This window comes from Microcaecilia unicolor, chromosome 11, assembly GCF_901765095.1.
Source record: "Microcaecilia unicolor chromosome 11, aMicUni1.1, whole genome shotgun sequence".
Lineage (NCBI taxonomy): Eukaryota > Metazoa > Chordata > Amphibia > Gymnophiona > Siphonopidae > Microcaecilia > Microcaecilia unicolor.
In genome coordinates this window covers 99,021,680-99,165,858 of record NC_044041.1, presented here as the reverse complement: position 1 = coordinate 99,165,858, position 144,179 = coordinate 99,021,680, and the positions used below count along the sequence as shown (strand labels likewise).

Here is a 144,179-nt window from a genome sequence, read left to right as displayed (position 1 = left end):
CTAATAAATAAATAAATGGTCAGTAGATATCATTATTTATTTACTGGGATTTATTAACTGTCTTTATGAAGAGATTCACCCAAGGAGGTGAACAATAGGTACATCTTAACAGCATAGTGATACTAAAATGACCAAATATAAGCATAAAAGCAATAAGGGGCCCTTTTACAAAGGCGCGGGAGGTCCTACGTGTGTATAGCATGTGCCAAATTGTCACTACTGCCCGGCCAGCATGTGAGCTGGGCGGTAATTCCAAATTTGGCACATGCTGAATCCTGTGGTAGACAATAAGTTTCTATTTTTTACTGCGGGCCGCTTACCAGGCGGTAAACAGCTGTTGGCATGCACTGCACGCTTACCGTGCGGGTAGCGTGTGAGATCTTACCACTAGGTCAATGGGTGGTGGTAAGGTCTCAGGCCCAAAATGGACACACGCTGGCTTCAATTTTAGCGCACGTTCATTTTCCGGCCCCTTAAAAAAAGGTCTTTTTTCCTAGATGGGGTAAAAAATGACCCAATAGGTGTCCAAAAGACGCGCTTGCACTACCGCAGGCCACTTTTTACCGTGGCTTATTAAAAGGACCCCTCAATGAGGTGAATCTGGAGATGGCAAATTGAAACCTAGTAATAGGACTAATATGATAAAGTACCAGAAATATAAACATTAAACAGCACAATAAAACAATCATATAACTGAAATATGATAAATGTTAACAGAGTACGTATCCTATATAATAATTCTCACCGCCAACATTCTATGTGTCTGCCTGCCTGTGTCCCGTAACTTTCTTCACAGATGGGCTCCGAAGCCCCGAGGGTTGGCGGCGGGAAGGGGGATTCGAGAGGGTCGCGGCAGGGGGGTCCAGGGGTCAGGAACTCAGAGGGGGGGGGGGTTGGGAAATTGGAGGAAGGGGGTCTGCAAATCGGAGGGAGGGAGGCAGGGAGGTGGGGTCTGGAACTCGGAGAGAGGGAGGGGGGTCTGCAAATTGGAGGGAGGGAGGCAGGGAGGTGGGGTCTGGAATTTGGAGGGAGGGAGGGAGGGGGTCTGGCACTGGGGGGGGGTCTGGAACTCGGGGAGAGGGGGGTCTGGAACTTGGAGGAGGGGACGAGAGGGGAGGAGGGGGGGAATGCACCACCTGTACAAAAACTAAAAAAACAAAACAAAACAGGGGAACGACCTGGAACTCGGAGGGAGGGGGAACGACGACCCTGGAACACGAAGGAAGGGGGGGACACTGGAACTGGGTGGGAGGGAGGGGCCCCAGGCATGCACACTCTCTCTCACAGACACACTCGCACCCAGTCTCACTCTCTCTGTCACACACACACACTCGCAGATTCACTCTCTCTTTCTCTCACACAGTCACTCTCACACACACTCTCTCAAACATACACACTCCGAGAAAAACCTTGCTAGCGCCCGTTTCAATTGTGTCAGAAATGGGCCTTTTTTACTAGTGATACCATAATAGACAGCATGGAAGAACAATCATATAACATAGACATGATGCTCATGATGTCAGCACAATGCAAATGAAACACCTTAACAAGCACACATTAAAACATTCAAATAACAGAGATATGATGCTAATGCTTTTTGGACAATACCATGAAACATCTTAATAGGTAGCCATGAGGGCAAGTGCAGTTGAGATATATAGGGGGCCTTTTACTAAGGTGCGTTGAAAAATGCCCTGCGCTAGTGTAGACAAGTGTATTGGACGCACGCAGGTCCATTTTTCAGCGTGCCTGCAAAAAAGGCCTTTTTTGGGGGCCAAAAATGGACGTGCGGCAAAAGAAAAATTGGTGCATGTCCATTTTGGGCCTGAGACCTTACCGCCACCCATTGGCCTAGCGGTAAAGTCTCACATGTTAACCAGGTGGTAATGGTCTACACGTGTATAATGCCGATTACTGCCTGGATAGCACCGCGTGCTGGAAATTTTCCAGCGTGCCTAGTGGACATGTGTAAAAAATGAAATTGCCGCCCAGGCCTCGCGGTAGCTGGGTGGTAGTTCAAAATTTGCACGTGTAGGACGTGTGTACGTGCCTACGTGGCTTAGGAAAAGGGTCCCATAAACAGGACAAGATGGGTAGTACAAAGTCATTGGGATAAATAGTTGGATGATTAAATTATATGTACAGTTGAATAAACATGAAGAACTGATCTAAGTTATAGGGTCTGTAGCAAGCTAGTCCAGGTGAGCAGTGAATGGATAGTTAGTTGCTACATGTATGTATTAAAGGCATAGGAGAAGAGGCAGACTTTGATCTGGTTTCTGAAGTAGAGGTAGTCTTGAGTTCAGCATAGCCCCTCTGAGAGATAGTTCCAGAGTATGTTGGTTACTCCGGAGAAGGCTCACTGGAGGGTATTGTGTCATTTCTTTTGTTGAGGGTACAGATACTGTTACTCCTTGAGAGAACCTTAGAGGCCTCAAAGGTGTGTAGAGGGCTAACCTATTCTTTAGATGCTCTGGACCATTTTGTCTGAGGACCTTGAAAATCTAAGATAGAATTTTAAATCTGACACTGTAAGGTACTTGTAGCTATTGTAGTTTTTGCAGGAAGGGTGTGATATTTGTCATACTTCTTTCAGTCCTCTATCAGTCATGCTGCAGCATCCTGAATTCATTTGAAACTAGTGTAAACTCTTTTTGGTTTGACCAGTCATGATGTTATCATGGCATGGACCATTGTGGTCAGACTTATTTTTTCAGTAAATGGAGAGAGATTTTGTGGTTGCTGGAAGAGATAGAAATAGTTTTTAAAAGTTGTTTGCATTTGTGGGATCAAATTAAGGGCCCTGTTTACTAAGATGCGTGCGCGTTTTTAGCACAAGCTAAAAATTAGCATGCACTAACACTAGAGACACCCATAGGAATATATGGGCGTCTCTAGCGTTAGCACGTGCTAATTTTTTGTACACACTAAAAACGGGAGCACGCCTACAGCGCAGCTTAGTAAACAGGGGCCTAAATGATGAGTCTAGCGGTATCACAAGATTATTGACCTGTGATTTTACAGGGAGTTCATACTTCCCAAAAGGTATTTCAAAATCAGATATTTGTCCACTTGTGTTGGGAACCCACAGAATCTCTGTTTTGCTTGGGTTCAGGCAGAGGACTTTGTGAGGAGCTGGCTAAACTAAAGGTGAACAAAGCGATGGGTCCAGATGGCATACATCCAAGGGTATTGAAGGAACTTAGGGAAGTTCTAGTGGCTCCGCTGACTGACCTTTTCAATGCTTCTCTAGAGTCCAGAGTGGTCCCAGAGGACTGGAGAAGAGCAGATGTGGTCCTTCTCCTCAAAGCGGAAGTAAGGAAGAGGTTGAGAACTACAGGCCGTTAAGTCTGACTTCTGTGGTAAGTAAATTAATGGAAACACTTTTAAAAGAGGGAATAGTAAAGTTTTTGGAATCCAATGGCTTACAGGCAACATGGTTTCACTAGAGGCAGGTCTTGTCAGACAAATCTGATTAATTTCTTTGACTGGGTGACCAGAGAGTTGGATTGAGGGAGAGCGCTAGATGTGGTGTATTTATTTTTTTAGCAAATCCTTTGACATGGTTTCACATAGACGACTAATAAATAAACTGAGTGCCCTCGGTATGGGCCCTAAAGTGACTGACTGGGTTAGGAACTGGTTAAGTGAAAGGCTACAGAGAATAGTGGTATATGGAGGTCATTCTGAGGAAAAGGATATTACTAGTGTGTCACAAGGTTTAGTTCTTGGGCTGGTTCTTTTTAACATTTTTGTAAGTGATATTGCTGAAGGGCTGTCTGATAAGGTTTGCCTCTTTGTGGATGATACCAAAATGTGCAATAGGATAGACACCCCTAATGGTGTAGATAATATGAGGAAGGACTCAGCGAAGCTAGGGGAATAGTCTGGAATTTGGCAGCTAAATTTAATGCTAAAAAGTGAAGGGTCACACTTTGGGATGCAAAAACCTGAGGTACCGGTACAGTTTAGGGGGTGAAGAACTTTTATGCACGAAAGAGGAGTGGGACTTGGGTGTGATCATATGTGATGATCTTAAAGTGGCCAAACAGGTAGAAAAGGTGACGGCAAAAGCTAGAAGGATGCTTGATTGCATAGGGAGAGGAATGGCCAGTAGGAAAAAGGAGGTGATGATGCCCATCTATGAGACTCTGGTGAGACCTCATTTAGAATATTGTGTATAATTTTGGAGACCACAACTTCAAAAAGATATAAACAGGATGGAGTCAATCCAGAGGGCAGTTACAAAAATGGTCAGTGGTCTTCATCATAAAGCGTGTGGGGACAGATTTAAAGATCTCAATATGTATACTTTGGGAAAAAAGGTGGGAGAGGGGAGATATGATAGAGACATTTTAATTCCTATGCAGCAAAAATGCACAGGAGTTGAGTTTCTTTCAATTGAAACAAAGCTCTGGAACGAGGGGGCATAGGATGAAGGTGAAAGGGGATAGATTCAGAAGTAACCTGAGGAAATACTTGTTCACAGAAAGGGTGGTGAAATCGTGGAACAGCTTCCAGTGGAAGTGGTGGAGATGAAAACAGTGTCTGAATTCAAGAGAGTTTGGAATAAGTACATAGGATCTCTAAGAGAGTGATAGGGAGAGTAGATGGCATGGATGGGCAGACTGGATAGGCCATATGGTCTTTATCTGCTTACATTTTTGTATGTTTTTTTGTTTTTTGCCCATTTCTGAGTTGCATCATGACTGGGACTCCATTCTCTTGGGCACTGTGAATACTTCTCCACAGCATCGGGCAGTGGAAGACCTAGCTTAGAATCCAGGTCCCGTCCAAATGGCAATGTATAGCCCTGAGCCAAGACCATCTGTGTGGATTTTTCTGCCATATATATAAAATCACGATGGTTTCATGACATAATTTTGTGATATGTTGGAGGTAATTTTATAGCACAGTGCTTAGATGAAACATTTGTACATATGTGCCTTGACAGTCTATTTTATAAAGGCAAAACAGGCATCTATGTTCTTTTATCAAATAGCTTATACAAAAGTTCCCACATGGAGCAACTTGTAAATGTGCCAAAATAAATTGGTGCATATACATGTATTTTAGAAAATGTAAGCATAGCTGATGGCCCCAACCCTGCTCCAACTATTCTCTGCCCCTGGGAATAATTACACCTATATCACATTAAAGTAGGCTCTATGGGGCCCTTTTACTAAGCTACGTAGGTGTCCACGTGCACCCAATGTGCGCCAAATTGGAGATACTGCCCGGTTACCGCGTGGCCCTTGTGGTAATTTCAGTTTTGGCGCGTGTCCGCTACGTGCATCTGAAAAATATATTTTATTTTCTGCTGCATGGCAACTATGTATGTAGACCATTACCACCCAGTTACCGCGTGAGACCTTACCACTAGGTCAATGGGTTGTGCTAAGCTTTTAGACCCAAAATGGACGTGTGGCAATTTTTATTTTGCTGCACATCCGTTTTCGGCAAACAATTTTTAAAAAGGCATTTTTTGTAAGTGCGCTAGAAAATAATGCTGCGCGCCCCCAAAACAGGCGCCTACACTACCGCAAGCCATTTTTCAGCGCACCTTAGTAAAAGGACCCCTTTGTTTTCTGAGTGCCTACTATTATGTTTATATATGCTGGAACAGTTTTATAAGTGCCTAACTGAGGGGTCCTTTTTACAAAGCTGCGGTAGAAACTGGCCTTAGTATGTGCTTCCACGGGTTTTTTTCCATGCACTAAGGGGCCCTTTTACTAAGCCGTGTAGGTGCCTATGCACGCCCAACGTGCACCAGTTCTGAACTACTGCCCGGCTACCGCATGGCCCGGGTGGTAATTTCATTTTTTACACACACTGGAAAATTTCCGGTGCGTGGCACTAACCGGGCAGTAATCGGCATTGTACACACACTGATGATTACCGCCTGGTTAACGAATGAGACCTTACCGCTAAGTCAATGGGTGGCGGCAAGGTCTCAGGCCCAAAATGGACACACACCAATTTTCAGTTTGCTGCACATCCATTTTTGGTCCCAAAAAGGTCTTTCTCGCAAGTGCGCTGAAAAATGAACCTGCGCACGTCCAATACTCTCGGCTACACCAGCGCAGGCCACTTTTTGGTGCACTTTAGTAAAAGGACCTCTAAGATCTTTTCTACTGCAGCTGGAAAATAGTCAATATTTCCATTTTCCGAATTAATGGCCATGTACTAATGCACTGTCTCTCTCAGGAGTCCTTTTACAAAGGCGCACTGAAAAATGGCTTGCGGTAGTATAGGTGTGGGTTTTGGGTGCGTGCAGATCCATTTTTCAGCGTGCCTGTAAAAAAGGACTTTTTTTGCCGAAAATGGACATGCGGCAAAATCAAAATTGCTGCACGTCCATTTTAGGTCTGAGACCTTACCGCCAGCCATTGACCTAGCAGTAAAGTCTCACACAGTAAATGGGTGGTAATGACCTATGTGTGTCAAATGCCACTTGGTGCGCAACTGATATGCGTGGCCGAAAATAAAAAATATTTTTCAGACATGCGTATTGGACACGCACCAAAAATGAAATTACTGCAAGATTCACATGGTAGCCGGGTGGCACCAAAAATGAAATTACCGCAAGATCCACGTGACTCTTGCGGTAATTTCATTTTTGGCACATGATCAATACGCGTACCTGAAAAATATTTTTTATTTTCGGGTGCGTGTAATGGATGCGCGCCAAGTGGCATTTGACCCGCGAGGGTCATTACTGCCCGGAATCTTTACTGCTAGGTCAATGGCTGCCGGTAAGATCTCAGACCCAAAACAGACGTGCAGCAATTTTGATTTTGCCGTATGTCCATTTTTGTGAAAAAAGGGCCTTTTTTACAGGCGCGCTGAAAAATGGATTGGCGAGTGCCCAAAACCTGTGCCTACACTACCGCAAGCCATTTTTCAGTGCACCTTTGTAAAAGGACCCCTTAGGTAGACATGAAGCAGAGTATCAGAAAGTTGCTTTAAGTTAGGTGCTCTTAGGACATACCCAGCCAGTCAGGTTTTCAGGATATCCACAATGAATATACATGAGATAAATTTGCATGCACCACCTCCATTGTACACAAATGTATCTCTTGCATAGTTATAGCGCATATCCTGAAAACCTGACTGGCTGGGTGTGCCTTGAAGGCTGGGCTGAGAATTGCTGCTCTAAGGGGTCCTTTTACTAAGGTGCGCTAAAAAATGAGCTGCACTAGTGTATGCACGTTTTGGGCACACGCAGATCCATTTTTCAGTGCGCCTGTAAAAAAGACCTTTATAAATTTTTTGCCGAAAATGGACGTGTCGCAAAATCAAAATTGGCGCGTGTCCATTTTGGTTCTGAGACTTTACTGCCACCCATTGACTTAGTGGTAAGGTCTCATGCATTAACCGAGCGGTAATGGTCTATGCAAGTAGAATGACGATTACCGCCCGGTTTCCGCTGCACGCCGGATGCGTGTAAACAATGAAATTACTGCCCAGGCCATGTGGTAGTTGGGTGGTAACTCCATATTGACATGCATTGGGTGCATGTAGGTGTCTACGCAGCTTAGTAAAAGGGCCTCTTTGGTAGAAAATGATATTCTCTATATTAAAATATGTGCTATGGTATAAAGAATTCTCTACATAATATAGGAAATTCTTTAGATAGATTAGTTACTGTAGAGCAAAGGTTCTTAACCCAGTCGTCAGAATACACTCAACCAGTCAGGTTATCCGGATACCCACAATGAATATGCAAGAGATAGATTTGCATACTATGGAAGTAGGGCATGCAAATTTAACGCGTGGATATTCCGTTGTGCATATCCTGAAAACCTGACTGGCTGGGTGTGTCCTGAGAGCTGGATTGAGATCATCTGGTGCAGAGTAGGCTGACATTCTTTATGAATTAAAAAAAATGCACTCTAGTAGAAGAGATGTTGGGTAGCTATATATATACCTTAATCATGATGAAGAAGATATTATCTGTGCATTAGACACAACGGAACAGATATCATCAATACATTTCCCACTGCTAGGGGTTGAAACTTCTTGCTTGGACACAAAAGACAAGGGAGTTTCTACCAAGGGTGGCAAATGCCAGTCTTTAAAGTCCACAAACACTTTTGGCTTTCAGGATTTCCACAGTGAATATACTTGAGATGGGTTTGTGTCTAATTGATCCTACTAATTTGCCTCGGTTGGCTATCTAGACATTTTTATGGTACTAGAGGATCAGTATCCAGCAGACCCAGCCACGTGGCTCACAGATGAACCTGGGAAAAACCCTTTAGGTACATTTGTCACAAAGTGATTTTGCCTGGCACAGATGTAATATACATTTTTATGATGAAAAACCACAGAATCACAAGCAATTTCCCTCCCATGCCACCTTCTCATTGGCTGCTCTCACTCTTTCCACACTGAGTTAACAGGGTTTTTTTTTTTCAGCTTCTTTGTGTGAAAAGAAAAGTTTTCAGGACAGCATATACCCTTTCATAACTCTTCAAGGGTAGACAGAAGATAACCCTGGTGAGTCAGGTAAAAAATATTAATATAGTCATAATCTCCTTGTTCAGTTTCTTAAACTTTCAAGCAAGTGAGGGTAGATTCTACTCTGTGGATATGTTTGCTATTTGGAGAAGTCATACTTGACATGTCAGTATATTTTGGGGAGAATTCAATGATTGGCATGTGTTATTGGACTACGGACTGAGGGTAGCTTCTGTAGAAATGCAAGGCTTCAGGTTTTCAATGCAACAAATTGATAGCAGCAGGTGGCATTTTATAGACTAAAAAATGTATTGAGGCATGTATCTGATGAAGTGGATTCTGGTTCTCAAAATCTCATGTCCCAATAAATTGGTTAATCTACTCTATAAGGTACCACCTGCCTGTGTGGATATCTCTTTTAAAGATGCAACAAATGTAATTCATTCTTTCACATGTTCATCCACCTGGATGTTTATTTTACTTTGTTTGGAGTGGTATATAGTCTGCTAACATTTCAATAGATGCCTTTACAGATGCCTGCTTACAGTGTTTCTGTTGGATAGTTGAGGCTAACTGATTGCAAGATATTAAACAAAACCTTATTGTCTCTGAGGTACAGTTACTATAGTTTTGTGCCCCTGGTAATATTGGACTACTTTTCTCTTTATTGCTATTATTATTTTTTTTTTAAATATTTTAATAGTCACAAAGGAGCCCTTTTACTAAGCCACTTAGGCGCCTATGCACACCCAATGTGCATCAGCTTTGAGTTACTGCCCGGCTACCACGAGGCCCAGGCGGTAATTTTGTTTTATACGCGCATCCGCTATGCGCACTGGAAGATAATTTTTGTTTTTCTGCGCATGGCGGAAACTGGACTGTAATTGTCATTCTACGCGCGTAGACAATTACCGCACGATTAACACATGAGACTTTACTGCTAAGTCAATGGCTGGCAGGAAGGTCTCAGACCCAAAATGGACGCGTGCCAATTTTTATTTTGCCCCATGTCCATTTTCGGCAAAAAAGTTTAAAAAGGCCTTTTTTACAGGCGCACTGAAAAATGGATCTGCTTGCGCCCAAAACATGCACCTACACTAGCGCAACCCATTTTTCGGCACACCTTAGTAAAAGGACCCCAAAATGTGTCAGATTGGCAAGAACCCAAAGGCTTTCCATTTGTCTATGGGCTAAATGCTGCTGGGCAGTAGCAGTGTCAGCTTCACTCACACAAACATTTTTTTTCTCCAGTATTCATTGTTTTCACACATTCATGTTAATAATTTTTTACCTTATTTTTTCACACATTCATTTTAACATATATATTTTTACCTATATTAGAATTTTTTAATGGACAGAAATCAACTGTCTGCGCATTGTTGCACTGATTCAATTTTCCTCAAACTTTTAAGACCACTTCATAAATCAGTGCAGCCCAGGCCCCACCCCCGAACAAATACAGTGCAGTCACACAGCTACCTACCACATAACGCAAACTCTCCCCCTCCCTCCACACACATGTTCTCTTGACCAAAGTCTTCATATGAATGGTCCTCCTCTAGGGGTCAGAGGGTAAACAGCCATGCAAACGTGTTTACAAATACACACAGCTGCCTACCACATAAGGCAAACTCTTCCCTCCCTCCACACACATATTCTCTCGCCCAAAATCTTCCTATGAGTGGTCCTCCTCTATGGGTCAGAGGGTAATTCACTCACTATGCCTGTACCATCTTTGGCCATTCTGCAGAGACCACTATCAAGTGGGTACCACTCAGAGTTGGATGGTGATTTTGACGAGATTTTGATTGAGCACACCTGAAAAATAGATTCATAACTGGGTGCATGCAATTATGAGTATCTTGTGCGTGTAAGATATTTATTTATTTGTTACATTTGTATCCCATGTTTTCCCACCTATTTGCAGGCTCAATGTGGCTTACATTGTACCATAGAGGCGTTCACCATCTCCGGTAGAGAGACAAATACAAAGAGTTGTTGTGGTCGAATAAGGTTCAGGTGTTATAGACACATTGGGGAATCATAGAGAGGAAGAGTTATGCAGAGTCTATTACAAGCTTTGGTTTCATTGTGTTGCAGAGTTTAAGCACTTAAGTTGGGTCGATAGGCTATGCCTTTTTGAACAGGTTGGTTTTTAGTGATTTCCAGAAGTTTAGGTGGCCGTACGTTGTTTTCACGGCTTTTGGTAGCGCGTTCCACAGTTGTGTGCTTATGTAGGAGAAGCTGGATGAATAAGTTGATTTGTATTTGAGTCCTTTGCAGCTTGGGTAGTGGAGATTTAGGTATGTTCGTGTTGATCCGATTGTGTTTCTTGTTGGTAGGTCTATGAGCTCTGCCGTGTATCCCAGGGCTTCGCCGTACATAATTTTATGGACCAGGGTGCAGATTTTGAAAGCAATGCGTTCTTTGATTGGTAGCCAGTGTAAATGCAATAGTGTATAACTGCACGAGGGGCATACACATGGCTGGAGTATGGGAGACGAGAGTAGGGAAGGACTGTCACAAAAGGAACCAAACCCAGAGGTCAATAAAATAATGCAATTGTATTGTCTAAGGTCAATCAGATATAATCAGAATCTGTCAGACTCAACACAGAACCATGTTTCGATGCCTGCTTCAGGAGCCAACACACTGCGTACTACAACATCACGACAGAGTGGACTTATTTCCTTTGGAACTCCTTCCATGTATATCACGGAGCCCCAGCTTTTTTTTTTTGAATAGGCTCAATTCTACTATACATCAGATATTGACTCCTGAAGCAGACATCGAGTTGCCAAAACACGTTCTGTGTCAAGTCTGACAGAATCTGATTATATCTGATTGACCGTGGACAATAAAATTGCATTATATTTATTGATCTCTGTGTTTGGTTCCTTTTGTGGCAGACCACTGGTCCTTTCCTAGTCTGTGCTTTTGTCTATATAGGGAATAGGCCTTCCTGGTGTTCTTGGAGCATGGGAAGGGCATAGGCAGGTCTCCAACGTATGTGTGCAACTTATAGATTTTTTTACATTACATTACATAGGACTTATAAATCATCAACTATCCAGGTAGGATTTGAGGCGGGATACAATAAAATTAAAAAACTGATGCAATCATCAGGGGTTACAAATAATAAAGTAAAAAATTTACAGTAACATAAAAAAGTTTCATTAGTTACAATGAAGTAAATAAATAAGTCTTCAAAGCCTTATGAAAAATTGAGAAATACCTCAGAAGGCGGAGATCAACGGGAAGGTGATTCCAAAGCCGAACCACAAGGAACTGAAATGAATGAGAAAAAAAATAGTAAAATCTAATTTGTATAACAGAAGGAAAAGCTAGAATTAATGAGTTACAAACCCGAGACTGGGCACTAGATTATAAAATGTTAAACGATAGTGAGAGATCTTCTGTAATCTGCACAGACACCATACGAAGATTTAAAAATCAAGCACAGTGCCTTAATGCAATCCTTGCTTGAAATGGACACCAGTGTAACTCCAAGAGCAAAGAGGAAAAACGATCAAACTTTGATTTATAAAAAATTAACCTAGCTATAGAATTCTGGATCAATTGCATTTTAGATATATATTTGTATATACTCCTAAATATAGGGAATTACAAAAATCCAGCATAGAAAGAATAGACAATTGAACTATTATCCTAAAATGATCTTGTAAAAAATAACAGCGAACCAGTTTAAGCTGCTCTTAGATGCAACATTTATGCCAGCTATAGACGTGGCATAAATGGTCATGCCTAAATTTAGGCATACCAATGCAAATTTATGCTGGTATTCTATAACACAACTGGGGCACCCAGATGCCATTACAGAGTAGGCAATCCCATGCTGCACTGGGGTGCGTAAATGGAGGAGCCCAGTTATAGAATTGCTCCCATATTGTATTATTTTCATTCATAATATGGAGCAGATGTTTGCCCTGGAGAAAAACTGAAACAAATGTTTGACATAACTCTGCCTTTTTGTCTTTTTGTTTAAATGTTATTTGTAAGAATGTGAACAAATTAACATGGGACACACCTACGTGAGTCTTCTGTTGGAGTCTCATTGAAAACAGTCAATTCAATTAATGGTTGAAATTTAAAAATATAATTTTAATAGTGACTTAAAAAAATATATAGTGAATCACTTTATCACAAATATTGGTTATAACCAGGAACACTCAAAAATTAAACCTGCCAAAACAAGCAGACAAGTAATAAAACTGAAACAATTTGTGCAATGTTTTGCTTCTTCACAATTTTCTCATTTTCGTTTTAGTGTCTAACTTAGATTCTTTACATTTTCAAAATATGTTTGTTCAGAAAAAATATCACAAAACATATCACAGTGTCAGCTTCTATGAATATGAAGAGAATTAATGCACAGGGAGTTTTGGAGGGAGCTGGGAAAAGTGTTGAAAACTGGTGTTCATAACACACATTGCCAAATGGCCAGTCTGGGATGGAAAACATTTTGAAATATTTCTTGCTTTTGAGAAATTTTGATGCAGACACTTTCTTACTTGGAAAGTTTAACCATACAAATATAAGAAGTGCTACACTGGGTCAGACCAAAGGTCCATCGGGCTGCTGACTGTAAGGTAACATGGAGGGGCATAATCGAACAGAAACGCCTATCTCCATGGGCGTTTATCTCCGAGAACGGGTCCGTGAAGGGGCGGGGCGGATCGTATTTTTTAAAAGAAAAAGACGCCCATGTTTTATTCGTCAAGGTGTGAGCTGGGCGTTTTTGCTTTTCAGCGATAATGGAAAATGAAATCGCCCAGCTCAAAAACGAATAAATCCAAGACATTTATTCGTGGGAGGGGCCAGGATTCATAGTGCACTGGTCCCCCTCACATGCCAGGACACCAACCGGGCACCCTAGGGGGCACTTTTACAAAACCAAAAAAACAGGTAAAAGAGCTCCCAGGTGCATAGCACCCTTCCCTTGGGTGTTGAGCCCCCCAAATCCCCCTCAAAACCCACTGCCCACAAGTCTACACCATTACTATAGCCCTAAGAGGTGAAGGGGGGCACCTACATGTGGGTACAGTGGGTTTGGGGGGGTTGGACGACTAGTAGCATTAAGCAGCACAATTGTAACAGGTAGGGGGGGATGGGCCTGGGTCCACCTGCCTGACGTCCACTGCACCCCCTAACAACTGCTCCAGGGACCTGCATACTGCTGCTTGGGAGGAGGGTATGACATTTGAGGGTGAAAGTAAAAAGTTGTGAAACATCATTTGTTGTGGTGGGAGGGGGTTAGTGACCACTGGGGGAGTCAGGGGAGGTCATCCCCGACTCCCTCTGGGGGTCATCTGGTCATTTAGGGCACTTTTGGGGGCCTTATTCGTGAAAAAACAGGGTCCAGGAAAAGTGTCCTAAATTCTAGCTCAAAACTGTTCCATTATCGGCGAAGGGCGCCCATCTCTGTTCGCCCGATAACCACGCCCCAGTTCCGCCTTCACCACGCCTCCGACACGCCCCCATCAACTTTGTCCGCACCCGCGACGGAGTGCAGTTGAAAGCGTCCAAAGTTCGGCTTTCGATTATACCGCTTTATTTGTTTTTGTGAGAAGAACGCCCATCTCCCGATTTAGGTCGGAACTTGGGCGTTATTCTCGTTCGATTATAAGCTGGATAGTAACATAGTAGATGACGGCAGAAAAAGATCTGCACGGTCCACCCAGTCTGCCCAACAAGATAAACTCACATGTGCCATTTTTTGTTTATACCTTACCTTGATTTGTACCTGTCTTTTTCAGGGCACAGACCGTATAAGTCTGCCTAGCACTATCCTCGCCTCCCAACCACCAGCCCCGCTTCCCACCACCGGCTCTGGCACAGACCGTATAAGTCTGCCCAGCACTATCCCCACCTCCCAACCACCAGCCCTGCCTCCCACCACCGGCTAAGCTTCTGGGGATCCCTTCCTTCTGAGCAGGATTCCTTTATGTTTATCCGGTGAAATGTAACTTTCAAAGAAAAACAAGGGGCATGGGGAAGCACAAATAAAAATCTGTCTTCTGCAATTTTGAAATGGACTTCTTTAACCCATTGCATTTAACCCATGGTTAGTGCAGTGGTCTAAGAACCAGGGGAACTGGGTTCAGTTTCCTACTTCAGCTCTTTGTGACTCTGGGCAACCCCCCATTGCCCTAGGTACAAAAGAAGTACCTGTATGTAATATGTAAACCACTTTGATTGCAACCACAGAAAGATGTTATATCCCATCCAACCCCTCTAACATTTTCATGTTGTGCAGATTATGGAAGAGGAAAACAATTTCACATAAGAACTGTGAAAAACAACCCTTGCACGGAAAGCAGTGCAGGAACTTTTGCCGCAACAGGATAATTCAGTTTTAGAAAGGGGCAAAAAAAATCTCATGAGTACACTTTACAGAAGTTTTCACTGGCACAGATTTTTTTCTATGTGAAATATTTTTTCCCCATCCAGAAAATACCGTTTCAAAATTATGTCAGAAAACTGACCTGTAGGCTTCTTAACATTTTCCTGCCCTACTCTTACCAAAACACAAGACTCTCTAGGTCCCTTTTACCAAGCTGCAGCAAAACAGGGCCTGCGCTGGCATCGGCACATATTTTTCACATGCGCTGAGACTCCCTTTTACCACAGCGGTTAAAAGGGAAGTCTCTCTTTCCTGCAGGAAATAGCTGTGTGGCAAGCAAAGCACTTGCTGTGCGGCCATTTCGGGGGGGGGGGGGGGAGCCCTTACCGTCATCCATTGAGGTGGCGGTAAGGGCTCCCGCACTAACCTGGCAGTAACCGGGCAGCGTGTGGTACTGCGCAATTACCGCCGGGTACCCTCTGGCACTACAAAAATAAATATATTTTTGTAGCGCTGGATAGGATGGCGCACTAGGAGTGGGAAGTATCGCCAGGCTTCTGCGGTAGCCCAGTGGTGTTTTCTGTTTAGCGAACGGTAAGCCCACGTTGGGCTTACCATCACTTAGTAAAAGGGGCCCTCTATTACCTTGAAGCTGCACAATCAGCAGTAACATTAGACCATTAGCTAGGGCTAGGAATAGAAAAGCTACCTACAGGGAGATAGATTATATTATAGTGAATAAAATAAAAGTAGTGACCATAATAGTCCAAATCAAGTGTGGGAAAAACAGGATATAAAGGAGAAAACAGAAATATTCAGGACCTTATTGAAAAAGAACTTCTTACCACTCTGTGCCTCTGTGACAAAAATCTGTATTAATCTGAGATCTCGCATCAGGTTTTAAGCTCTTTTGTTACTGTGTTATCATGCTACTACTCCCTTATAAACAATTGCAAAGTAGAATTACAGCACACTTTTCTGATAAAAGCATGAACTCGGTTCAAGCTTCTTTGCTTTGTTTTTAAAATATTGAATGGTCTTGCTCTAGCCTATATGAGGGGCCCTTTTACAAAGGTGCATAAGGGCCTATGTGCGTCCAGCATGCACCAAATCGTCATTACCACCTGATTACCACATGCCCTGGGTGGTAATTCCAAAAACACAGTGGTAAATGGCACTCACTGCATGCTTACTGCCCGGGTAGCGTGTGAGACCTTACCGCTAAGTCAATGGGGTGGCGGTAAGGTCTCAGGCTGAAAATGGATGCACACTGGTTTTCATTTGCCGCATGTCTTATTTTTTTTATTTTTGTTACATTTGTACCCCGTGCTTTCCCACTCATGGCAGGCTCAATGTGGTGGGCAATGGAGGGTTAAGTGACTTGCCCAGAGTCACAAGGAGCTGCCTGTGCTGGGAATTGAACTCAGTTCCTCAGTTCCCCAGGACCAAAGTCCACCACCCTAACCACTAGGCCACTCCTCCACTTTCTGGCCCCTTAAAAAAGGCCATTTTTCCAGGACATGGTAAACAATGGCCCGGTGTGCACTCAAAAGATGTGCTCTCACTGCCACAGGCCACTTTTTGCTTAGTAAAAGGACCCCTGAGTGCTTTGCTGTATGTACCTAACGATAGGTCATTACTATCTTGGGAAAATCCCCCCCGGATTCAATATAGCATAAGAAGGCGCATAACTTAATTGGCTTAACAAGCTTAACAAGCTAATCAGCTCTTAACTACTACTACTTAACATTTCTAAAGCTCTACTAGGGTTACGCAGCGCTGTACAATTTATTCTCCAAAGACAAGCAGGCTGATATTCTCACAAGTGGGTGACGCCACGTCGGCCCCGGAGGATTTTAAAGCAAAATCTAAAAATCTCTTCTACGGCGTTCCGTCGCGCGAGCGAACGCACTGCGCATGTGCGCACACCTCTTCCCGCTCGCCATGCGGACACGCCCCTCAGTTTTTCTTTTTCCGCGTCTGAGGAGACACGGAGTTCGTTAGTGCTTCGTGTTTTCTTCAGGTCCTCGGAGTAAAATCTCTTTTTTTATTTTACCCTTTTTGGGTGTTCTTTATTTTTTCATTTGATCCTTTCATGGCAGGCTCATTGTGGCTTATATATACAGGTACTTTTTTGTACCTGGGGCAAGGAAAAGTTAAGTAGTTGCCAGAGTCACAAGGGGCTGTGCCTGAAAGGAAAACAAAGCATATAAGCTTCTCTTTTTCTTTTTTCTTATAAAAGTGCTGGCATATTGTTATCTGTGGGCTCTCTCTCGCCAGCAAACTAAACAAGCCCACATTTTTAGGATCCATTTATTAAAACTTTACAAATGGCTCTCCAGAGCTGTGAGAGCCTGCTCCAGCACACCACTGTCTTTAAGCCCCACAAGTGGTGAAGCTGTATGTCACAGGAAAAACCAGGAACCTAAGCAGGTGCATTCCTGGTCAGCCACTGAATGGGCAACCTGGTGACACAATATCAGTGGTGTAACCTTTGAAGTGAGTCTCCACCCGCCTCGGCGCCTCCTGCTATGCAGGTCATTCGGGCGCATCGGAGGATGTGTCTTGGGCCGGATCATCTCCCTGTGAAGCGCAAGTAGTGTCTCAAAGACGAGACGTATTCTACTCTGCCAGGGATGCCCAAAGGAGATCATTCTGGAGTCCGACAGAGACCGATGCACGCTGGGTATAGTTATGCATCGAATAGGTCTCCACCTGCCTCGGCGCCTCCTGCTTGGCAGGTCATTCGGGCGCACCGGCGGATGTGTCTTGGGCCGGATCATCTCCCTGTGAAGCGCAAGTAGTGTCTCAAAGACGAGACGTATTCTACTCTGCCAGGGATGCCCAAAGGAGATGCCCAGAGCTTTGCTCCCTCGGTTATGGAGGTATCCGGGCTTCAGACAGTCGGTGCCGAGAGCGTTGCTCCCTCTGTTATGGAGGTATCCTGGCATTGGACGTCGATGCACCGGTACATCGGTACCAGATATCATCGGTGCCGTGGATACCATCGGTGCCAGGTGTCATGGGTACCGTCGGTACCGAGGAGTATCGATACCAGGAACATTGGTACCATGGTCGGTGTCATGGGTCCCGTCGGTACCGGGTATCATCGGTACCATGGGTCCCGTCGGCACCGGGTATCATCGGTACCATGGGTGCCGTCGATGCCGAGTGTCATCGGTGCCATCGGTGCTGTCGGTACCGGGTATCATAGGTGCCGTCGGTACCGAGTATCATCGGTGCCATGGGTACTGTCGGTACCGAATATCATCGGTGCGTCGGTACCGAGGAGTATCGATACCAAGAACATTGGTACCATGGTCGGTGTCATGGGTCCCGTCGATACCGGGTATCATCGGTACCATGGGTCCCGTCGGCACCGGGTATCATCAGTACCATGGGTGCCGTCGATGCCGAGTGTCATCGGTGCCATGGGTGCTGTCGGTACCGGGTATCATGGGCACCATCGGCACCAGGTATCATGGGCACCATCGACTATCGGTACCAGGTATCATCGCCCATCGGTACCAAGTATCATGAGTGCCATCGGTACCATAGTATCAGGTATCGTCGGTACCGTGGATACATGGGTATCAGGTATCATGGATGCCGTCGGCACATGAGTACCATCGATACCAGATATCATGACCAGGTACCATCGGTGCCATGGGTGCCATTGGTACCAGGTGTCATGAGCACCGTCGGTGCCATGTGTACCATCGGTACCGTCGGTGCTGTTGGTGCCGGATATCATGGGTACCATCGGTACCACATGTCATGGCTACCATCGGTACCAGGTATCATGGGTACCATCGATACCAGATATCATGACTATCATCAGTACCAAGTACCATGGGTACCATTGGTACCGGGGTCCATCGGTACCATGTGTATCATCGGTACCGTCGGTGCCATGGTCTAGCAATCTGGTTTCGATTCTCTTGCATTTCCAGACTTTGTCCTTGGCTTCGGGACCATGGGTACCATTGGATGCCATGGGTGCTACCGCCTCCTGCGGCATCTAGCTTTTCACCTGGTCTCCTTCACCGATGCTGCCTCTGATATGGGTGTTCGCACCCTACTGGGGCAACTTCTCGACCCATAGTAGCCTCCAAATCGGACGTGTTTGGATCTGAGCTGCTCTGTTTGAGTAGTTAGTTCAGTTCAATGATGGTCATCTGACATTACAGTGGAGATTGTGAATCCCAATGCCCAGATGCTAGAGGTCCTGGACTACTATCTTCACCTGAGTCTTCTGCACTCAGAACAGATAGGAGTTCTAAGAACTTACTTCGGCGCCCCCGGGGCCAGAGCATACATCCTTAGCCTCTTTTGGAGAATGGCGTACCAGGCTGTCTTGTCAGATCTTTACGAGCATTCCCACCAGAGTAGGCTAGACCTTTTCACCAAGTGGTCAGGTAGCACACGGTGTGTCGCAGGTTCCTGTCCAAGGGCATTTTCGACACTTGTAATGTAACACCCAGATTTCTGCTCTAGGTACAGTGATGCGCAGACTCTCATGACTGTGTGCCTCTCTCCTGGAGGAGGAGACTCAGCAGAAAACTGTAGATATGCTGTGCATACACTTCCTCATCTTGGAAGTTCTTTAGCGAGAGGAGTAGTTTTCCTTGTGCCTTAAGGGGTCGTACCTATACTCCTACTTCTCGACAGCCGGTTCGGGCTATGCCTCAGCACGCTCGTTCTAGTCAGCGGCGTGCACCTAATCAGGCCCCTGCAGCTATTCCCCAGGAACCAGAGGGGTTTTTGACTGGCTCCAATTCAGTATAGCCACTAAAAAAAAAAAAAAAAAAATGTCCGTACCGGCCAATCTGCCTGTCGGGGGGGAAGTTTAAATTTTCTCCACCAAAGGTGACTTCTTTTATCCTCCAACCGGTGGGTTTTTTCAACTAGTCCGGTTAGGATACATTCTCAATCTGGAATCAAACCCTCCACATTGTTCATTGGAAGCTTAATCCTTTAGCTTCCATCAAAAGTGAGTACTTGCAGAGGAACTCTCTTCTTTTCTCAGCGCCAATGCAGTCGAGCCCGTTCCACCAGGGCAAGAAGGGTTGAGATTCTATTCCAGGTCTTTCCTTGTGGGTTGTGTCCCATCATAGACATAAGGGGCCTAAACAGATTTGGTTCAGGATGCTTTCCCTGGGCATCCTTCTTCCCATACTTCAGGAAAACGATTGGTTATGCTCTCTGGATTTACAGGATACTTATACTCTCTTTGCATCCAGAGTATGTTTTTTTCCTAGTGCCTGGCTGTTGTTGCAGCGTATCTTCATGGACTGGGAGTGCATGTGTTCCCTTAACACGATGATTGCCCGTCTCAACAGATTACAGCACAGTACATATTGAGACTTCTAGACACATGGCTTCCACAGTTCATGTAACTCCCATGGCACTTTTGCACATGACATCCGCTCAGTGCATCCTAGCTTCCCAGTGGTATCAAGTTTAGGGTATCTAGAGGATGTAACCCAACTGTTCGCCAGTCTTCGGTATTCCCCTCAGAGGTGGTTAATTCTCTCTATTTTGATTCTGAGGCATCTTACTCAGTCAAAAGCTGCTGACGAAGGTTGCATCCCTCCTGGCTATCCAACCAAATTATTTTAATTCAACAAACAATCGGGTTGTGATGTACTCGATAACAAAGGAGTACTGGATCTTGCCCTCTGAGTCAGGATGCCATGCAGATGTAGCGGTGGGCCCGCAATGCGGCATGTTTTCTCCAAGCCACTTATCTAATTGGCGTAAACAGCAGTCTGGCCGACAGGCTGAGCAAGATAATGCTACAGTTGAGCATGCCTATAGTTCGAAAGACCCCTCAGTGGATCTTTTTGCTACTTAGTCCAATCGCAAAGTCCCTCAGTTCTGTTCCAGGCTGCAGGTTCACGGCAGGCTACCATCGGATGCCTTTCTCCTTCTTTGGGAGACAGGTTTTCTGTATGCGTATCCTCCCATACATCTGGTGGAAAAGACTTTGCTGTTTCTCAAGCAAGATTGTGGAGCCATGATTCTGATTGCTCTTTTCTAGCTGCGTCAAATAGGATTCCCTCTTCTTCTGGAGTTGGAATGTTTTCCAGCTCTCATTACGCAGAACGAGGGGGCACTTCTACATCCCAGCCTCCAATCTCTGGCTCACACGGTCTAGATGTTGAGAGTGGGGTTTCGTTGAGTTTTCCAGAGTGTCTCCCGACTCTTGCTTGCTTTCAGAAAAGATTTCACAAAGAGGTGTTATTCTTTTTCATGGAAGAGGTTTGCCGTCTAGTGTGACAGCAAGGCCCTAGATCCTGCATCTTGTCTTATACAGACCTTGCTTGAGTTCTTTCTACACCTGTCTGAGTCTGGTCTCAAGACCAACTCTGTCAGTATTCATCTTTGTGCAATAGAGCTTATCATCAACGTGTGAAAGGTCAGCCTTTAGCTGTCCACTTCACGAGAGGTTTATTTCTCCCCCAATATTGAGAGAATTCCTTGTATGTGTCTAGGGGAGATTATTTCTCTTGGGCTTAGCACCCACAATAATTTTGACAGTTGGCTCTTATGCTTCGGTCAGAGTTCCTATCACTCCTTATCCAGTATCTTGGGGTCCCAATGTCGTTTTCATCCAGCTGCTGCAAGCTCAATTCGGGCCACTGGATTCCTGCCATCTGAAGTATTGGACCTGGAAGGTCGTTTTCCTTAGTGGCTGTTCCTTCAACTCGTAAGGTCGGTGAGCTTCGGTCTCTAGTAGCTCAAGCGCCTTACCTTACTTCTCATCTTAACAGAGTAGTTCTCTGCATGCAGACAAAGTTCTTACTGGCGCTGGTATCAGAGTACCAGCTGATCCAGTCAGTTGTCTTGCCAACATTCTTTCTCCCTCATCTTACAAGCCCTGGCGAAAGCAAGCTCCGCACTTTTTGCGTGGAGCAGACGAGCTCCCTCGGACGGTCCGCCCAGTTGTTTATTTCTTTTAATGCCAGTTGCTGTCGGAAACTGCATAATTTTTTCTTGGCTAGCAGAGTGCATCTCCTTCTTTTTTGTCCAAGCTGGACTGACTCTAGAAGGCCATGTCACGGCTCACAAAATTAGAGCCATGGCTGAGTCGGTGGCTCATCTAAGATCAGTCACTATTGAAGAGATCTGCAAAGCTGCGGCGTGGTCATCAGTCCACACATTTTCATCTTACTACTGCCTTCAGCAATAGCCGACTCGTCAGTCGGTTTGGGCAGTCGGGGCTGCAGAACTTCTTTGGGGTTTAGAATCCAACTCCAACCCTCCTAAGCCCATTTTTGTTCTGTTCCAGGCTACACTCATTTAGATATTTCTTCTTTTCAGGTCAATTTTATTCTGGCCTCGCCGTTGCGAGACTCAATTGACCACTGTTTGTTGTGTTGTGTAAGCCTGGAAGCTAGGGATACCCCACTTGTGAGAATATCAGCCTGCTTGTCTTTGGAGAAAGAGTAGTTACTTACCTGTAACAGGTGTTCTCCGAAGACAGCAGGCTGCATATTCTCACAAACCCTCCCACCTTCCCCTTTTGGAGTTGTCTCCTCCATCTTTTGGATTTAACTGAGGGGCGTGTCCACACGGCGAGCGGGAAGAGGTGTGCGCACATGCGCAGTGCGTTCGCTCGCGCGACGGAACGCCGTAGAAGAGATTTTTAGATTTTGCTTTAAAATCCTCCGGGGCCGACGTGGCGTCACCCACTTGTGAGAATATGCAGCCTGCTGTCTTCGGAGAACACCTGTTACAGGTAAGTAACAACTCTACATAGAGGGACAGTCACTGCTCAAAGAGCTTACAATCTAAAAGACAAGTGAACGGTCAGTCCGATAGGGGCAGTCAAATTGGGACTGTCTGGATTTACTGAACGGTAGGAGTTAGGTGCCGAACGCAGCATTGAAGAGGTGGGTTTTAAGCAAAGACTTGAAGATGGGCAGGGAGGGGGTGAGGCGAGGCAGAATGAGCAGAGCCTGGAGTTGGCGGTGGTGGAGAAGGGCACTAGTTGGCAATAATTAGAATTTATGCACACAACTCACTAAGCGCATTCTGTAATGCAGTGTGCCGAACTTCTAACTTGCACAGGCAAAAAGGGACATGGTTATGGGTGGGGAAATGGGCATTTTGTGGGTGTTCTGAAATGTATGCGTGTAGTTATACCTAAATCTTCACACTGGGATTTGCGCCACATTTTCATTGGTGTAAATGGAGGTGTGTAGTTTTAGGCGCTGAGATATCAACGAAGCCTATTTTATATACCGCGCCGAAATCTAGACTACGCTTAGCTGGCATTGATTTCCACGCCGATTTGCCATATATAGAATCTCCTCCAATATGTCTATCAACTTTTCCTAAATTAAGGCAATTAGATTTAAAAGAATTTTTGAAGTATCATTTGATTGCATAACCATTGTTGAATAGAATCACTTCATAATTACATTGACATCTCTGTCAAAATTTGGTTCGTTTTGAAGAAAACTGAAAACATCTTTTAAAAAAATATTTAGGAATAGATTAACTATGGGGTAAATATTCAGCTGGTAGTGGTCAGCAATGTTTTCACCGTCACCAGTGTTATGCCCAGATACTCAATGCTAGAATCTAAATATGGCGCCAAAATTATTTCTGCCTAGGCGTATTCTGTAAACTGTGGTTTATAGAATACGCCTAGCCGGTTTATAAAATATGCCTAGCGACCATGCCTGCGCCTAACTCTAGGTGCATCCATTTATACCAAGTACAATTTGGTGTAAATACCGCTGCCTAAGTTAGGTGCAGAGCAGGTGTATTCTATAACCATGTCTGTAGATTTTCGGAATGCCCACGGTCCGCCCATTCCATGCCCATGGCCACAGCCCTCCTTGGCAGCGTGCATTAGAATTTACAAGCATCACTTTACAGAATATGCCTAGCATGTTCTGCACGTAAATTCTATTAATGCCAATTAGTATCAATAATTGCTTGTTAAGTGGCAATTAATGGTGCTGATTGGCTTTTAAGCAATTAAATTGTACACGCAAATCCAGAATATGACCGGATTTGCACACGCAATTTTGCTCATGCTATATAGAATCTTGGGGAATGCCCAGAAAATTAGAACTCAACTTTAACACATCGCAAATCAAGGGGTCTTTTACTAAGCTGTGATAAAAGGGGGCCTGCGCTAGTGTCAGCGTGTGTTTTTGATGCACACCGAGGCCCACTGCAGCGGGTAAAGGACTGTCTTTTTCGGGAAAAGAAATCGCCGTGCAGTAAGTGAACCAATTGCCATGTTCAAAGTTGACAAGTGCAAAGTGATGCATGTGGGAAGGAGGAACCCGAATTACAGCTATGTTATGCAAGGTTCCGCTTTAGGAGTTACGGACCAAGGAAGGGATCTGGGAGTCATCATGGATAGGATGTTGAAATCTTCAGCACAATGTTGAGTATTATTAGAAAAGGGATGGAAAACAAGCATGAGGATGTTATAATGCCGTTTTATCGCTCCATGGTGCGACCGCACCTGGAGTATTGTATTCAGTTCTGGTCGCCTCATCTCAAAAAAGGTATAAAGGAATTGGAGAAGGTGTAGAGAAGGGCGACAAAAATGATACAAGGGATGGGACGACTACCCTATGAGGAGAGGTTAAGACGGCTAGGACTCTTTAGCCTGGAGAAAAGGCGGCTGAGGGGTGATATGATAGAAGTTTACAAAATAATGAGTGGGGTAGAGCGGACAGATGTGAAGCGTTTGCTTACACTTTCTAACAATAATAGAACCAGGGTAAACAAGGTGAAATTAGAATGTGGTAGGTTTAAAACAAATCGGAGAAAGTTTTTCTTTACTCAGTGCGTAGTTAGACTCTGGAACTCATTGCCGGAGAAGGCAGTGACGGCAGCTGGCCTTGCTGAGTTTAAAGGAGGTCTGGACAGATTCCTGAAGGAAAAGTCCATTGATCATTATTAAATTTTGGGTTTTTTGCCAGGTTCTTGGGGCCTGGATTGGCCACTGTCAGAGACAGAGTGCTGGGTTTGATGGACCTTTGGTATTTTCTCAGCGTGGTGGTGCTTATGTACTTATATTTATGTGCTTATGTGGAGTACTTACCGTCACCCATTGAGGTGGCGGTAAGGGCTCCCGTGCTAACCCAGCGATAGCCAGGCAGTATGTGGTGCTGCACGATTACCGCTAGGTAAGCACCGGTACTACAAAATTGAAAATATTTTTGTGGCGATGGAAATGTGCGTTCTGGTGATGGGAACTACCGCCGGGCTACCATATTGGCGCGTGGCAAGGCTGTTGCCGTTTGCCAACCCTTTAGTAATTGGGGCCCCAAACAAGGTAAATCTGAGTTATTTGTGGGTTGGCGCCACATAAATTGCAACCATTCATGGTATAATTCTGATTTCTAAATTTGTGTAATCAAGATGTAGACATGTGCATAATTTTAGCAAATGTGCAAACATTTGGGCTATTTTCAAATAGTTCATAATATCCTAAATCTGATACAATCCTAGTAAAGCTGGATTTTTAGTGCATGAGATCAAGGTTAGAACAGAAACAGGTAAAAGTTAACTCTTCTTACAAAGACCAGGGGACACTCAATGAAATTACATGGAAATACTTTTAAAACAAATAGCAGGAAATATTTTTTTATTCAGAAAGTAGTTAAGTTCTGGAATTCGCTGCTGGAGGATGTGGTATCAGTGGTTAGCATATCTGGGTTTAAAAAAAGGTTTGGACAAGTTCCTGGAGGAAAAGTCCACAGTCTGTTATTGAGACAGACATGGGGAAGCCATTGCTTGCCCCAGGATTGGTAGCATGGAATGTTGCTACTATTTGTGATTTTGTCAGGTGCTTATGACCTGGATTGGCCACTGTTGGTAGCAGGATACTGAGCTAGATGGACCATTCGTCTGACCTAGTATGCTATTCTTATGAAGTAAGCTTAGGCTAAGTACTCATATATTTGACCCTGGTAGAGTAAATCTGTGAGGAGGTTCCACAGTGAACAAGGCACGGTGCTTTGCAAAATACTGAACTAGCAATTTGTAAGGACTGTATTTTATAAAATGCATCACCTTCACTCTTGTAAATACAACTCAAAACACAACCATAGAAATTGTTGATCGTGCATAGAAGATCTAATGTGATGTCTTATTATTAGCGTATTAGCAAAGCAGAACTAACACAAACATGTTTTTTTCCGTATGTATTTTTGAGTTGTTCTGTAGATTCATTTCCACATCTCTCTATTTCCACCCACCCCCCTTCACACCTTCTCCCACACCAGCCCTTTTAAGAAGAAATGTATGTGGATTAACATTTGAACATTTTAAATGTTCAAGACTGTCAAGGAAATTCTTAATTTAAATAAAACACATTACCTACTCTTAATAATTCTGGGAATGACTTTGTCTCAGGTAATATGCTTTAGTCCTCATTGACGTTTTGCATCAGGGCTTTTGTTATAATTTTATCAAAAGCACAAATTACAAATGCTGAGCATATACTAAGGGGCTCATTTTCAAAGCACTTGGACTTACAATGTTCTATAGGTTACTATTATGTATCAAAACCGAAACCTCTATACTTGATTGCCTAATCTACTCTGTCACTAATGAACTTTTAACGCATAACCACTTTATTTCTCATTCCGGACATGAACTTTCTATACTTGATTGCTTAAAATACTCTGTCACTTGTGAACTTTAATGCAATACCACTCTGTATTTTTTGTTCCAGTAATGGCGATCGCCATTACGGCATAATGTACGCCACATTGAGCCTGCAAAGAGGTGGGAAAATGTGGGATACAAATGCAACAAATAAATAAATGAATAAGGGGCCCTTTTACAAAGCCGCGGTAGTGCTACTGCTGCTTTGTTGCACGCCAATCCCGAACTACATAAGCCTTTCTGCATGCCATTTCGGTGCACCGGAAAGTATTTTTCAGTTTTTCCACTGGGAGCTTACCCGGCGGTAATTGGGCAGCGCTGCACGTTGCCCAGTTACCGCTGGGTTAGCGTGGGAGCCCCTACCACCTCCTGAATAGGAGGCAGTAAGACTGACGTAAATTTTACAGGACCACAGGGGAGTGAGAAAGGTGAGGGAGTAGAGCTGGACCCATGGGGATGGGGAAGAGAGAAAAGGAGAAATCAGATGGGAGTGGGGGGAAGGGCAGAAGGAAAGGCTTAACCTGTAGACCAGGTGAGGGAGTAGAGCTGGACCCATGGGGATGGGGAAGAGAGAAGAGGAGAAATCAGACGGGAGTGGGGAGAAGGGCAGAAGGAAAGGCTTAACCTGTAGACCAGGTGAGGTCAGAGGCTGGGTATCTTGGCACCTTTAATCGCTGGCACCCTGGGCCAGAGCCTCACTTGGTCCAATGGTTAAGCCAGCCCTAGCTCTACGCCAGCAGATTTTCTTTGTAAAATACTATTAAAACTTAAGACATCATGACCTGGACATCTCAATTCTATTTGTATCTCCTTTCTAAAACATTGTTCCACATGAATAATGCCAGTGCTCTAACTGCTTCATTAACATCTGTGTGGAGGGTAATTTTATGAAAGCATTTTCACATGTATGACAGTATAAGAGCAGAAAACTCCACTTACAAAATTACTCCCCAAATGGATGACAAGAATGCAACTTTGTTGTAGGGGTGTTCAGGGGTGAGTTTTGGGCAGACTGAGTTGCACATTCCTAATAAATGTTTATCAATAGTGAACTGATGTGAGGCCCATGTTAGATAGAACGTAGAGATCGAAATTCAAGATGTTGACATTAGGGCATGAAAAGGATCTGTTACATGAGGATGTGGCGGAACATGAAGTGGGAACATCCATCTTACAATTATAAATGCTGAAAAAATCAATGGAGGAGACTTGGCAACTTACATTGTAACTTGGTATTTCACAACTTACACCTGGATGTCAACCATTTTGCAAACCTAAACTTGTGAATACTACTACTTAAATAAGGAGGCCACAATCGTTATATATTTTTCATTTGCAGGCAGAGATACACAATGAGGAATTCAGCTCTCCTATAAAGGGCTGGATCACTCAAGCGCAGTTTAAGAACTTGTACATTGGGAAGGAGAAACTGTAAATCTCAGTGTTGAAATATCGGAATTCACACATCCATTCCCTTTCAGAAATGAGGAATAGACGTGTAGATTTTGGTTCTGCCCAGACTCTTACCAGGTCACACCCCTTGCAATCTACACACAGAGTGGATTTCCGTATGTAATTTGTGACTTTCTAAAATTGGTACATACACCTGTATGCAATATACTTGTGTAAATACCATTATTTATATGTGGAAATCCTGAATAGGGCATTCAAAATAAGGTCTTTAGTCTTGTAAAAAAGTATCGCTTATACCTTGTTTGTTGACCATTTTTTCTACTGTCTTCAGAGGAAATGTTTTGTTGTTTTTTTTAAATGAAAGAGTGGGACGAGTAGAATATATAACATTTAGTTACCACAGGTAAGTGTGATTACAAGAAGTTAAAAGATGTGTGAGCATTTCAGAATATGTCATTTCCTTCTTTTGGTCAGAAATAACAAAGCTCACGGAATGGCCTAGAGTTTGTCAGCTAAGATTTAATGCTACAAATGTAGGGTTAGTATCCATTTGGCTTGCAATATGGGGGGGGGGGGGGGGGGGGGGGGAATTCTGTGTATGAAAGAAGGGTGGGATCTGGGTGGGTGGTGGGGATCATATCTGATGATCTTAGGTGGCCAAATAGATAAAGTGACATCAAAAGCCAGAAGGATGCTTGGGTGCATAATGATGGGCTAGTGCCTCTGTACAAAGCTCTGATGAGACTTCATTTGGAATACTGTGTGCAATTCTGAACCTCCAAAGGGATATAAACAGTTGAAGTTGGTCTAGAGGGTGGCTACTAAAATGGCCAGTGGTCTTTATAGCAAGGGTGATGAATATGTTGAACAGTTTTCCAATGGAGGTTAAGAAGATGAGGACAGTATCTGAATTCCAGAAAGCCTGGAACAAAAAGCATAGTAATATAGTAACATAGTAAATGTCAGCAGATGAACACCTGCATAATCCACCAGACTGCTCAACAAGATGGCCAGAGTGAAATCTGGCACTCCGCACAGGTTCTGCTTCATTATGATTAAACTGGAATACCACATCTATCTCTCCCCAGTGGCATAGCCATGGGGGAGGGGCACTTTGGATTCAGAGCCCCCTCCAAACCTGCAGGACCCAGTTAAATGGCTGGTGGGACTTAGAAATTTGGGTTTGAACCGCTCAGCTCCTTCTTGTGCTGCTGCTGTATTCGGAAGCTGGCAGCGTGCCTCCAGCTGCCGATGCCAGGATTTCTTCTTGCGCATACTCAGTTTGTGCAAGATCTGAGCAGAGTCAGTGGTGAGTGGCTCAGACCTGAATTTCTTTGGCTGGCAGGGCTTTGGCAACCATGCCAAATAAGATATTTTTAATACATGTGGGGTGGGGAGGGGTGGAAGGAGGGAATGTGTTGCTAACCGCCTTTACCACATTCTATGGCAAAAAATTCCAGCGTTTAATTACACGTTGAGTGAAGAAACATTTTCTCCAATTCGTATTAAATTTACTACTTTGTAGATTCATCGCATGCCCCCTAGTCCTAGTATTTTTGGAAAGAGTAAACAAATGATTCACGTCCACCCGTTCCACTCCATTCATTATTTTATAGACCTCTATCATATCTCTATCTTATCTCATTCATATCTTTTCTCCAAGCTGAAGAGCCAGTGGTGTGCTGGTAAATGTTTAACAACAGGCTCTCTCCCTGGTCCACCTCTCTGTCCCCCCTTCGTCCACCTCTGCCCCCCCTCCCCCAAATTGCAGAGCTGGCTATAACCGGGGAGTGAGCCGGGGGGGGGGGGGGGGGCAATGCATTACTCCAGGAAAAAAAAATTAAATGATCCCAGGTTCCAATCTAATTCATGTTTAAAGTGGGATAAAATGCCATAAATAAGTAAATAAATGTAAACTTTTAATGTTGAGCACCTGATTCTCAAAGTGGACATATTCCAAACACTATAATGAAAATACAATGAATTTTTTCTACCTTTGTTGTCTGGTGACTTTCTTTTTCTGATCATGTTGGCCCAGTATCTGATTCTGCTGCTATCTGTCCTCTTAACTCCGTTTCCAGGGCTCCCTTTCCATTTAGTTCTTTACTTTCCACCTTTCTTCTTCATTTCTTGCCCTACATCCGTAAGTAAAAGTTGGGTCCTCCGCAGACTTGACTGTCCAGTGGATCCAGCTTCTGCTTATTTTCTTCATCCAAGTGCAGTTTTTCTCCTCTCTTCCTTTTCCCTCATCTCATCTCCTTCCTCACTCTTCCATCCCCTCCATCCATGTCCAGCATTTCTTCTCTCTCCCTTCCCTCTCCTCCATCCATGTCCAGCAACCCTTCTCTCCCCTGCCCTTCACTCCATCCACCCACCCATGTCCAGCAACCCTCCTCTCCCCCTGCCCTCCCCTCCATCCACCCACCCATGTCCAGCAACCCTCCTCTCCCCCTGCCCTCCCCTCCATCCACCCACCCATGTCCAGCAACCCTCCTCTTCCCCTGCCCTCCCCTCCATCCACCCATGTCCAGCAACCCTCCTCTCCCCTCCATCCACCCATGTCCAGCAACCCTCCTCTCCCCCCTGCCCTCTCCTACCCTCAGGCGACCCTCAGGGGGAGGAATGCTGGCTTCGGCCTAACCCCTGGTGGTAGAGCTGGGCACCTCTCAGGGGTTAGGCCGAAGCCAGCATTCCTCCCCCTGAGGGTCGCCTGATCCTAGCCAAAAAGCACCTGGAAACTCTGTGCACTTGGAGCGAGGGCCCTGGGAAGATCGGGGTAGAACTGGAGTCACCCCGGATACAGCTGTGAGGAAATGCAGAAGGGCTGCAAGTCCTCCACAGCACCTGGTGGGAGCACTGGGCACCTAGAGTGGAGGCCCTGAGTGGATCGGAGTGGACCTGGGTGTCACCCCGGAGAAGGCTGTAAGGATATGCAGATGAGCTGCAAGTCCTCCACAGCACCTGAAAGGCAGCCGGTGGTAGAGCTTGGGCACCTCTCAGCTGAGGAAAGGCTTACCAGGGGTTAGGCCGAAGCCAGCATTCCTCCCCCTGAGGGTCGCCTTTGTATTGGTCCATGGTGCAACCGCACATCTCGAATATTGTATTCAATTCTGGTCACCGCATCTCAAAAAAGATATAGAGGGGCATAATCGAAAGGAGCACCCATGTTTTCCTGAGGACGTCCTGAGTGGATCGGAGTGGACCTGGGTGTCACCCCGGAGAAGGCTGTAAGGATATGCAGATGAGCTGCAAGTCCTCCACAGCACCTGAAAGGCAGCATTCCTCCCCCTGAGGATCGCCTGATCCTAGCCAATAAGCACCTCACCTTCTCTCCTACCCTCTTCCTCCCTCTTGGCTTTTAATCTCCGCCTCTTTCTTCCGTCCATTTTGCCTTCCCCATTCCACCTAAATACCTCTCGCCTTCGTGGCCACACCTCTCCTACTCTCCTCCGCTCTCTTTTACTCCTTCTCTTACTCTCAGCCGGTGACATCAATCCCAATCCTGGCCCCCCTCACCAACTATTATCCCAACTCTACAGATCTCACCACGACCTCTCTAACCTCATCTCTATTTCTCTACTCCCCTCCTTTTCTCTGCCCTTCTCTTGCACCCTATGGAATGCCCGCTCTATCTGTAACAAACTCGCCTATATCCAGGACCTCTTTATCTCGCGTCACCTCCATCTGCTCGCCATAACAGAAACCTGGCTCTGCCCTGATGACTCTGCTTCAGTCGCAGCCCTGTGCCATGGCGGTTATCTATTTTCACATACTCTTTGCCCTGCTGGCCGTGGGGGCGGTGTTGGACTACTTCTCTCTCCCTCCTCCAGATTTCAACCCCTTCTTCCACCTCAATATCACTGTTTTTCCTCCTTTGAAGTCCACTCTATCCGCCTTTTCTCTCCTCTGCCTCTTCGAATAGCGGTCATTTATCGTCCCCCTGATAAGTCCCTTTCATCCTTTCTCAGTGACTTTGACGCCTGGCTTGCCTTCTTCCATGATCCTTCCTCCCCCTCTCTCATCCTTGGTGACTTTAATATTCCTGCTAATGATCCTTCCAACTCTTATATTTCCAAGTTACTTGCTTTAACGTCCTCCTTTAATCTCCAACTATGCTCCACCTCCCCCACTCATCAAAATGGTCACTGTCTTGATCTCATCTTCTCCTCCAACTGTTCACCCTCTAGTTTCCTTGCCTCTGATCTTCCCTCCTCTGATCACCATCTTATAACTTTCACACTTAAATCTCCTCCCTCCCAGTCCCGTCCTATCTTATCTAATTTATCTAGAAATCTTCACGATATTGACCCTTCATCTCTATCCTCCCATGTTTCAAACCTCCTCTCTACTGTGGCACCATCCACGTCTGTCAACGAGGCTGTTTCTTCTTACAACAATACTCTATCCTCTGCCTTAGACACTCTTGCACCTTTGATGACCCGCCCTGTAAGGCGTACAAAACCCCAACCTTGGCTGACTTCTAATATCCGCTACCTACGTTCCTGTACCCGCTCCGCCGAACACCTCTGGCGGAAATCTCGGGCCCTTGCTGATTTCTCACACTTTAAGTTCATGCTGACCTCCTTCCAATCTGCTCTTTTACGTGCCAAACAGGATTATTATATCCAACTGACCAACTCTCTTGGCTCTAATCCTCGACTTCTCTTCACCACATTGAACTCTCTCCTCAAGGTGCCCCCTCCCCCAACTCCACCTTCATTATCTCCTCAGACCCTTGCTGAATTCTTTCACAACAAGGTTCAAAAGATAAACCTTGCTTTCTCTACCTCACCAGCTCTCCCTCCACTAGTCCGTTCCCCTCTTTCTCCTTCCCCTCATTCCCTTTCCTCCTTTCCTGAAGTTACTATTGAGGAAACTACACTTCTCCTTTCTTCCTCAAAATGTACCACCTGTTCCTCTGATCCCATTCCCACCCACCTTCTTAATGCCATCTCTCCTGCTCTTATTCCTTTTATCTGTCACATTCTCAACCTCTCACTTTCCACTGCGACTATCCCTGCTGCCTTTAAACATGCTGTGGTCACACCTCTCCTTAAGAAGCCTTCACTCGACCCTACTTGTCCCTCTAATTACCGACCCATCTCCCTCCTTCCTTTTCTCTCCAAATTACTTGAGCGTGCTGTTCACCGCCGCTGCCTTGATTTTCTCTCCTCACATGCTATTCTTGACCCACTACAATCTGGTTTTCGCCCTCTCCACTCAACCGAAACTGCGCTTACTAAAGTCTCCAATGACCTATTACTGGCTAAATCCAGAGGTCAATATTCCATCCTCATTCTTCTTGATCTTTCTGCTGCTTTTGACACTGTCGATCACAGCATACTTCTCGATACCCTGTCCTCACTTGGATTCCAGGGCTCTGTCCTTTCCTAGTTCTCTTCCTACCTCTCCCTCCGCACCTTTAGTGTTCACTCTGGTGGATCCTCTTCTACTTCTATCCCTCTGCCTGTCGGCGTACCTCAGGGTTCTGTTCTTGGTCCCCTCCTCTTTTCTATCTACACTTCTTCCCTTGGTTCATTAATCTCATCCCATGGCTTTTCCTACCATCTCTATGCTGATGACTCCCAAATCTACCTTTCTACCCCTGATATCTCACCTTGCATCCAAACCAAAGTTTCAGCGTGCTTGTCTGACATTGCTGTCTGGATGTCTCAATGCCACCTGAAATTAAATATGACCAAAACCTAGCTTCTCATTTTCCCCCCCAAACCCACCTCCCCGCTCCCCCCGTTTTCTATTTCTGTTGATGGCTCTCTCATTCTCCCTGTCTCCTCAGCTCGAAACCTTGGGGTCATCTTTGACTCTTCTCTCTCCTTCTCTGCTCATATCCAGCAGATTGCCAAGACCTGTTGTTTCTTTCTTTACAACATCCGTAAAATCCGCCCCTTTCTTTCCGAGCACTCTACCAAAACCCTCATCCACACCCTTGTCACCTCTCGTTTAGACTACTGCAATCTGCTTTTTGTTGGCCTCCCACTTAGTCACCTCTCCCCTCTCCAGTCGGTTCAAAACTCTGTTGCCCGTCTCGTCTTCCGCCAGGGTCGCTTTACTCATACTACCCCTCTCCTCAAGACCCTTCACTGGCTCCCTATCCATTTTCGCATCCTGTTCAAACTTCTTCTACTAACCTATAAATGTACTCACTCTGCTGCTCCCCAGTATCTCTCCACACTCGTCCTTCCCTACACCCCTTCCCGTGCACTCCGCTCCATGGATAAATCCTTCTTATCTGTTCCCTTCTCCACTACTGCCAACTCCAGACTTCGCGCCTTCTGTCTCGCTGCACCCTACGCCTGGAATAAACTTCCTGAGCCCCTACGTCTTGCTCCATCCTTGGCCACCTTTAAATCTAGACTGAAAGCCCACCTTTTTAACATTGCTTTTGACTCGTAACCACTTGTAACCACTCGCCTCCACCTACTCTCCTCTCTTCCTTCCCGTTCACATTAATTGATTTGATTTGCTTACTTTATTTTTTGTCTGTTAGATTGTAAGCTCTTTGAGCAGGGACTGACTTTCTTCTATGTTTGTGCAGTGCTGTGTACGCCTTGTAGCGCTATAGAAATGCTAAATAGTAGTAGTAGCAGCGTTATGTCCTCACTTTTGTTTTCCATTCCTTTCCTAATAATACCTAACATTCTATTTGCATTCGTAGCCGCCGCAGCACACTGTACAGAGGGTTTCAATGTATCATCAACAACGACGCCAATATCTCTTCCTTGGTCAGTGAATCCTAATGTGGAACCTTGCATTACATAGCTATAGTTTGGGTTCCTCTTTCCCACATGCATCACTTTGCACTTGCTCACATTAAACGTCATCTGTTGTTTAGACACCCAGTCTCATAAGGTCCTCTTGTAATTTTTCACAATGCTCTCGCGATTTAACAGCTTTGAATAACTTTGTGTCGTCAGCAAATTTAATTATCTCACTAGTTACTCCCATCTCTAGATCATTTATAAATATGTTAAAAATCAGCGGTCCCAGTACAGACCCATGGGGAACCCCACTATCTACCCTTCTCCATTGAGAATACTGACCATTTAACCCTACTTTCTGTTTTCTATCCTTTAGCCAGTTTTTAATCCACAATAGGACACTACCACTTATCCCATGACTCTCAAATTTCTTCTGGAGTCTTTCATGAGGTACTTTGTCAAACACCATTTGAAAATCCAGATACACAGTATCAACTGGCTCACCTTTATCCACGTTTGTTCACCCCTTCAAAGAAATGTAATAGATTGATGAGGCAAGATTTCCCTTCACTAAATCCATGTTGGCTTTGTCTCATCAATCTGTGCTTTTCAATATCCTCTGTAATTTTGTTCTTTATAATAGTCTCTACCATTTTGCCCAGCACTGATGTCAGGCTCACTGGTCTATAATTTCCCGAATCCCCTCTGGAACCTCTTTTAAATATCGGTGTTATATTGGTCACCCTCCAATCTTCCGGTACCATACTCGATTTTAAAGATAAACTACATATTACTAATAATAGTTCTGCCAGTTCATTTTTCAATTCTATTAGTACTCTGGGATTAATACCATCCGGTCCAGGAGATTTGCTACTCTTCAATTTGTCAAATTGCCCTATTACATCCTCTAGGTTCATAGAGATTTTATTCAGTTTCTCTGACTGGTCAGCCTTGAATACCATTTCTGGCACCGGTATCTCTCTCAAATCTTCCTCGGTGAAGGAACGACGCAAAGAATTCATTCCATTATGGCTTTGTCTTCCCTGATCGCTTGTTTTACCCCTTGGTCATCTAGCGGTCCAACCAATTCTTTTGCCGGCTTCTTGCTTTTAATATACCTAAAAAAAATTTTACTATGTGTTTTTGCGTCCAACGCAATCTTTTTTTCAAACTCCCTCTTTGCCTTCCTTATCAGTACTTTGCATTTGACTTGACATTCCTTATGCTGTTTCTTATTATTTTCAGTCGGTTCCTTCTTCCATTTTCTGAAGGATTTTCTTTTAGCTCTAATAGCTTCCTTCACCTCACTTTTTAACCATACCAGTTGTCATTTAGTCCTCCTCCCTCCTTTTTAAATACACGGAATATATTGGGACTGGGCTTCCAGGATGGTATTTTTGAACAGCATCCATGCCTGATGTAACTTTTTGACCCTCACAGCTGCTCCTCTAAGTTTTTTTTTCACTGTTCTTCTCATTTTAACATAGTCTCCTTTTTGAAAGTTAAATGCTAACGTATTGGATTTCCTGTTTATACTTACTCCAAAGCTAATATCAAATCTGATCATATTATGATCACTGTTATCAAGTGGCCCTATCACCATTACCTCCCGCACCAGATCATGTGCTCCACTAAGGACTGTCTAGAATTTTTCCTTCTCTTGTTGGCTCCTGTACCAGCTGCTCGTTAAAGCAGTCCTTGATTTCATCAAGAAATTTTACCTCCCTAGCATGCCCTGATGTTACATTTACTCAGTCAATATTGGGGTAATTGAAATCACCCATTATTATTGTGTTGCCCGGTTTGTTAGCCTCCCTAATTTCCAATAACATTTCTACATCTGTCTGTTAATCCTGGCCAGGCGGACGGTAGTGCACTCTTATCACTATTCTTTTCCCCTTTACACATGGAATATCAATCCATAGGGATTCCAAGATATGTTTTGTTTCCTGCAGAATTTTCAATCTATTTGATTCAAGGTCCTCCTTAACATACAATTTATTTATTTATTTGTTACATTTGTATCCCACATTTTTTCACCTTTTTGCAGGCTCAATGTGGCTTACATATAACCGTTAACGGTGTTAGCCGATTACGGTTTGAACAAATACATAGCATGAATGAATACAAAGTGATATTGTGGTATAATGAGGTAAAAGTATGGTAGGAAACAGTTGGGAGAACTTAGAGAGGGAAAGGGGGAAGAAGAGTCAGGTAATGTCCGTTCTTTAGTGCTTTTCGAAAATTTAGTTGGTCGAGCGTAGTTTTTACTGCTTTTGGCAATGCGTTCCATAGTTGTGCGCTGAGGTAGGAAAAGCTGGTTGCATAGGTGGATTTGTATTTGAGTCCTTTGCTGCTTGGGTAGTGGAGGTTTAGATATGATCATGCAGATTTTGTGGAGTTTCTGGTTGGCAGGTTGATGAGGTCTGTCATGTAGCCAGGTGCCTCGCTGTAAATAATTTTGTGAACAGTCGTGCAGATTTTGAAAGTGATGCGTTCTTTGATTGGTAGCCAGTGCAATTTTTCTCTGAGTGGTTTGGCGCTGTTGAAACGTGTTTTTCCAAATATAATACAATGCTACCCCTCCACAAATTCAATTCACCCTATCACTACGGTATAATTTTTACCCCAGTATAACAGTGTCCCACTGGTTATCCTCCTTCCACCAGGTCTCAGAGATGCCTATTATATCTAATTTTTCATTTAGTGCAATATATTCTAACTCTCCCATCTTTTTTCTTATGATTCTGGCATTCACATATAGACATTTCAAACTATGTTTGTTGGTCCTATTTACATCATGCTCTGTACTTGACTATTAATTTGCAATCTTTTGTCTGATTTTTATTTTTATTTAAGGACACCTGAGCTACTATGGTCTCTTTTGCAACCTCACTATCGGGATACTGTATCTTCCCTGTTTGGTGATATCTTTAAAAGATACCTTATTCCGAACCATGCATTTCTGAGTGACTGTCAGCCTTCCCCCAGTTTCTAGTTTAAAAGCTGATCTATCTCCTTTTTAAACACTGATGCCATGAGCCTGGTCCCACTCTGGATAAGGTAGAGCCCATCCTTTCAGAATAGGCTTCCCCTTCCCCAGAATGTTGCCCAGTTCCTAATAAATCTAAAACCCTCCTCCCTGCACCATCGTCTTATCCACGCATTGAGACTCTGGAGCTCTGCTTGTCTCTTGGGCCATGCACGTGGAACAGGTAGCACTTCATAAAATGCTACCGTAGAGGATCTGGATTTGAGCTTTCTACCTAAGAGCCTAAATTTGGCTTCCAGAACATCTCTCCCACATTTTCCTATCCCAATTGTACCAAGACAGCCAGCTCCTCTCCAGCACTATCTAAAATCCTATCTAGGTGACGCGTGAGGTCTGCTACCTTTGCACCAGGCAGGCAAGTGACCAGGCAATCCTTATGTCCACCAGCCACCCAACTATCTACATGCCTAATAATCAAATCATCAACTACAACAGCCGTCCTGACCATTCCCATCTGGGAACTAGCTCCTGGAGATACATCCTCGGTGTGAGAGGATATTGCATTCCCTGGTGGGCAGGTCCTGTCTATAGGATTACTTCCAGCTTCACCAGAGTGATGCTGTCCTTTTAGAAGGCCTCCCTACTCCAAGGCAGCATAGGTGCTACCAGATTGGAGGTGGTACTTCTCTACAACATCCCTGTAGGCCTCCTCTATATACCTCTCTATCTCCCTCTGCTCTTCCAAGCCTGCTACTCTATCCTCAAGAGGACTCATTCTCTGAGAGCTAGGAGCTCTTTGCATTGAGCACACACATGTGACATCTCACCAAAAGAGAGATAATCATACATGTGACACTCAATGCAAAAGACTAGATATCACCCCTCTCACTGCTGGACTACTGTCTGCATTTTAGTATTATAGAGTTGTTTAATTAAAACTTCTTAAGGTACTAGAGATATCAAATGAATATAATGATCCTTTTGACTATTGTAATTTGTAATTTATTTAGGGTTTGCTTCTTAGAAACTAATTAAATGTAATTCAGACTAATGAAAATTAAAAATTCCCCTCTTGGTGACTTAATTAGAATAATTGACTATAAATGAAGGGTTGAACTAGGGGTGGGTGGGAATGAGGACTGATCTGGGACCTTCTGTGCCTTCTAGAGACTATCTGTTAATGCTGTGGTAGAAACTTCAAGTTTTAAAACTATGAGGAAAAGGGTATGGAGACTAGCTAATAAAGTTTGCTTGCTTTTTTTTATTTTAAAATTCTGTGTTTATCAATATCCTACAATTCCTCTTTAAAACCCTAATCTTTAAGTTACCAAGCTCAGAATAAAATAATGTCACTTACCAAAGAGCTGTCCTCTTCTCTCAGAACTTCCCAGAAAGAAAGTTGAGTGGGACCTTTCCTCTCTACATAGTTTGGATTCTAGGGAGACTATTTCAAACAAACCCTTTTAAGCTAGCCCAGTAATCAAATTGCCCTTAGTAACCTTAGCAACTGTTCTACTTCCTCACATCTTAATTAACACCTAATGCAGGTCAACTGCAGAGCTACCTCTCCAGCAGGCAAGAACAGTGAATAGTTTTCTTTTAGAACAGTTCAAGCCTAGCTACTATCCTTTTTATACTCTTGGCTGTTAAGTTTCAACCTCTAGAGAAATTTTCAATTTAAAACTATAGGGAAAAGGGATTGTACACTATGGAAACTAGTTAATAATACTTGCTTCCCTCTCTTATATTTTTATTTTCTTTCTAAGACTAAACTGGGCCCTTCTGTGCCTTCTAGAGGCTATCTATTAATGCTGTGGCAGAAACTTCAAGTTTTAAAGCTATGGGGGAAAGGGTATGGAGACTAGCTAATAAAGTTTGCTTGCTTTTTTTTATTTTAAAATTCTAACTGTGCTTATCAATATCCTACAAGTCCTCTTTTAAACCCTAATATTTAAGTTACCAAGCTCAGAATAAAATAATGTCACTTACCCACAGAGATGTCCGCTTCTCTCAGAACTTCTCAGAAAGAAAGTTGAGTGGGACCTTTCCTCTCTATACAGTTTGGATTTTAGGGAGACTATTTCAAACAAACCCTTTGAAGCTAGCTCAGTAATCAAATCGCCCTTGGTAACCTTAGCAACTGTTCTACTTCCTTCCACCTTAATTAACACCTAATTCAAGTCAACTGCAGTGTTACCTCTCTAGCAGACCACTTTTTACCGCTGCTTAGTAAAAGGGCCCCTAGACCAGGTAAGTTGAGCAGTTAAGATAGACTGCTTAAATAGCAGGCCTATCTTTAACTGCTAACTGTACTGCCTGTCACCGGCTGAATATCGGGAGGCATGACTCTTTTTCAAGTGTTCTTATATTATTTAGTCATTGTTATGTATGTAAGTTAGTAATTTGTCAACATGATTTTTGTGAATGTGAGTTGTAATCCCTCTAGAATTTTTAGAAAGTGTGGAATATAAATGCAAATAAATAAATAAATAAATAAGTTAGAGTTGTATGAAATATTTGTATTTATTTGATTCGGCCCCAAATACATTATTCATATTCAGCCGAATATTGATTTCAATTTGAATACGAATAATCTGGGATTCCACTGTGTTAAATACTACTGAAATAAACACTACATTTCACGTTGCTTCTTTTATTATTTGTTTTGTTAAAGCTTAATCCTAGTGGTTAGTGCAGCGGACTTTGATCCTGGGGAACTGGGTTCAATTCCCACTGCAGCTCCTTGTGACTGTGGGCAAGTCACTTAACCCTCCATTGCCCCAGGTACAAAATAAATACCTGTATATATGTAAACCGCTTTGAATGTAGTTGCAAAAAACCATAGAAAGGCGGTATATCAAGTCCCATTTCCCCTTAATGCCCATTATTCATATTTGGTATTCAAATTCAGCGGAATAATATTTTTCATTATTTGTATTTGGCCAAATAGTAAAATATGCTATTCGGTACAGCTCTAAAATAAATATAAGGACTCTGCTGGTTTGGTCTAGATTAATTTATTATGCTGCTTATTTTAGAAGTGCATAAACCAGCAGTAAAATGTTTATATTTAAATGACTAACTCTTACTTTTACAAAACTGGTATATACATATCTAAAACTGAAAAACATGCATCTGACAAAGGGGTGTAGTCTGGGTATGTAGGTGGGAGTAGGAGGGCCTAACAAATAAACGTGTATTCCCTGTTTCAAAAGGAGAATACATGTCTATGTCTGAAAAGATTGATGTTGAGATTTACACATTCTACCTGGATTGGCTAGGTTTCAGGAGATATGTATTTTCCCTGATGTGGTCAAACAAACTCAGAGGTCCTTTTACTAAGGTGCGCTGAAAAATGGCCTGCGCTGGCGTAGATGCATATATTGAACATGCACAGGTCCATTTTTCAGCGCACCTGCAAAAAAGGCCTTTTTGGGGGCCGAAAACGGACGTACGGGAAAATAAAAATTGGTGTGTCAATTTTGGGCCTGAGACCTTACCACCACCCATTGACTTAGTGGTAAAGTCTCACGTGTTAACTGGGTGGTAATGCTCTACGTGCATAGAATGACGATTATCACCCAGTTTACGCCGCAAGCCGGAAAATAAAAAATGGTTTCTGGCACGTGTAGCGGATGTGCGTAAATTTGAAATGATTGCCAAGGCCACGCAGTAGCTGGGCAGTAATTCCGAATTGACGTGTGTTGGGTGCACATAGGCACCTAAGCAACTTAGTAAAAAGGACCCTCAGTTATGAAGGAAGGATTTCCTGCAGTTGAAGCATAAGGTGTTGATGTTGGAGACTCATTTATTCTCACATTTCCATGTAAATGTCTGGTCACGTATGGAAACAATAGATATGTATTTCTGGATCCCATTCACTTAGAAAATGTTCTTCTTAACAAATCTGTCCTGCAAGAAAGTGTTACCAAGATATGCTAGTGTAGGCTGGGGAGATACCAGAATAGACTCAGTATAAATTATATTCTGCCTGAATTCTGTCTTTTTAAAATTTCAATCTGTTAGAGCAGGAATGGGCAACCTTGGTACTCGAGGGCTGCAACCCATTCGGGTTTTTTTTATTTCCCCAATGAATATTCCTTCCTCTCATCAACCAGAATAACTACCCCTCCTGGACCCATCTGTTGGCCTCAGCACCCCTCCAGGGTGTTAAGATATTTGGATTGTTTTGGTTGTTTAATGATTCTGCAGAAACTTTTACAAGGCTTAAGCAGCACTTAACTTTGTAAATGGTTACATACATTCAAGCAGCCATTTTAGAAGAGATACTTATAGGTGTATAGCTGCGGCATGCACAGATTTGAAGCGGGTCTGTTTTAAATGTGTTTTGGAGGGACCTTTGAAGGATACTTTTCAATAGATACACATGTATAGAGGCCCTTTTACAAAGGAATGCTGAAAAACGGCCTGCAGTAGTGTAGACGTGTGTTTTGGGCGTGCAAAGAATCATTTTTCAGCGCACCTGTAAAAATGGCTTTTTAAAATTTTTGCCGAAAATGGGCGTATGGAAAAATGAAAATTGCCGCGCGCCCATTTTGGGTCTGAAACCTTACCACCAGCCATTGACCTAGCGGTAAGGTCTCATGCAGTAACCAGTTAGTAATGGTCTACGAGCGTAAAATACCAATTACCACCCGATTACCGCCCATGCACCAGAAAATAAAAATATTTTGTGGCGCGACTAGCAGATGCACGTCAAAAATGAAATTACCACAAGGTCCACGCGGTAGCTGGGCGGTAACTGTAAACTGAGGCACGTTGGGCACACATAGGTGCCTACGTGGCTTAGTAATAGGGCCCCATAGTTTAAAATAAATTCCCATCAGCTTTTCTCCCAATATATGTAAAGTAGATGATAGGAGTGGGATGAGTGGTTGTGGTGTGGTGTTGAGTTTGTTGTGCAGTATCAAAGGGGGTGGGGAACAGTATTGTGATGATATATTATTATTTTTGGAGATGTTTTGTTTGGATTGTGAGTGTTTTATTGTGCTCCACCTCGGATAGAGTTGGAATATCAATATACATAGTAACATGGTAACATAATAACATAGTAGATGACGGCAGAAAAAGACCTGCACGGTCCATCCAGTCTGCCCAACAAGATAAACTCATATGTGCTACTTTTTGTGTATACCCTACCTTGATTTGTACCTGTCCTCTTCAGGGCACAGACCGTATAAGTCTGCCCAGCACTATCCCCACCTCCAAACCACCAGTCCCGCCTCCCACCACCGGCTCTGGCACAGACCGTATAAGTCTGCCCAGCACTATCCCCGCCTCCCAACCACCAGCCAGGTATACTCTGGCGCTACAAAAATAAATATAAATATATTTTTGTAGCGCCGGATATGACAGCGTGCTAGGGGTGGCAAGTACTGTTGGGCTGCTGCAGTAGCCCAGCGGTACTTCCTGTTTAGCGAGTGGTAAGCCCGCATTGGGCTTACCGCTGCTTACTAAAAGGGGCCCTGAGGTACACATAAGTGTCAGCTAGCTACTCATTTGGATCTGGGGTACAGAGGGATGATCATGGGAAGGATTGTATTTAACTCCCTGGTGTTCAAAAACACTTCAAACAGCTGCAGTGGCCTCCTTGGTAGTTGGGGCTGAAGATCACCCCAGAGGCAGGTATACAATCATTTTATAATATCTGTGGCCTGCACTAATCTCCTTCCCCCTTATTTTTAAACTGGGGTACACAGATTGGAAAGAGTTCCTCTGCTAGTTAATAAGCTTATTTTAGTAATAGTAAAACCTCAAGCACAGAAAAATATCAGAATCTGAAAAAGTACTGGAGATCAGAGCAGGTTTAAGATACAAAGTCCCTTTAAAAGGAACTCCAGTATTCCACAAGTATATACAAGACAAGAGAAATAAAAAGCAAAAGGCAAATTGTCCAGAGTATTAAGGTAATTTGATGGCAAACATTATCAGGTTTCTTTGCAGGAACTTCACACACTTGCAACTTCAACATCTCTCATCCATTTAGTAGGTGGCAGATCAACTATTTGCTTTTTAATATTCATTCTAAATCTTGCCAAAGTATTCTGAATCTTTTCTCCTTTCAGTTTAGATGTTATAGTATATTAATTGAATTACTGAGCCTCTGATATTTCTTTTAATGGGTAGCAACAGAGTTACTATGCTCTTATCCCTGTGGTGGTGGTAGTGGTAGTAGTAATATCTTGGTCAGATGGTGTGGGTTCCCTCAGTGCTGAACGCTTGCCTTTGTGAATAGATGAAGAATAAACCCCTGGGTGAATGAAATATGTCCTGACACAGATAGGAAGTGGGCACTCACCAATGTCTCTGTTTGCGGCCTTCAACCCCTTCCTCGATTAGGGTCTACAGATGTCAGTAGCCGCATCCTGTGCTCTTCTCTAAGATTTAGGATCCAGTCTCCTCATGATCAGATCTTCTACCTTATGGGAACCTGTGCCTAGAGACAACTGTGGTTCAGACTGAGCTCTTTGAACAGGTTACAACAAAATGGGAACATATCAGTCTTTTTCATCAAGCTCCAGGGGAAGCTGATTAACAGACTGGCAGCCTCTTAGAATTACTATCTTCACTCTTCCCTTAGGGGGTCTTTTACAAAGGTGCGCTAGTATTTTTGGCGCGTGCTAAAATTTCATGCGCTCTAAAATGCCCATAAGAATATAATAGGTGTCTTAGCGTTTAGGACATGCTTATTTTTAGCGTGTACTAAAAACGCTAGCACGCCTTTATAAAAGGGGTCCTTAGTTCCTGCATTAGGGAGCTAAGAATTTGGTGGGCCCCTGAGCGGAGTTCCCAACTCACAGCTACTCTACGTTCTTCTTAGGCTAAAGGCCTACATGTTTGATGCTGCTTTTAATTCCTAACCTGTCACCTGCTCATAACCTTTAACTTGTCTTCCTCTCTTCAATAGTCCCTTTTCCCTATCCAGCTTATTTTCGAAAGTGAAAAACACCTATAGTTCGACCTAAATCGGGAGATAGACGTTTGTCTCGCAAAGGCGCCCAAATCGGTATAATCGAAAGCCGATTTTGGGCGTTTCCAACTGCACTCCGTCGCGGAAACGAATAAAGTTGACGGGGGCATGTCGGAGACGTGGTGGAGGTGGAACTGGGGTGTGGTTATCAGGCAAGGAGAGGTGGGCATCTTTAGCTGATAATCGAAAAAAAAGGGCGTTTTTACCTCGATTTTGGGTCACTTTTTTGGACCCTTTTTTTTTCACGAACAAGTCCCAAAAAAGTGCTCCAACTGCCCAGATGACCACTGGAGGGAATCGGGGATGACCTCCCCGGACTCCCCCAGTGGTCACTAACCCCCTCCCACCAAAAAACCCCCCACTTTACAAACTTTTTTTCCAGCCTCTATGCCAGCCTCAAATGCCGTACCCACCTCCATGACAGCAGAATAGGTTCGATCCTGTCACAGCCTTTCCCTGGGTCAGATGTGACTCTCGGGTGCACTACAGGGTCACATCAGCATTGCATTGTGGTGGGTGTAGGGTATTGGGCTCCGTGATTTCATTAGCTTCTGTTACAGTCTCACGATGTTGGTAGTTGGTAGGCTCTTCTCCCATGGTGCTTTTCCCCCTGCCTACTGGGTCAGAGTGTGCCCTGTTGTGTTTCCTGTTGTAGTCCATGCGGTAGTGGCCATTTTTGAAAGCCAGTTTTAGTTCCCTTTCCTGTGTTAGCTACGTTACAGAACTTAGTTCTTCCTTTGAATGTGGCTGAAAGAGGGCATTGTACTGCATTCTGCCAGCTCTGACCTACTGCTAATCTCAGTACCAGGGAGACTCGTTGCCAGTGGAGCACAACCTCTGATCTGCAGTTAACTGTGAGTAAAGGCGGTTATGCCAATAAAGGACGTTTTCGGAGAGATTAGTCTTCAGGTGTCAACTGGTGTGCCAAGGTTATATAGCAGCAACCAGTCCTAGAGGCCTGCGTGTATGCAGGTCCCTGGAGCACTTTTAGTGGGTACCGCAGTGCACTTCAGCCAGGTGGCCCCAGGCCCATTCCCCCCCCCCCCCCCCGTAACACTTGTGCTGGTAAATTGGAGGCCTCCAAAACCCACTGTACCCACATGTAAGTGCCCCCTTCACCCCTAAGAGCTATGGTAGTGTTGTACATTTGTGGGTTTGGGGGGAGGGGGGTTGGGTGTTCAGCATGTGGGAGCTTTTTCTGAAGTCCACCGTACTGGCCTAGGGTGCCCAGTTGGTGTCCTGGCATATCAGGGGGGCGAGTGTACTATGAATCGTGGCCCCTCCCATGACCAAATGGCTCAGATTAGGACGTTTTTGAGCTGGGCGTTTTTAGTTTCCATTATCGCTAAAAAAAACAAACGCCCAGCTCAAAAACGTCCATTTTTTCGAAAATTCGGTTCGGCTCGCCCCTTCATGGACTCGTTCTCGGAGATAAACACCCATGGAGATAGGCGTTTCCGTTTGATTATGCCCCTTGTGTCCTATCTGTCTGTCCTACCCTTATCCCTTATTTGTCCTGTCTGTCTGTCCTGATTTAGATTGTAAGCTCTTTTGAGCAGGGACTGTCTTTTCTTCATGTGCAACTGTGAAGCGCTGCGTATGACTTTTAGCACTATTGAAATGATTTGTAGTAGTAGTAGTTCTTAGATGGATTCCTCTCCGGATCCCTTCTTAGGGAGGAAGGTAGCACGTGGCTATTTACTGCCTGAGCCCTTTCTGCCACCCATTGACCTGACAGTAAGAGGTCATGTGCTACAGGGGCGGTACTCACGCAGTGAGTGCCAATGTGGCCGCACTGCCAGTTACTGCCGGGAATGCTCTCCCCGTTAGAAAATAGAAAAATAGAAAAAATGTTTGCTACTGCAGGAAACAGTGCATGCCAACATTGAAATTACTGCCAGGTGGGCATGCTAACTGGGTGGCAGTGTCGATTTGGCATGAGCTACACACACGGTAGCCCTATTGTCACTTTGGAAAAAGGTCCCTTATGTAGCACATATATTAATTCACTTTGTAATGTTCTGTCTTTAATTTGACCTCTTCTTTTCAGGTCACATTTTAATCACATAATAGCACTTTATTTCTGGTCTAGATATATTGCACTTTCAGAACAATAATGATTGTTATGGTTTTTAGGGCTTTTGTGTGTACTTGCCGTATCACTGCTTCTATACACAGAGCATCTCTTAGCATGTTTTAGCGTTTTAGATTTTTTTTTTTGTTTTCAAGCTTCTGGCTGTTCCCATTCATTTTCACACATTTGTGTTTGGCAATCTGAAATATTTGTTGGTGTGGGGTGTCTGTTGGGGACCATCCATTCATGCCGTCGACGTGGCTCTCTTTTGTTTTTCCATTAATAATTAGGGATTTAGGGGCCTTTTTACGAAGGTGCGCTGAAAAATGGGCTGCGCTAGTGTAGATGCGTGTTTTGGGCATGCGCAGATCCATTTTTAGCGCATCTGTACAAAAGGCCTTTTTAACATTTTTGCCGAAAATGGACTTGCGGCAAAATGAAAATTGCCACGCGTCCATTTTGGGTCTGAGACCTTACCACCAGCCATTGACCTAGTGGTAAAGATTCACGCAGTAACTGGGCAGTAATGACCTACGCATGCCAAATACCAGTTGGCGTGCGTCCGTTATATGCGCCCGAAAATTAAAAAATATTTTTCAGACACGCGTATTGGACGCACGCCAAAAATGAAATTACCGCAAGAGCCATGCGGTAGTCATGCGGTAACTCCATTTTGGCGTGCTTTGGTCGCATGTAGATGCTTACACGGCTTAGTAAAAGGACCCCTTAAACCTCCATTGCCCCAGGTAGAAAACTTAGGGACCCTTTTACCAAAGGGTTGCTTTGCGGCAATCCGGAACTACCACCGGCCCACCACCGGCAGTAGTTCCCACCCCCAGTGCATAGCATTTCCAGTGCTAGCAGAAATATTTGAAAAATATTTTCCCAGGGGGTTACTGCTGGGTTAGTGTGGGAGCCCTTACCTCCACCTCAATGGGTGGCGGTAAGTGCTCCTTTCAAAATGGCTGCACGGCAAATGAAAACATATCGCATGGCCATTTCATTTTTGGGGCTTTTTACCCGCTGTAGTAAAAGGGGTCCTGGTATGCAGGAAAAATGGTCGTCGCAGCTTAGTAAAAGGGCCCCTTAGATTATGAGCCTACTAGGGACAGAGAAAGTGCCTGCATATAATAAATGTAAACCACTGTGGTTGTAGCACAGAAGGGTGGAATATCAAATCCATGACCCTTTATCCTTTAAATGTAAGGTCCAGCACTTAAATATACAAAACCTCTTATTTATGGACAAATATATTAAAAATGATGACCCATTACAATATCTGTTTGCTAAAACTCTTTTACAAATTGTTCTAGTGAACAGTTTGCCTTTTTTTTTTTTAATCCTAATAGATGGGGAGCTTGTAGGCATCAGAGGCTCTAGAAAGGCAGTGAACAGTTTGCCTTTTTTTTTTTTAATCCTAATAGATGGGGAGCTTGTAGGCATCAGAGGCTCTAGAAAGGCAGTGACTGTTTGTTTCTTATACATATGACTTCTTGCCCTTTAGAAAAATGCTGAAAGCTCATCTCTTTAAGCAAGCCTACCCAAACGCCCCAACCTAATCTCGCCAACTTCCACCCCCAATTCTGTTCTGACTTAAATACCAACCTCCCATCCTTCTCTTTCCATCTCTCCTTAATTTTATCCCTCCTTACCCTTTCTCCCAAATTACACTATCCTATTCTGTCTACCCTCTTTTAACCTAGTCATATATTATGTACCTCAACTTATCATACACTACTAAGCCCAACTTTACATTGTTTTACTACTGTTTTATTAAAATTCTATTAACTTTGTATTTCAAATTACTATGTAAGCCGCATTGAGCCTGCATTGTGTGGGAAAGCACGGGGTACAAATGCAATAATAATAATAATAATAATGATGCTGCTCTTTTTTTTAATGTGTTTTCTTTTGTAAATAGATATTCTTACTCTGTATATCGTGAAATACACATTTTCCTGCAGTCTTATAAGGCTCCACAGTCCATGAGCCTTTTATAAAATTTTGAAAGTCCTGAGTAGGATGTCCCTTTTCTAATGTAGACAGCCTACACAAACTGGGCTTCACATCTGGTACCATTGCCTTGTTTTGGGGTTGTCCTGTCACTTATATTGACTATTTTATTGTTGTTTGTTGGTTATATATTGTAATTTTTTGCCATTTTTATTTTATTCTAGAATTTCTTAATATTTTCTGTTTATCTTGTAGTTTCTGTTGAACAGGAACACAATGAATATTGATGAGAATTTGAAGTGTGTCCCTTTATCTTCAGTGTATGATGGTACTGAAGAGGAGAAGAGTCAGTCCTGGAGAAGACTTCTCTGCATTCCTTATTCTTACGTCCTTCCTGGTAGTGACTTTGGTATGAAGGCCCAGAAAAAACTGTCCAGCAAAAACAGACGAAAAAGAGAGTTCATTCCTGAAGAGAGTAAAGATGCTAACTACTGGGACAAGAGAAAAAAGAACAATGAGGCTGCCAAGAAGTCCCGGGAAAAGAGGCGCATCTATGACTTTGTGATGGAACGAAGGCTCTTGGCCTTGATGGAAGAAAATTCTCGCTTAAGAAACGAGGTCATGGCTCTCAAGATCCAGTGTGGTATGATAAGGGACCCTCCACAGTATCTATTTCCTTCATTTATGTCCAATATTTGGAGTCTCAAAATGGCACCCAGTGGGCTCCCACCAGTTCTGAATCCTTTGTATTCACCATCGTTTTTGCTGAACGTTGGAACAGATCTCACTCCTTCCAAGAAAGAATTTTTTCACCCTTTGAATGAAGCATTCCCAAATGTATCTAAGAATATGTCTGATTCAGAGATGGATAATTCTGTAAGCTCAAACAAACATTCTTTCCAGGGTCAAAAAAAAGAAGGCAAAGACAATTGTGAGGATTTAGATCCTGATTCTACAGTGTCTCCTCGGTGCACCCCCACCATCACTATGATGACCTCAGAAGACACACCATGCACATCAGTGTTAAAATCAGTGATCTGTAGAGAGGTCCATGGAAAGCAATTCTCAGAAATGTCTTATAATAGAGGATTCCCAGAATATGTCTTTGTGGAAGGTCCAGCAAAGCAGTTTATTCCCAGCATGCCATCTGAAAGCAGTGCCTTCCGCAGCCTGCTCCCTGATGCAGGCCATAAACTGAAGAGGAATTCAGGGTTTTCTTGTGGCAATCCTGTCTCTACACTGATGTCCCCAGCTGCTCTGATATCCCAATTTATGTACCAATAAATGGCACAAACTGTTAGGAATTAGCTATGGGTTTAACTGGAACCAATCTTTGGAAGGCCAGTCTTTTAAGCTGAACTTATGAACTTGTCTACCAAGTAGAACTACCTGAAAAAGCTAAAACCAACTAGGTTTAGGACTTAAGATCCTGCTTATTTACACTTTTCAAAGTCATGTTTTGCAGAAAACTTCCTGTTTGACTCCTTCCTTCCTCTTTTTTTGTTTTTGTTTTAAAGAAAGCAATTGTTTACGATATATACCATCTTATATCTGAACTCTTCTTCAATAGCCAGATCTCTTAGCATAATCATTAGCATATAGTAAATGTTGCAAATGAATATGCTTTCATAAGAGGAAAAAGCCTCAGGACCCTGCTTCTACTACTTCAAGTGGTAAGACAATTATACATAAAAAGCCTCTTATTTTAAAGCATTAAAAACTCTGCGCAAGGCAACTGCCCACTGGTACCCGAATATGTGACTCATGAAAACAAACAAAAAGAAGCAACTTAGGGGGTCTTTTACAATATAGGCTTACCGCCAGCTAAAAGGGAAGTACCGCTGGACTACCATAGTAGCCCAGCGGTAGTTTTCACCCCCCAGCATGCACCATTTCCGGTGCTACAAAAATATGTTTATTTTTGTAGCACTGGTGTGTGCCTGGCAGTAATCGGACAGTGCCGTGTGCTGCCCGGTTACCACCAGGTTAGCGTGGGAAGCCTTACCACTACCTCAATGGGTGGTGGTAAGTGCTCCCCCCGAAATGGGTACGCAGCAAGTGCTTCACTTGCCGCACGGCCATTTCTTTAAAAAAAGAAAGACCTGCCCCTTACCCACTGCGGTAAAAGGGGGCCTTGGCGCACATTAAAAACACACGCTGATGCTAGCTTCGTAAAAGAACCCTTTAGCTTTCAAAGATTTTTGCTCTGTGGATTCTCACCGACTATAGCCAAAGTTTCGCCAAAACTGTTGTCTCAAGGTGTCAGATCACTCAGCGTTTTCACAGAACTCTCATTTAAATCATCACCGGGAGGAAGCAGCGTCCTGAGGCTTTTTCCTGTTATGAAAGCAAATTCTGTTGCAACATTTACTATATGCTAATGATTATGCTAAGAAAGCTGGCAATTGAAAAAGAGTTCAGATATAAGATTGCTTTAGTCTCTTCTTTTCTCTATTTTTTTAAAGTGTGATACATCATAAGATACGATACATGCCATGCCATGCCATGCTATGTCTCTCCAAATATTTTCAGCAAATTTTAGGGTCTTATTTTACTGCTATTATATTGAAATTATTGTTCATATGACTCAGGCTACATTTTTGGGCTTTTCTTTTATGGTATTGGGCTACTGGCTGCAATTCATATTTTTAAATAACTTGCAAATAAAAAACATTTTGTTGTTTGTTTGGCTGTTCGGTTTATTTGTTTTTCTGTGGTATTGAGTTGTCATTATACATTATGGGCCCTGTTTACTAAGCTGCGTTATAGGCAAGTTAGCGTCTTTAATGTGCGTTAACCATGTATGCGCATTAACCGTGTACATGCCTGCAATATCCCTATAGGCGCCTACATGGTTAGTGTGCACGCTAATTATAGGTGTGGTAAAAATGTTACCGCACCTTAGTAAAGAGGGCCCTATATTCTTTATTGATTTATTCCTACTGCAGCTTCTTGTGAGCCTGGGCAAGTCGCTTAACCCTCCATTTCCCCTCTTACAAAATAAGTACCTATATATAATGTATAAACTGCTTTGATTGTAACTATGGAAAAGCAGTATATCAAATCCCATCCCCTATCACAAACAGGGCATTTGACAATTTGCCACTATGCCAACAACAAATGGGCAGTTACGTATGACCCACTTTTGGAACAATATATGTTTAAACCAACAATATTGCTAACAACATTCAACTCACTAGATGGGAGGCAAGATGGCCGCCGGATGAGAGGAGCGTGCAGGAGCTCTGCAGTGTGCCAATTCTCAGCATTACATTTTTCTTTCTAGAAACATTATTCTTACCGCTAATAATGCTGATGAGAAATGAAAAACTAAAGGTGCTCCTCCCTGCCTTTCTGTGAGTACTCCTCGGCATACTACAATTGCGGAGTATTTTGCAGAACCTGTGGTTCCTTCCGGAAGTGAGCTTGCTGGCATTAGAGAGGGGAGGGAAATCATCTTCATCCTGAACTTTAAGTCACACTGTCTCTGGAAGAGAGGGCCAGAGTGCCCCACTTGAATGCAGAAAGCTCGTTTGCAATGTTAGCATGGAAGATTCACCCAAGGGGCAGAGGGAGAAGGCAAGCTACTGCAGCCCTGCAGTGTCTGCGTTAACCATCCAGCAGAAGGCTCCAGAAACGTCTGGGAGAATTATGATGACTCCCTCAGCTCCTGGGTTCTATCCTGGAGAAAAGTGGGACTCTGCTACACCATAAGTAGGGGTAGCACCAGCACATATTACATCAGCTGTAGAAGATGTAGCTCAGGTTTGTGAGCGCCCCACTGTTATTAAGCCGGCCCTAATAACACTGGATTCATTGTGGACTGTGTTAGTGTCGGCAGATGCTTCTGTTTCAGCTTTAGTAAGAATTTGTACTGCAAACTATATTGGACTGCAATCTCAGAAAATGGGTTTGGAGGAATATAAGACACAAAAGGGTCCTTTTGCTAAGGTGCATTATGAGCTGCTTGGCACTTATCACATACTAATTCATTAGTGTGTGCTAAATCCATTGGCATACCTTAGTAAAAGGACCCCAAATACTGGTATTGGAAAAAAAATGTTTGAGAAAGTGACAACTCTACAGACTGGCCTTGTGCAAGATAAGTTAGTACTCCATAGGAAGACTGACCCTGGAAAATCAATCAAGGGCTTTAAATTTGAAAGTACTTAACTTTCCTAAAAGATCTTTGGAAAAACCTACTGATTTATGAAGGAAATATCTTCAGGAATTTTGGGGATATAAGCCAGATTTATTCCCTCCCACAAGTAGAGTGTTCTTTCAGCCCATCAGTGGAAATACTGGTAGAAGAGAGAGATCTGTTTCCTCTGGTGAGATCTCTGCAGACAGACTATGATGTTTCTGAACTGTTGGAAGATCCGGAAGGAGAAGAATCAAATAGAGCAACACTTCTTGTGTTTTTTTTGTCTGCCCCTCAGATAGATATCATGTCCTGAGACGTTTTCCATCAAAGACATAGATCGGGCTCTGTTTTTAGCACATACTAAAATTAGTGTGCGCTAAAGGCTAGAGTCACCCATATGTTCCTATGGGCGACTTAGCATTTAGCGCATCCTAATCATGTGCTAAAAATGCTAATATGCCCTCAGCGCTGCTTAGTAAACAGGGTCCATTATGTATTGGACAAAAAATTTGGATTTTTTTCGGGTCTTTACAAGACCTCCCGGGATTGAAGGAAGATTTTTTTGTTACAATTTCCTTGCTTATGTTTAATTAGATTTCAAAATAAGCAGTATGTCTTTTTTCTTTTCGTAATTGTCAGCTTAAGTTGGGTAAAGACTTATGATATCAGAACCCTCTGTTTGATTAGATTAGGCATGTGTCCTCCTCTTTATTTATTCAATAGTTTTTAATTTCTTATACAAGTCCCTTTTATTTGCTTAGCTAATTCTTGCTCCCTCTTTTCACTTATGGACCTGAGTAATAGTTTATTATTCCTTTTTATTTTTGGAGTAAATAATTTAACTCCTTACTTAATTATGTTTATTTCTTGTTTTTATACAAAGTTGTATACTTGATGTATGTTTGGATGAAAAATTCTATAAATAAATAACTTGCTAATTTCAACATTAAGATGTCTTCTCCTACCCCCTTGAGATGCACAGACTTGATCTTCATCTGTCCTTTGCCATTTATGGGACATAGTAGGTCTGCCTTATTGTGGAGTGGAGGAGTAGTTTAGTGGTTAGTGCCATGGACTTTGATCCTGGGGAACTGGGCTCAATTCCCACTGTGACTCTGGGCAAGCCACTTAACCCTCCATTGCCCCAGGTACAAATAACCTCCTCCTCCCTGGGTTTGTGTGAGCCCTTTCTTGACCTCTCCTTGTCCATGAGGCATTCTCCATTTTGCTTCAGACAGCACTTGTCCTGCTAATCCCCCTTACTTGGGGGTACTGAGTACTGGCACCTTTTCCATTGTCTGCTAAAAGTGAGCCATGGTCCCTAAGTTTTAATGAAGGGGCCTCGCTATTGTGAGGTGGGTCCCTCAGTGATCACCGCACTCCTGAAGGGTGGCCTGGCATTTGAGTACTGCAGTGCCGTAGCAAGGGCTAATGGCACCCGGGGCGGGTCGCCGCTGCACCCCCCCACCCCGGGGGCAGCACGGCACGACTTCCCCCTCTGTGGCGCACCCCCCCCCGGACCGCATTCTTACCTGCGGGAGGGCCGATCCGCCCCGAGTGTACGTCACTCGGAGCTGCGTCAGCCCCGCTGGTTCCCTGCTCTCTCTGCCCTGGAAGTGCAGAGGGAGCATGGAGCCAATGGGGCCAGCACCCCCCGAGCGCGTGCACCCGGGGCGGACCGCCCCTCCCGCCCCCCCCCCCCCTTCCTATGCCACTGGAGTACTGGCACCTTTTTTGCTAGAAAAAACGCACTGTGTGTGTATGTAAGTGTGTGTGCATGTATAGCTTGCATGGCTGCTGCCTATACTGTACCTATTCTATGGAGGAGCAGCGTGTACGTACATGTGTCTTCTATAGCCACTGCCCTTGCTGTATGTGTTCTGTAATGAGGCAGCATGTGCATGTGAGTAGGAAAGTTTGTTTTCTGTTTTCTGTGTGTGTGTCAGTGTCTGTGTGTTCGTGCGCGCAGGGAAGCTTGTATCTGTTCTGTGGTGGGTCTGTGAAGTGCATGTGTGTGAAGACTGTACTTACGCCGTGCATGTTGTACCTGCTCTGTGATGAGGCAGTGTGTATGTAAGCAGAGAGGCTTGCTCGTGCTGTACTTGCTGGCTGTCCTTGCCAGTGTGTGGTAAACCTCCAGTGTAGAAAGTTTACTACAGAGGTAAAGGAATTCATTAGCTAAACATGTAGAGCAGTGTGAAAGTGTTTAAGATTGCCACCCACTCACCTTTTGCTGGCATTCAGCAGGAAGTCCCCGAATGACTCTATGGTTTCTTATATCACAAACAAAAGCAGGACAATTTTCAAAACCTTTAGCAGGATAAATTGGCTTTTCTGAACATTGCCCTCATTCAATCCAGCTAAAAGTATGTGTGAGGTTGCATATAGCACCCCTTAATCTTAATCAGGTTGAGGGGAGGCAGTTATGGAGACATATTTAGTATGAGGACTAGAAAACTGGATGCATATTTTTCCCCAGGTACAGAAGGAAGATCTCTGCTGAAGAGAGCTTTACAATCTAGGGGCCTCTTTTATCAAACCTCGCTAGCGGTTCCCACGCGGCAATGCCAACGGAGCTCATTAGAAACATAGAATCATGACGGCTGATAAAGGCCAAATGGCCTATCCAGTCTGCCCATCCTCTGTAACCCCTAACTCTTCCTTTTCCTAAGGGATCCCACATGCTTATCCCACGCTTTCTTAAACTCTGACATAGTCCTCAACTCCACGACCTCCACCGGGAGGCCATTCCACTCTTCCACCACCCTTTCAGTGAAATGATACTTTCTTAGATTCTTCCTAAGCTTATTCCCTCTTAAGTTCATCGTATACCCCCTCGTGCTAGAGTTTTCCTTCAATTGTAAAAGGCTCACTTCCTGTACATTAATGCCCTTTAGATGTTTAAGCTTCTCTATCCTCTCTCAAAGTGAATGGGCTTTGTCAGCATTACTGCACCGTGAGTCGCTAGCGTGGCTTGATATAAAAGGCCCCAAGCTGATGTAAAGTGAAGTTATGGAGAATTTGTTCAATTCACTGGCTCTGTAAATTATTTAATGAGGAATTTGTGGCATGCAGATTGTTTGAAGGGGGTAGTACGCATGAGATGTAAAGCTAGTAGTTTCTGATAACTTAGAGGGTAACATTTAGCTGGGGTCAGAGCACATAAGATAATTTTAGTCAGTCATGTCAAGCTCAGTTTTAGCCCGACTGAGCCTCTAGGGAAGGCTGGTGTAAGGGTATTAGGTGGTCTAGGGAAGCCTTCAGCCTTTCACCTGCACAATTGACTTCTAGGTTTCATGCCCCCCCCCCCCCCCCCAATAATCATGATCAGCTCAACACCACCCTTCCCTGAATAATATGAATACACGAGTTATTTGAAAACTGCTCACTCTCCCTGGTAAAACCACCTTTTGCTGTTTCTTTGAATTTGCTTGGATTTATTATTTTTGCTTTGACTCTAGCTGCTCTTTGGCACCCCTCCCTCCAGAAGCTACTGTCCTAGGCAATCATCTAGTCATGCTTAATAGTTGGGCCAGTCCCGCATCTAGGTTGCAGATGAAAATCAGCCTATAGCTGGCCTCTAAATCGTAGATAGAGCAGAATGGAGGAGTAATGGTTAGAGCAGTGGACTGAAAACCAGGGAACTGGATTCAGATCCCATTGTGGTTTCCTGTAATCTTTGGCAAGTCACAACCCTCCAGGGACAGAAAAATACCTAAAGCCAGATATTTAGCGTCGGGCCATTTCCAGTGACCGGCATTGAATATCTGGTTTAATTTTGGCTGGTTAGAAGATAACCAGCTATGTTGATATTCAGACTTAGCTACTTATCTTCTAACAGGCCAAAGATATCCCACATATTCACATGGTCAAATATAGCTGCTAAAGTGGGGCTGAAAAATCAGTGGCTAGACAGTTATGTCAGCTGATATAACCGTCTATCTACTAACCACTAACCAGTGGGAAATAGTCAGCTATCCCCGCTAAATATGGCCAGATAGCTAATTATGAGGCATTTAACTGGCTAAGTGCCAATCCTGGCCGATTAAATGCTTTTGAATATCGAGGGGGGGGGGGGGGGCTACTGTACCGGATTGTACACTGCTTTGATACCTTTCAGGCTTGTTGCAAGTGATATATAAGGAATTCCATATCTAAATAAAATAAGATTGCTAGATTTAAATCTGCAGTAATTCAGCTCAGGATTAGCCAACTAAGTTCTCCCCTGACCCTGGGAATATCTCTGGAACTTGCCATAAATAAATAGAATTTATTTATTTTTGTAGTGCCGGAGTGTACCTGGCAGTAATCGGGCAGTGATGCGCACTGCCCAGTTACTGCCGGGTTAACACGTGACGGGAACCCTTACTGCCACCTCAGTGGGTGGCGGTAAGGGCTCCCCCCGAAATGGCCGCGCTGCAAGTACTTTACTTGCTGCCTGGCCATTTCCTGCATGAAGGCGAGACTTGCCTTTTACCAGCTGCATTAAAAGGGGGCCTTGGCGCGCATGTAAAACACACATCGTCTCCAGCATCAGCCCCCTTTGGCCACAGCTTGGTAAAAGAGGCCTTAAGTGCCATAGAATATCAGCGGATAGCCACAAAGATGCGCTTTAACCAGCCAGGAGCCACCTAGGATTTTTAGGTGGTATGTAAGTTTTTAAACCGCCACCTGAAACTGAACATGGCCAAAACTGAGCTTATTGTCTTTCCCCCCAAGCCCACCTGGCCTCGCCCCCCATTCTCTATTTCAGTAGATGGCACCCTCATCCTCCCTGTCTCATCTGCTCGCAACCTAGGAGTCACCTTTGATTCCTCCCTCTCCTTTTCCGCTAACATCCAGCAGACGGCCAAAACCTGTCGCTTCTTTATCTACAACATTAGCAAAATTCGCCCCTTCCTCTCTGAATACGCTACCAGAACCCTTATCCAAACACTTGTCACCTCTTGCTTGGATTATTGCAATTTGCTTCTCACTGGTCTTCCGCTCAGCCATCTCTCTCCTCTCCAGTCTGTCCAAAATTCTGCGGCACAACTTATTTTCCGCCAAAATCATTTTACCCACACTAGCCCACTCCTCAAGTCACTTCACTGGCTCCCTGTCCGCTTCCGCATTCAGTTCAAACTTCTCTTACTGACCTTTAAATGCATCCATTCTGCAGCCCCCCATTACCTCTCCACTCTCATCTCTCCCTATATTCCTCCCCGAAATCTCCGCTCGCTGGACAAATCTCTCTTGTCGTCTCCCTTCTCCTCCACTGCTAATTCCAGGCTTCGTTTCTTTTCCCTTGCAGCACCTTATGCCTGGAATGGACTTCCTGAGCCTGTACGCCTAGCTCCATCTCTACCTGTTTTCAAATCTATGCTGACAACCCACCTTTTCACCACTGCTTTTGGCTCCTAACCACTACTCAATTCTCCTATCCTTGTTCCTTCTCACCCAGTACTTTCCTCGCCCTTAATTGTCTTGTCTGTCTGTATTTTTAGATTGTAAGCTCTATCGAGCAGGGACTGTCTCTCTGTGTCAGGTGTTCAGCGCTGCATACGTCTGGTAGCGCTATACAAATGTTAATAATAATAATAATAATAATAAAATAAATAAATGACTTTGAATATCAACCCCATGTTTTTAATCTGTCTATTCATGCAGTCTGGTCATATATAATTTCAGGATATAGCAGTTCTCATTATTTAACAGAGGCTCGTGAGTTGTCTCAGGCCTTCTTTGTTCTTATGCTGTCAATTTCTTCTTGTTTCTTTTTTGTAGTGTCACACCCCTCTAGTGTGACTTACAACATGGAGGGCAGTGCCATTTTAACTGAACAAAGATTCCTGAACTCTTGGAGGCTAATTTTATAAAGGATTTTTCACACATAAAGGACTTTCCATGCATGCGAAAGGGCTTTTATAAAATAATACCAGGGGTTATGCATCTGAAAAGTTTGCACAGTGACGAGCAGTCACCTAATTTAATGTGACCCTCATGTAGGAGCATTCTCGGGCGAAGCACGGTGGACTTGCAATTGACACACTTTCTTTATAGAATGCCAGTGTTGTTCAAAGTACTAGATCAAAGCACTTAAGTAAAAGTATAACTAAATGTATATTTTAATACTTAAGTAAAAGTACAGTGAAACACATTAAAAAATGTACTTAAGTAAAAGTAAAAAAAAGTTATTGCCAAATATAATACTTTTTGAGTAAAAGTAAAAGTACCACAGCTACAATGAATGCAGCTATTGTTGACGCTTTTATCCCGACAATTTTATTGGTCTACAATTCAATTCACCTTGATTTTAGTAATACTAAATGTTTGAAAATGATTGTCACTCATGCGAGTGCGCCTGTGAGTTATTAATCCAGCACAACTAAAAGGTTTTCGACAACTGCACTAGCAGAAATTGGATTATTTAGTCTGATAAAAAGTTCCTTCAAATCAGGCCAGGCTGCAACATTACTGATGATTTTTGACTGGGTCTGCAGATTTTGATCAAGGGAATCTCTGACACACTTGAGTTCCATATAGCAAAGAATATTTTATAATCATTGTTGTCTTCGTTAGAAGTAGTGCTGTCTAATTCATCACTTGCATCTTCATCTTTTTGTTACATTTGTACCCTGCACTTTTCCCACTCATGGCAGGCTATGGAGGGTTAAGTGACTTGCCCAGAGTCACAAGGAGCTGCCTGTGCCCGGAATCAAACTCAGTTCCTCAGTTCCCCAGAACCAAAGTCCACCACCCTAACCACTAGGCCACTCCTCCATGCTGTCCAATTTCGAAGAAGGCTTTCACAAAGTTGGAATCTTTGCCTGTTGTAGTTCTAACAATTTTTTGTCTGATGGCAAACTCTTTTAGGATATCTTTGAGAACCGATGCAAGAACGTCAAATGTGTTGAAAACCCTTCAGTCTTAAGGCCAGACAAGAAAACGTCCTCTCTAAAGACACCATCATTTGAATGGTCAGTCACCCCAATGTAAAATTTTCTATGGGATGACCAGCAGTCTGTTGTGATAGACATTTATCTGTTCACCAAGAATTGCAACCAGTTTCCTGCTTCAAATTGACACAGACAACTTGGCTGTTCATATAGAGGGGTATAATCGAACGGGGGCGCCCATCTATAAGGGCAGCCATCTCTAATGATGGCCCCGTAAAGCGGCGTACCCGACCGTATTATCGAAACAAGATGGGCGGCCATCTTTCGTTTCGATAATACGGTCGGGGCCAGCTAAATCTCAACATTTGGGCCGCCCTTAGAGATGGCCGACATTGGTTTTCGCCAATAATGGAAACTAATGGCGGCCATCTCAAACCAGGCCAAATACAAGCCATTTGGTCGTGGGAGGAGCCAGCATTTTTAGTGCCAGGACACCAACCGGGCACCCTAAGGGGTACTGCAGTGGACTTCAGAAATTGCTCCCAGGTGCATAACTCCCTTACCTTGTGTGCTGAGCCCCCCAACCCCCCCCCCCAAAACCCACTCCCCACAACTGTACACCACTACCATAGCCCTTAAAGGGTAATGGGGGGGGCACCTAGATGTGGGTACAGTGGGTTTCGGGTGGGTTTTGGAGGGTTCCCATTTACTACCACAAGTGTAACAGGTGAGGGGTGGGGCTGGATCCGCCTGCCTGAAGTGCACTGCAGTACCCATTAAAACTGCTCCAGGTACCTGCATAGTGCTGTGATGGAGCTGGGTATGACATTTGAGGCTAGCATAGAGGCTGGCAAAAAAAAAAAAAAATTTAATTTTTTTTTGGGTGGGAGGGGGTTGGTGACCACTGGGGGAGTAAGGGGAGGTGATTCCCGATTCCCTCCGGTGGTCATCTGGTCAGTTCGGGCACCTTTTCAAGGCTTGGTCGTGAACAAAAAGGGACCAAGTAAAGTCGGCCAAATGCTTGTCAGGGCCGGCCTTCTGTTTTCCATTATCGGCCAAGGACGGTCATCTCTTAACCACACCCACGTCCCACCTTCGGTACACTGCCGACAAGCCCCCTTGAAATTTGGCCAGCCCTGCGACGAAAAGCACTTGAAGCCGGCCAAAATCGGCTTTCAATTATACCGATTTGGACGGCTTTAGGAGAAGGCCGGCCATCTCCCGATTTGTGTCGGAAGATGGCCACCCTTCTCCTTCAAAAATAAGCAAGAAAGGCTATACTCACTGAACAGCAAAATTCAAGATGAGATGATCTACAGTTTGTGTGATGAGGTTTGCAATAGTAAAACCCTGTTCCCAGTTTTGCTGTTTCATTTGGTTTACTGAAGATTCGTCATTTACATCTCGCTTCCGCTTATACATTTTACTTTTAACTGCAAGCATCAGATGTAACTGAGTAAGGGGCTCTTTTACCAAGCTGCGTTAAAAAGGGCTCTATGCTAGCGGTGGCAGCTGTTTTTGCTGCACGCCAGGGCCCCTTTTACTGCAACGGGTAAAAGGGCCAAAAATTGAAATGGCCATGTAGTAAGTTTGCACTTGCTGGTTGGCCACTTCAGGGGGAGCACTTAGTGCCACCCATTGAGGTGACAGAAAGGTGTCCCATGCTAACCTGGTGCTAACCGGGCAGCGAACGGCACTGCCTGATTACCGCGGGGTAACTACTGCAGTAAAAAATATGGAACAATTTTCTATAGTGCTGGAAATGGCATGCAGTGGGGGGCAGAATTACCGCCGGCACCCATGTTGGGTTGGCGATAGTTCTGGGTTGCCATATGGCAGACCTTTAGTAAATGGGCACCTAAATGTCGTAAAACCTGGTGAAATTATTATTTCAGTAAAAGTAATAGTAACAAATGTTATCCTGTACTTCTTTGCAAGTAAAAGTGAGAAAACCTTTACTTAAGTACAGTAACTAGTTACATTTACGTAGTTACTATACACTGTACAATGGCAGTGGAGGAGTGGCCTAGTGGTTAGAACACTGGTCTTGCAATACTGAAGTGGCTGGTTCCAGGGGCGTAGCCACGGGTGGGCCCGGGTGGGCCTGGGCCCACCCAATTTGAGGTCAGGCCCGCCCAGCAGCAGAGCGATTCCGGTGGCTCCCTTCCCCGTGGCGTGCAGCAGCTTTCACGGTTCACCCCATCTTCCCTCACCCTCCTTGCAGGCCCGCCGAACAGCGATTCCGGTCGCAGGTTCAGCTTCGGCTCGCACACGCTGCCTGCCCGCTGCCGCTCAACAATCTCCTTGCAGCTCCTAAGTGGCAGCGCGAACCCGGAAGCCAGAGACTTCCGGGTTCGCGCTGCCACTTAGGAGCTGCAACGAGATTGAGCGGCAGCGGGCAGGCAGCATGTGCAAGCCAAAGCTGAGCCTGCTGCGACCGGAATCGCTGCTGGGCGGGCTGAGGGGGAAGTAAACGGCTCGTCGCCATCATCAGACTGAGACTCTTGGGGAAAGCAAATAGCTGCAGGCAACAGCAAAAGTGTGAGTCACACTACAAGCAGGGAGTCCATGCTTGCAGAATTAACAAGAAGAGAGCCCAGAATAGTCTAGAAGATGTGAGCAATATGGCCACAGGGGAGTATAGGCTGCCTGTTGATCAAGAGGAGAGACTGGGAGCGCTGTCTAGAGGAAGAAAGGGAAGAGGGGATAACAAATCTCACCAAACACTCAAACCCTCCCTCTAGCAATGTTGAATCACTACTCTCCCCATATTCACTCACACTGTCCAGTACATTCAGCTTTTCCTATACTCACCCAATCCCCTGTCATTCAATCATATCCATTAACTCACTCATCTCTCTGTCACTTAGAATTCCCATCCATTCACTCAGTCTTCTTGCCACTTTTAGCCCACCCATCCACTCATAATCCCCCATTCACTTACTCAGCCACCCTCTGCAAATCAAATCCCTAGTGTCTACTGACTCACTTGTCATCTCTCCATTAATTTACTCATTCACTCCCAGTATGCGCACTCACTCGGCCCTCTTAGTTTTTAAAAACATTTTTGCTTTGTTTAGCTCTTTTCCTTTTTGTAGCGGCTACTTGCAGCAGTGGCCAAGAAACGAAGATTGGAGGGAGGGGCGGGAGGCAGGAAGTAAGAGAGAGAGAGTGGGGACTCGGGAGAGAAGGAGGGGAGATGGAGAAGGGCTGGAGAAAGAGAGAAGCTACTGGTGATAAGGATGGGGAGAAAGGGGGGGATCCTGGCAGAGATCAGAAAGAGGGAAGAAGCTGGAAGGAAGGGTAGGGAGAGAAACAGAAGACACATTGAAGGATGGGGAGAAAAAGGGGGGAAATGATGAATGTAAAAGGGTAGAGAGAGAGAGACACTGAATAGAAGAATCGGGAGAGGGGGTAGACGGATGGAAGGATGGGGAGAGAAAGAGGGAAAACAGATGGAAGGATGGGGAGAGAAAGGGAAAACGGAAGGATGGGGAGAGAAAGAGGGAAAACAGATGGAAGGATAGGGAGAGAAAGACATTGGATGGAAGGATGGGGAGAGAAAGAGGGGAGATGGATGAAAGGATGCAGAGAGAAAGGGAAGAGACTGGAAGGATGTGGAGAGAGAAGGGACACTGAACAGAAAAGGATAGAGAGCTAGAGAGACACTGGATAGAAGGAGGGGGGAGAGAGACATTAGATAGAAGGATCAGGAGAGAGGAAGATGGGTGGAAGGATGGGAAGACGCAGGATGGAAGGGTAGGGAGGGAGAAAGAAAGAAAGAGGAGACACTGGATGGAAGGGGAGAGAAAGAGGGGAGCTGCTGGATGGACAAGGGGAGTAGTGAAAGACTGGAGAATAAGAGGAAAGGGCATGGGGAGAACAAGGGTGAGAAAAAAAATGAAAAGCCATAGGTAGATGAAGTAAAAAGAAGGAAATTAAAGAATGGATAGTAAGAATGAATTAAATCTGAACAGAGAGAGAGAGAGAGGCAGAAAAATATTGAAGAAAGCAAAGAAAAAGGAGAGAAAAATGACAAGTGGCCAGGAAACCCCAGCAGAAGAGTTAAGCAAAAATGAAGGAAAGCAGAATCTAGAGACTGGGAGCAACACAATGAGAAAAAGTAAATGGCCATACAACAAAGGTAAAATAATTTTATTTTTAATTTAGGATAAAGTAATATGGTACCTGTGTTAATAAAGTTTCAGAGACCAATACTTCCTTCCTCAGGTCAGGAGAGGATATCATAGCAGCATTATACTGACCTGAGGCAAGAGGTTTTGGCCTCTGAAAGCTCACTGAAAAGGATTAGGCTATTAAATAAATTGTCTGAAATCTGATGCACTGAAGAGCAGCACTTTACCCTTGTGTGACAAATGCATCTGATTAGTGTGACTAAAGGTTGCTGGGGGAGGCGGGTAGAGAGAAAAATTTGTGCCCACCCACTTTAGGTTCAGGCCCATCCAAAATTGGCAGTCTGGCTACGCCACTGGCTGGTTCAAATCCCACTGCTGCTCCTTGTAATCTTGGGCAAGTCACTTAACCATCCATTGCCTCAGGTACAAGCTTAGATTGTGAGCCCTCCTGGGACAGAGAAATATCCAGTGTACCTGCATGTAACTCATCTTGAGCTACTACTGAAAAAGGTGTGAGTAAAAATCTAAATAAAAAATGCCCACATTTGCATGCACTATATGTTCAAGTACCTGCATATAATAAAAAATATAAACCACTGTGGTTATACTATAAACATCAAATCCATGACCCTTTAACCTTTAAGTAAACATCCATAGGTTCAATCTAGTTGCAATGGCTGACGCTTTACTCCTAATACTTTATAAAGACACAGCGATGTCTTTGAAACTCGCTGTTATAATTTCCATATGTCATACACTTATGGCAACCCCCTTTAAAAACCAAGGTTGCTGCTGCACCTAACCCAGATCAGTCCTTATCAGGAAGAGGCAGTCCTGTTTTTGTTCCCCCACCCTTCCACTCCCTCCACCCCTACCCTCAGCCTTGTTTACTGCTACAGGCCAAAGAGACAGCGGGGCAAAGCTCAGAACGACACAGTCTTTCAGAGGTGAGCTGCGTCTGGTGAGCAAAAAATCTAAAAAAAGGATTTTTAAATACAGCAGTAAGTGTCCTCAGAATCTGTACTAAATCAACTTACATCTTTCAGCTAATAAGGTATTCTGACACTTCAGTGGATGGCTATATCATGCAGTCAAAATATTAGTCAGTGAGGTGCTGTGCAGGAGCAGAAATGTGCCTTGTCTCTTACGGAGAGGTACCTGCATTGTGGTTGTAGGTCCTTCCAATTTTCCAGAGCCACATCACAGACTGATGGAAGCAAATACAGTGGGATGCATACAGCAGGATGCAGATACCTGACACAGCATGGTGTGGTGGTGCCTGTGGTTAGGGAGGTGACACTGTGTCTCTAAACCTAGCAAAGTCTTCTGGTGGTGGCAGTGCAATTCCAACCCTCTGGTGTTGTTAGAATCGGGTTTCCTGTTGCTATTCCTTTATTACAAATCTCTTGGCCTTCATAGTACTACTTTGCCTTAACAAGTCACATGCATGTCTGAAAACTGGCCTTTCCCATCTTTCTCCAACACACCAGTTTTTCCCCAGTATTTAATCTTTTTCTATGTGGAAGTTGAGGCGTATCAGACAATTCCTCACTAAAGAGCTCTTTCGTACCTCATCCATTGGTTGGTGCAATCGCATTTTGACTATTGCAGTGGAATTTATGCAGGATGCCATGGTTACATTCTAAAAAAAACTCCAGACCGCTCAAAACACTGCTGCAAGGCTAATCTTGGGCAAATCGCGTTTTGACCATGCTCGCCCTCTGCGTTTTCTTCTGCACTGGCTTCCCATTAAAGACCGTATTTCCTTTAAAATCTGTTCATTGACTCATAAGATAATAAATGGGGAAGCCCCTGCTTATATGGAAGATTTGATAGATCTGCCCACCAGAAATGCTTCAGTGTCTGCACGATCCTACCTTAATTTACACTATCCAAGCTGCAAGCATGTTAAATATGAATTACACTTCACCTCAACCTTCTCCTACGTCAGCACGAAATCTTGGAATGTTCTACCCAGACATCTCTTCAAGAAAATTTTAAAGACATTTTTATTCGAGATAGCTTATCCCACTGTCAATACAAAGCCCTAACTTTCCTCCTATCGCCTGTACCCGCCTCACCCCGATTACGTCAACCTTGCCATGCTCCCTTGTCTTTTCCTCATGATCTTGCTCTCCCCTTGATCTGTACCCTCCCTGAACTGTACCCTTTTGTAAAATTTTGTAACATTGTAAGCCACATTGAGCCCGCTCTTGTGGGATAATACGGGGTATAAATGTACCGAAATAAATAAATAAAACAGCATGTATGAATGGTGTGTTATTTTGCTGACAGAGAACTAGAGGGAAACCTCCTGGAAGATTAACTTTCAGTACCTCTGTTGGAAGTAGCTGACTTCTGCCCCTTCCCGGAGGACAGTGCATCACTTCCACATTGAACGCAAGCTCCGTTGGCCTTACCTAGCGGGAAAAGAGGGCTGATCATCTGTAATGCAAAGCTGTGACTATTCCGATGGCCTATAAACAGCCTTTTTGAAAAACTAATCAAAGCTCTGAACAGCTGAATCTGGGAAACTGTATCTACCTCTCAAGGAGGAGGATACCTTGATTTTCAGTGGATCCTCCTTGTTATCTGATGGTGTACAATAAGGGGGTTACTTCCAAGCACATCTTGTTGCTCTGATGTTGTGAGCTTTGATCTAGATCAGAAGCACAGTTCTTTCAGCCTCAGAGATGGTGGTTTTCATATCTCTATTTTTTTTTCAGTTGTTATCACAGTGTTCTCCAGGTCAGTGCCTGACGAGAATATGCAAGACAAGTGCCACCTGCTCAGAAAAGTGGCTTGTGGCTCCTCCTGCTCACTTCCTGTGTGGCAATCAGATAAGGACAGAACATCTCATTTAGCCCTATTTAGAAGCTATTTGATCAGTTCCAGGTTCAACCTTTTGGAAAAAACAGACAATATTTGAGTTTGTCTCAGTTCTTTCCTTTTCATTAACCCATTGTTGGTGGAGAGCTCTCCCAACTATTCCTGGTCCAGAAGGCAACTACTAAAATGGAATGTGGTCTTTGTCATAAACCATATGGAGACAATGGGGATAAATTTAAAGATCTCAATATGTATATTTTGATAGAAAAGTGGGAAAGGGAAGACATGATAGAAATTTTTAAATAACTTTGTGGCATAAATGCATAGGAGGCGAGTCTCTTTCAATTGAAAGAGGCTCTGAAATGAGGGGGCATAGGATGAAGGTGAAAGGGGATAGACTCAGGAACAATCGAAGTAAATGTTTCTGTTTGGAAAGAGTGGTGGATATATGGAACCGACAAGGAGTGTATCTGAATTCAAGAAAGTATGGGACAAGTACAGAGGATCTCCAAGGGAGAGAAAGGGATTTAGAGCTTGGTAGTGGGTTTAGGTGGGCAGACTTCAAAGGCCATATGCTCTTTATTTGCTGTCATGTTTCTATGAGTTGTCTAAATGTTCAGTTTGCATTCAGGATAGAGAGCAGTGTGTCAATTACAAATCTTAAAGAGGATGGGGAGTCAGCTCCAAGGGTGTAAGGAGTTAGCCACAAACTGAAATTTCCTTAACTGCTTTCTGGAAACAAGTGGAAGCTAGCCCTGCTAATGCTTGAGCAGACTTCCATGGACATCATGAACAGAAACTGAGAATGGTTAAGGATGTGGTTACTAATCTTGTTGATAACATTTTTATAAGGAAAAAAGCTTCAGATCAATAGAAACTGTGTTGACATGAAGAGAAGTTTGAGGTCTGTGAAGTTTCCAGCTGTGGATGACTTTTCACCATCTGAGTGCTGTGAAAAATATGAACTGAAAATCTTTGCAGATTCCTAAAGAACATCTTCCTCCAATTGGGAAGGCTTATTTTCCTCCAGATATTGCTATTTACGTAGTCCTACTTGCCTAGTTAGGTATGCAGACACAGGCATCCCCAGGGCCTGCATAACTTCTGAGATCACCCCATTTCCACCCCAAGACTGTTTATTTTATTTATTTATTTGTTTGTTTGTTACATTTGTATCCCACATTTTCCCACCTATTTGCAGGCTCAATGTGGCTTACATAGTACTGGAGAGGCGTTCGCCGACTTCGGTATGAACAATTACAAAGGGTGTTCTGGCACTGTTGATATTCAGGGGCACTTCCAAGTAAATTACCAGTGAATACTGGTGACCAGCCAGTTCACCATGATTTAAGCAAGCAGGAGCTTTTCTTGACTGCTTAAACCTCCTTGAATTTGCTACGCCTGTCTTTCCAAAACTTCGGTGGTACAGTATATTCCTTGGGGTTAAAATTTTCCTACAGCCCAATGTTGCAAGGTCTGTTCAGATTAAAACCATAAAATTATACAGCTTTGTCACCCTCTTATCAGCCATCCATCTCTCCGTCTCTCACCCACCCAACTCACCCTGTTTCTCGCCTAACCCACCCCACCCTCATCCTGTGAGACTGTCATTGGAATGCTTTTGAGTTTTGCTTATATATTCTGATATTTGTTAAAATTTGCTCATTTCTGATCTGAAGAAAGAAGGATTATCTTCAAAAGCTAATCAAAAATGTATTAAGTTAGTCCAATAAAAAAGGTATCATCTTATTTTCTTTTCTATGTTTTTGTTTTATTTCTATTTATTACCTTTAAAAGTGGACCAACGTGGCTACCACACCACTTTACTCAAGAATAAAAGAAGACATTCTTTGAATTTAAGGGAGGAGATCATTAGTTTAGTGGTCTTTTTATTAAACTGTGTTACCTGTTAACACACGGTTTACTACGCTATAACAACTAACGCAAGGAAGTGTTAGCCTGTTTTGTGGTAAAAAAAAATCCCATTAGTACATGATAAGTAGTGTTTTAAAGGAGTTTTTGTTTAGGAAGCATTATTTAGTAGGGCATGGGTGGAGAATGGACATGGAGTACTCCTTGCAGTTAATGTGTTGACGTTACCACATGCTAATTGATTATGGCACTATAACACTAAGGCACTTACCATCTCCTAAAAAGGAAGCACTGACTCCCAGATTCTATATAGCGTGCCTAGAGATCCGCGCTGAAACCCAAGTGTGTTCTATAACAAAGCGCGTAACTTAATTGGCTTATCAAGCCAATCAGCATTTTTAACAGCTCTTAAGCAATAATGAGCACTATTTATTTATTTATTTTTATTTATTTTTAGATCATTTATACCCCGCCTTTTGCCACAGAATGCAGCCCCAAAGTGGCTTACAATGAACTAATTGGCAATAATTAGAATTTATACACACAACTCGCTAAGCGAATTCTTTAATAAACTGCACCTAAATTCTAATGCATACAGTTCAAAAGGAGCATGGCTAAGGGTGGGGAAATGGACATTCGGTGGGCATTCCCAAATTTACATGCGTTGTTATAGAATATGGCCCAGTGCTTTTAAATCTATGTGCAGGATTTACGCCACATTTTTGTTGGTATAAATGAATGTGTGTAGTTTTACCCACTAAATCTAGGTGCCGTTTATAGAACATGCTTAGGTAGAAATGTTTACCTCAAGGATTTTTTAGGAGCCTTATACAGAATGTGGCCCTAAGTGCCTCTGTGGTAACAACCCACTGGTGCAACACATTGGCAGTAATTTTAATACATGGGCAGAATGTGAAAATGCTGGGAAAGTCTCTTCTTCTGCTACTTAGTTTTGGGCTTGTCACACATTAAAATTCTGTGCAAGCCCAAAACTTTACATACATTAGTTAAAGAGCCCCTTAAGTCGTTCAGCAAAAATTCATGTATATATATTTGGGAAGTTCTCTGCTATCCTTTCTAATTTGCTTTTTTTAATTTACTTTTTAGTTTTTATTTTTTGCTTTCATCTGCTTATGCAGGGATTTTTTCTTTTTGGTGTATTGTCCTTCCCCCGCTTCCATTTTAAGGGGCATTTCCAATATGAAGTCTAAATCCGACTTTGGACATTTTGCTGAAAACATCCAAAAATCAAGTAGTGAAAATTACCATTTTCAAACCAGAAAAATGTCTATCTTTTTTTCTTTGAAAATGACCGTTTCCTAGATGTTATTGTGCTTAGTACGTCTATCTCTTTGGACCATTATAAAAAAAAAGTCCAAGTGAAAAACGCACAAAATCAAGCCATTGGGACATAGGAGGAGCCAGCTTTCCTAGCAGACTTCACATAAAAGGTTCTACGTACACATCTCACTATTACACTCTTATATTGTATGGTGAGCCATTCAAAACCCACCAAAATCCTACTGTACCCAACTATACACCACTACAATAGCTCTTATGGCTGCAGATGTCACCTACTGTATATGTGGGTACAGTAGGTTGGGGGGGGGGGGGGCTGACACTTTCCACCACAAGTATAATAGAGTGGATTATGGGCCTGGATCACCTTCTCTACAATACACTGTACTAACCACTAGGGTCTTCCAGGAACCTGCTTGCTGCTCTAATAGGTCTGGCCATAACATCTGAAGCTGTCATAGAGGCTGGATGTACTGTTTCATTTACATCTTTGCAGGTGGGAGGGGGTCAGTGACCATTGAAGGTGTAAGGGGGTGTCATTCCTTTATTCCTGCAGTGGTCATCTGGTCATTTAGGGCACTTTTTTGTGTCTTATTCGTTAACAAAACAGGTGTAGACCAAAATGTCAAACTTATAACCCTGTATGTTTTGTTGTGTTATATTATGGCAGAAAAACATTCAAGTGTTAGGAATGCCCAGATCCCACCCTTAATATGCCCCTGACACATTCCTTTGTGATTTGAATGCACTTCTAATGGACTTCATATAAAAACGTCTAAACATTGTTTTTGAAAATACCAATTTGGATGTTATTATGAGAAAAACATCCAAATGCAGCCCCATTGTGGTCTAATTCTATAGCAGACAAGGCTATGCTGTATTTTTCTTACCTGCTTTACTGTGGCATTTTACCTTATCCACTCTGTCTTTTTAAGATTTCCGCAATATCTTGATTCATTTAAAATCAAAGGAGCAGGCTGAACACAGAAATAATAAAGACAAAGACACTGAAAACTATTACACTGGCTGCTTCTTGCTGAAAAACTAAGGGGCCCTTTTACTAAGCCACGTAAGCGCCTACATGTGCCCAATATGCATTGATTTTAAGTTACCGCCTGGCTACCACATGGCCCTTGCAGTAATTTCATTTTTTGCGCACGTCCGATATGCGCACCGGAAAATATTTTTATTTTCTGGCGTGCAGGCGGTAAGCGGGCAGTAATCGGCATTTTACGCACGTAGACCATTACCACCCGATTACCGCATGAGACCTTACCGCTAGGTCAATGGCTGGCAGTAAGGTCTCAGACCCAAAATGGACGCGCACCAATTTTCATTTTGCTGCATGTCAATTTTCGGTACAAATTTTAAAAAGGCATTTTTTACAGGTGCGCTAAAAAATGATTCTGCGCGTGCCCAAAACACGTGTCTACACTACTGCAATCCACTTTTCAGTGCACCTTTCTTTGTAAAATGGCCCCTAAACATTTCTGTTCACTGCTTTAGTAAAAGTCCGAGCTGTCTGAGAGACACACCCAACTGCATATGTCTGAAGTTATTGAGAATACATTCAGAGACAGAATTTGCATGTATGACACAGAGAAATTTATCCAGCTCTATCGTGGGTTCACAGTACCTGTAGGTGGACCCTCATTACAAAACTGATAAGACCATTCCTCCCCCTCTGCCCCTCTGCCCCTCTTCCCCCATACCAACAGCAAAGTAATATGGTTGCTATGTCAGTGTGCTTGAATGCATAGAAATAATTTAGATAGGCTGGCTACCACAGGCAGATTTAGGACCTGGTATTCTACCGATGCAGAATACCTGGGTCTTCTGTGGGCCCTGGAAGTTTTTTGGGTACTGTTGATATTCAGTGCTGGTACTCAGCTATCTGGGAGAGTTAGGACTGCATTTTATTCTTACTCACTCGGCACTGGCAACTAAATATCAGTGGTGCCTGAATAATTTTCAGGCCTGCCCAGACTCTGTCACTGGACTGCCCTGGCACTAACAGGTTAGCCCTGAGGTGGTCTGTGCTAATATTCACTGGCACTCTCTCTGGTCAGCGCTGAATATTGACCCCCATAGGTTGATAAATACAAATAAAAAATAAAACAAAAAATACAGTAATACTTTTATTTTGGACTACCTTCATAGATTTCAAAGATGTTGAAGTCAGTACATTCAAAATTTCCTGGGTATTTTACAAAAGGCTTGCAGAATGAGGAACTTTTTGTAAAATACGGATAAGGATGTGCTGGAGCATATGTATTTGGTAGCATGTACAGCAAAAGCAGACATTTTATCATGCAAAAAAAAAAAAGTGGCTGCTTCACTCAGGATGTTACATGTCAAAAAAAATACCTTGAAAAGCTAAAACTTTGAGGTTTAGAATTAGACTCTTAATTGACTCCTTTTCCATGTTGAGTTTGTTGAAATCCAACACTTAGACACATAAGTTGTCAAATCAACACTTACACATATGAATGAGTCTAATTCTAAACCTCAAAGTTTTAGCTTTTCAAGGTATTTTTTTTAAGGCCAGAGAGACAATCACAACTACCCCTTAACTCACTCCTCAGAACCCCAGTTCCAGATGAGCAGTTACTTCGCATTTAAGGGTGATTCAGAGAAGGTGTAAATGTTTATGGGTAAAATTTTTAAACACACATGAATTCCCCTTGTAAAAGGAAAGTACACATGTATTTTTAAAGACCACCCATATCATTCTCAGAACACTTCCCACTGAAATCTGTGTGTGTTGCAGATTTACGTGACGTGTATGCAGAGGGTTGTCTAAAATCACTAGTTACATATATACAGGTGTAAATTAGGGGTCTGATATTTAGCCGGTGGAGGTAAGCTACTTCTAACTAGAGAATGACACGGGGACAAAGTTTGTCCCCATCTCCATCCCAACCCTGTAGGTTCTGTCTCTGTCCCCACCCCTTCCCCTCAGGTTCTGTCTCCATTCCCACAGGCCTTGTCTCCGTCCCCGCAGGTTCTGTCCCTGTCCATGCCCCATACCCGTGGGCTCTGTCCTCATCTGCAGAAGTCTCAAACACTTATGATTTTATATTTAAATCTTTTTTATTAAAATATAAAAAGGAACAATATGCTGTGCAATTGTTGTATATAAAATACAAACAGAAAACAATAATAAAAACGAGCAGCTATAACCCCCCCCCCCCCCCCCACCATCCTCTACCCTTCCAACCCCAACACTAGCTGACTTCTATTACCCTAAGGAATCCTAATCCACTCTGTTAAAATGTCCGGGGATACAAAATACAACCTGTTGTGTATGGACTGTGAAGCACTGTTACGATTTTTTAATCTGTGGATGAATAAGAAGTCATCAACAATCTCAGGATTCAGTCTAGCTCTCCTGCAATAGAAGATGTCTTCTTAGAACATATGCTGGTAGCAGGATGTACAAGATCCCTCATGCAAATTTTGCTAGTTGTGGCCAGCATGTTTGCTTGTTTTTCCAAAAAAATCAAAATATTGTCGTCTGCATCACTCAAACATAAATAACAGGCTTCAAAGTAGAAAAATGACACTGGGACAAAGTTTGTCCCTGTCCCCATGGGCTCTGCCCCCATCCCCGCCCTGTCGCCATGGGATCTGTCCCTATCCCTGCCCCGTCCCGGAGGGTCTGTCCCCACCCCATCCCCATGGGCAGTATCCTCACCCCATCTCCGTGGGCTCTGTCCCAGTCCCCATCCCGCGGTTACCGTGGGTCCCTGTCCCTATGTCATTTTCTACTTTCAGACACAAAAGAATGATGGTGTCCCACAAAAAGTCACAGGAACAAGAAAGGAGTGGGAACAGAATTTGTCTCTTCAAAAAACAGACCAAAGGTGTCCTACGAAGATATGAACTATTTATTAAGGGGTGACTCAACATGGTACCATGTTTCAGCACTAAAAAGTGCCTTCTTCAGGAGTCTTGGTAAACATGTCAAACAATCCCTATAAATGATATCTTCAGAATTAAAACTATAAAAAGTTGTGGTCTTAAAAAAGACGTGAAGAACTACAAGAAACATAGCAATTGGATGATTTACCAAGACTCCTGAAGAAGGCACTTTTTAGTGCCGAAACATGGTAATGTGTTGAGTCATCCCTTAATAAATAGTTCATATCTACGTTGGACGCCTTTGGTCTGTTTTTTGAAGAGCCAGATTCTCCCTCATTCTCTGCTTCCAGCCATGGGCTGAACTCACCCTGGATATTCAATGCAGGGCTCATGGCACTGAATATCTGAGTTGTCCGTCGACTGGAAAGTTAACCAAGCACTGGCTGATGGTGTCTGGTTAAGTCAGTTCATTAAGGACACCTTTTACAAAGCGACAGTATCCGTCCCGCTGCTTTTGCCATGCACCAATCTGGCACTACCGGGAACCCGCTTAACAAAAGACTATCTCTACTTCAAGAAGCAGGTGAAAGCTTGGCTCTTCAACCAGGCCTTTAATGGAAGAAGTAACTCACTTGTTAGTCTCACACACACAAGGAGTGACACAGGCTGCACATACTACAGCAGGACATGTTTATCCACTCCTACCCTAGCTGGGTGTTATGTGAATATTTTTACTGCTGTAATTGTCTATTGCTCATGTCTGATTTATTCTTACTGTACACCGCCTTGAGTGAAATCCTTCAAAACGGTGGTAAATAAATCCTAATAAATAAATAAATAAATAATAAATAAACATATGCCATTTTTGGCTTTGAAAAAAAAACTTTTATTATTTTAGTGCCGGGGGCTTACACAGCAGTAATTGAGCAGCCTCGAATGCTGCCCGGTTACCGCTGGGTTAGCGCGGGAGCCGTCACTGCTTCCTAAATAGGTGGTGGTAAGGGCTCCCCCAGGAAATGGCTGTGTGGCAAGTGGTTCACTTACTGCACGGCCATTTTCTTTTTCTTTAAAGCCTTTTACCCACTGCGGTAAAAGGGGGCCTTGGCACGGCAAATCCACACACTGATGCTACCACAGGGCCCTTTTTACCACGGTTTTGTAAAAGGGGCCCAAAGGTATTTGCCATCCTAATTTTATGCAGTTACTTAGCTGGTTAGTGAACTGAAAATCCACACTAACCGCCTAAGTTGACACCCTGCCCTAACGCATTACATTACATTTCCAAGAATTTATATTCTGCTCACACCAATGTTGGTTTGAAGCGGATCACAGCCAACTTAAACAAGCAAATGTAAGCTGGGAATAATATATAAATTTTAAAAACAAGTTATCATGTAAGAACAAATATCCTAAACAGGGCTTTTTTTGAGGGGATACTTGGGGGTACTGAGTACCGGCACCTTTTCCATTGTATGCTAAAATTGACCCATGGACCCCAATTTTTAATGAAGAGCGCTCAGGCTCTACACAACAATTCTGCCTTGTCATAGGTTCTGTGACTGGTTGCAGGGGGCCTGGCTATTGTGGGGAGGGTCCCTGAAGGGTGGCCTAGCATTTGAGTACTGGCACCTTTTTCACTAGAAAAATTGTACTGATCATAAATAAAGTGGCCGTACCCAATCGAAATGGGTAGTAAGCTAGACAAATAATTGATGTTGACAAAGCATTCCAATGTTTAGCTGCCTGATAAGAGAATAGACAGGAAAACATATGTTTTGACCATTAACTCTTAAATATTGGACATGATAGTCTTAAAGTATTGTGAGTATTAATTCCTGAATCCAGCACTTTAACCAGAGAAAACATATAAGCTATTGGAAATCCTTGTACTATTTTATAAACAAAACAGCACAATTTAAAAATTATTCTACCTTCTATTGGCAGCCAATGAAGTTGAACATAATAGGATGAAACTATCACATTTTTTAAAAAGAACATATTAACCATATAATGATGTTTTGTATGATCTGAAGCTTTTGCAATACATTTCTTGTACAACCCAAGTAGATTATATTACAGTAATCCTGACTATACGCCGTATTTGGTCTTGAGGAAGCCAACCAGATGATCAATGTGGAATAATGAAGTAGACGAGTAATATCTGGGGATAATCAGGTTAATACAATGTTTTCTTTTTTCTGTTTACTGTTTAATTGATCTGCTTGTCTTATTTCACTCTCCCTATTTTTCTTCACTTTGTGGTCTAAGAAAGAGAAAGATTGTATATAATCCATATATTACAGTAATCCAATTTAAAGCCCCTTTTACAAAGTGGCGGTAAGCCCCCAACACGGGCTTACCGCTCACTAGAAAGGAAGTACCACTGGGCTACTGCAGCAGCCCGGCGGTACTTCTCATCCCCAGCATGCTGTCATATCCGGCAGTACAAAAATATATTTAATTTTTGTAGCGCCGGTGTTTACCCGGCGGTAATCGGTTATCGCCGGGTTATTGTTGGAGCCCTTTCTGTCACCTCAATGGGTGGTGGGGTAAGGGCTCTCCCCCGAAGTGGCCACACAGCAGGTGTTTCACTTGCCGCAGGGCCATTCCTTAAAAAAAGACCTACCTTTTACCAGCGTGTTTTTGACACGCGAGGCCCCCTTTTACTGCAGCTAGTAAAAGGTAAGGTTTTTTTTTTTAAAGAAATGGCAGTGCAGCAAGCATAAACTTATCTTGTGACAAATATTTCCTGTTACATCTGAGATTATGTCTCCAATCCACCACTAATCCATCCGGTTAGAGGCTGGCCGGTTAGTGGCATATTCAGAAGCACTAACCGGTTAAGTTCCGCTGAATATTGGCTTCTGGCTTGCGCAGCAGGGTTTGACCAGGCAGGAGCCTCCCCTGCCTGGTTAAACCGTTTTGAACATTGTCCCCAAGATTTATACGTGTAAATGATGACCTCCCTCTTGAGTAGCATTTGGGAGCTAATACCTTCTCCCTCAGGTCAGAATATAATTATTTATGTATTTATTGGTATTTATTTACTGCCTTTTTGAAGATATTCACCCAAGACGGTGTACAGCAAGGATAAGCTTAATATAGGTAACAGACAACTACAACAATAAAAATATTCAAAAAACAGTACACACATTATGGCATAGTCTGCCACTTACAATGTCAATACAATACACATTAAAGCATCTTAACAGTCAGCATAGGGTGTAAGTGGAGGTGGATGATATAGAGACATCAAATAGAGTAACAGGATTTAGAAGTAAGGGTGACTAACAAGGAAAAATTGCACGTGGAGTCAGAAAAGATGCAGGAAAACGATTTCAGCAAACATGATGATATTGCAAACAAATAGAAATTAATTATAACAGGTATTCCAATGATAGGCTGAAGGCAAAAGGGCGGGAGGGAGGAGGTCTATGGGCAATCAGCAGGGTACAGACAGGCAGTCAAATTATATGACTCATAATGAGTTAGAAAATCCAGATCATTGTTAACATTGTAGGCAGCTTTAGCAAATTCTGGTTCATTCTGTTGTAATAAAGCAAACCATGTGTGCCACCTAGAGGTCGAATGCAATAGGCATAATATTACCAAGAAGACTTTAAATACACAAACAGTTTGTTAGTCAGGATCATGAAGAAAATAATTTTCTCCCATTGCTACATAGCAACCAACAACATTTAAATGAGAAAAACCAAAAGCATGTTGCTGGGAAGGAAGGCTATGCTCTCCTACCATAGGACACATGTGGCTTTGAATCGGTGGCCAATGGTCATTTAAGACATCTGCCCTCCTTTCTCTGTTCAGTTTTTTAACACTGTACTTAGAATTGATTTTAATAATTCTATGGCAGATGAGTCTGGGTTTTCAGGTCTTCCCACAAGAGCATGGCCCTACATATAGGGCCAGATTCTATATAAGGCACCTAAAAAATCTGCGCAGTAAACATTTCCGCCTAAGCGTATTCTGTAAGTGTTGCTTAGATTTAGGTGCGCTATATAGAATATCCATAGATGATATCCCAGCACCTAAAACTATGCATTTCCATTTACACCAACAATGGCATAAATCCACGTGTGTAGATTTACGCACACTGGGCCATATTCTATAACTGTGCGCATACATTTTGGAACGCCCACAAAACACCCATTTCTTCACCTATAACCATGCCCCTTTTGAACTGTGTGCTTTAGAATTTAGGTGCAGTTTATTATAGAATATGCTTAGCGAGTTGTGTGCATAAATTCTAATTATTGCCAATTAGTGCTCATTATTGCTTGTTAAGTGCTATTATGAATGCCAAGTAACATGCACGCTGTTATAGAATATGCCTGGATTTTGATGCAGATCTCTTGGCGCACTATATAGAATCCAGCAGGTAGGGAGAAATTCCATAAGGAGCCACATAGTTTTAGATGGTAGGAATATGTTGAAATAGCCTCGATGCGGCCGTGTTTCGGCCAACTGGCCTGCCTCAGGAGTCTATATGATCTTTAATATTGTCTGTTGAAGCATACCTACAGACACAGATTGCTTTAACGGACAATATTAAAGATCGTGTAGACTCCTGAGGCAGGCCAGTTGGCCGAAACACGGCCACGTCTCTTTTTTATATTATTGACTTGGACTCATCATGTGCATTGAGCCACATAATAAACTTGGACTTTTACCTACATCTTCTCAAGACTTTATTCCTGTGTCATCTTCGCTGTGTCCTTTGTGATTTTCGATTTGCGAAGACTGTGTTCTTCTGTCTTTACATCGATATAACTGTGGACATGTCAGTGTAAGGCTGCTGATAGCAAGTTATGCTAATATTCCAAAATGGAATCTAGGTGCCCAGATACAGAATTGCCCCATAATGCTGTGCAATGTCCCTACGGGAGCACAGCTCCAGATAGAGTGCCATGAGATACCCTTGCAAGAGTATAGCTTCAGCTGTGGCATTGTGTAAGGGCCCTTTAACTAAGCTGCCTTAGGTGCTAATATGCACCTAACACAGCTTAAAATTGTGTATTGCAGGATGTGTTCAGGCCTCCTGTGGTAACATTGGCATCATTGTTCTTTCTCTATAACATCAGCAAAATTCGCCCCTTCCTCTCCGAGCACACCACCCGAACTCTCATCCACTCTCTCATCACCTCTTGCCTTGACTACTGCAACCTACTCTTCACTGGCCTCCCACTTAACCATCTACCCCCCCCTTCAATCCATTCAGAACTCTGCTGCCCGTCTTATCTTCCGCCTAGACCGATATGCTCATATCACCCCTCTCCTCAGGTCACTTCACTGGCTTCTCCTACTAACCTACAAATGCACTCAATCTGCAGCCCTTCATTACCTCTCTACCCTCATCTCCCCTTACGCTCCTACCCGTAACCTCCGCTCACAGGACAAATCCCTCCTCTCAGTACCCTTCTCCACCACCGCCAACTCCAGGCTCCGCTCATTCTGCCTCGCCTCACCCTATGCTTGGAATAAACTCCCTGAGCCCATACACCGAGCCCCCGCCCTGCCCATCTTCAAATCCTTGCTCAAAGCCCACCTCTTCAATGTCGCTTTTGGCATCTAACCATTGTACCTCTATCCAGGAAATCTAGACTGCCCCCAATTTGATTGACTGCACTTTTTTGTCCTTTAGATTGTAAGCTCCTTTGAGCAGGGACTGTCCTTCTTTGTTAGATTGTACAGCGCTGCGTAACCCTGGTAGCACTTTAGAAATGTTAAATAGTAGTAGTAGTAGTGTTTATCTTGGATTACCAGGGTTTTGTCTTCAGGCACGTCAGGTGGCTATGAATTTTTCCGTGCAGCTTTTATTGGGCCTTTCACGAGCCAAACACATATCCTCACATATGAAGCACTTGAAATGGTTGCCAGTGTGTTGTAGGATCTTATACAAACTGATACAGATGGTTCATCAGGCTCTCTCTATCATGTCTCCATTTATTACTTAAGAAATGCTGTGAAATGGTATTTGCCGACCCATAAAAGTAAGCTTGTCATTCCTGCACTTCAATACATTATTATTATTATTACATTACATTTGTACCCCGCGCTTTCCCACACATAGCAGGTTCAATGCGGCTTACATAGTAAATAGAATTACAGAGTCTTATAAGGAGAATTTTACAACTATAGTAAACATATTAATAGAAGGCCTTAAGAATATGTGAATTGAGTATGGAAAGGTGTAACAAAGATAGGATAAGCTAAAGGAAAAGAGATAGGGAGGGGTATGGTATAGGGAAGATGGGGAAGAAAGATTAGGGGATAGGCATGAAGGAAATTAGGAGACATGGTTTACGATATAATCTTCGTATGAGCAGGAGACATGTGGGTGGGCTTATAAGGTTGAGTCGGGTCATTAGGGTAAGCTTGCTTGAAGAAATGGGCTTTCAACATTTTTCGGAAGGGTAGATAGTTGTTAATTGTTCGAATGGATCGTGGTAGAGCGTTCCAAAGCTGGCTGCCTAAGAAGGAGAAGCTGGATGCATAGAAGGATACATGCGTTTAGAGGTTATGTGGACTGGCACATTTTCCATCTATGGACCTATTGAGTGGAATAAATTGCTATCGTGTATTAAATGTGAAACCTGCTTGTCTACATTTAAGAAATGTTTGAGAGATTTTTTATTGTATACAGTTTATGATAACTCCGCTTGGAAGAATGGTGCAGATTGATTGGACTCCCTGCTGGAACTGCATTTTGTTGAATGCTTTTATAATTGTAATCTGTTATGTTTTTGTGTTTTGTTAATTTGATTTTAGGTATGTACACTTGTACTCCGCCCTGGATAAGGGCGGACTAGAAATAATAAATTCAAATATTTTTAATTTTGTTGAGGTGGTGAGTTAGGGGGTGGAGAGTGAGCATTCTTGGGCTAATTAGTTGATGCGGCTCCATTACCGTGTGCTAACTGGTTAGCGCAGGAATACTGCATGAGCTCTTATCGCCTACAAAATGGGTGGAGATAAGTTCTCTTGTGGTAAAATTTTTAATGGCTACAGACTGAAACATTAGCACCTTACTAGTTCAGAATAGTAATGAGGGTAGCAAAAACAACTTCACTGGCTCCCCATTTTACAGAGGATTTAATTTAAAGCATTGACTATTGTACAGCAAGTCCTTTTTTGTACTGCTCCATTTTATTTGAAACAAGAGCTACAGATTTATTGCCCATGGCATACACTGAGATCTGAGACTGCTATGCGTCTTTCCACTGATGTGATTAGGCAATTGCATTATGTGGACACTCCAGTGGCATAGCCACGGGTGGGCCAGCCCACCCAATTTGGACTCAGGCCCACCCAAAATTGTGGCACTCTTGCTGTGGCCAGTTGAAGATGTCCTCCTCCTCGGGCAGGCGGCGCTGTTCCAAATGGGAGCTGGCAGCACTTGCCTTGAGCTGACAACAACAATGGCCTCTCTGACTAGCTCAGTTTCCACACACGCGCAGGGACCTTAGCAGGCATGGCCTGCCAGCTGTGGTACTAGCTTGAAGAAAGGGTTGCAGTTTGGAAGAGCACTGGCTGCCTTAGGAGGAAATCTTCAGCTGGCGGGGTTTGGGGATTCCCACAAGTTCAGGTATTTAATATTTTGGGTTCACAGATGGAGGGAGGGACAGAGAACGAAGCAGAGTAGAGTGGTGGGGGTCAGGGACAGGGACACAAATTCCTTGTCCACCCACTTTGGGCTCAGGCCCACCCAAATTTGGCTGTCTGGCTATTCCCTGGGACAATCAGGTCTCAGCTTTTGTTCCAACTGGTATCAATTTGTGGAATACACTGCCTGGACAGCTTCAGCAATGTAGTAGTAAAACACAATTTAGAAAGTTGTTGAAAACACAACTATTTATGTCTGCCTTTAAAAAAAAATTATGAAGAATTGAACTAATTTGAAATTGATTCTGTGGTGTATTTTCTTTTCTTTTTTTTTTTTTGAATAATGTGAATGTTATCTTGTAAACCACCTAGTCATAAGTGGTATAGAAATTTTTTAAATAAATAATTTTTTAAAAAATGCAAAAAGGCCATTATTATGGCTGTGGTAAAATTGGCCTTACTTCACGGGAAAAACCTGATTAAGGGCAATAGAAACAAAAGGAAAGGAACTACAAAAATTCAAAAATATAAGGAAAGCACAGTGAAGAATAAACTAGACTCCTGGGATGTCTGGGGGACCAGTCTACTAAAAATGTTGGCTCCTCCTACATCCCAACGGCATGAATCTCTGTTTTGCACCTATTTTTTCTTTCTAAAATGGACCGAAAAACAAAGCGTCCAAATCACAAAACCTTGTTCAAAACAGTATTTTCGAGAAAAGGATAGATGTTTTTCTTTTTGTAAATGACCTTTTTTCCTATTTGGATTTTGGAAGTTTTGTGCAAAATGTCCAAAATCAGACTTACACGTCATATCGAAAATGCCCCTCCATGTCATGTGCACCCTTACCAAATAGTGCTTAGGCACTCTTGAGCTTTTGCAGTTAAGCGTACACTTACACATTTAAGCGCTAATATTCTAAACATTTACATGCAAGGGGAGCCTAGGTTACAGAATTTTTTAAAGGCATGTTAACAAACTGAATGTGTGCAAAGAATGCATATTCCTAGCACTGTGTGTTGTCCCACATGAGTGTGACTCCAGGTGACGAACTTCTTGAGCCTGATTCCATGTATGGAAACTCTGCACTGTAAAGTCTCGATGGACCGACTCGTTGTTGGATTAATAAAATGTCAGATAATACAGAAAACAATGGTAACCCCTCAAACAATGCACAAACAAAGGCAGTAAAAGCAGGGTCCCAGCTCACAACAGTGGTAAAAGGAGGGTGCCTGGTTCAGAAAATGGAAAGAGAAGCCATGTGACATCAGTGGATATGCTTCATGGTCGGATCAGTGAAGGTTGGATAATTGAGACTGTACTATATATGCAGATGTTTCTCACTGATATTCTCACAAGGATCCTGAAATCCTCTACAGTGCCACTCACTGGATATAGGGACAAAGATGTCTCCAGTCCCTGGTGACATCCAGTCCCTGAGGACACGAGCCTGATTCAAGACTCCTCAATTCTTATGCAAACACCGAATCACATAGCTTAGAGGCCTTACGCTTTAATAATTTCAAGTAAACCAGAATTTTAAAAAAGTATTCTTCTCTTCATATTATGCTACATAAGGCTTTCCTTCATATCTGTGCAATTCCTATAGGTTTCTCTGGTTAGTCTCAGTGCAAATCACCTTCTCTGCACAACATCTCCTCCTGGGCTTTCCCTTCAGGGGCGTAGCCAGACCTCATGGTGGGAGGGGTCCAGAGCCTGAGGTGTGGGGGGGGGGGCACATTCCGCGTTCCCTGCCCTGCTCTTTCTTCCTCTTCACGTAAGGCAGGGAACGCGGCGGCACTGTAGACCGGCACTGAAGAAGGCTTCAGCAAAACCAGGGGCTCAGATGAAATTTGGGAGGGCTCAGGCCCCCGTGGCCCCACCTAGCTACGCCACTAACCTGCTTAGTAAACCCTTTTATATGGTGGCTAGCCTGACCTGTCCTATCATCTGTTAAAGATTGGGTTTTGCTACTCGCAAATCACAATGTAAGAATAACCGCAGTTTTTCATATTAACATTACTAGTCTTATATCTACCTTTCCAGATCTTATAAAAGCTGTGGGGGCTGCTCTCATATAACTACCACAAAACTGACTGTTCCTTAAAAGAATTCCAGTACACCTGATTTATAACATTCAACTCCCCTGTCCCTTTACTAGAAGCAAGCAAGAGCCTACATATTTAGCCTTAATGGCTTTCCCTTTTCTGTTGGGTTCCAATTCTGTCTCATACAGCCTTCAGTGGTCTGGGTCTCCTCCTTCCAGCAACTCACTAGGGTTTCTACAGTAAAGAGGTCCTTGAAATACTTAATCTGACACTCAGAACTCTGATAGAGAACAATCAATTACGCCCTCCCTGCATAAGGGCAGCCCTTTCCTGACTCCAGAGCAAAATTCCTTTCCCCTATTAACATTGTTATTTCCCCCTCCTTTCACGGGCTTCTGGCCTTTAAGCATATAGAACCCTCCTCTTTCTGTTTTAAATTCCTAGCCCCTGAAGAACTCCTTTCCCCATTTGGGTGCTAGCTTTGCTAGCCCTTTCCCTACCTTTAGAACCCTCAGGGGCCCTTTTACAGAGTGGCAGTAAGCCCAACACGAGCTTACTGCTTGCTCTTCCGAGACTACTGCAGGCCCAACGTGACCGCCAGTGGTAGTCCCGCCCTGAGTGCACACCATTTCCAGGAGAAAAAGAATACCCCCTGGAAATGGCTTGCATTGCGATTGCATGGCGATAACCTGGCGGTAATTGGGCATCGCCATGTGCTGCCTGGTTACCGCTGGGTGGCGGTAAGGGCTCCACATCGCATGGTCATGCAGTAAGAGTTCTCTTACCACATGGCCATGTATATCTGGGGAGGGGGGGGGGGTTTACCCGCTGTGGTAAAAAGGGCCCTGGTGCATAGGAAAAACGGTCCCCCGCCTCTAGCGCAGGGCCCTTTTCCCACAGCTTGGTAAAGGGACCCCTATGGGAGTAAAGACCCAATTGCCTGGACTCTACATCTGGGCCCTGCAGCTTTTCTGCTCTGTCTTCCTGGGGCTTCTCCCCTGCTAATTTTTTCTAGGACTTGTTGGAATATCTGCTGGAGCTTCCTCCTCTTCTAATCTTTCTCCTGGGGTTGCCTTCTTCCCTCTATTATGTCAGCCATTTTAACCTCTTATTCTAGCAGCCTACACTGTCCTAATTACTCTCTCAGCTGTGGAAGATGCTGACTGCCAAATTCTTCCATAATGCTTTCTCAGCTCATCTGTCGTGAACTGAAAGACCCATTGCTTTCTAGGATATGTGGTTCTCCAGATTTAAAGAACCTTTGCTTCCAATTGCTAGATTTCATGACAAGCCAAATCTGCTTGCTAGTTGGAATATTCATTATGGTTATCCTGAAAATCTTACTGACCAGGGATCCCGAGGACATATGTGAAATCTCTGTCCTAATCACCTACAAGTGTCTTGACTCTGCAGCTCCTCACTACCTCTCCTCTCCTTTCTTCTGCTACACCAGATTGTTCCAAAGGAAAAATCCTGGAGTACTAGCTGCCAGTGGGTTAACTCAAACTGCTGTGTGGTATGACTATTTTGCTGCAACTTTGTAGGATTATTTTGTGTCACTAGTCTAAAAGCCTTGAAAGATTTCCTTTTTTCTCTGTCAGGAATCAACCATGGGGAACCTGGGTTTTTGGGTGGACCCTGGATCCTTCCAAGAGCCCCTGTGTTAAACTGGAAAGTGGAGCAGGAGCATTTTGTATGTAACATAACATGGAAACACAGAAAATGATGGCAGCTAAAGACCATAAGGCAGATCCAGTTTTTGTAAACACCTTCCCACCCTTTCCCAAACATACAAATCCTGACGCATCTTGTCACCCCCCCCAAAACACAAACTTTGGCACTCATTCTTAACCCCGGGCACACATGTCTTAATTCCAAATACATAAACCTTGACACCCTTTTTTTTCCACCTCCAAATGTAACTTTTCATCTCCCCCCTAAAAAACACAAATCTTAACACCCTTCCTAATCTCAAACACACAAACTTTGACACTCCTTACACCAAGCACCAAGTCCTGACGTCCCCTTCTCAGTCACAAGCACACAAACTTCAAGATATGGGACATGAGCTGAGGTTGCGGGGTAGTAGACTTAGGAGTAACATTAGGAAATGCTTTTTCACAGAGAGAGTAGTGGACGCCTGGAACATCCTCACGGGGGGGGGGGGGACACACAAAAACAGTGACAGAATTCGAAAACATGTAGGATAAACAAAGAGGAATCCTTCCTTATATAATAAGAACTGCATGGAGCATCAGGCACCACTCTGGCCACCTTATGAGCCAGACTGGATGGACCATACAGGTCTTTATCTGATATCATTTATTATGTTTTATTTATTTATTTATTTATTGCATTTGTATCCCACATTTTCCCACCTCTTTGCAGGCTCAATGTGGCTTAGAGTACATCTTGGATAGTGGAAATTAGAAGAGAGTAGACATATGGTGTTACATAAGGATTTTGGGTTACATGGTAATGGAATACAAGATAGTAATATAATAGAAGGCAATATTAACATTTCTGGATATATTTGAGAGTATCACATGTTTTGGTCTTTGTGGTATATCTTGTCGAAGAGATGGGTCTTTAGTAGTTTACGGAAGCTGGTCAGTTCATAGGTCGCTTTTAGGTTACGTGGCAGTGCGTTCCAGAATTGCGTACTCATATAGGAAAAGGTTTATATTTTAGACCTTTACAGTTGGGGAAATGAAGATTAAAGAATGTGTGAGATGATTTTTTAGCATTCCTGGATGGTAGGTCTATCAGGTCAGACATGTAAGTTGGGGCATCGCCATGGATGATTTTATGTACTAGGGTACATATTTTGAACGTGATGCGTTCTTTGAGTGGGAGCCAGTGTAGCTTCTCTCGTAGGGGTTTTGCACTTTCGTATTTTCCAAATATGAGTCTGGCTGCTGTGTTCTGGGCCGTTTGGAGTTTTTTGAGTATTTGCTCTTTGCAACCAGCGTAGAGTGAGTTGCAGTAATCTAGATGTTACATCAGAAACACAGAATCCCAAACGCAAAAACTATCCCACCCCTGTCTTTGTGTGTGCATTAACATTAGTTTGTGCATTAGTTTTAAATACAATATCTGCAGATCCACTTTATAAGTTAATAACTCAAAAAGCACTTGAGCTGTTCCAGTTCCTGAGCTGGTAACTTTGCCATGAACACCTGACGTAAAAGGACAGAAAAAGAAAATGGTTACAGAAAAAGAAGGAAATCACTTGTCTTTCAGATATGTTAATGGAAAAAAAAAAAGATTAAAAATAATACCACCACCTCCCCCCAAAAGTAATCTAACAAGATCTGTGGTATTAAGCCGGTATCTGCCTGACCTGCCACTGTGTGTCACTGCAGTAATTATATAATTAATGCTGTGACTGTCTTCTTTCTATGCGAGATCAAGTTATGCAAAAGTTCCTTTCTCTGATCCACTAACACATCTGGTCAGGGATGTAAGCAGTCTCTTCTGCTGTTCTAGTCTGCAGTCCAGCACATGGCAGGGGGAGATGCCAACCTCTCCTCTGGAGTTTTAAGGGGGATGACCCTGTATGGTCTGGCACATTTCTGAGATCTGCTCGTTTCGGTAAAGACCTGAGGTGGTGCCTGCAAGGTAAGCCTCAGCAACCCTTCTCCCAGCGCTAGAACTAAGTGAAGTGGTTTGGGGAAGGGGAGGGGGAGGTGATTTGTTTTAAGTCAGTGAGTTTAGAAATATGGATCTAAAGAGGTTGGCCACTACAGGAAGGGTAGGACGAGCCAGGGGAATCAGGTTATAAATAGTGTTTGACTTTGGTTTGCTGACAGCTTGCTCTGGAGATCCTCAGCATCCCCAGTAGAAAACTGCTCCCAAAATTGAGTTTAGACCTGATTTCTCTTTCTACTTTGATAGCTCAAAAGTGTCTCAAGGCCTTTTGACCTCCAACAGATTAACCAGTACAGAGACTATGTGAAAAGGATATTTTCTGGTGTGACTTTTAATTCCCAAGGCATCCATAAAATATGTAGTACCATAGGGCACCTCAGACCCAGTAGGAGATGCTTAGGTTAAGACATTTTTACTCTGCTCGGTGAGTGCCTCTCTACTTTAATTTCATGGTTTAAGCAGGGATGAAATAATGAGAAGCATCCTGCTACCCCTTCCCTATCCAGTAGAAATGATAAATAGTAGTAGTAGTAGTAGTAGATACAGATTACATTGTCATGGTTAATCTTAGTTCTCTGTCCCCCATCCCCTATCCCTGCTGGGGAAAACCACTGAGAACTGAAGTACCTCCCTTCTCAGATGTCCAGGTTTATATGTTGTTTCTGTTGAACTGAGGCACCATCTGTAGGTTCTGAGCACTAAATTCATTTGTTATATTTATGGCTGAGGGATGGGGGAGGGGAGGAGGGAATGGGTAGAAAGAAGGAGAATGTTGCATTTTGCAATAGCCTGACAAGATGGCAGCAGCACAGAGTGCTAGGTTGCCTCTTCTCCAGCATTTCCTCTTACCCTTGGTGCTACATACAGTTTGAATACTTTGGGGGTATCGTTTTAAGTTCCAATGCTTTTTTTTAATGGTTCTTTTTTCCATTATACAGTTTGGGTAACCTATATTGCTCCATGTTGGGGGAGGGGAGAGGAGGAGTGAAGGAACTGATCCAGTCCTGGTTTCACCCCCTTGAGCGTATGGCACTTTCGTTCCTACATTGCTATGCGTGCAACAGGATAAAACCCCAGCCGGTTCAGCCTGCCCTTTCTTGATATTGAACGACATGGCTATTCTGCGTAGATATCTGGAGGATAATTTTGCACAGGTCATCGAGATAGAGACAACAACATTTAGGTCCCTGCACTGGAAAAAAGCACTAGAGGTATCAGTAGAACTGCACATATAAGTAACACTAGATGAAAGTATAAAGGATTTTGCTACTTGCTTCCTCAGGGGTCCTTTTATAGAGCAGTGGCAAGCCCAATGTGGACTTACCACTCACTCTTTCGGGACTACTGCCGGCCCAACGTGGCCACCGTCGGTAGTCCCGCCCCAAACGCGCACCATTTCCAGGAGAAAAAGAAAACCCCAGAAATGGCTTGTGCAGCGATAACCCAGAGGTAATTGGGCATGGTCACACACTGCCCGGTTACTGCCGGGTTAGCATGGGAGCCCTTGTCTCCACCTCAATGGGTGACAGTAAGGACTCCCAGTCACATGGCCACACGGTAAGAGTTATCTCACCTTGTGACCATTTTTTTTGGGGGGGGGGGGGCTTTTACTGGCTGCGGGAAAACGTCCCCTGCTGCTAGCACAAGGCTCTTTTTCCTGCAGCTTAGTAAAAGGACTCCTCAGTTGATTGCTGCTCAATACAAGTACTTTTCTGAAATGGAAATCCTGATGTCAATCTTTTTGGACATACATATTTATTCATTAGGATTTATTTACCACCTTTTTGATGAAATTCACCCAAGACAGTATACAGCAAGAACAATCCAGATATAAGCAATAGACAGTATCAACAGAAAAAAAAATATTCAAACAGTAGACATTGTAGCACAGTGTGTTAAGAACATAACACCCTATATAATAAAACGCACCTCCAACGTTCTGAAACCGAGAAAGTGAAACCTTCAAGCCTTGAAGCATTCCTGCAACGTTCCGGAACTACAGCTTCAGAACGTTGGAGGTGCGTTTTATTATATAGGATGAGCTCGGTGCTTTTCTGTAGCACATGGGGGAATTTAATATATGCTGATTAAAGTGGAGGAGTGGCTGGAGGGGGGGCAGGGGAGAGAGGAGAATCGCTGGGTGGCTGGAGGGGGGCAGGGGACAGAGGAGACTCGGTGGGTGGCTGGAGGGGGGCAGGGGAGAGATGAGCATCTGTGGGTGGCTGGAGGGGAGCAAGGGAAAAAGTAGAATCGCTAGGTGGCTGGAGGGGGTGCAGGGGAGAGAGGAGAATCGCTGGGTGGCTGGAGGGGGGACAGAGGAGACACACTCGCACCCAGCAGTCTCTCTCTCTCTCTGTCACACACACACACACTTGCACATTCACTCTCTCTCTCTCACACACAGTCAATCTCACACATACTCTCTCAAACACACACACTCCGAGGAAAACCTTGCTAGCGCCCGTTTCATTTGTGCCAGAAACGGGCCTGTTTTACTAGTAAGAACATAATAAGAATAGCCATACTGGGTCAGACCAATGGTCCATCTAGCCCAGTATCCTGTTTTCCAAACAGTGGCCAAGCCAGGTCACAAGTACCTGGCAGAAACCCAAATTGCACCAACACTCCATACTACAAATCCCAGGGCAAGCAAGTTGCTTCCCATGTCTGTCTCAATAGCAGATTATTGACTTTTCCTCCAGGAATTTGTCCAAACCTTTTTTAAACCCAGATACACTAACCGCTGTTACCAGATCCTCCAGCAAAGAGTTCCAGAGCTTAGCTATTTGTTGAGTGAAAAAATGTTTCCTCCTATTTGTTTTAAAAGTATTTCTATGTGCTCTATGCACTGACTTCCAACAGGCTGGAGAGTGACATTTAAAATGTTAGCCCTGGTCATTAAGGGAATCTTTTACTAAGCTACAGTAAGCACTACTGCATGCTTACCATAGCAAAAAAAAGATTTACCTTAGGGTGTGCTCAGGCATCCCATGGTAATTTTTGCATGTGGCAATAAAGGTTTTCATCCTGGACAATCACTTGTGTGAGATCTTCTTAAATATACTCCCAGAGCTGAAACTTCTGTTGCCTTCTCCATTTTTTTTTGTTACGTAATTTTTGCATGTGCAGATGCTAAAAAATTAATGTATTTTTTTAGCGCTGCGGGGCATGTCTGGGAGTGGGGAGTGGAGAGTGGGTTGTTTTGCGCTAATCAGTCAGTACAGCTACAGTGCCATGCACTAACCAGTTAGCGCATGAGCCCTTACCGCCTACATAATGGGTGGCAGAAGGGGCTTATGCGCTAATGGAAAGATTAGGGGCACTTTTACTAAAGGGTTGGCGCACAGCAACAGGGTTGCCACACGCCAATCCGGAACTACTGCAGGGGCCTGACGGTAGTTCTCACCCCCAGCGTGCGCCATTTCCGGCGCTACAAAAACTCTTGTAGTGCTGGTGTACCTCTGCCCTCTTACCACCGGGTTAGTGCGGGAGCCCTCAATGGGTAGCGGTAAGTGCTCCCCCCCCCCCCCAAAAAAAAAGGCCGCACAGCAAGTGGTTCACTTACCGCACAGCCATTTGTTTTTCAGCAAAAAAAGACAGTCTTTTACCTGCTGCAGTAAAAGGGGGCATCAGTGCACGTGAAAAACATGCACTGACTCTAGCACAGGCCCCCTTTTACTGCAGCTTGGTGAAAGGACCCCTCAGTGTGTGGCCATTAATAGAGAAAATGACAAATTCGGCCATTTTACCCCTGGTAAAAATACCCTTAGCATGCAGGAATGACCTGCGTAAGCACACACTAAAGCCACTTTTTACCACAGTTTGATTCACTGATTAAGCATTACGGGACAGCTTTTCATTCTAACACTTGTGTAAAACAGCAAGTCTCGCTATTGCACATTTAGATATTTCTACTTCTACGAACCCCTGACACATGCACAGTGCGCCGAAACACAGCCCATGTCGGGTCATTTTTGAAAGACAGTTGCCCAAGTTATGTGATTAAAGGAACTCTGTCCCGTTTTTGAAGGCTCTTGGTGCTTTCTTTTGCTATTTTCACTTACCACATGGCCATTTTGTGTCAAGAAATAAATTCAGTCTTTTACCTGCTGCAGTAAAAGGGGACCTCAGCGCGCATCAAAAACACGTGCTGATGCTAGCGCAAGTCCCCAGGATCCCTAAGTGTCTAAGGGGCCCTTTCACAAAGCTGTGGTAAGTACTAATGCGTGTTTACCTTAGGCTAAAATGCACTACCGTGGGGCATGCTCAGGTGTCCAGTGGTACTTTTTACATGTGCACATGCTACCCATGTGCTAAAAAATAAATTTTATTTTTTAGCACTGGTACCATGTTTGGGGGTGGAGAGTGGATGCAGCTATGCTCATCTGTTAGTGCATGGTCATTTCCGCACGCTATCTGATTAGCGCAGGATTAGCGCATGAACCCCTAGGGGTATGTTTACTAAGGTGCGTTAGCGTTTTTAATGTGCCTGTAAATTTAAGGTATGCAAAACGTTAACGTGCCTATACATTTCTATGGGCACGTTAGCATACCCTACCAACCCAACATAAATGCCTAATCTCTGCAACACAGCAAAACTAAAGCTCGTATTGGACGCCACATAACCTCCTTCTCTACAATCCCCATATTACCTGAAACACAAGGACCTTATTCTACCACAACATCACTTTGTATCTGTCTCCCTACCGGACTGGGCGAACGCCTTCACGGTACTATGTAAGCCACATTGAGCCTGCAAATAGGTGGGAAAATGTGGGATACAAATGTAATAATAATAATAATTTAATGCACGGAAACCATTTACGTGCATTAAAAACGCTAATGTGTCTATAGTGCTGCTTAGTAAACCTAGCCCTCGCTGTCTAAAAAATAGGTTTTGGTAAGTGCTCATACACTAATAGGAAAATTAATGCGTGGCCATTATTGCAAAAACAGAAAAATCAGCCATTTAATTTGCAGCACTAAAAGTGGCTTTAGCAAGTGAGAAAGACGGTATCCAGCTAGTTGCCACCCGGACAGTTCCCACCCACCAATTCCCATCTAGACAATTCTCTCCTAGGACTTCTCCCCAAGGAGGACAATTTCTCCTAGGACTGTTCCCCCCCCCCCCCCCCCACCCCCCCACCCCCCACCCCCGGCTATTTCTTACCGGTATGCAGTTTTCATTGGGGGGTTTTTGCGTTGGTGTTCTATTGGGGTTTTTTTTCTTAAGCATAATATTTTTTTATGAGAAGTATTGTTGCATGACGTGGATGTGTTGGTAATATTTTGTGTAAGTTTTTATATGTATATTATATTTTATGCTCTTTATTAATTAGGATTTTGGTTTATATTTATGTTTTTTTGGTGTGATGTGGCATGCTAAAGGTAATGTTTTGGAGGGTGTGTGTATGTGTGTATGTGGGGGGGGGGGGGGTATTGCCCCCCCCCCCAAAAAAAAAACCAAGCTGCTTGTCTGGAAGGGGAAAGAGAAGGAGATAAATTTCAGACTGTGATGCTTCATGATTGTTAAGAGTGGGAATTGTCCTCCCTAGGGCGATGGGAATTGGTTAGATGGTAATTGTCCTAAGTGATAATTTTCCAGACAAGAACTGGTGAATGGGAACTGTTTGGTGGGAACTGTCCAGGTGGGAACTGACCTAGAACCGGGAAAAACCTATGTTGGGGCAAGCACAGGCCACTTTTTAGCGCAGCTTAGTAAAAGGGCTCTTAAATGTCTGTTTATGCACATCTAAAATGCAAATAGTGCTTCTAAAATAAGCATCTATATACATCAATGATGGATTTTGTAAATTATGTCCGTGAGGAGCTGATTAAGGAGCCGTACTCCAAAAGTCAACCTTTTAGGAAAGCAAGGTGACCTTGAACATTACATTACAAGTCTTATAATCTGCGATTACTTACAAAGTTCAATGGGATAACAAATAAGACAGCTAGGACATAATCTAGGAATTAGATTGTATAGCTGTCAGGCAAATAACATTTTCGCTGTCCATTAAGTAAAATATACTTTCTAAACAGAAATGCTTTTAACGCTTTCCTAAATAGGAAATAACTTCTTGAGAACCTAATTGAAGAAGGTAGAAAGTTCCAGAGTAATGTGGCATAGTAAGATAGAGACGATGTTAGCAATTTGCAAAATTTAATCAGAGAGGTGGACATGATTCCCCCCTAAAAATTCTCCTTCAAACTCCAGGTCTAAACAAGAAGTTTAAATATGACTGGAAGATGGTGTGAATGTTTATGGGGTAATTTTGAAAGAGTATATGCTTATTGCCATTCTAAAATACAAAGTACACGTATATTTTGAAGGACGACCCAAATTACACCCAGTACATGGCTCCTTCAATTTCTGCATGTTGTGGCATATACATACTGTATAAGTAGTGTCTTTTTTTTAAATCACAACTAATATAGGTAGGCCAATTTACATATGAATATGGCACATAAACCTTCTAAAATGACCTCCAAAACTCATTCAGGGGTCCTTTTGCTAAGCCGTGGTAAAAAGTGGCCTGTGGTACTGTGGGCGCATGTTTTTGGGATGCGCTGGGCTATTTTTTACCACTGCTGGGAAAAAAAGGCATTTTTTAATGGTAAAAGGCCGTGGGCCAAAATTAAAAATAGCACATGGCTATTTACTGCCTGAGCCCTTACTGCCACCCATTGACCCAGCAGTAAGGGCTCATGCGCTACTCATGCAGTAATCAGGCATCATACGCCAATGTGGCCATGCTGCTGATTACCACTGGGAATGCCCCCCACAGTAGAAAATAGAAAATTGTATTCTACCACGGTAAACAGCATGTACCAACTTTGAAACTACTGCAGGGTGCCTGCGCTACCCCTATGGTAGTGTTGATTTGGAGTGTGCTACCAACGCATTAGCCCTACTGTTGCTTAGTAAAAGGGTCCTCAGTGTATCGAACCTGTAAGTAGGGTTGATATGTAATGGAATGTATTGTAATGTAATACTGCATTTGTATTCCGCCAATTTCCGATTAGGTTCAAAGCGGTTCACAAATATAAACTGAAAATTACGTAGGAATAGAGTATTAAACCATGGAAGACTTTATAGAAGCACATATTTCTTGAATCAATAGGTCTTCAAAGATTTTTGGAAAGTCCTCAGATCAATAGGCAAAGAGTACCAAAACTGTGGTGCCTGAAAACAGACAGAGTTAACCAGTAATTGCATATAACGCACCCCCAAAAATGAGGGGAAAGAAAGAAGACATGAATCACTGGATCTGGATGCTCTAGAGCTATTAGGAAATAAACATTGTCTAGCTAAGTACTTCAGACTTGTTGCTTCAAAGATTTTGTATATCAAACAAGCACATTACATCATAGGGCAAGTAAACTCTCTCCATTTCTTTGTTAACCAAAATAAATAAGGAAGAAGACTTCAGAAACTCCGCGCCAGCTGGTCCTAATAATAACCGGACCACTGACGACACCTCTCAGCGTAGCTCAATGATATGCTTATGCTGACGAGAATCCTCATTAGTCTACTTCCACTACACACACTAGCAGTGATCATTTACTTATTTTCAATTTATTTATACATGCTGTGTGATATGAGTACTAAAAAAGTACTTAGCTGTGGCTGTGCTTGAATAAAAACGAATGTCTGTGCCCAACAGCAAGCTCCTGTTTCGCTTTACACTTCTTAAGGAGCCGGACCTTACATCTTTTCACAGCACCTTCCAAAGAGCCACCAGCTGGTCCCTTCGTTATTTTGGTTATCAAAGAAACGGAGAGAGTTTACTTGCCCTATGATGTAATGTGTATGTTCGAATAAGGACAAGTACCAGTAATATTGTTTAGTATATTAAACAAGCCAATTTAAAATTAATATGGGCTCGAAGCGGTGACCAGTTAAATATACCAAGGAGGGAGTAGCCCTAGCCAAATATTTTATTTGGAAAATCAATTTAGCTGCAGTGTTCTGAAGAATTTAGTTTGGATGAAGTTTGGAAAGAGATTTAACTGGAAGTATGGAGTAAAGACCATTACAGTAGTCTAAGTGGGACAAAAAAAAACTTGAACCATTACATTACAATAATTCCCCATCCACTTCCTCATAGACCTTTTTTTTAACCTACAAATGCATTCATTTTGGATCTCTTCATTGTCTGTCTTCCTTCATGAACTCAGTTCATTAGCCCTCACTCATCCATCCCTTGGTCCTTCATTGTCAACTCCCAACTTCTGACTCCCCACCTTCCACCATGCTGCACTGTACGCACGGAAGAGACTCCCTGGATTGCTCTGTCCTGCTCCCTCTCTAGCCATAGTGAAACCCAATCTAAAAATCCACCTTTTCTGAGACTGCTTTTAAATCTTAACCACTTCACTATTATAAATACTTTTCTTTTGGACTCAAAGAAAACAGCACCAGCACCAAAATAAAATAACATTTAATGTAAGAGTGGAGGAGTAGCCTATTGATTAGAGCACAGGACTGACAACCAGGGAAGCCTGGTACAAATCTTTCTGCTGCTCCTTGTGATCTTGGGCAAGTCACTTAACCCTTTGTTGCCTTGGGTATAAACTTAGGGCCCTGTTAGTAAAGGGTGCTGAAATCTGGGGTCCATGGGGCCCTTTATTAAGCGATGGTAAGCCCACGTGTGCCAATCTGGAGCTACCACTGGCCTAACATGGGTGCCAATGGTACTTCCACCCCTAGTGCGAGACATTTCTGGCCTTAGCATCTGCAGGGGGTTATTGGTGGTAATCAGGCAACGCTGCGTGCTACCCAATTACTCCTGGGTTAACGCGGGAGCCCTTACCGCCACCTCAGTGGGGGGTGGTAAGTGGTCCCCCCGCATGGCCACACAGTAAGAGCAATCTTACCACATGGCCATGTCTTTTTTTAGCCTTTTTACCTGCTGTGGTAAAAAGGGTCTCAGCGTGTGCAAAATTGGCCCCCACTGCTAGGGCAGGGCTCTTTTTTTACCGCAGTTTAGTAAAAGGGCTCCAATATGTTGTAATGCGGTACTTTCCTGAATGCTAAGCCCTGATTTTCTGTGGCACTATTTTAGGGCATTTTCTCATTTTTTGAATTTCAGGTCATGTGCTAATGTGGCCTGTGCTAGTGTGGGCGCGTGAAATTGATGCGCATTGGGCCATTGTTTTACCACAGCAGGTAATAAGGCCTTTTTTAAAATGGGGCAGTGAATGACCGTATGCTAATATTGTAAACAGAAAAGGGTGGGAAGTTGACCACGGACATCAGAGACTGGAAAAAATGGACTTAAAAACAAAAAATGTAGATTTAAAATCGTTTATTTAAAAAAGGACTCGACACAAATGTTGTGTTTTAGCCACTAGGCCTGCATCAGGAGTCTACAAGCAAATACATACAGTATATATAAGAATAATAATAAGGTAAAATGCATTTAGATATAAGAATGTACAGTAAAACAATATACATGTATAATAATGACAGAAATGATGTCACCAATCATAAGGACTCATATAATAAAACAATACGGTGAAAAATGTGTGGAAAGTTTGACCATAATCACATAAAAACGTAAAACTAATTGTGAAAAATGTGACAATATATTTGGTAAAAAGTTATAGGGACATACAGTAAAACAATAAAACAGTATATATAGAAACATAGAAACATGACGGCAGATAAAGGCCATATGACCCATCCAGTCTGCCCATCATCTGTAACCCCTAATTCCTCCTGTTCCTAAGCAATCCCACATGCTTATCCCATGCCTTTTTAAATTCTGGAACAGTCCTCGACTCCACCACCTCCACCGGGAGGCCATTCCATGCCTCCACCACCCTTTCTGTGAAATAATACTTCCTTAGGTTACTCCTAAGCCTATTCCCTCTTAACTTTGTCATATGCCTCCTCATTCCAGAGCTCTCCTTCATTTGAAAAAGGCTCTCTTCCTGTACATAAATGCCCTTGAGATATCAACATACTATCGGAAATCTCTATAATTTGTATGAATCTAATATTAAAAGTAGTGCGTGACTATTTACTGCCTGAACCCTTACCGTCACCTATTTACATGGCAGTAAGGGCTCACTTGCTACTCATGCGGTAATCAGGCAACGTGTGGCAATGTGGCTGCACTGCCGATGACCACCAGGAATGCCCCCTGTGGTAGAAAATAGAAAATTATTTTCTACTGCAGGAAACAGCGCATGCCAACTTCGAAAATACCACCGAGCGCCCTCGCTATCCCAGCGGTAGGGTCGATTTAGCGCTCGCTAGCCATGCAGTAGCCCTACCGTAGATTAGTAAAAGAGCTCTATAGATATATAGAACCCTTTCGTACATAAAATTGCTATATGAAACCCAACATAGCCATATTTCACCCAAAAGGATGCATCAGGAGTAGTACATTTATAGGCACGACTAAATAACAAAAAGATCCAATTTATATATATAATAAAGGTACTGAATATCATTGTTTAAAAACAAAAAGTTTTATTGAGAATTACAGATGTCTAGTTAAAGCAAATTAATCAGTATAAACTGAAGTTCTTAACACATAAAAGAAATTGTGCCACCTTAAAATCAATTAATCCAAACACAAGGTATAGATTGATGTCCGAATATAAGATGTCACTAATTTAAAGGAAAACTACAATGGTTTATTGTAACATAAGTTGTTCTGAAGTTAAAAGAAGATGAGTACCTATTTCTAAATAAGGCTTGTCTCGTAATGATGGAGTGCTAGAAAATAAAGCCATGTAGAGGCAACTGGATCTGTGACAAAGTTGTAGCAAACCAAAGAAGAAAAATCCTCCACAGATCCTATCAAGGTCAGCACAAAGTGGAAACGGCAAAAAATGGAGGCGAGACCGCAGATCCAAATAGCAGGATCTTTATTAACTGACCTAACACGGCTGTGTTTTGGCACAAAGCCTGCATCAGGGGTTGTTAGCTTAATGAGGGGTCCTTTTACGAAGCCGCAGTAAAAAGTGGTCTGCGGTAGTGCGGGAACTGGGCCATGTTTTACCGCGGCTGGGAAAAAGGTTATTTTTTAATGGTCCGGGAAATAGGCCTGTGCTAATATTAAGACTAGCGAGCGCCTATTTACGACCTACGCCCTTATCACCACGCACTGAACTGCATTCAAATCAGTAGCGCCTCACCTCCATGTGAAAGCGGCAAATCGCCTCCCTTCGGGCCTTCCCTCACTGTGTCCCGCCCTCGTTTGATGTAACTTCCTGTTTCCGCGAGGGCGGGACACAGGGAGGACCCGAAGGGAGGAGATCTGCCGTTTTCACACGGAGATGAGGCGCTGCCGATTTGAATGCAGGGGGCCTGGTGGTGGATGGAGGGGGGGGCTGTTGACGGAGCTGAGTGCAGGCCGGTGAGACCGGGGACTGCAGCACCAGCGGCCTGGGAGCAGGAGAAGGAGAGAGACCCCATTGCCGGGCCCCCCTTGGAGGCCCGGGGAATTTTGTCCCCCCTGCCCTCCCCCTCTCGGTGGCCCTGATGTGTGCCAATGTGGGCACGCTGCTGGTTACCACCGGGAACACCCCCGCAGTAGAAAATAGAAAATAGAAAATTTTTTCTACCATGGGATTCAGTGAGCACCAAAATCAGAATTACCGCCAGGCGCATGCACTACCCTGGTGGTAGTGCCAATTGGGCATGCACTACCCACGCGTTAGCCCTCCTGCGCCTTTGTAAAAGGGTCTTTGAGGTCATATTCCAACACAATGTTCACAGAACAGTAAATGCCTTATTTGTTAGCTTTCTGAGATCACCTAAAATTCCAGAAATCACTAAAAACCAACCTGTTTAAAAAGGCATACCCTACCTATCCAATTTAAATACCTAATCTCTGCAACACAACCAAACTAAAGCACGTAATGGACATAACACAACTCTTCCGTTCTCCGATTCTCAAATGTGGCTGTGCCACATGAACTTGATCTTACCACAACATCACCCTGTATTTGTTCACACTGGAGCCTGCAAAGGCCTCTCAGGTACTTTGAGCTACATTGAGCCTACAAATAGGTGGGAAAATGTGGGATACAAATGTAACAAATAAATAAATAAAATACATAAATTTCAATACAGCACTTATGAAGAAACTAATGCCTTTGCAGCAGATAGATCCCAACAGACGCTGCTTTTTCATGATTGATAAGAATAACAAAACAGTAAAAAAAAAAGGGCTCTAAAAATAAGAAAGGCTGTGAGAATTTGAATTAATTTTAATATATATGAGAAACTGAGTTACCAAGGTAATGGAGGGGCATTTTTGATATGACGTCTAAATCTGACTTTGGACCTTATGCTGAGCTCGTCCAAAAATGAAGTAGTAAAAACAACCATTTTCAAACCAGAAAAACATCTATCTTTTTTCTTTGAATATAACCATTTCCTAGACATTGTTGTGCTTACTGTGTCTATGTTTTTGGACCATCAAAAAAAATGTCCAAGTGAAAAACGCACAAAATCAAGCCATTGGGATGTAGGAGGAGACAGCTTTCCTAGTAGACCGGCCACAGAAACATCCCAGCAGAACAGTGGGGCACCCTAGGGGGTGCACTTTTATGTGTAGTAGACCACATAAAAGTCTCAGGTACACATCTCACTGTTACCCCCCTTATATTGTATGGTGAGCCCTTCAAAACCTACGAAAAACCTACTGTTCCCAACTATACACCACTACAATAGCTCTTATGGTTGCAGGTGTCACCAATATGTGGGTACAGTAGGTTTTTTGGGGGGGCTAATACTTTCCACTACAAGTTAGAGTAGATTACGGGCCTGGGTCTCCTTCTCTACAGTGCATTGCACCGACCACTAAACTATTCCAGGGACCTGCTTGCTGCTCTAATAGGACTGGCCATAACATCTGAAGCTGTCATAGAAGCTGATATGTACTATTTCATTTACATCTTTGGGGGGGGGGGGGGGGGGAAGAGGATCAGTGACCACTGGGGGAGTAAGGGGGGTTGTCATTTCTTTATTCCTGCAGTGGTCATCTGATCTTTTAGTGCACTTTTTGTGGCTTATTTGTTAACAAGAAGAGACAAGGAGTAGCAACAGAATCAGGCTCTTCAAACCAGACCAAAGATGCTAGTTATGAATAACAAAGTTTAATAAAGGATGACTCAGCACAGTACCTTGTTTCGGCACTAGGACTGCATTCTTCAGGAGTCTTGGTAAATGTGTTTGACAAACCTTATCTTCAGAAAATAATTTTTGAAAAGGAAAAAAAAAAAAAAAAAAAAAAAATATATATATATATATATATATATATATATATATACTTACATACTGTACATACAGTGCAATCCGCTTAAGTTCAAGGGTCTGGGACCAAAGAAATACATGCAGTTAACCGGAGCGTGCACTTAACCATTGTGACCCAAAGAAGCTTGACATCTGATAAACATATGTACAGTACTGTTTATTATACGTACAGTATACAGTCTCCGTTAACTGACGTTAGGCTTACTTGAAGTAATCAGTCATAGTCCTCTGTACACTCTTGTGTCTGTGAGTTTCATAGACTACGTCTGCCAGACGGTAAAAACTGTCATAGCACTGACATCCAGTGGCCTCCAGATAGGCCCGCAAGGTGTTGAGACTCTCCAGCTCTCTTGCAAAAGTGACAGGAGGTTGTTGAATTTCGTCAGCATGTGCCTCACTGCTCATTTCATCATCTGTTTCATCATCAGCCGTTGCCTGCATGTAGGCGCATATCTTGACATCAGTGCTGTCGTCAGCTGTTTGTAGATCGTAATCAACAACTACGTAGTGATGAAACTCCTCTTCAGTAACACTGGCTGGGATCTCGATAGCCTGTTCATCTGATGTGTTTGCAACAGCTGCATCTGTTTCGTCCCTCTCCACATCCTTAACAAAGCTTGCCCACTTGTAGCAGTTCACAATGGTTGCCTGTGTAACATGATTCCAGGCTTCTTTCTGCATATGTAGGGAATCCAACAGTGATAGATTATGAGCCCGTTCAACAGCATGTTTATCCTTGCCAGTCTGGTCATCCATAACGCTCATCAGACGACGTAGCACAAGAGCCCGATAATGTTGTTTCAAATTGGCTATTATACCCTGATCCATAGGTTGGATCAGAGACGTACTGTTTGGTGGCAGGAAGACCACCTTGACATTAGACAGCCTGACATCATCACTGTGTGCAGCACAATTATCACAAAGCAACAAAATCTGACGCTTTTGTGCTCGCATTCTAGTGTCTAACTTCTTTAGCCACTGCTTCCAAATTTCCCCCGTCATCCATGAATTTCCGTTAGCCTCATATGACACAGGAAGTTGCTTAACATTCTTGATGCAACGGGGCTGTTTGCTCTTTCCATTGACGAGTGGTTCCAACTTCTCACTCCCATCCATATTGCAGCAAAGGTGGATCGTCAGTCAGTCCTTCAACATTTTACTTCCTGTAGTTTCCCCTTGTTTTAATGTAAGTGTTCCATCAGGAATCGCTCGCTAGGAGAGACCGTTTTCATCAGCATTGAAAATGTCATGAGATGCAAACTCGTTCAAGATAGTAGGAAGAACTGAAACAACCCAATTTTCAGCACCAAAGTCATCAGCGTCTTGTTTTTCACCATGCTGTTTCTTGAATTTTATGTTGTTCCTCTCCTTCCATCTTTCCAACCATCCAACAGTGGTTTTGAATTCAGTTAGTCCAAGACTTTCAGCTAGCTGATTAACTTTCTCCATAAGCAGTGGACCACTGACAGGAAACTGTCTGCTCTTGACTTGAGAAAACCACTGAAGAAGAGCATCTTTTACCTCCTCAGCTTTTCCCACCCGTTTTCATTTCCTGTGTGGATTTGTATTGCTTTGCCAGTCTTACAGAAGCTGATCTTTCTGCTTCAAGATACGTGAAATTTGACTGGCATTGACACCATATTCTTTAGCAATAGATGCTTGACTTTGTTTTCTAAATTTTTAAGAACTTCTATTCGTTCAGCCAGTGCTAAAGTCTTACAGTTGCGCGATGACGACTCAAGTGTACACTCTAACAACATTCTTTTTGCTTATTCTGCCTGTGGCAGTTAACCAACAAGATTTCAAATTTACCGCCCCTTTGCCACATGCCAATCATCTTCCATATTTTGTGCGTGCGCTTATGCAGAGTCTTTCCTGCAGAGGAGCGGTCTTAAACCATGTATATAAGCGAATCTTGCACTTATCAGTGGTGCGCTAAACCGAAGTTTGTCCCCATAGAAATTGATGGCGCCAAAAACGGGACCGAAGTACGGCATGCAGTTAAACAGAGCATGCGCTTATCCAACGTGCACTTAAATGGAGTGCACTGTATGTGTGTGTGTATTTTTTGTCATTCAGAGTTTGATTGTGATCCCTGAGGCAGGCTGTTTGTTCCATCGAAACATGGACCACGTCAGGTCCCTAAACTGGTGCTCTGAATAAAGTGTGCTTAAGCAACACTTCCTATGGTGGATTGTCCTTTGGCAAGCCTCTACTTTCTCTTGTCTGTGCTGCTTTTGTAGAGGTTCTTTCTGTGTGTTGTGCCTTTATTGGTTCTCAAGGGAATCTGTGGGACCATTAGATCAGGAAGGAGCACTCAGGGAGGACAAGGCCATAGTGGAGATATTGAATGAATTCTTTGCTTCAGTCTTTACAAAAGAAGATGTAAGAGATCTACCTATACTGGAAATGGTTATTAGGGGTGACAATGTGGATAAACTGGAAGAAATCTCGGTGAATGTGGAAGATTTACTGAGTCAAATTGATATGTTAAAGAGTGATAAGTCACCTGGACCAGATGGTATACACCTCAGAGTATTGAAAAAACTCAAACATGAAATTGCTGATCTGCTGCTTGTGATCAGTGACTTGTCATTAAAATCTTCTGTAATACCTGAAGACTGGAGGGTGGCCAATGTGATGCCGATTTTAAAAAAAAAGATTCCAGGGGTGATCCGGGAAATTACAGACCGGTAAGCCTGACTTCAGTGCTGGGCAAAATAGTGGAAACTATGATAAAGAATAAAATTACAGAACATGTAGACGTGGCTTAATGGGATAGAGTCAGCATGGATTCAGCCAAGGTGGGTCTTACCTCACCAACTTGCTTCAGTGAATAGAATGGATCCATACTAATCTTGCCTGTTCAGTTTTCCTAATAGGTGTATTGATGTTCTATTGCAATGTGATTGGTGCTGCCTTTTAATAGGTAACCTCTTGCTGTTTGTGATTATGGTACAGTAGATTTGTTTTATAGGTCCTGGGTGACTTTTTAAAGGTTTTGTATTATTTCACAATATGCCTAATATTACTTCACAATATGCCTAATATTAGATTTTGGATGGGCTTAGTCAAAGTTTGTTCCTGAGGCAATGCAGGGTTAAGTGATTTGTCTAAGACCTTGAGAAGCTACAGTTGGATTTGAACCTTGGCTTCTTTGATTCTCAGCCTGCGGCTCTAACCATTAGGTGCAGCTATTATTTATTTATTTAACACATTTGTACCCCCACATTTCCCCACCAATTACAGATAACGCGTGATTCAAATATGTTTGGTAATTCAACAATAAACTAAAGGGCATCAGATCTGAATCCTGGTGGCCATTTGGCAATCTACTAAGACATTGATGGGCAAATGATTTTATCACTGTCAGTAACCTTTGGATTTGTGTCCAGCACTGTTTAATATCACTGTTCACATGGCCAAAAGGAAGATACTGGATTGGGGAGCTAGAGCTCACTGAAAGTGTTAGAGTACCAGCGTATATTTCCTGAATGCTGCAAATATTATTCTCTTTAATGTGTTCTATTTTGGTGCTTTATTTTGATTTTTGTGGCATATAATTCACTGGAGTGTGTTCAGTGTACATATTACTATCAGTAACAGAGGTAATGGGAGGTGAGAGGAGGCAGCTAGTGCAGCTGCTCCAGGGCAACACAGTGAAGGGGCCCTTCTCTGCTGTGTCCAAAAGTGTCCCCACAGGCACAGGTGTCGCAACCCAAAAGATTTATATTTGTCCTGCCATGCCCCATCCTACCCTGCATTAGCCCCACCATAACCCCATCCCACTTTAGCCTCCCCAAAAATCTGAGTCACCGACCGCCTATACTTTTATCCTTCCCTGTGTCCAGAATCTCTCCCATTCCTTCCCTCATGACCAACATGGAGAGGGTTCATTCAAAAGTGAAGGTTCTAGACTTCAAAAAAAACCTAACTTTATTCAAATGGGGAATTACCTCAAGAAATTGTTGTCTGGATGGGAACATCTGGAAGAAGTTGGAAAACAGTGGGCAATGAAATGAGCTATTGTAAGGAAAGTAAATAATAAATAGTAAGAGAAAAAGGAGGCCTCATTGGTTCTCAACATAGTAGCCGAAAAGGTAAGGAAAAAGAGGTTAACCCTTAAAAGCTACAAGTGATTGCAGAAAGAGGAAGACAGGGGAAAAAGCTAAGAGAAACTGGTAGAGCAGTCCGGAAAGCAAAGATGCAAATGGAAGAACTAATAGCCAGTATGGTAAAATGGGGGGGGACAAGACATTTTTTTGGTATGTTAATGATAGGAGGAAGTGCAAAAGTGGCATTATAAGACTCAGAGGTGAAGGGGAAGAATATGTAGAAGCTGATAAAGATAAGGCAGAATTGCTTAACAAACATTTCTGTTCTGTGTTCACAGCTAAAGGACTGGGAGCAGGAAGGCAGAATACAAACACAAATAGGAATGGAGGGGTGGTAGTCCCTGAACAATTTTGAGAAGACTGTGTTCGTGGGAGCTGACTAAACTAAAAGTAGACAAAATGTTGGGGCCCTAAACCAACCTCTCCTCCTCCCCCATTCTCTATTTCTGTGGATAACACTCTCATCCTTCCTGTCTCATCAGCTCGTAACCTTGGGGTCATCTTCCACTCCTCCCTCTCCTTCTCTGTACATATTCAGCAGACTGCTAAAACCTGTCGTTTCTTTCTGTATAATATCACCAAAATTCACCCTTTCCTTTCTGAGCACACTACCACAACCCTCATCCACATTCTTATCCAGTGCATCTTTTCTAGCGAAAAAGGTGCCGGTACTCAAATGCCGGGCCACCCTTCAGGGGTGGGGTGATCACTGAGGGACCCACCCCACAATAGTCAAGCCCCCTGCAAATGGTCACAGAATCTATGACAAGGCAGAATTGGTGTGTAGAGCCTGAGCTCTTTCATTAAAACTTGGGGTCCATGGGTCAATTTTAGCAGACAATGGAAAAGGTGCTGGTACTCAGTACCCCCAAATACCCCCTCAAAAAAAGCCCTGCTCTTATCACCTCTCGCTTAGACTATTGCAACTTGCTTCTCACAGGTATCCCACTTAGCCATCTCTCTCCTCTTCAATCTGTTCAAAATTCTGCTGCACGACTAATATTCCGCCAGTGTCGTTATGCTCATATTAGCCCTCTCCTCAAGTCACTTCACTGGCTTCCTATCCATTTCCGCATACAGTTCAAACTCCTCTTATTGACCTATAAGTGCATTCACTCTGCAGCTCCTCAGTACCTCTCCGCTCTCGTCTCTCCCTACATTCCTCTCCGGGAACTCCGTTCACTGGGTAAATATCTCTTATCTGCACCCTTCTCCTCCACTGCTAACTCCAGACTCCGTTCCTTTTATCTTGCTGCACCATATGCCTGGAATAGACTTCCTGAGCCGGTACGTCAAGCTCCATCTCTGGTCGCCTTCAAATCTAAGCTAAAAGCCCACCTTTTTGATGCTGCTTTTAACCCTTATTCACTTGTTCAGAACCCTTATTTTATCATCCTCACTTTAATATTCCCTTATCTCTTGTTTGTCCTGTTTGTCCTAATTAGATTGTAAGCTACATGGACTGTCCCTTCATGTTCAAGTGTACAGCGCTGCGTACATCTAGTAGCACTTTAAAAATGATAAGTAGTAGTAGTAGTAAGTAGTAACTTAGGGAAATTCTAGCGGCTCTACTGGTTAGACCTTTTTAATGATTCTCTAGAGTCGAGTGGTCCTGGAGGACTGGAGAAGAGCAGATGTGGTCCCTCTCCACAAAAGTGGAAGTAAGGTAAATAAATAAATGGAAAAGCTTTTAAAACAGAGAATATTAAAGTTTTTGGAATCCAATTGATTACAGGACTTGAGACAACATGGTTTCACTAGAGGCAGCTCTTGTCAGACAAATCTGATTAATTTCTTTGACTGGGTGACCAGAGAGTTGGAGAGTGCTAGATGTGGTGTATTTAGATTTTAGCAAAGCATTTGACATGGTTCCACATAGATGACTAATAAGCTGAGTGCCCTCAGTATGGGCCCTAAAGTGACTGGGTTAGGAACTGGTTGGGTGGAAGGTGACAGAGGGTAGTGGTAAATGGAGCTCATTCTGAGAAAAAGGATGTTACCAGTGGTGTGCTGCAAGGTTTGGTTCTTGGGCCAGTGCTTTTTAACATTTTTGTAAATGATATTGTGGAAGGGCTGTTTGGTAAGGTTTGCCTCTTTGCGGATGATACAAAAATCTGCACTAGGGTAGACACCCCTGATGGTGTGGATAATATGAGGAAGGATTTAGGGAAGCTAGAGTAGAGAGGTGTGGTAGCCGTGTTAGTCCACTCTTAAAGGTTATCAATAGAAATCAAACAAAATAAAACATGGAAAAGAAAATAAGATGATACCTTTTTTATTGGACATAACTTAATACATTTCTTGATTAGCTTTCAAAGGTTGCCCTTCTTCCTCAGATCGGAAATAAGCAAATGTGGTAGCAGATAGTATATATGAGAGAAGCATCAAAGCATTACTTTGACAGTCTGACAGAGTGGGAGGGTGGGGGTATGCATGGGGAAATGAAATGCTTTGATGTCCCCATGCATACCCCCACCCTCCCACTCTGTCAGACTGTCAAAGTAATGCTTTGATGTTTCTCTCATATATACTATCTGCTACCACATTTGCTTATTTCCGATCTGAGGAAGAAGGGCAACCTTCGAAAGCTAATCAAGAAATGTATTAAGTTATGTCCAATAAAAAAGGTATCATCTTATTTTCTTTTCCATGTTTTATTTTGTTTGATTTCTATTGGGAAGCTAGAGGAATGGAGGTGGTGGAGAGGAAAATGGAAACGGAATTCAAACATGCGTGGGATAAACATAAAGGAATCCTGTTCTGAGGGAATGGATCCTCAGAAGCTTAGCTGAGATTAGGTGGCAGAGCCGGTGGTGGGAGGCGGGGCTGGTGGTTGGGAGGCGAGGATATTGCTGGGCAGACTTATACGGTCTGTCCCAGAGCCAGTGGTTGGGAGGCAGGGATAGTGCTGGGCAGACTTATACGGTCTGTGCCCTGAAAATGACAGATACAAATCAAGGTAAAGTATACACAAAAAGTAGCACATATGAGTTTATCTTGTTGGGCAGACTGGATGGACCATGCAGGTCTTTTTCTGCCATCATCTACTATTTTACTATGTTATGTCTGGAATTTAGCAGCTAAGGTTTAATGCTAAGAAATTCAGGGTCATGCATGTGGGCTGCACAAACCCAAGGGCATGGTACAGTTTAGGGGGTGAAGAACATCTGTGCATGAAAAAGGAGCGGGACTTGAATGTGATCATATGTGATGATTTGAAGGTGGCCAACGCGGTAAAAAAGGTGATGGTGAAAGCTAGAAGGATGTTTTGGTGCATAGGGAGAGGAATGACCAGTAGGAAAAAGGAGGTGATGATGTCTATCTTTAAGACTCTGGTGAGACCTCATTTAGAATATTTTGTACAATTCTGGAGACTGCAACTTCAAAAAGATATAAACAGGATAGAGTCGGTCCAGAGGTCAGCTACTAAAATGGTCAGTGGTCTTTGTCATAAAGCATATGGGGACAGACTTAAAAATCTCAATATGTATACTTTGGAAGAAAGGTGGGAGAGGGGACATATTATAGAGACATTTAAATACCTATGCAGCATAAATGCACAGGGGGTGAGTCTCTTTCAACTGAAAGGAAGCTCTGGAACAAGGGGGCATGGGATGAAAGTGAATGGGGATAGACTCAGAAGTAACCTGAAGAAATATTTCTTCACGGAAAGGATGGTGAATTTGTGGAATGGCTTCCTGGTGGAAGCGGTAGAGATGAAAACTGTATCTGAAATCAAGAGAGCTTGGGATAAGTACATAGGATCTCTAAGGGAGTGATAAGGAGAGTAGATGGCATGGATGGGCAGACTGGATAGGCCATATGGTCTTTATCTGCTTACATTTTTCAATGTTTCCTCTCTATGTCCTGTCCCTCCCTGTGTCTAGAATTTCATGTCCATCACTTCTGTATCCAGTCCATCCATACTCTACCCCCATTCCTTCCCTCATGCCCTGTGTCCTATCCCTCCCTGTTTCTGCCATCATCCTGTCTCTGGTACACTTTCTCTGTATCCAGAATTCTCCCCATTCCTTCCCTCATGTCCAGCATGCCCTCTCTATGTCCTGTTCCTCTGTGTCCAGAATCCTCTCCATTTCATCCTTTATGTCCAGCATTCCTTCTCTACATCCTTTTTCTCCCTCCTCCAGTGCAGTATCTTCTCTTTGTTTCTCTGTTCTCCTCTGTGCCTTTATTCCCCTCCACTGAATGCCCTAGCATCTTTCCTCTGGGTTCTTATTTTCCACCCAGTAGCGTAGCGAGGGCAGCTGCCACCCGGAGCGGTTCGCCGCTGCGCACCCCCCCCCCCCAGGTGCAGCCTGACACCCCCTCTCAGCGCAACACCCAAGCCCCCCCCCGAGTGCATTCTTGCCTGCCGTGTGCACACCGCTGGGGGGGTGTCGGTTCCGCTGGTTCCCTGCTTCCTCTGCCCAGGAACAGGAAGTAACCTGTTCCGGGGCAGAGGGAACAGGGAACCAGCGGAGCCGACACCCCCCCCCCCCCCCCCAGCTGTGTGCACCCTGGGCGGACCGCCCCCACCGCCCTGCCCTTGCTATGCCACTGTTTCCACCCATGCACCCCCTTTAGCTCCGATCAAATCTTCTTGTCTCCTGCGGCAGCTTCTTTCCCTGCAGTCCCACTAACCCCTAGCTGCCATCAGCTCATTTGAAGACTCAGTGGTGATGTCATCCTCAGAAAGCAGCACAGAACCTCCCAGCTGCTCACGCCCTGACAGCTCTGTAGGGCCCCACCCTCACAGCACAGGAAGTCTGTGTTCTAGGGGGTGGGATGCTGCAGATCCATGGCTAGGGGGTCCCGCACTGCAGGGGTGGAGGAAGGAGAGAGTGCCACTCACGACCGTCGGTCAGTCAATCAGCCAGCAGGCTGAAAACCGGCACTTACCACGGTTGGTTTTCTGTTCTGCTAGCCAGGCCAGCTGTTGCTGGGTGGGCCTGGGACAAAAGTGGATGGGTCCAGGCCCACCCATGGCTACACCTCTACTATGGGTGGCGTAAATGCTCATGTGCAATATATCCAGTTATACTAGTATTATATAAAGGAAAGTAGGCATCTCATTTTTGGCGCCCTGTATAGAATTGCCCCCATAGCATATAGGTTGAAGTTTTTTTTTTTTAAATGTTGATCTGATGTATGTTATATATTGGCCTGTGTCTATGGAAACAAAATCGAAGAAAACCTTTAGTAAATAGCTTCTCCAGTAGTTGGGGAATAAGACCAATGCCAGGCAGACTTCTGTGGTCTGTGCCTTGAAAATGGCAAGGACAGATCAAGATCAAGTATGCATGTGTTATATCTATTTATTTATTTATTTAGATTTTGCTCACACCTTTTTCAGTAGTAGCTCAAGGTGAGTTACATTCAGGTACCCTGGATATTTTCTCTGTCCCAGGAGGGCTCACAATCTAAGTTTGTACCTGAGGTGATGGAGGGTTAAGTGACTTGCCCAAGATCACAAGCATCATTCCATATGCTATGAGTTTATCTTGATGGGCAGACTGCACGGATTGCGCAGGTCTTTATCTACTATATAAATAGGCTCCTATATCTGAGAATGTTCAGTCGGATTCATTAGATTATCTTCATGATTCAGAGGTGAGAAATCTACTCAAGAACAGCAAATCCACAAGTTATGCAGTGATATGGGGGGGGGGGGGGGGGAAGCAACAGTCATGTCCTCTCCTTATCTGCTTTCGGCGTCAGATATCTAGTTTTGAAAGGGAAAATAAACCACGGGCACCTCTTCTTCACAATAATCTGTTGCTATTAAATTTATCAAATAGTTAGGACAAAACGTTTTTGATGTGCAGAGACCTTAAAACATGCCCAAAATTATTCCCAGCATCATACACAACTCACATATCTTTAACTACTTTGCAAAAGTTAATATGGATCTTCAGATATAACAACACAGGTGCTGCAGAATCAACTTATCATAAGCAGCCGAGTGTGAATCGTCATTGGCCCTGATGCTTAGTATGGAGTGAGAAGAATTGAATTGAAACCTGGCCTTGTCAGCAGAGGTTCTGACTGTTTTTGAAATTTGATGCTAAGTAGCTTTATTTTTTCCTGCAATGTTATTTCAACAAAAAATTCTTGAAAAACTATTTTGGATCAATGACGATTCACACTCGGCTGCTTAAGATAAATTGATTCTGCAGTGCCTGTGTTGTTATATCTGAAGATCCATATTATGAAAGTGATATGTTTTGCAAAGTAGTGAAAGATATGTGAGCTATGTATGATGCTGAGAATAATTTTGGGCAGTGGCAGCCATTAAATTTATAATATGGTAGAAGAGAGAGACACCTACAACATTATCAGTGGATTGGGTTCTTTTATCCTAGTTCCAGGCATTAGGCATATCGTTGCACACCTTTCAGCCACGTAACCAAAAAATACAATAAGGAGAGCATTGTTTACAGAAATATGAAACCAAAGAGCGTTGATATCATGTAGAAGATGCTCACATCATGGAAATGGTGAATGGAAATTATAGCCACTCATGCAACAGAGTAGGCAGAGGTGTGAAAGACACAAATGTGATTAAGATGGACCTAGTAGTACTACATATGTAGTCTCACGCCTCTCAATGGCTCTTCTTTTGTGATGTGGGCTTCCTTTGCCTTCACTGTCATTCATCTCACTGCTGGAAGGGGAACGGAGGTAAGTGAAGGTAATCCTTTTAAATGTGGTAATGTTTGGTGTGCTTTTTTAATTATTGAATGTTCTGGATTCTGGGGATAGTAAAGCATTGATATGAGTGGCTAAGAAATAAATGTGCCCTTCTGAAACAATTTTCACTCTCTGTATTTGAATCATATTCTGACCTTTTGCAGGTCACCTTGAGACAATTTTTAGATCAGATTATGAGAAGAGGAAAAAGCAATTGACAAATTCATCTCCCCTTCACAAAGGAACCAGATATTCTTGATGTCCTCATAGTTTGGTTTGTGGTCAGAAACTAGCAGAAAAACAACCTGTGACGTCAGCAGTGATTCAGTGGTTAGTTGTAGTATGATACAGGGTAATATGGTCATTGGTCACTATCTAGGGTGGACCATGCAGCACTTTTGCAAGGGACTGTTGCTGTGGATGTTAAAATCAAAAGTGAGATATCTAGGTCGGGACGTCTATATTTTAAAGCAGGATCTGCTGACATAGAACCTGTTCTAAAATACATGGAGAAATGAATGTTCTTGTGCCGGTCACATACAGCATGAACATCCATATTAGAAAATAATCCCCCAGATAAGGGGGGAGTGGCCAAAATGGTGGCAGCTTGAGTGCAGCGCTCCGTGTTCCTTTTCCTATTGTGAAGTCTTTCTTATGGGTAAGAGGAAGGGGAAAACTAGGGTCTTTCCCTCGGAGCCCACGTAACCCCCCCCCCCCCCCCCGGACCGAAGGGTAAATTTTGGGCTGTACATTTAGTGCGTTAATAACATGATTAACGCATTAATGCCTATGTTTACTAAGGTGCGTTAGCATTTTTAACACACATAAATGGTTTATGCACGTTAAACGCTATAGGTGCATTAGCGTTTAATGCACCTTAAATTTAAGGGTGCATTAGAAATGCTAACGCACCTTAGTAAACATACCTCTAAATGTTTAACTGGTGTTAAAATTTTTAGCGCATTAACGCCATCATCATCTCTCTCCCCCCCCCCCCCCCCCCCAGCCAGCACCTGTTCTTGCCTCTCGTGGCGTGGCACAGCACTCCAGCAGCCCTTCTCTCCTCTGCACGCTCCTTCTCCCTGCCCCCATCACTGCAGTGAAAACAGTGCTGCTTCTCACCCGGCTCAAAGCATCTCTCTGTAACAGGAAGGAAAAGGGGAGATGCTGGCCTGGTGGGTGGGAGAGAGTATGAGAGATGTTGGGCTTAGGGCAAGGAGGTTAGTTGAAACAGGAAACGAGGTAAGCCTATCTAGCCCATTATATGGGCTGAAGTCAATATGTGGAGCCTTCCACCACACTGGTTCACCCAAAACAATAGCAAATGCTATTGAAAGCAATAGTAAAAAGATTATTAGAAATAAGGGACTGCCTATGCGTGGCCCATCTATAAAAAGTCTAAAGCTGTTCCAGTTGGATAGGCAGTGCCTTAAAAGGTGGAGGACAAAATGTTTTGTTATTTTTTCACTTATTTGACAGCTTTTTAATGTATTTGAAAGCTTCCCATATGTAAATATAAATATCATGAAATAACAATTGAATATCACTAAAACAGCTTAAAATTTATTGTAGCTGGAGAAACAGCAGTTACAAACCCTGTATTTTGTGCTCATTTTTCTACACTGTTCTATACAATACAGATGGCCAAATTTCAGTGAGGATATCCTGCTTCTTGATGGGTTCATCTTAACTGTTGTTGTAATCTGTCTTGGGAAGCCTGTTGTTATAAAGATGGAATATACTAAAATTAAATGGAAGCAAAATTAAACTCTCCTTTCATTGGGGCACATGGAATCACATCTGCATCTGTTTTGTAGAAGTTTAAATTTTCGATGCACAAATGGATTATTCTGTTTTGAACATGTTTCAAGTACAAGTGGTTTTGTATGTCAAAATAAAAATAAACGTTTTGTTTCATGCAGATCTCCCTGATTGTAATTTTGATGAGGAGCTGGGGGCGGTGGAGAAGGGGAACGCAGATTGCCTTGGGCTGCCCCTGATTTCTAGGTTACTGGGGCCACACTCCCAATGGTCTCACAGTTCCTAGAAAGCACCAATAGACCCAACCCACAAATCACCAGGATTCTTAGTCAGTCCAGACAATAAACTAAAAATGTTTATTGTCATGAAAAAATTAGAACAATGAACAGAAAAGGTACAATCAGCAAACAGTAACAAGTAACTGAATATGGATCAATTATAAACCTATCTAAACATTTGTGGGGTTTTTTCCCCTGTGATAGTGGAACCAATGATAGGAATGGACTCCGGATATCGTAGAGGGTTATATACTCAGTAAGAATTCCCCTGTTGGGAGGTTTGAGGTTCCTTTTGTTAAATTTATAATATGTCTCACAACAAAGGAAAAAAAGGATCAATTATACCATGTAAAAAATAGAGCACATCTAAAGTAAACAATGATAAATTCTGTAAGGAAATACAGGAATCTGAATAATTTTCTCTTTCAAAAATAAGGAGGAAAAGACCTCATAAAGACCAAGATCAACAATACTTAGGCTCCATTAAAATATAGCCACTTGACAATGTGATTGGTCAACACAACAGCACAACAAAAAAAATTTTCATGTGCTACTGGGCAAAAAACATTTGTCCTATACTAAATTTAGTGTGCGTATTCCAAATCTGAAGTCAGATTTGTTGTAACACGTCAGGAAAACTTGTTATGCATAAGTTTGCCCAAATGAATTAAGCACTTGGAAAGCATTGAATAATTTTTTACAGAACGAGTTTTACTCCAACAATTACCTGATCTGCATCAAAGTTTTCATAGTAAACAGTATATGAAAATATAATGGAATAACAAAATTTCAAAAAAGTCTCATATTCCAGTTTAAAAGTCTTACTTCAGCAAGGCCCAGTACTGTTAAAAGTGCTTCAGGCATCTGCTTTTGCGTTTGTGACCGGTCATATTTTCCCGTTGCAAAAACCAGCAGTAGTCCCCCATCATGTTGGGATTCCAGCGGCCTTGATATCTGTTCTCCATTGTAGAAATGTCTTTATGGAACCTCTCTCCATGTTCGTCACTTACGTGTCCCAAATTGGGAGGGAAAAAGTCAAGATGGGAATGTAAGAAATGCATTTTCAATGGCATTTGGCAGCCAAGTTGTTCATATGCTTTAAGCATGTTGTCTACTAGTTCAGCATAGTTTTCAGCTTGTCTGTTCCCAAGGAAGTTCTGCACTACTAGCACAAATGCATCCCAAGCTGCAAGTTCCAGAGGGTTGAGTTTTGTTCTGAATGTGTCATCATGCATTATTTTGTTGATTTCGGGGCCAATAAAAATTCCAGCCTTTATTTTAGCCTCAGTTTTCAGTGTGCTAAACATCTCCTTCAAATACTGGAAAACATTTCCATCACGATCAAGTGCAATTACAAATTTTTTTATTAAACCAAGTTTAATGTGAAGTGGTGGAAGATAAACTTGAAGTGGATCGATCAGTGATTTGTGTGTGCTCGACTCTGAGAGGCCACTGTCTCATTTTGTAATGATTTTTGTCATCACGACTGTTCCATAGGCACAAGAAGCATATATGTTTCTTGTACCCTAACTGTAGGCCAAGCAGCAGTGCTACCACTTTCAGGTCAGCACAAATATTCCATTTATGTTCAGAGTATTTGATCATTTTCAAAATTAACTCCATAGAAGCATGGGTCTCTTTCATTCCAACCCCATAAGCCAATGGAACAGATGGTTTTTCGTTACCATTGTGCAACAAGACAGCTTTCAAACTCGTTTTGCTAGAGTCTATGAATAGCCTCCATTCATCGGGAACATGTGTACCATCTAACTCCATCATAAGACCATTTACATCAGTACAGAAACAGACATTGCTTTCCATTGCATAATTTGCAGCTAACTTGGTGTGTCGATGACGAAAGTGTGAAGTTGTGCTGCTTCGTTGTAGCAAATTCCATTCCCGAAGTCTAGAAGCTAGCAGTTCTGACTCTTCTTTAGATAATGACAGATCTCTTACCAGATCATCTAAATCTGATTGGCTCAGCAAGTGCAGTTGTTCTGGATCAGGAAATACATCATGCCAATCAACATCTTCTTCATCAGGATCAGAAGCGTCAGTTTCAATTGCCTTTCCTGCTGCGGGAGGGGCAGGCACTGGATTCTCTACATCGTGTGGTACTGGTTTAAGAGCAGACTTACAGTCAGGATACACAATTTGTGACTTGTTTCTTCTGAATGGTGATTTTTCTGCTCACACCAAACCATTGGCACTGCAAAAGCCATTCCTTTCCTTTTACCATTCAACCACTGCGTTAGCCAGAATAACACACAGTGCAACAAACATGAGGTGCCCAGCTTTTATCTTGATCTACAATTTGACAGTCAAAGTAATACTTGTAAGCAAGGCATACTCGCTTTGTCAGAGTCTTGCGCTGATCATAAGTAGTGTATTTGCCACAAATTTAGCAGAAATTGTCCGGATCGTTAATACATTTGCGTCTATCCATCTTGCCTTATATACTTACTGCAGACATCAGCCAATAGACCTGTCTGAGCGCGTCCGGACAGGTCCGGGCATGTCCGTTTGAATATTTCCAATATATAATGCATTAATATTATAAGTGAATAGGCTTTGCATGTATAACGTAAAATCTAGATGTGTCAGGCAAATTCGGAGTTCATATTTGGAATCGGCGGGTTCAATTTAGTATAAATCACATGTTTTTCTCTCAGTAGCAAAATCATTGTTACATATAATCACTGGTCTAGAATAACCTCCAAAAAATTGTTTAGTAGACTTGATAAAAACTTTAATTACCCTTTATAATGTCTACCAAACAGTCATATATCAAAGTGCAAAACAATAGTAATAATCATAATGATAAAATGGCACTTAGCTTGGGGCACACAGCAAAATGACTTGACCGTATATAATTTTAATGGTACCACAGGATCAAAGGAGAACCAAATCTTCAAACTTATTTCAGGCAATAATACCCATTCGCTAAGTAGCATATAGATTGAATGTATTGTAACCAGGTACCTCTAAATGCAGCCAAGGATAGAACAATCTCCTCCAGCCACGGGCTCCCGGTACAGTCAAGAAATAAATGTCCACCAGCAACTTCAATCTTAAGGCCTTTATTCCATGCAGGTTTCTAGTAGACCTGATACACAGTTCCAACAGCAGCATTCACCTTCAATCTTAAGCACATGTAAGCCACCTGAAAGTGTGTGGCAAATAGTCCCCTTTAAGCAGTAGGCTATCAGCACATATCAGGATTCAATACAGGCTCATAGTCAGCTCCAGTCTGGGCTCTTTATCCAGTGCACAATAACCAGTAGTTCAATTCCAAATAGAAGCAATTCATTCAATTCATCATCACAGTCAAATCACAAAGCAGCAGTTTCTACCTTCTACTTTCTTTACCTTCAGGAGAGTTCAATACTTTAGGGACTCCTCATACCCAAGGGATTTCACCCTGCATGAGCTTCACTGGTAAATTCAATACTTTAGGGACCTCCCTTACCCAAGGATTTTCAGCCTGCAAATACTTTTGGGACTTCCTCACAAGGGATTTCAGCCTGCTTCAGTACTTTAGGGACCTCTCTTACCCAAAGGGTTTTCAGCCTGCAACTGCTTCTCTCTTCTCTCCTGTGGGACTCCTTCCCACCTGCCTAATCAATCCCTGGCTTCTGCTCTTACAACCAATCATTCTCCTTCCATTAGCTTCCCCCACACCCATACCAGCTGAGTTAAGCATTAGACTAATGATGAGCTCCTGCGCACAGGGTTTCCTAACTCGCTTTCCCCCTAGTGGCAGCCCATCTACATGTCCTGCCAGCTTACACCCATGTCTTCCCCCATTGCAGCTAGGAGTCCAGTCCGGGTTCTTCATTTCACTCCCTGACTTCTTGCCTGCAATGCCTTCTGGGACTTGTATTTCAAACTGACACTGCTTTAACCCAACTATCCTAGATGTGACGTTATCACAGTATGCATTGAGCAAACTTTATTTATTTATTTATTTATAGCATTGTCAATAGTTAGTTAGTCCCATTTGCAGGGTTACAATTAGATTATGGAACTATGAGTTATGTTGGTATCTCAAAGTCAAATATAAAATTATTTCATACATTGCAAAGCATGGCAATTTGGCTGTTAGGTGGGGTATGTAAATATGATCATATTATGCCATTTTATAAATATTATTACTGGCTACCAATCTCTTTTAGGATTAGTGTTAAAATATTGAAAATAGCCCATAGTGCTTTTTATAAACAGCAACCTTCATATTTAAGTTCACTAGTTAATATAAGAACTTAAGAACAGCCATACTGGGTCAGACCAATGGTCCAACTAGTTATTTCTTATACACCAGCAAGTTTATTGAGGCCCTCGCAAGATAATAGGATGATCATGCCTCATCATACAGGAGCATCTAGTGTTTGAACTAGGAAAACAGCTTTCTTTTGGTTAGCAATGTTCCTTTAGAATAATTTGACAAAATCATTACGTGGCAAGGCAGACCCAAAAAGGTTTAAAATGTTTTATAAAAACTCACTGTTGTATACAGGTATTTGAGGAAATATAGTAGGTACTTTGAAGATGCAGTAACATAAGATGGACTATACCCAGAAACAGGTAGTGTGCATGTTCTTGTGTGTATGTGAGTGTGGGATAGGCTTTTCTATAAAATATGGAGTTTTGAGTTATCTGCAGCAGGGCCCATAGGAATAAAATGGACCCTGCTGCAGATAACTCAAGCTAATCTTTAGTAAAAGACCCACTGAATTGTAAACTGTTTTATTCTGAAAAGAAAAGCAGGATATCAAATTTAATAAAACATTTTGGAAAATCCCACGTTAAGCTGCATTATCTGCAAATTTTAGCACTTAGGCCCCTCAAATAGTTTTATTTATCGCTTCTATTACAAACCTCAAAACACATAAACAACCTACCTCTTTTCCTCCTTACCCCTCAACATCCCTTTCTACAATATGCAATCCTTGTCATCTACTGTACCTCTCACTTTCAATGCATTCAGTCCCCCTACTTATCCAACCAGCAGGTTGCAGAGCTCTCAGCCAACTTCTTCCTGAGAAGTTCCATTCTCACCCCGGCCATCAAGCTACTTCAACATAGTAACATAGTAGATGACGGCAGAAAAAGACCTGCACGGTCCATCTAGTCTGCCCAACAAGATAAACTCATACTGTATGTGCTACTTCTTGTGTATACCTTACCTTGATTTGTTTCTGCCATTTTCAGGGCACAGACCGTAGAAGTCTTGCCCAGCACTAGCCCCGTCTCCCAAACACCAGCCCCGCCTCCCAATCTCGGCTAAGCTTCTGAGGATCCATTCCTTCTGAACATAGCCTGCAGAATAGCCAAGACTTCACTAATCTTCTGAGCCACAGTCTGAAAATTTGCATAGGTCCCCTGGTAAAGCATTCCAGCACACAGGAGACAATATAGAAAAAAACTCTTCACCTAGGGGCCCATTTACAAAGGCGCACTGAAAAATGGCCTGCGGTAGTGTAGACGCGTGTTCTGGGCGCACGCAGAATCATTTTTCAGCACATGTGTAAAAAATGTCTTTTTAAAAATTTTTGATGAAAATTGGCATGCGGCAAAATGAAAATTTTGGGTCTGAGACCTTACCGTCAGCCATTGACCTAGCATTAAGGTCTCATGTGATAATCGGGCGGTAATGGTCTATGTGCATAAAATGCCGATTACCGCCTGCGCGCAGAAAAAATAAAAATATTTTCAGGCACGCGTAGCAGACGCCCATCAAAAATGAAATTACCACAAGGGCCACGCGGTAGCCGGGTGGTAACTCAAAATTGACGCACTTTGGGTGCACGTAGGCACCTACGCGGCTTAGTAAAAGGGCCCCCTGATTCTCTCCAAGCAGACCTGAGTTACACCCAGGACCTTAAACTAGTGATTCCTAAATCTGTCCTGGGGGAATCCAAGCCAGTCAGGTTTTCAGGATATCTGAAATGAATATTTGTGAGACAGATTTCATGCATTGCTTCCGCTGCATGCAAATTTCTCTCATACATATATATTTTTAATATATTGAAAACCCAACTGGCTGGAGATACTTAAATGTTAGTCTGTTCACCACTTTTAAGGCAACAACCAGCATCTTAAACTTTTATCTTGCTAGACACCAATAACTGATGTGATGTTTTCATAACAGGGGAAACTTAATGGTGTTTTCAGATTAGTCACAAAATATTAAATGTAGAGATATGTAGCTCTTACTTTTGCATGCAGAGTTGATAAAAATTATAAAAATAAATATTATTCCTGAGTTTATTCCTGTTCCGTACCTGTTGTTATAAATCTGCCAATTTTCTACTGTATGGTTTTTACACCAAGAGCATTCGGCCTAGTAACGTTTTTAACATTCTCTATTCTCCCAAAAGCCAAAGTGCCATACTGCCCTGTACTCTGTGAACTGGTCTCAGACATTTCAATGTTCAATGAACCCAACTATGTCTGCACCTGAGCAACCTGTCAGAGCTGGGTCAAAGTACTATATGACTCTCATAGAGTCAATTCCTGTTTCAAAGCAGACATAAGTAATATATTTCTCCATAGCCTTTGTTTTCTTTCCTTGTGCAAGACATGATTTTTTATTCCATCATGGTACATCATCTGTATAAATAAGAACATAAGTATTGCCATACTGGGACAGACCAAGAGGGGCATAATCGAACGGGGCGCCCAAGATTTCCTGAGGGCGTCCTCGCAGGACATTCTTGCAAAGGGGCGGGGAAACCCATATTGTCGAAACAAGATGGGCGGCCATCTTGTTTTGATAATACGGTCGGGGACGCCCAAATCTCAACATTTAGGTCGACCTTAGAGATGGCCATCCCCGGTTTTCAGCGATAATGGAAACCGAGGACACCCATCTCAGAAACGACCAAATCCAAGCCATTTGGTCATGGGAGGAGCCAGCATTCGTAGTGCACTGGTCCCCCTCACATGCCAGGACACCAACAGGGCATCCTAGGGGGCTTTGCAGTGGACTTCAGAAATTGCTCCCAGATGCACAGCTCCCTTACCTTGGCTGCTGAGCCCCCAAAACCCACTCCCCACAACTGTACACCACTACCATAGCCCTTAGGGATGAAGGGGGGCACCTACATGTGGGTACAGTGGGTTTGTGGTGGGTTTTGAAGGGCTCACATTTACCACCACAAGTGTAACAGGTAGGGGGGGATGGGCCTGGGTCCGCCTGCCTGAAGTGCACTGCACCCACTAAAACAGCTCCAGGGACCTACATACTGCTGTGATGGAGCTGGGTATGACATTTGAGGCTGGCATAGAGGCTAGCAAAAAATATTTTAAAAGTTTTTTTTAGGGTGGGAGGGGTTTGGTGACCACTGGGGGAGTAAGGGGAGGTCATCCCCGATTTCCTGTGGTGATCATCTGGTCAGTTCGAGCACGTTTTTGAGGCTTGGTCACAAGAAAAAATGGAACAAGTAAAGTCGGCCAAGTGCTCGTCAGGGCGCCCTTCTTTTTTCCATTATCGGCCGAGGACGCCCATGTGTTAAGCACGCCCCAGTCCTGCTATTGCTACGTTTCCGACACGCCCCTGTGAACTTTGGTCATCCCCGCGACGGAAAGCAGTTGAGGACACCCAAAATCAGCTTTTGATTATGCCGATTTGGGCAACCCTTGGAGAAGGACGCTCATCTTGCGATTTGTGTCAAAAGATGGGCGTCCTTCTCTTTCAAAAATAAGCCTGCAAAGGTCCATCGAGCCCAGCATCCTGTTTCCAACAGTGGCCAATCCAGGTCACAAATACCTGACAAGATCCCAAAAAAGTACAAAACATTTTATGCTTCTTATCCCAGAAATAAACAGTGGATTTTCCCCAAGTCCATTTTAATAATGGTCTATGGACTTTTCCTTTAGGAAGCCGTCCAAACCTTTTTAAACCCATGCTAAGCTAACCACCTTTACCCAGCGGCGTACCAAGGTCTGGGCGGTGGGGGTGGTCCGCCCCGGGTGCATGCTGATGGAGGGGTGCAGAGAGCAGAGAGGTTACTTCCTGTTCCGGGGCAGAGGGAGCAGGGAGCCAGCGGAGCCGAGAGCTGCACGGCTGCTCCCAGCAGCTAAGAATGCACCTGGGGGGGGGGGGGTGTCATTGCACCGGGGGGGGGGGGAGTGTCGTGCTGCACCTGGGGGGGGGGTGCGCATCGGTAATCCGCCCCAGGTGGCAGCCAACCTAGGATCGACACTGCCTTTACCACATTCTCTGGCAACGATTACTGTACCCGATTACTTTATCTGATTATCGTACCCGATTACTTTGGCCATTTACTGTATCCGATTACTGCACCCGATTATTGTACCCGATTACCGTACCCTGATTACTTTGGCCGATTACCATACCCAATTACTGTACCCAATTACTGTACCCGATTACCGTACCCTGATTACTGTACCCGATTACTTTGGCTGATCACTGTGTCATGATTACTGTAGCCTGATTACTGCACCCGATTACTGTACCCGATTACTTTGACCGATTACCATACCCGATTACTGTACCCTGATTACTGTACCCGATTACTTTGGCTGATCACTGTGTCATGATTACTGTAGCCTGATTACCGCACCCGATTACTGTACCCGATTACTTTGACCGATTACCATACCCGATTACTGTACCCTGATTACCGTACCCGATTACTGTAGCCTGATTACTGTACCCAATTACTTTGGCTGATCACTGTATCCTGATTAATGTAGCCTGATTACCGCACCAGATTACTGTACCCTGATTACCGTACCCTGATTACTTTGGCCGATTACCATACCCGATTACTGTACCCAATTACCATACCCTGATTACTGTACCCGATTACTTTGGCCATTTACTGTATCCGATTACTGCACCCGATTATTGTACCCAATTACTTTCGCTGATCACTGTATCCTGATTACTGTAGCCTGATTACCGCACCCGATTACTGAACCCGATTACTGTACCCGATTACCGTACCCTGATTAACGTACCCGAGTACTTTGACCGATTACCATACTCGATTACTGTACCCTGATTACTGTACCCGATTACTTTGGCTGATCACTGTATCCTGATTACTGTAGCCTGATTACCGTACCCTGATTACCGTACCCGATTACTTTGACAGATTACCATACCTGATTACTGTACCCTGATTACTGTATCATGATTACTGTATCCTGATTACTGTACCCGATTACTGTACCCGATTACCGTACCCTGATTACCGTACCCGATTACTTTGACAGATTACCATACCTGATTACTGTACCCTGATTACTGTATCATGATTACTGTAGCCTGATTACCGCACCCAATTACTGTACCCGATTACTTTGACCGATTACCATACCCTGATTACCATACCCGATTACCGAACCCTGATTACCGTACCCGATTACTGTACCCGATTACTTCGGCTGATCACTGTATCCTGATTACTGTAGCCTGATTACCGCGCCCGATTACTGTACTCGATTACCGTACCCTGATTACCATACCCGATTACTTTGACCGATTACCATATCCTGATTACCGTACCCGATTACCGTACCCTGATTACCGTACCTGATTACTGTACCCGATTACTTTGGCTGATCACTGTATCCTGATTACTGTAGCCTGATTACCACACCCAATTACTGTACCCAATTACTTTGACCGATTACCATACCTGATTACTGTACCCGATTACTGTAGCCTGATTACTGTATTATGATTACTGTAGCCTGATTACCGTACCCAATTACTGTACCCGATTACTTTGACCGATTACCGTACCCTGATTACCGTACCCGATTACTGTACCCGATTACTTCGGCTAATCACTGTATCCTGATTACTGTAGCCTGATTACCGCACCCAATTACTGTACCCGATTACTGTACCCGATTACCATACCCTGATTACCGTACCCGATTACTTTGACCGATTACCATACCCGATTACTGTACCCTGATTACTGTACTCGATTACTTTGGCTGATCACTGTATCCTGATTACTGTAGCCTGATTACCGCACCCGATTACTGTACCCGATTACTGTACCCAATTACCGTACCCTGATTACCGTACCCGATTACTTTGACCGATTACCATACCCGATTACTGTACCCTGATTACTGTACCCGATTACTTTGGCTGATCACTGTATCCTGATTACTGTAGCCTGATAACCGCACCCAATTACTGTACCCGATTACTGTACCCGATTACCGTACCCTGATTACCGTACCCGATTACTTTGACCGATTACCATACCCGATTACCGTACCCTGATTACTGTATCATGATTACTGTAGCCTGATTACCGCACCCAATTACTGTACCCGATTACTTCGGCTGATCACTGTATCCTGATTACTGTAGCCTGATCACCGCGCCCGATTACTGTACTCGATTACCGTACCCTGATTACCGTACCCGATTACTTTGACCGATTACCATACCCGATTACTGTACCCTGATTACTGTATCATGATTACTGTAGCCTGATTACCGCACCCAATTACTGTACCCGATTACTTTGACCGATTACCATACCCTGATTACCGTACCCAATTACCGTACCCTGATTACCGTACCCGATTACTGTACCCGATTACTTCGGCTGATCACTGTATATGATTACTGTAGCCTGATTACCGCACCCAATTACTGTACCCAATTACTTTGACCGATTACCATACCCGATTACTGTACCCGATTACTGTACCCTGATTACTGTATCATGATTACTGTAGCCTGATTACCGCACCCAATTACTGTACCCGATTACTTTGACCGATTACCATACCCTGATTACCGTACCCGATTACCGTACCCTGATTACCGTACCAGATTACTGTAACCCGATTACTTCGGTTGATCACTGTATTCTGATTACTGGAGCCTGATTAGCGCACCCAATTACTTTGACCGATTACCATACCCGATTACTGTACCCGATTACCACACCCTGATTACCGTACCCGATTACTTTGACCGATTACCATACCCAATTACTGTACCCTGATTACTGTACCCAATTACTTTGGCTGATCACTGTATCCTGATTACTGTAGCCTGATTACCGCACCCAATTACTGTACCCGATTACTTTGACCGATTACCGTACCCTGATTACCGTACCCGATTACTGTACCCGATTACTTCGGCTAATCACTGTATCCTGATTACTGTAGCCTGATTACCGCACCCAATTACTGTACCCGATTACTGTACCCGATTACCATACCCTGATTACCGTACCCGATTACTTTGACCGATTACCATACCCGATTACTGTACCCTGATTACTGTACTCGATTACTTTGGCTGATCACTGTATCCTGATTACTGTAGCCTGATTACCGCACCCGATTACTGTACCCGATTACTGTACCCGATTACCGTACCCTGATTACCGTACCCGATTACTTTGACCGATTACCATACCCGATTACTGTACCCTGATTACTGTACCCGATTACTTTGGCTGATCACTGTATCCTGATTACTGTAGCCTGATAACCGCACCCAATTACTGTACCCGATTACTGTACCCGATTACCGTACCCTGATTACCGTACCCGATTACTTTGACCGATTACCATACCCGATTACCGTACCCTGATTACTGTATCATGATTACTGTAGCCTGATTACCGCACCCAATTACTGTACCCGATTACTTCGGCTGATCACTGTATCCTGATTACTGTAGCCTGATCACCGCGCCCGATTACTGTACTCGATTACCGTACCCTGATTACCGTACCCGATTACTTTGACCGATTACCATACCCGATTACTGTACCCTGATTACTGTATCATGATTACTGTAGCCTGATTACCGCACCCAATTACTGTACCCGATTACTTTGACCGATTACCATACCCTGATTACCGTACCCAATTACCGTACCCTGATTACCGTACCCGATTACTGTACCCGATTACTTCGGCTGATCACTGTATATGATTACTGTAGCCTGATTACCGCACCCAATTACTGTACCCGATTACTTTGACCGATTACCATACCCTGATTACCGTACCCGATTACCGTACCCTGATTACCGTACCAGATTACTGTAACCCGATTACTTCGGTTGATCACTGTATTCTGATTACTGGAGCCTGATTAGCGCACCCAATTACTTTGACCGATTACCATACCCGATTACTGTACCCGATTACCACACCCTGATTACCGTACCCGATTACTTTGACCGATTACCATACCCAATTACTGTACCCTGATTACTGTACCCAATTACTTTGGCTGATCACTGTATCCTGATTACTGTAGCCTGATTACCGCACCCAATTACTGTACCCGATTACTTTGACCGATTACCGTACCCTGATTACCGTACCCGATTACTGTACCCGATTACTTCGGCTAATCACTGTATCCTGATTACTGTAGCCTGATTACCGCACCCAATTACTGTACCCGATTACTGTACCCGATTACCATACCCTGATTACCGTACCCGATTACTTTGACCGATTACCATACCCGATTACTGTACCCTGATTACTGTACTCGATTACTTTGGCTGATCACTGTATCCTGATTACTGTAGCCTGATTACCGCACCCGATTACTGTACCCGATTACTGTACCCGATTACCGTACCCTGATTACCGTACCCGATTACTTTGACCGATTACCATACCCGATTACTGTACCCTGATTACTGTACCCGATTACTTTGGCTGATCACTGTATCCTGATTACTTCGGCTAATCACTGTATCCTGATTACTGTAGCCTGATTACCGCACCCAATTACTGTACCCGATTACTGTACCCGATTACCATACCCTGATTACCGTACCCGATTACTTTGACCGATTACCATACCCGATTACTGTACCCTGATTACTGTACTCGATTACTTTGGCTGATCACTGTATCCTGATTACTGTAGCCTGATTACCGCACCCGATTACTGTACCCGATTACTGTACCCAATTACCGTACCCTGATTACCGTACCCGATTACTTTGACCGATTACCATACCCGATTACTGTACCCTGATTACTGTACCCGATTACTTTGGCTGATCACTGTATCCTGATTACTGTAGCCTGATAACCGCACCCAATTACTGTACCCGATTACTGTACCCGATTACCGTACCCTGATTACCGTACCCGATTACTTTGACCGATTACCATACCCGATTACCGTACCCTGATTACTGTATCATGATTACTGTAGCCTGATTACCGCACCCAATTACTGTACCCGATTACTTCGGCTGATCACTGTATCCTGATTACTGTAGCCTGATCACCGCGCCCGATTACTGTACTCGATTACCGTACCCTGATTACCGTACCCGATTACTTTGACCGATTACCATACCCGATTACTGTACCCTGATTACTGTATCATGATTACTGTAGCCTGATTACCGCACCCAATTACTGTACCCGATTACTTTGACCGATTACCATACCCTGATTACCGTACCCAATTACCGTACCCTGATTACCGTACCCGATTACTGTACCCGATTACTTCGGCTGATCACTGTATATGATTACTGTAGCCTGATTACCGCACCCAATTACTGTACCCAATTACTTTGACCGATTACCATACCCGATTACTGTACCCGATTACTGTACCCTGATTACTGTATCATGATTACTGTAGCCTGATTACCGCACCCAATTACTGTACCCGATTACTTTGACCGATTACCATACCCTGATTACCGTACCCGATTACCGTACCCTGATTACCGTACCAGATTACTGTAACCCGATTACTTCGGTTGATCACTGTATTCTGATTACTGGAGCCTGATTAGCGCACCCAATTACTTTGACCGATTACCATACCCGATTACTGTACCCGATTACCACACCCTGATTACCGTACCCGATTACTTTGACCGATTACCATACCCAATTACTGTACCCTGATTACTGTACCCAATTACTTTGGCTGATCACTGTATCCTGATTACTGTAGCCTGATTACCGCACCCAATTACTGTACCCGATTACTTTGACCGATTACCGTACCCTGATTACCGTACCCGATTACTGTACCCGATTACTTCGGCTAATCACTGTATCCTGATTACTGTAGCCTGATTACCGCACCCAATTACTGTACCCGATTACTGTACCCGATTACCATACCCTGATTACCGTACCCGATTACTTTGACCGATTACCATACCCGATTACTGTACCCTGATTACTGTACTCGATTACTTTGGCTGATCACTGTATCCTGATTACTGTAGCCTGATTACCGCACCCGATTACTGTACCCGATTACTGTACCCGATTACCGTACCCTGATTACCGTACCCGATTACTTTGACCGATTACCATACCCGATTACTGTACCCTGATTACTGTACCCGATTACTTTGGCTGATCACTGTATCCTGATTACTGTAGCCTGATAACCGCACCCAATTACTGTACCCGATTACTGTACCCGATTACCGTACCCTGATTACCGTACCCGATTACTTTGACCGATTACCATACCCGATTACCGTACCCTGATTACTGTATCATGATTACTGTAGCCTGATTACCGCACCCAATTACTGTACCCGATTACTTCGGCTGATCACTGTATCCTGATTACTGTAGCCTGATCACCGCGCCCGATTACTGTACTCGATTACCGTACCCTGATTACCGTACCCGATTACTTTGACCGATTACCATACCCGATTACTGTACCCTGATTACTGTATCATGATTACTGTAGCCTGATTACCGCACCCAATTACTGTACCCGATTACTTTGACCGATTACCATACCCTGATTACCGTACCCAATTACCGTACCCTGATTACCGTACCCGATTACTGTACCCGATTACTTCGGCTGATCACTGTATATGATTACTGTAGCCTGATTACCGCACCCAATTACTGTACCCAATTACTTTGACCGATTACCATACCCGATTACTGTACCCGATTACTGTACCCTGATTACTGTATCATGATTACTGTAGCCTGATTACCGCACCCAATTACTGTACCCGATTACTTTGACCGATTACCATACCCTGATTACCGTACCCGATTACCGTACCCTGATTACCGTACCAGATTACTGTAACCCGATTACTTCGGTTGATCACTGTATTCTGATTACTGGAGCCTGATTAGCGCACCCAATTACTTTGACCGATTACCATACCCGATTACTGTACCCGATTACCACACCCTGATTACCGTACCCGATTACTTTGACCGATTACCATACCCAATTACTGTACCCTGATTACTGTACCCAATTACTTTGGCTGATCACTGTATCCTGATTACTGTAGCCTGATTACCGCACCCAATTACTGTACCCGATTACTTTGACCGATTACCGTACCCTGATTACCGTACCCGATTACTGTACCCGATTACTTCGGCTAATCACTGTATCCTGATTACTGTAGCCTGATTACCGCACCCAATTACTGTACCCGATTACTGTACCCGATTACCATACCCTGATTACCGTACCCGATTACTTTGACCGATTACCATACCCGATTACTGTACCCTGATTACTGTACTCGATTACTTTGGCTGATCACTGTATCCTGATTACTGTAGCCTGATTACCGCACCCGATTACTGTACCCGATTACTGTACCCGATTACCGTACCCTGATTACCGTACCCGATTACTTTGACCGATTACCATACCCGATTACTGTACCCTGATTACTGTACCCGATTACTTTGGCTGATCACTGTATCCTGATTACTGTAGCCTGATAACCGCACCCAATTACTGTACCCGATTACTGTACCCGATTACCGTACCCTGATTACCGTACCCGATTACTTTGACCGATTACCATACCCGATTACCGTACCCTGATTACTGTATCATGATTACTGTAGCCTGATTACCGCACCCAATTACTGTACCCGATTACTTCGGCTGATCACTGTATCCTGATTACTGTAGCCTGATTACCGCGCCCGATTACTGTACTCGATTACCGTACCCTGATTACCGTACCCGATTACTTTGACCGATTACCATACCCGATTACTGTACCCTGATTACTGTATCATGATTACTGTAGCCTGATTACCGCACCCAATTACTGTACCCGATTACTTTGACCGATTACCATACCCTGATTACCGTACCCGATTACCGTACCCTGATTACCGTACCAGATTACTGTACCCGATTACTTCGGTTGATCACTGTATTCTGATTACTGGAGCCTGATTAGCGCACCCAATTACTGTACCCGATTACTTTGACCGATTACCATACCCGATTACTGTACCCGATTACCACACCCTGATTACCGTACCCGATTACTTTGACCGATTACCATACCCAATTACTGTACCCTGATTACTGTACCCAATTACTTTGGCTGATCACTGTATCCTGATTAATGTAGCCTGATTACCGCACCAGATTACTGTACCCTGATTACTTTGGCCGATTACCATACCCGATTACTTTGGCTGATCACTGTATCCTGATTACTGTAGCCTGATTACCGCACCCGATTACTGTACCCTGATTACCTTACCCTGATTACCTTACCCTGATTACTTTGGCCGATTACCATACCCGATTACTGTACCCGATTACCATACCCTGATTACCGTACCCAATTACTTTGGCCATTTACTGTATCCGATTACTGTACCCTGATTACTGTACCTGATTACTTTGGCTGATCACTGTATCATGATTACTGTAGCCTGATTACCGCACCCAATTACTGTACCTGATTACTTTTGCTGATTACCATACCCGATTACTGTACCCTGATTACTGTACCCGATTACTTTGGATGATCACTGTATCCTGATTACTGTAGCCTGATTACCGCACCCAATTACTGTACCCGATTACTGTACCCGATCCTCGTACCCTGATTACCGTACTCGATTACTTTGACCGATTACCATACCCGATTACTGTACCCGATTACCATACTCTGATTACCGTACCCAATTACTTTGGCCATTTACTGTATCCGATTACTGTACCCTGATTACTGTACCTGATTACTTTGGCTGATCACTGTATCATGATTACTGTAGCCTGATTACCGCACCCAATTACTGTACCCGATTACTTTGACCGATTACCATACCCTGATTACCGTACCCGATTACTGTACCCGATTACTTCGGCTGATCACTGTATCCTGATTACTGTAGCCTGATTACCATGCCCGATTACTGTACTCGATTACCGTACCCTGATTACTGTACCCGATTACTTTGACCGATTACCATACCCGATTACTGTACCCTGATTACTGTATCATGATTACTGTAGCCTGATTACCGCACCCAATTACTGTACCCGATTACTTTGACCGATTACCATAGCCTGATTACTGTACCCGATTACTGTTCCCGATTACCGTACCCTGATTACCGTACCTGATTACTGTACCCAATTACTTCGGCTGATCACTGTATCCTGATTACTGTAGCCTGATTACCGCACCCAATTACTGTACCCGATTACTTTGACCGATTACCATATCCGATTACTGTACCCGATTACCATACCCTGATTACCGTACCCGATTACTTTGACCGATTACCATACCCGATTACTGTACCCTGATTACTGTACCCGATTACTTTGGCTGTATCCTGATTACTGTAGCCTGATTACCACACCCAATTACTGTACCCTGATTACCGTACCCGATTACTTCCACCGATTACCGTACCCGATTACTGTACCCTGATTACTGTACCCGATTACTTTGGCTGATCACTGTATCCTGATTACTGTACCCGATTACCTTACCCTGATTACCGTACCCGATTACTTTGGCCATTTACTGCACCTGATTATTGTACCCGATTACTGTACCCTGATTACTTTGGCCGATTACCATACCCAATTACTGTACCTGATTACTTTGGCTGAATACCGTTCCCTGATTACTGTACCCTGATTACTGTACCCTGATTACCATTCCCTGATTACTGTAGCCTGATTACCGCACCCGATTACTGTACCCTGATTACCTTACCCTGATTACCATACCCGATTACTTTGGCCATTTACTGTATCCGATTACTGCACCCGATTATTGTACCCGATTACTGTACCCTGATTACTTTGGCTGATTACCGTTCCCTGATTACTGTACCCTGATTACTGTACCCGATTACTTTGGCTGTATCCTGATTACTGTAGCCTGATTACCACACCCAATTACTGTACCCTGATTACCGTACCCGATTACTTTCACCGATTACCGTACCCGATTACTGTACCCTGATTACTGTACCCGATTACTTTGGCTGATCACTGTATCCTGATTACTGTAGCCTGATTACCGCACCCGATTACTGTACCCGATTACCTTACCCTGATTACCGTACCCGATTACTTTGGCCATTTACTGCACCTGATTATTGTACCCGATTACTGTACCCTGATTACTTTGGCCGATTACCATACCCAATTACTGTACCTGATTACTTTGGCTGAATACCGTTCCCTAATTACTGTACCCTGATTACTGTACCCGATTACTTTGGCTGATCACTGTATCCTGATTACTGTACCTGTTTACTGTACCCGATTACTTTGGCTGATTATGTTCCCTGATTACCATTCCCTGATTACTGTACCCTGATTACCGCACCCGATTAGTGTACCTGATTACGTTGACCGATTACCGTACCCTGATTATCGTACCCTGATTACCGTACCAGATTACTTTGGCCGATTACCGTACCAGTTTACTGTACCCAATTACTTTGGCTGATTACGTTCCCTGATTACCGTTCCTGATTACTGTACCCTGATTACCGCACCCGATTAGTGTACCTGATTACGTTGACCGATTACCGTACCCTGATTACCATACCCTGATTACTGTACCCTGATTACCATACCCAATCACTTTGGCTGATTACCGTCTACTGTACCCGATTACTTTGGCCGATTACCGTACCCGATTACTTTAGCTGATCACTGTATCCTGATTATCATACCCGATTACCGTACCCGATTACTGTACCCGATTACCATACCCTGATTACCGTTCCCTGATTTCTGTACCCGATTTACTACTTTGTAGCTTCATTGCATGCCTCCTAGTCCTTTTGGAAAGGTTAAACAGATGCTTCATGTCTACCCGTTCCATATTATTAGAGTTCGAGGATTCATTCCATGACAAAACAACAAGATCTACATATTTTGTAAGGTTTTATGCCATTTCTTCTTTTTCTGTTTGAAGCTTGTTTCTTGCTAGTTTTTGCTTTAGATTTGCTGCATGCAAGAACGCTAGTGCTGGTAGGTCAGGGAATATTTCTTCGAATGATTCATCCCTCAATAGCAGAGGCTATAGGTCTCTAATGAGTTTCTAGCTTGTGGTTGTTTGTTACTGCTAGGGGTACCTGTTTTGTGGTTTTCCTCTGAACAGTAATTTCATAACAAAAATGTACAAATGTATCATATTTATAAGGCACATTTAAGTTTTGAGCAAGAAAACCAGTCTGTGACTGCACTCTTTTGAAATACTGTAGCACATTCTTTTGCTCAGAAGATTACAATTTTTGTACTTTGAAGAACGGAGGAAAAATTCCACAGGAAAAACATTTTGTGTTGAGTAAAGAGCAATGCCCATGTCTGAAATGTAGCATTATTTCTGTCAAGCAGGATAATAAAGTCCATGTATATAATTTAGGGGTCATTTTACCAAGCTGTGGTAAAAAGGGTCCTGCGGTAGCAGTGGGGGTCATTTTTGCCGCACATCAGGGCCCTATTTATAACAGTGGGTAAAAAGCCCCTAAAAAAGGCATGGCCATGCGGTAAGATTATTCTTACAGCATGGCCATGTGGGGAGGGAGCACTTACCGCCACCCATGGAGGTGGAGGTAAGGGGTCCCACAGTAACCCAGTGGTAACCAGGCAGCCCCAATTACTGCCAGGTTAGCGCTGTGCTAGAAATTATGGAGGTATTTTTCATAGCCCTGGAAATGGTACATACTCGAGGCGGAACTACTATCGGCAGCCGCATTGGACCGGTGGTAGTTCCTTCTTGACATGTGGCAACCTTTAGTAAAAGGAGCCCTAAATGCATTGAAGAAGATGCACCAGAGCTTGAATACAAAAAAACTCCCAATCTCATCTACTGCCACACTCTTGGTCTAGTACATCTCTACTCCTGCACCATGCTCTGTGGAATAGATTAATATCTTAATAATGTCTAAAAGCAGCATTTTGTTTCTCCCTCTCCTCTATTCTGATCTTTCCTTTAAGCTTCTTTTTGAACCCTAGGCTGGCAGACAGCATAAGTACATAAGTGTTGCCATACTGGGACAGACCGAAGGTCCATCAAGCCTAGCATCCTGTTTCCAACATTAGCTAATCCAGGTTACAAGTACCTGGCAAGATCCCAAAACCGGAAAATCCAGTGCTTATTTCTAGGATAAGCAGCATAAAATGTATTGTACTAAGTCCATCTTAATAATGGCTTACTGTCTTTTCTTTTAGGAAGCTATCCAAACCTTTTTAAAATCCTGCTAAGTTAACTGCTTTTACCAAATTCTCTGGCAACAAATTCCAGAGTTTAATTACACATTGAGTGAAGAAATATTTTCTCCGATTTGTTTTAAATTTACTACTTAGTAGCTTCATTTCATGCCCCTTAGTCCTAGTATTTTTGGAAAGAGTAAACAAGCGATTCACGTCTACCCATTTTACTCCACTCATTATTTTATAGACCTCTATCATATCTCCCCTCAGCCATCTTTTCTCCAAGCTGAGGAGTCCTAGCCACTTTAGCCTTTCCTCATAGGGAAGTTGTCCCATCCCCTTTATCATTTTTCTCACCCTTCTCTGTACCTTTTCTAATTCCACTATATCTTTTTTGAGATACGGTAACCAGAATTGCACACAGTATTCAAGGTGCAGTCACACCATGGAGCAATACAAAGGCATTATAACATCCTCATTTTGTTTTCTATTCATTTCCTAATAATACATTCTATTTGCCAGGGCCGTGCCAAGGGTCTCTGGTGCCCCCCTGCAGACTACCAGTTGGCGCTGCCCCCCCCCCCCGCACCTGCCTGGCTCCAAGGCAGCGATTCCCCTCTCTCCCTGAGCCCTACCCTCCCACCCATCCATGCCCATCTGTCCCCTGCCCCCGCCATTCATCCCGATCAAGCAATTCCCCTCTCTCCCTTCCATGAACCCTGCCCTCCCATCTATGCTCCTCTCTCCCCTGCCCTCCCGCTCCCATGTAGGAACTGCCCACCCTCTTCTTCCCCCCAAGATCCCTTTCCTTTTTTTTTTCTTTTAAATTTACCTTCCTTCCTCCGGCAGCGCAGCGTCAGTGAAGGAGGCGGCGCTCCCAGTCCCAACGTCTCTAGCCTTCCATTGGTTCGCTCAGTGTTCCGCCTTCTTCTGACGTCAAGGATGACGTCAGAAGAAGGCGGGACACTGAGCGAACCAATGGAAGGCTAGAGACGTCGGGACTGGGAGCGCCGCCTCCTTCACTGACGCTGCACTGCCGGAGGAAGGTAAATTTAAAAGAAAAAAAAGGAAAGGGATCTTGGGGGGGAGAAGAGGGTGGGCAGTTCCTACATGGGAGCGGGAGGGGCAAGGTAAGCATGCAGCGGCGGTGCCCCCCAGAGAATGGCGCCCCCCTGCGGCGCTTACCCCGCTTACCGCATTGGCACGGCCCTGCTATTTGCTTTCGTAGCCGCTGCTTCACACTGAGCAGAGGGTTTCAATGTATCATCAAAGATGACGCCTAGATCCCTTTCCTGGTTGGCGACTCCTAATGTGGAACCCTGCATCACGTAACTATAGTTCGGGTTCCTCTTTCCCACATGCATCACTTTGCATTTGCTCACATTAAACATCATCTGGCATTTGGATGCCCAGTCTCGGAAGGTCCTCTTGTAATTTTTCACAATCCTCTTGTGATGTAACAACTTTGAATAACTTTGTGCTGTCAGTAAATTGATTTACCTCAATAGTTATTCCCATCTCTAGATAATTTATAATTATGTTAAAAAGTAGTGGTCCCAGCACAGACCCCTGGAGTAGTGGTCCCAGCACAGACCCCTGGGGAACCCACTATCTACCCTTTTCCATTCAGAATGCTGATCATTTAACCCTACTCTCTGTTTTCTATTTTTTAACTAGTTTTTAATCCACACTAGAACACTACCTCCTATTCCATAACTCTCCAATTTCCTCTGGAGTCTTTCAAGAGGTACTTTGTCAAATGCCTTTTAAAAATCCAGATACACAATATCAACCGACTCACCTTTATCCACGTTTGATCACCCCTTCAAAGAAATGTAGTAGATTGGTGAGGCAAGATTTCCTTTCAATAAATCCATGTTGACTGTGTCTCATTAGTCTATGGTTTTGAATGTGCCCTGTAATTTTATTCTTTATAATAGTCTCTACCATTTTGCCTGGCACTGACGTCAGTCTCGTCTATAATCCTAGCCATTACAGGATTATAGTTTCTGACATTATTTGTTGGATCTTATTTGATGATATTGTTATTTGTTTTGTATCTGTTATTTTGTTTATATTATTGTGAACTGCTTAGGTCAGTGGTTCCTAAACCTGGCCCTGGAGGCACCCCAGCCAATCAGGATTTCAAGATATTCACAATAAATATTGTCCCTTCCTCAAATCCATCATCCTGGCCAGCATTCTTCTCTCTCATAACCTCTGGTCTACCTCTCAGTTTCTCTTTCTTCCCCCAACTCAGTCTATTTTACTTTCCCTTCTCATGTTTCACTTGAAGGCTGCCATCTTCTTTCTCTTCCTTTCAGTCTATCCCCTCTGCAGTCTAATGTATTTCCTTCCCTCTTACTCTTCTTTTTCTCAAGATTGTCTTTTCTGTCTTAGCCTACCCAGCTGTTCCCCTTCTTCCCATAGCTTCCTCTCTTTCCATCTTTGTCCACAGACCCATATGTTAATCCCTGTAGCTATCGCTCCCTTCCCTTGGCAGTCTCTTAGTGTCTCTGCTTTTCTAACCAACGCAGCTTATCTCTATCCCCTAAACCCATGCATTCACCATGGGAAAGCAGTTTTGTTTACCTGTTTCTTGGGAGACCCCAATAAAAACATTTGTTGATTGTATGGCTATGCACTGGTAGACCTGTCAAATTATTATTATTGATAACTACATTCAGCATGTGTTGCTCTTATTGTCAAAATGATATGAAGACTCTAGTCAATCATGTCAATGTGTTTTACATATCAAACTTTCTTCATTGCCTTTTTTGCACCATATAGTTTGACTTTTGCATGAATATTCTGTAGATATTTTTACATTTTGTTTTGATGTTGCAGGGTGCCTCCCTTCCAAGAAACTAGAACTTATGTAAGGAAAGAAAGGAAGAAAGATGGCTGACCTCATAAATGTAAACCATGTGGATACATGACACAAGAAGAACTTTGTACCCCTCAACCTCTTCAACAACAACTTGTAACCGTGACTGTAAATATGTCTAGCATATAAAACAAGGTGTTTATTCTTGTTACAATTAAAAAATTTCTAAGGGCTCAATATTTACAACCACGTATCTGGATATCAGGTGCTACCATCTGGATAAGATACGTTGGCTACGGCTGTCCATGGATATTCAGTGGTACCATTTGGATAGTGCCACTGAATGTATTCAGTGGTACTATCTAGAGGTTGCCGCTGAATATTGCCACTGAATATTTCACAGATTCTTTTGGCACTAGGGCAGTCCATGGCTTATCCAGATAGGCCCAAATTCTGTATTTGGTGCTGAAAAACTGGTGCCAAAAAAAAAAAGAAACGCTGAGCAATATTCCATAAATGACACAAGGATTGATACCAACTGAAACTACTACTACTACTACTATTTGAGCGCTACAAAGTGTACGCAGCCTGGTATAAATCCCCGCACCTAAATTAGGCACGGATCAGCAGTACTCTGTAACACTGCGCGTAAATTCTTGGAATGCCCATGATCCGCCCATGACCCCTGGCACAGGAATTTATGTGCTCATCTTTATAGAATAGTATGTAGCAAGATGTGCACATAAAGTCTAATTATTGCCAAAGAGCAACGATAATGGACTATTAGTGTCCAATTATCAACATTAATTGGTTCATTAATTAACTTGTGCAGACAAATTGGGCACACGCCCAAATTTGCGCACAATTTTGTGCACCATATATAGAATCCGGGGGGGGGGTCGAGCTGATATTTAGTACTGCTATCCAGATGATTACCCAGCTATCTTAGGACAGAAAGAGGCTGAATATCACTGCTATCCAGATGTGGCTCTAGTCACTGCTCTGTCTGGATATTCCATGCCAGCCACTGACCAAATACTAATGCTGAATTTCTGGCTTTTCTTTTAACTGCCATGGCTGGCATTTAAGTAAAAAATGCTGGCTATGCCAGCTGAATCTTAATCTGTGATTTTCTGTGGTCTTTCTAATACAAAAGGAGAGTTTTCTGTTTGTTTTGAAGTAGAGAGTGAACTCTGGTGCAAAGAAATGCTCAAAAACATTGGTCTGGTGAAAACCATCCATCTAGGATATATGTTGTATCCTAGATGGATATCTGTTTCCTCAGATATCTTTCAATTAGTTCATTAGTTCAAATAGTCATTGGTTAGGAAAGAAATCAAGTAGCATAAGATGAGCCTTTCTGTTGACAGAATGCATTACATTATTCTTTTCTTTTGGATTCGCTGCAGATTTTAAGATGTAAACCAGACAATGTTTTTGTTCAGAAGTGTTTTGCTACAAAACAAACCCTTGAAACAGAAACCCATAGCTTCAATAGTCCTTTTTTCAAGAAACATGTCTAGCATGATGAAGAGTCTCTCTGGTTCCCATTTTTGAAAAACAGCTATACAAGACTCAGTCACGATGCTGGGTGAAAAAAGTGAACAGGAGAGTCTGCTGGCAAAAGTAAGCCAAGGCAAGATGGCCACTGGCTCACGACGCAAAAGGGAGTTTATGCCAGATGAGAAGAAAGATGCCATGTACTGGGAAAAACGGCGCAAAAACAATGAGGCAGCTAAGCGGTCACGAGAGAAGCGACGGTTAAATGACTTTGCCCTGGAGAGCAGGATGGTTGCACTCAGTGAGGAGAATAACTATCTGAAGGCTGAATTGTTGTCCTTGAAGCTCAGATTTGGGCTCATCACCTCAGCTGTCTATAACCAGCAGACTCAGTCCATCCAGAACTCTCTTGGATTTTACCTCACAGGCCACAAATCAAGTAAACTGGATTCTCCATTCCTCAGCCTGGAATCCTTCTGTCAGGATAGCTGCTATATTGGACCACAAACCTTTTCTCCCAAGATAGCTATCACAGACTCAACTGAGTTCATTTTCAAGGATCTTCCCAAGTCCAGAAAGTTCTTGTATACTGATAAAGAACTTGATGAAACACAGCTTCACCCAGCAACCAAATATAACCCTACTACCCACCAGCCAAAGAAGTATGAATCTGCTTTTAAACCTATTATCCATCCTCACTACTTTGATTGCCATTTTTTGGACAAATACCCCTACTGTTGTTCTTCATTGTATGATAAGAATATTCCTGGCACATCATCTGATATGATGCAAATGAGCAGACACAAATTCCCAAGCACAGCAAGCAGATCAAATGAGGAGGATGAATCAGTGCATCAAAGGTTCTTGCCCCTGTTCCAGTGTGGCCTGCCAGATTTCTGTGACGATGCTTCAGTGGTCAAAACCTCTTCAGCCTTGCCTCACAAACTCAGGATTAAGACTAAAACGTCTGGCCACATGGAAGACAACAAAGCTGGCAGTGAGGCGGCAGAGAAGGCATCCGCTGAAGAAGAGATCCACCATCAACCAAAGATGTAGAGAATTAGGAGGTAGATCTAGGCCGATTGTGTTACTAGTGGTAGGAAAACTTTCAGTAATAAATAAATACGAATTTGAACCTGTTCAGATTGAAATTAAGAATGGAACTTTAGTCTCTTCTCCAAAGCATGTTTGGCCTATTCAGATTAGAGGGTTGCACGGGGACAGAAATTTCACCCATCTCCACCCATCCCCACTGGAATCTACCCATCCCCACAAGTAATCTTCTCCATCCCCACCCGTCCCCTGTACAAAAATAACGTTTGTTAAAATAACCCAACTTAACAGTAGCTCATGTTGATAACTTCCCCTCTCAATGTTTATGGGGATTTCAATGTATCAACCATATCCATTAATTTTTAGTGTTATTATAATTGCTAAGCTAGCTTTGAAACACAAGGAAAGGATAGGTAGGCTGGCCTGGCACTACATTTCCACGGGAACCCTGCAGGGCCTGCATCCATCACAGGATTTCCACTAACCTTGTTCCCGTGCAGCTCTCTATTTCAGATGCTCTATGGAACAGTTTGTCCTTCACAAGCTACAGCAAGCATTTTAAATTAAAATGTGCTATGGGAGAATTTCATGAAGGCAAAAGATATAGAACATGAAATAGCTGTCCATTAGTTGTAGGTGTAATTTATTTTTACTGATCATGAGTGAGGCTAGAAGTTTTTATAACTGAATGTCAAAACTACAAGGTACTTATGGGATCTTTCTACCCTCTATGTGTACAGAGTAAGAATACTCCTGTCATGAAAATGACAACTAAACTCATTTTCTGTCTATGCCATACATAGCCTGCTCACATTAAAATAATTCCTCAGCACTGCCACTTCAGCCTCTTCTGTGTGTCACTGTCCAGGTGCCTTTGTGATGTCAGCTGCTTTCAGAGTGTGTGACTTTCAGGGCTGGCATTAGGGGGTGGCAAACAGGGCAATTGTCCTGGTCCCCCATACCAAAGGGGGCACCAAACCTGCCTAAAGCTGAAGGAGGCATAGGCTGAAGGCCAACTTTTGGGCCCTCTCACCAGTTTCTGCCCTGGGCCTCTTAAAGACATTGGTGACTTTGTGATGTCAGTGCTTACCATGACAGAATATCACCTGGTGCCCTGCTTGTGTGGCATAGTTGTATCTTGTTTTTGTGAGCCATGAACGAGGCAGCTTCCCTGGCTAAGCATAGTGCAAAAAAAAAAAAAAAACAACAACAGAGTTGATAATGAGATAAGATATCTTTCTGTGGCATGCAAGTTATACATGTAACATCTTTATCTAAAAAAGGGGGAAATTGCATAGCTCATCATTTTATAGAAAAGAAACACCAACAAAGGCTAAGAGTTCAAGGCTTTATTTATACTTTTATATTTATGGTAAGAGCATAGACCTTTGTCAGCAGGAGCCACCATTGGTTACTTTATGAAATCAGGGTTGACTAAAAGCATTGAGCTCAGCTGAGGAGCTGGGGATCCAGTGATGAGTGAAAGACACAATAGTAAGGGGCTCAGGCATTTAGGTATCAAAGGGTGTGATCCATGGGCCTCTTTATGTGTGTATGTGACTTATGCTGGTGCAAACTGACATATTTTTTTTCATACACACTCTTAATTCAAGAAAGTTTGGGACAGATAGAGACGGTAAAGGACAAAGGGTACAGTGATTTGGATTTAACTTGCTCAAAGCGAGTTACATTCAGGTACAATAGGTATCTTCCTACTCCTGGAGAGCTTGCAATCTAAGGGGTAGATATTCAAAGCGATTTAAATGGTCAGAAACAACCTTTGGCCGTTTAGATTGCTTGTCCAGGGCTAATTGGGCATATTCAGTATCACTTAACTGGACAGTGCTGCTGAAGATGTCCGGTTAGCACCTAAGTTAAAACCAGCTCTTTTATAGACATTCCTGGGGCAGAGTCGACACGTGGAGGGGCATAATCGATGGTTGAGGGGCGGAGCAAACCGTATTTTCAAAATACGGTTGGGGCCGGCTAAATCGATTGCCAGGTTTAGAGCAGGATCTCCAGGTTTACATGAGATGGTCGGCTTCGTTTTCCAGCCATAATGGAAACCGGGCCCGGCCATCTCAAACCTGGTGAAATGCAAGCCATTTGGTCGTGGGAGGAGCCAGCATTTCTAGTGCACTGGTCCCCTGACATGCCAGGACACCAACCGGGCACCCTAGGGGGCACTTCTAAATATTTAAAAAAAAATAACAAAAATAGGTGCCAGGAGAATAGCTCCCATACCTTGTGTGCTGATCCCCCCCAATTCCCTCCCAAAACCCACTCGCCACAACTCTACACCATTACCATAGCCCTAAGGGGTGAAGAGAGGCACCTACATGTGGGTACAGTGGGTTTTGGGGGGGGTTTGGAGGGCTCAATATTTATCACCACAACTGTAACAGGTGGGAGGGGGATGGGCCTGGGTCCACCTGCCTGAAGTGCACTGCACCCACTAAATACTGCTCCAGGGACCTGCATACTGCTATCAAGGAGCTGGGTATGACATTTCAGGCTGGCATACAGGCTGGAAAAAAAAAAAAATTTTGGGTGGGAGGGGGTTGGTGACCACTGGGGGAGTAAGGGGAGGTGATCCCCGCTTCCCTCTGGTGGTCATCTGGTCAATTGGGGCACTTTTTTGAGACTTGGTCCTAAAAATAAATGGACCAAGTCCAGCTGGCTGTTATGACCCGGTAGTAGTGAGCCCCTGTGCCCCGACTGAGCACGGCAGAGATGGAGTGACACCGCACTCGGTCAGGCAGCCAGACAACCCCTAGCTTCACCTGGGAAGCAACCACCGTTCACCGGGAATTGAGCTCCCAGCTGCAGGTAGCCACCAGGACTTCTGGAACCGGTGGGGTTGCACTGCCACTGACCAGAATAGCAAGAAACAGACACAGTCCAGAATCAGAACTCCAACAGGCAAAGAATAGACAATTCAGTCCAGGGTCAAGGCAGGCAGCAAACAAGCGTAATCCGAGAAGACTAGCCAAGGTCCGGTACACAGGAAATCAGGAACAGAAGACAGTCGGTGACAGCACTCCGACAGCAACTCCTCAGAACAAATGAGGCCGAAGCAACAAAGGACTGAAGGCAGGGCTTTAAGTAGCGGAGGAATTAGGCTCAAGTATGTGCAGCTGATTCAAGATGGCTGCCCCCATCAGCAGAGGTGCCTTCGTCCAAATATGGGCTTCCTTCCTGACCTTGTTACTCCAAGATGGCTGCCCCCTCCTGAGCTAGCCAAGATAGCTGCTGTCCTTGATCCAACCCGGATGACGGCTGCCAGACTTAGGAAACTGAAACCGACCCTCCTAAGACTGAACCTTGTCCCTCTTGAACAAAGCTGAGGAATGACTTAGCCGGGAGGAGCGTCGAACAGGTGAGGGACGTAACACTGGCGAAATGCTTGTTCGAACCAACCACTTTTTTTTCCATTATAAGGCGAAGCCAGCCATGCCCCCGCCGTGCCTTCACTACCCTACCAACATGCCCCTTTGAAGGCTGGCCCGTGCTGCAACGAAAAAGCAGTTGGGGCTGGCCAAAATTGGCTTTTGATAATATCGCTTTGGCCGGGATCAGGAGATCGCCAGTGATTTTCCGATTTGTGTCAGAAGATCACTGGCGATCAGTTTCAAAAATGTTTTTGTTATTTTTTGTTACATTTGTACCCCGCGCTTTCCCACTCATGGCAGGCTCAATGCAGCTTACATATTATATACAGGTACTTATTCGTACCTGGGGCAATGGAGGGTTAAGTGACTTGCCCAGAGTCACAAGGAGCTGCCTGTGCCTGAAGTGGGAATTGAACTCAGTTCCTCAGGACCAAAGTCCACCACCCTAACCACTAGGCCACTCCTCCTGGATAGTTAGTTAAGTGCTGATATCCAGCATTTAAGCAGCTAAGATAACCACATAAATTGGACCATATAAAACACAGTCCTATCTTTATGTGGTTCACCATAGCTGCCTAAGGGGCCCTTTAACTAAAGAGTTGCTGTGTGGGAACCTGGAACTACAGTCGGCTCAACGCGGGTGCTGGCAGTACTTCCACTCCCAGCATGCGTCATTTCCAGTGCTAGCGGAAGTATTTCAAAAATATTTTTGCAGGGGGTAGCCAGGCGTTAATCCACCCGGTTACTGCCGGTCTAGTGTGGGTGCCTTCACCGCCACCTCAATTGGTGATGGTAAGTGCTCCCCCTGAAATGGCTGCATAGCAAGTGAAAACTTACTGCATGGTCATTTCTTTTTTTGGCCTTTTTACCTACTTGTGCGTGGCAAAAACGGCTGCTGCTGCTAGCACATGGTTTTGCCATTCCAGGGTACCCAGCATTGAATTTCTGGACATAATGCTAGTGATGGTTAGTAAGAAACTGAGCACCACCAGCCTATCTACCCTTAAGTTTGTACCTGAGGCAGTTGAGGGTTAAATGAATTGCCCAAGATCACAAGGAGCGGTAACGTAATTGAACTTGGCTTCCTTCAGTTTCAGGTTCTCAGCTTGCTGTTTTAACCATTAGGTGGTAGATGCTATGCAGGAGAATACTTGAGCTTATATTGTAAGGTCTCCACCACCTGGAGACTTTTGGAAAAGTCTCCTGCACCAGGAGACTCTTGAGTCCCTCCGTCCTTTAGCTGAGCTGTGTGCTGTAATTCATCGTTAAAGAGCACACGGCAATCCACCAGGTCAGATCATTATACTTTATTGTAATCCCTTTGTGTTAACTGCTCCTCCAAAGGTAGTACCTACCACAGCATTTCTCAAGAAGCATAGTATTCAAAATAAAACAAAAAAAAGCCAAAAGGTTCCAAAATCTCAGCAGTTCATATAAAGCAGTTATGCAAAGCAATTCTTCAAACAAAGTAGCTCAAAAAGGGCTCAAACTCCCAACAGTTCATTTATAGCAGGTATGCAAAGTAATTCTCCAAACACAGTAGCTCCAGAAAGGGTTCAAACTCTCCCCAGCAGTTCATGTCAGCAGTTAAACCAAACAATTCCCCAAACACAGCAGTTCAGGAAGGGTTCAAACTCTCAGCAGTTCATGCATAAGCAGTTAGGCCAAGTAATTCTCCAAACCCAGTAGATCAAAAAGGGTTCAAACTCCCCAGCAGTTCACGTAAGCAGTTATGCAAAACAATTCCCCAAACACAGCAGTTCAGAAATGGTTCAAACTCCCAGCAGTTCATGTATAGCAGTTATGCCCAAAACCACCACTCGTCCGTCCTCTCTCCCTTTCAAAAGAAAT

At 43.5% G+C, this 144,179-nt stretch overlaps 1 protein-coding gene across 2 annotated transcripts; it reads left to right on the top strand.

The window, feature by feature from the left end:
• Positions 1–64,660: 64,660 nt before the first annotated feature.
• On the top strand, positions 64,661–139,150 carry LOC115480243 (nuclear factor interleukin-3-regulated protein-like). 2 transcript variants are annotated; one of them, XM_030218776.1, is made up of 3 exons: positions 64,661–64,723; positions 136,404–136,578; positions 137,793–139,150. In XM_030218776.1, the coding sequence occupies exon 3, from the start codon at positions 137,968–137,970 to the stop codon at positions 138,937–138,939; it is 972 nt and encodes a 323-aa protein (XP_030074636.1). In that variant the 5' UTR covers positions 64,661–64,723; positions 136,404–136,578; positions 137,793–137,967; the 3' UTR covers positions 138,940–139,150. The 2 variants fall into 2 exon arrangements, with proteins under 2 accessions (XP_030074636.1, XP_030074634.1); XM_030218774.1 differs by lacking the exon at positions 64,661–64,723 and adding an exon at positions 86,769–86,929.
• The last annotated feature ends 5,029 nt before the right edge of the window (positions 139,151–144,179 follow it).

Bases quoted from the DNA above. Each gene is read 5' to 3' on its own strand.
- LOC115480243 (XM_030218776.1), top strand. From the start codon at position 137,968: ATGCTGGGTGAAAAAAGTGAACAGGAGAGTCTGCTGGCAAAAGTAAGC.